This window comes from Emydura macquarii, unplaced genomic scaffold (genome assembly GCF_026122565.2).
Source record: "Emydura macquarii macquarii isolate MOO-44397 ecotype Brisbane River unplaced genomic scaffold, CSIRO-AGI_Emac_v2 contig_3062, whole genome shotgun sequence".
Classification (NCBI taxonomy): Eukaryota; Metazoa; Chordata; order Testudines; family Chelidae; genus Emydura; species Emydura macquarii.
In genome coordinates, this window is record NW_027133199.1 from 3856124 (window position 1) to 3960825 (window position 104702).

General features: G+C 41.4%; 2 protein-coding genes across 3 annotated transcripts; one reads left to right on the plus strand and one right to left on the minus strand.

The window, feature by feature from the left end:
- Window positions 1-30786: 30786 nt before the first annotated feature.
- BST1 (bone marrow stromal cell antigen 1) lies at window positions 30787-51644 on the minus strand. 2 transcript variants are annotated; one of them, XM_067530291.1, is made up of 9 exons: window positions 51448-51644; window positions 44623-44752; window positions 43134-43269; window positions 42455-42537; window positions 40597-40673; window positions 35934-36026; window positions 34609-34695; window positions 33979-34038; window positions 30787-30921 (listed from the first exon to the last, which is right to left on the minus strand). In XM_067530291.1, exons 1-9 carry the CDS (start codon window positions 51624-51626, stop codon window positions 30801-30803), a joined length of 966 nt encoding a protein of 321 aa, XP_067386392.1. In that variant the 5' UTR covers window positions 51627-51644; the 3' UTR covers window positions 30787-30800. The 2 variants fall into 2 exon arrangements, with proteins under 2 accessions (XP_067386392.1, XP_067386393.1); XM_067530292.1 differs by having other exon boundaries at window positions 30812-30921; window positions 33966-34038.
- An 8178-nt stretch (window positions 51645-59822) lies between these two features.
- FBXL5 (F-box and leucine rich repeat protein 5) lies at window positions 59823-98977 on the plus strand. The gene is made up of 11 exons (XM_067530345.1): window positions 59823-59979; window positions 71966-72181; window positions 75733-75828; window positions 77369-77534; window positions 81163-81345; window positions 82430-82555; window positions 84089-84237; window positions 84454-84536; window positions 87575-88297; window positions 90927-91075; window positions 98016-98977. Exons 1-11 carry the CDS (start codon window positions 59896-59898, stop codon window positions 98090-98092), a joined length of 2052 nt encoding a protein of 683 aa, XP_067386446.1. The 5' UTR covers window positions 59823-59895; the 3' UTR covers window positions 98093-98977.
- Window positions 98978-104702: the final 5725 nt, after the last annotated feature.

Consider the following 104702-nt stretch of genomic DNA (forward strand, 5'->3'; position numbering starts at 1 on the left):
GATAGAGAGCAAGTAAAGATTGTGTAAAATTGGTCCACACTATTTGAATTTAATTTTGGAAAATAATTTCCTCAGTTTTAATTTCATTGAGTTCCCTTACTCTCGTTAATGTAAGCAGAGCACTTGATTCACCTTTACTTTGCCATTGATTATTTTATATTCATTAATATCTTTGCAGTCAGCGGACAAAGGAGGGGGGTTAGTGAATGAACTCTCACAGGAAAATAAGACACAAACACCCTATCATCTGTGGGTGAACACTTTTCACAAAACCATCATTTTCTTTGACCTTTCAGCCTTCATCCTCAAAGGAAACCTGCACACACTTTCAAAAGACAAGCCTGGGAGACAGCCTTTACTCTGCAAAACACCAAAAATCATGTACTGAACAGAGACACTGGATTTATGGCTTATTACAACAATCTCTTAACCCACTAGCCCCCCTCCTTTTGTCCTCTGACTGCAGATGTGTTAATGAGCCACTGTACCTTGAATGGCCCCTTATAATATGTGCTAACTATGTATGCTAAACAATCTGTTCCACCTGGCATTTTGCTGTGACTCTGGGAATTCCTTTCCCAGAGGTGAAGAAGAGCTCCGGGTAGCTCAAAAGCTTGTCTCCAACAAAACATTATCTCACTCACCTTGTCTCTCTAATAACTACTTATTCAAATAAAGAAATGGGCTTTGACTGGCTTTACATGACAAATGCTACCTCAGCCATCCCAAGTGACACAAGTTTTGACCTTTGAATATGGAACAAGGAACAGTAAATAAGGAACCATCTTCAGCCTCATCTCTTTTCTCAGTTATGTCAGACTTCTTACTTCAGGTGTTTTGATCAATTACTTTGATGGAGTCTATGGGGAGGGTGGGGAGCATTACTTATGGTCTTATCTTCAAAGGAGCTGAGCACCCATAGCTACCCTTGAAGTCTGCAGGAGATGCACTGTGCTCAGAAAATCCGACCCTTAGCTCCAGGTTTGGAGGCAGATTGATTTATGTACACACTGCTGCTGAAAGGCAGGGTAATCCTGCCTTTTAGCAACCTGCTTTATAGTCTTGTAACTTACAACTAGAAAATGGAACAAGGTTCTCTGTATAATTATAGGAATGCAGGAATTGCCATCATAGGTAAGGCTGATCATAGAATTGTAGGACTGGAAGGGACCTTGAGAGGTCATCTAGTTCAGTTGCCTGCACTCACAGCAGGACTAAGTATTATTTAGACCATCCCTGACAGGTGTTTGTCTAACCTGCTCTTAAAAATCTTCAATGATGGAGATTCCACAACCTCCCTAGGCAATTTATTCCAGTGATTAACCACCCTGACAGTTAGGAAGTTTTTCCTAATGTCCAGCTTGATAGCCCATTTTATCTTGTATCTTGTCTCCCAACAGTGGCCAGTATCTGATGCTTCAGAGGAAGTTGCAAGAAACCCCATGCTGGATAATTAAGTGATAACTTGCTCATAAGGAAAGTTTTGCCTACCCCCTCTGTTAGCAATTGGCTTACGTCCTAAAGAATGAGGATAAATGTTCCTTATTTTTATTTTATCTAGTCTAATAAATGCTCCCATTTATCCACATTCATGTCTAATCCCGTTACATTTTTTACTAAATTCATGGCCATAAAGATATCTTGTGAGTGAACTTTACTGGTTCCTGATAACTTGTGTGGGTTTTTTGTTTTTGTTTTTTAAAGTGTTTTCCTTTTTATCAGCTTTAAACTTGTTACCTTTCAGTTTCAGTAAGTAAAAGACCAAGACAAGTAAATAACCACACTAACGTCATTTCCAGTGTCTTTGATGGTTTGCAAATTGTAACCCACTGCCTGTCATGTGATCAGCAAAATGGCAAACGTTGCTTTTTCTGGATGTTGAAAACATCTGTCACCAGTATATGTACATTGCCCTAGCTCTTAGAAGAGAGAAAATCTCGAAAGAGATCAAGACTGAAAAAGAATTCAGATATTCTTAAAGACACAGAGCTTGATGCTGAAAAGAGTTTCAGTTCTGCACAGGATACTACCACTACTCCATTTAAAATAAACACCAGTATAGAATCAATTTGCACTGGAATGAACATAGAACATACGACTGGCAAGACTGGCCAGACCAGTGATCCATCTAGCCCAGTATCCTGTCTTTTGATAGTGGTCAGTGCCAGATGCTTCACAGGGAAAGAACAGACCAGGACAATTTTTTTTTTGAGTGATCCATCCCCTGTTGTCCAATCCAGCTTCTGGCAGTTGGAGGTTTAGGGACATCCAGAGCATGGGGTTTAGTCCCTGACCAATAGCCATTGATGGACCTATCCTCCATGACCTTATCTAATTCTTTTTTGAACTCAGTTATACTTTGGGCCTTCACAATATCCCATCAACAAGTTTCACAGGTTGACTGTGCACTGTGTGGAAAAAGTACTTCCTTTTGTTTGTCTTAAACCTGTTGTCTATTTATTTCATTGCATGATCCCTGATTCTTGTGTTATGTGAAAGGGTAAATAGCACCTCTCTTCAATTTCTCCATACCATTCATGGTTTTATTCACCTCTATCATATCCTCCCCTAAATCATCTCTTTTCTAAAATGAACAGTCCTTTTAAACTCTCCTTTTTAATCTCTTTAAGATGTTCCACATCCCCAATCACTTTTGTTGCCCTTTTTCTTCATTTTTTCAAATTCTAAAATACCTTTTTTGAAATGGGGCAACCAGAATGGCACATAATATTCAAGGTGTGGGTGTGTTATGGATTTATATAGTGGAATCATGCTAGTTTCTATTTTAATATCTATCCTTTTCCTAATGGTTCCAACATTTTTTAGCTTTTTTTACTGCCTCTGCACATTGAGCGGATGTTTTCTGAGAACAATCCATGTTGACGCCAAGATCTTTTTCTGGAGTGTTAACCGCTAATTTTCATTCCATCATTTTATATGTATGTATCGGATTATTTGTTTTCAATGTCCATTACTTTGCTCATATCAACATTGAATTTCATCTGCCATTTTGCTTTCTGAAAGTCCAAGTACATTACATTGACTGGATCATCCTTGTACATATGCTTGTTGACCCCCTCCAAGAATTCTAATAGATTAGTGAGACATGATTTCCCTTTACAAAAATCTTCTCCAACATATCATTTTTATCTGTGTCTGATTCTGTTCTTCACTATAGTTTTGACCAATTTGCCTGGTACGAAGTTAAACTTAGCAGCCTGTAATTGTCAGGATCGCCTTTGGAGTCTTTTTTTTAAAAAATCAGTGTTACGTTAGCTACCCTCCAATCATTTGGTACAGAAGCTGATTTAAGCAATAGGTTCCATACCACACTTAGATTTCTGCAATTTCATGTATGAGTTCCTTCAAAACTCTTGGGTGTATACCATCTGGCCCTGATGATTTATTGCTGTTTAATTTATCAATTTATTCCAAAACCACCTCTATTGACACCTTGATCTGGGACACTTCTTCATATTTGTCATCTAAAAAGAATGGCGCAGGTGTATGAATCTCCTTCACATCCTCTGCAGTGAAGACTGATGCAAAGAATTCATTTAGCTTCTTTGCAATGGCCTTGTCTTCACTGAGTGTTCTTTTAGCATCCCAATTGTCCAGTGGCCCCACTGTTTGTTAACAAGCTTCTTGCTTCTGATGTACTTTTAAAAAAATTCTGCTGTTTAGTTTTTGTCTTTTGCTAATTGCACTTCAAATTCTTTCTTGACCTGCCCAATTATATTTTTATACTTGACTTGTCAGTTTGTGCTCCTTTCTATTTTCCTCACTAGGATTTGACTTCCAGATTTTAAAGGATGCCTTTTTGCCTCTAACTTGCCTCTCTTACTTCCCTATTTAGCCATGGTGGCATTTTTCGGTCGTCTGATTGTTTTTTTTTTTGTTTTTTTTTTAATTTCGAGTATGTGACACTGGCAAACCAGGGGCCGGCTTATGCCAAGCTCCCTGTGCCTCTCTTAAATATATATAAACACAGAGCTAGAATCAGTCTGGCTCACCTGTGTGTTAGTATTAAAATAGATATTAGAATTATAAAAATGGGCTTAGTGTTTAGACTTTAATGTATGTAGCAATTTACAAGCATTTAATAATCTCACCTATAACATCTGTATCCCATATCGTAAGGCAATAGTTCCCTAACTTTATTCATTTGTGGACCCCTAAAAATTTCGAATGGAGATGTGGACCCCTATGGAAAACTGGGTGTGTGGTTGAATTCTGTTCAGTCAGTTTTCAGTCTTTTGCAGACCTCTTAGGCATAGTCCACGGACCCCCAGGGGTCTGTGGACCACAGGTTGAGAACCACTGTTGTAAGGTAATGTTTAAGAGTTTTTTATTATAAGGCTATGGCTATACTGGAGAGTTTATAGCCCCGCAGCTGCAATCTGTGTAGCTACTCTAGTCCAACATGAGAGAGCTCTCCCATTGGCTTTAATTACTCCAGCCCCCGCAAGTGGTGGTAGCTATGTCAGCAAAAGAAGCTCTCCCGCTATCATAGCGCTGTCCATACTGGGCTTAAGTCATAGAAACTTATCATAGACGCTTCTGTTACTTCTTGAAAGTTAAGATTAGAACTCATTTGTGTGTACATATGTCCACCTGTTTTAACCTTGTCAATAACGCTTGTGTTTCATTTTCCTATATAATAAATCTTCAGATAGGTTATTATAGGATTGGCTAAACAGGTTATCCTTGGTGTGTGAGATAAAGTGCAACTGATCTGGGGTAAGTAACTGGTTCTTTGGGAGGAGTAACCTGAATATTGCTGTGATCTTTGGTGGAAGGGACCATCTATCACGAAGGTAAGTTTACCTGGGTGGCAAGACGGACCAGAGTACCCAAGGGGACTGTCTGTGACTCCATGTTAAAGATGTTATAGTGCCTGAGGAGTTTACATTTAATAATTGGCTATTGAAAGAATCTAATTACAGGACTCGCAGCCAATTTGGATTTTGTGCCCTATTTCCTAACAGTCTGCCCTGAGATTGGTACTCTCACTCTTGAGCCACTGGAGGACAGCTTGGCAGGGTACACATTTAGTTTGGGCCTCCATTATGGTGTTTTAAAAATAGTCTCCATGCAGCTTGCCATGTACCTCTGACTCCCTTAGCTCCTCCAGTTCAGCCACTTTGGCCTCAAGAGCTGTATTGTGTCTGAGAGCCATGAGCTGCTTGCACCATATGCACACATACTCCATCTGTCCACAAATCAGGTAATCGTATGTGCTGCATTCAGTGCAATAAACTGGATAGCCCCACTCGCTGCTGGACTCCTGCCTGCAGTATTTTTACTCTTGCAGGGTTTTTTGTTGTTTTGGGATATTTTTGTGAGGGCGGGAGGTTAGGGTTTTTTCCCCCCTCTCTCTGTCTCTCTCACTCCTTTGTTTCTTTTAAAGGGACTTTTCTGGTACCCTTCCAGTAGTTAGGTTCGAGTCCCGCAGTCGCCTCGGCACCTCCTCCCCCTGCCACTGAACTCTCAGTGTAGCCAAGCTGTACTTACCTTATAGCTCACTCAGTTTGTGCTCTCTCACTGTGTCATGGAGCTTCCTGTGCTCAGGACTGGACCTGGAAGGAATGCCTCTCACACTTCCTCACTAAACTCTCCTGTTTGTTGCTGGTCAATCACATAGAAGCTGGATTTTTAAACCCCCGTTCTCCTGGAGTTAGCCCAGCCCCCTTCTCAAAGGGACCCTAAAGGGGTTATGGATCAAGGGATAGTGGAAAGCCCTGCCTGAGACCTTTTTTTAATCCCACTCCCACCCACACCTGCTATTATGTGGGACCCAGGGGATCCCAGTCCCGCTGGAGAGCTCTACACAAGTCTCTCACAGTGCTAGCCTGGCTGGCTAGTAAAACTCTCAGCCAGCAGCCTTGCAGGTCACTTGGCTCAGCACACAGCCCCCCAAAACAGACAACACTATAACCTTCAAACAAGCAGGCACACGGCAAGCAAGCCAGCACATGACAAACAAAGTAACAAACGCAGTAGGGAAACAAGGTGAGTGAGATAAAACCCTACACAATACGATACTGTTTAGCTCGAAAGCGTCTCTTTCACCAGCAGAAGTTGGTCCAATAAAAGATATTAACTCACCCACCTCGTCTCTCTAGTATCCTGAGACCCACATGGCTACACCAACAGTGGAAACAGAGCCTCACCCCAAGGATCATGTAGTCTCTCCTCCTTCAAGAAAGAATCATGTAATCTCTCCACCTTCAAGATTGAAGTCCCTCACACAAAACTCCCCTGTTTATTGCTCCTGTTCACAAATGACTATTGGTTACTTTTATAGTGCCTAGCGTTGTGCTAGGTGCTTTTCAAAACAATTGATAAGACTCCTGCCCCCAAGAATTTACAGTCTAATCTTAGATCTGACACAATGAGTAGGGGTAACAAAAGGGTGGGGTATTCTCTGTCTAAGAATGTGATGATTCTGCTTTGATTTAATTCACACAGTCACCACTTCTTGTAAGTGCTCTGACAGAAGGGAACTGAATAAGGAGATGATAGTGATTTGGCAAGCAGGGAGAAGGGGAAGGGAAAGCATGGGAGTGGAAGGAAAAAAATGAAAAGGGGTTAATTGCGGTTTTTCTTATAAGGCTCGCAGATACTAGAATAATGTTGTGGATACAGAGGTAATTCAGAAGTGCCCTGTCCCTTTTTTTAAACAAAAAAAGGTTAATTATTGGGCAAGGTCAAACAACTCAAACACCAGAGTAGAGTGATGCATTGTCAGATTAACTATTTCCTGATAACAAAATTGCTGGGAGGGACCATCCAGAAAATCTGCTGGTAAGAACAGAAACAAGCCTGTAGCAGCTACCGTCATGGGGAAGCAGGGAGCAGAGACCCAGCCAGCTCACCTCCAGCATCCCAAACCCAGAACTGTGCAGGGGAGAGTGAGCCCCAGTTTGGGGACCCTAAGGCCATGGGGTAGCTGCCCCCCACAATGTGAGCTCAAGGAAAAGAAACTGCTGGGAAGCCTCTCCCAGAAACTCAGCCAGCAGGAGCAGAGAGGAGCAGCTGCTACAGCAGGGACTGGGTGTGTCACATCAGTGCCCAACTGCTTTCTTTCCCCTGTTCCCTTCAAGTGCTCCTGCCCCTTCCTTCACCTGTCTTCCATGCACCATTTCTTCCCTCCTCTTTTCCTTCCCCTTGTCTCCACTTTCTCTCTGTTTAGCTAATCCCCTCCCAATAAAACCCCACCCCAAACTGGAAAAGCAAAATACATTTTTATTGGTTTCTTTTTATGGCACTAAAATTGTTTGCCAGTCACTACATAGTTCACTCACTTGGTTGCTATATACCTTCCCCCATCCCCTTGTTTCTCTTGTCTACTTAAGTTTGTAGAGTAAACATGGCCTATGTTGACACAAATTACATTAGCATACAGCCTGGGCAGTTAATACATTGCTTGTGCACATGTATACTTGGATCCTTGGCAGTGCATGTTCTTGTAGCAATTCAGAGTGCAGGCACCATGGTCAGGTATCCCACTGTGCAATTCGCCACTGCCCAGTGTACATCCAGGGCCAAAATGAGTTGTGTGGGGTGACTGGGAGCACAGGGTCAACTTCCAGTTTGCAACTGTCTTGTCCCATAATGTAATCTCTATCAAATAATTTTCGCACCTTTTGTCAAAATCCCACAAACCCGTGCAGCCCTCTTTGCTGTTCACCATCTCTGACAGAAGCATGGAGCCTGCAGATCTCTGCACTATTGTCAGGAGAATCGCAAGCACGGTTCACACAATCCTGGAGTATTTGCAGAGCCACAAGAAAAACTGAATGAGTGGGGAACATGACAATTCCTTGGAGGAGAGATTGCTGTGGGACATAGAGAGAACCAAATGAAGGTTGGTGGTGGTGTTCAGGGAGCTGCTGCAGATAGGAGCACCGCTTCTGCACCCAAGCAACAAGCACTGACTGGTGGGATCACATTGTAATGCAGGTTTGGGATGATGAGCAGTAGCTGCAGAATTTTTGGATGAGCAAGGCCACATTCCTGGATCTGTGTGCTAAGCTTGCCCCAGCGCCCCAGTGCAGGGACATCAAAATGAGAGCTGCACTGATGGTAGAGAGGTGAGTGGATATCACACTGTGGAAACTTGCAACACTAGATTTGATTCCCAACTGACTGGTAGCAATTCCAAGTCAGGAAATCCACTCTGGGGGCCATTGTGATGCACACATGCAGGGCCATGAACTGCCTCCTGCTATGCAGGATTGTGACTCTCGGTCACTGTGACTATGTGACTCTTGCCACTGACTACATCAACTGAAAGAGCTACTTTTCTGTGGTTATGCAAGCATTGGTGAATCACCAGGGACGCTTCACTGACACCAGTATGGGCTGGTCAGGGAAGGGGCATGATGCTTGCATCTTTAAGAACACAGGCCTGTTCAGAAAGCTACAAGCAGAGACTTTATTTTGTGACTGGGAGATAACATTGGGAATGTTGAAATGCCAGTTGTGATCTGGGGGGACCCAGCCTATCCCTTGCTCCCCTGGCTCATGAAGCCATACACCAGCCACCTCAACAGCCCCAAGTAATGAGTCAACTGCTTGTGTGGCAGGTGCAGAAAGACAGTTGAATGTACTTTTGATCATGTGGAGGGTCATTGGCATTGTTTAATTACCAGATTGGACCTCAGTGAGAAAAATATCCCAGTGGTTTATAGCTTTTTGCTGGGTCCTGCATAATATATGTGAAGCAAAGGGGTGGAGGGGGGAGTTTCTGCGGAGTGGAGCTGCTGCCTGCTGAGTTTGAATAGCCAGACACAAGGGCTATCAGCAGAGTGCTCATCACGTAGCTATATAGCACAGGGAAGCTTTGAAAAAACACTTTAACAGTGAGCCATAGTAATGTGTTGTGGTGTACTGTGCTCTATCTGGCCATGCAATTTGAGGGCCTATTAGGAATTGCGTAGTGCTTGTTGTACATCTAGGAATATAACACTGACAATGTACCTGTTCATTTTGTAGTGCTTGCTGTGATTGTTGTTGATGTCCCCCAGAGTGGACAGTGGGGCAGCAAAGTGGGGCAGCAGAGTGGGGCAGCAAAGCCTGATGCCACGTGGAATGTTAGGTGGGGATATAAGGAGATCCCGATATTGAATTCTCAATGAGCTATAGCAGGAGGTGAGCCTGGGATTGTTGAACCTGCAAGTCCACCAGAGTCTGCAGCATCTGTGTTTGCTGCCTGAGAAGCCCCATTATGTCCTGGTGCATCTCCTGCCCCTTTTCCTTTTGGAACTCCTGGGCTTTTCTCCTCTCTACTTTTTCCTTTTCCAGGTTGTCCACAATGCCCTATGCTCAGTGTTTGATGCAGCATTGGCTTGCAGGATCTCCTTGGACATGTCAGCCCAAGTCCTCCTCTTTCTTTCTCCTCCTTATCTGGCTCAGGCACTTTGTGCCTGAAGGATGCAATGGCAGCAGATGAAGATAAAACACACAGAGGAACCACTGTCAGTGTATTCACTATGGAAAGTGAAACTTAAGATGCTGAATTCACTCCCCTTGTTTCCCAAAAGTTTTAAGCACTACATTCTTACTTCTGCTTGAGATTGCTTGTGCATGGTGTACGACCCAGCACCATGTCCCACTGGGTGAGCATGTCCCACTGGGAGTTGAGGAGGGAATTGCTCGGTTGCATGAGGATAGGGCAATAGCATTGAATACTGGCACCATTTTCCATATGTGGTGGTGGTTTTAGCTGAAATCTCACTCCTGAGAGTCAAAAAGGCAGGGAGAGCACAGCTGCTGCTGCTGGCATCCAGAAGTTACTGGGCCCATATGCTGCTGGTCTGTGTACTTCAAAGGTGCCTGCTGAAGTTATTGCTGACTGGCATGGGATATTATCTTACTGAAATAAGGCAGCCTTCTCTAGAAACCTTCGGCAGAGGATTGCAAAGTGCCCCCATGAAAGTTTCATCAAGATCTCTTGAGGATTCAAAGGACATGCCTGTGTACATAAACCGCTCTGCATTCCCCCCACTCCACCTACCTCTAGAAGGGAATGAAAAGCAGATAGCAACTCCCCCTCTCTTGGTTGTGCCACTGCCACTTCTAGCATGAGTAAATCAGTGAAAAGTCGAAAGACGTGTTCTGTTACTTATGGGTTGCCGTCCTTGTCACTGAAAATTTATTTACACATTTACCCGAGGTCCCTGCCTCTGCAGCAGGACAGCCCAAGCTCAACAGGATGGACTGCGGTGGAGTCAAAAACAGATCCTGGCTTGCTGCACAGATGAATCCTTTGGTCTCCTCTCCCCCATTCTCCTCTTCCTCATCATCATCCACCACCTCCTCCACATTGTTCATGGCAGGGGCTTGTAACTCAGGCTCCAGAGAGGTATTCATAGTGCTGTGGGTCTCCGCCAAATATAGCATGCAGCTCTTTGTAAAAGCGGCAGGTCTATGTCTTGGCCAAGGATCGATTGTTGGCCTCCCTGCTTGCTGCAGCTCCTTGGCTTTCATGCGGTGGTGCTGCTGGTCCCTGTCATATCCCTTCTTCTGCATCTCCTGAGCAATCTGCTCATAGATGTTGATGTTTCTACGGCTGGTTCGGAGCTGTGCCTGCACAGCCTCTTCTCCCCACAGGCCCAGAAGATCCAATTTCTCCTGTCTACTCCAGACAGGAGCTAGGGTCCTCCAAGGTCGTCCTAGAGTCTCCAGGAATTAAAGATTTTGTCATGTGATGAAACCTCCAGGACTATATCCACCCAAAACTGGCAACCCAGGAAGTGCATCTGGAATGTGTAGCCAGCCAGTTGCACTCAATAGCAGAGGACTGCTAGGTGTGCTTGCCAAGCCGGGCAATCAGGTATAGTCCCTGGACCACCATGGGATGCAGGGGCCTTGAGACCTTTTACTCGACACCCGTCTCTCTGCTTCAGGAGCCAGTCTCCCACCTACAACTTCCCTTCAACTGAGCTCTGTTAACCCTTTATAGTCATCACCTGACCCCTTCTTCGCAGGGTCTTATAATGGAACAGGGCTGGCTGGCCCAGGCTTTGTCCCTTAAAGGGGCATACCACTCTGTAGAGGGCCCTACAACTTCTATTCTTCCAAATATATTTATCTGTCCATTGGAGACACAGGCTAAGTTTCAAGACAGGACTGCTTTAAAATGAGGGGTCCTTTGCTATTGGAACTCGCCAAGTCTAAGGGAGCAAGCACAGATTCTTTCAGGCTGCCTGGAAACACCATGAAATTTGACCTGCTACTGACACAGTCCAGAGAGACAGGACGTCAGCAGCTGTTTTGATGTCAAGGCAACTCCACTACGTGAGCCTGTGTTTGCGATGAAACAAAACCCACTTGGGAACACAGTTAAAGTGGGGAACCAGACGGCTATGGGGAGTGCACACTTTAGCATGGCAGAGGGTGGTTATTTTCAAAATGGCCAACAAGATCCTAATGCCAGTCGCACTGGTGTCTTTTTTCTGGGGGTCCTTTTAGTGAGGCAGAGTGGTCTCCTATCAGACACCAGCGGGAGGAACCATTACACTCCTTCCCCTTCCCCTCCCCCCCCGGTGGGTGCAGCTAACCCCGCGTCCATTGCAGGAAGTGCAGGGCAGGGCAGGAAGTATAAGAGTAGGGCCCTGCAGATTAGTAGTAGGCAGACCAGGGAAGGGTGAAGAGCCAAGCCCTCTGTGAGGTCCATGACTGGCCGTGGAGCAGACAGACACCCTACTGGTCAAGGCAACAGAAGGTTCCCAGGAGATACCGGAGGAAGAAGTGCCCAACTGCAAACCATAGCCCAGCAGTGATGGAGTGACACAAGCAGAGTTAGATAGGAAGTAGCCTGGGGAAACCAGACGTTGATCCGATTGTGCTGCCACGACACAAGTCAGCGATCTTGCATTTCCCTGCTGACCCCATGACAGGACTGCCTGTCATTGCTAGGGTCCTGGGCTGGGACCCAGTGGAGTAGGGTCAGCCTAGGTCCTCTACCTCCTGCTGCTGCCCCACACCTGGGGCAGGCTGCTTACTCACCCTAGGCCAGAAGGCCTGCACCAGAACTTTGTTGCTTGCCCCAGCCAGGAGGCTGTGGTTCAAAGACTGTGCAATTACTCCACAGATTGGCAGTGTGAAATGAGCAGTTCCACAACAGCAAGTCAGGCTGCCCCAGCAACATCCGGCCAGCAACATCTGGACCTGCGGGGAAGGAACCGTTAGAACATGGTGGAGAATGTGAGCAGTGTTTCAGCTCTGAGTCAAGGGCTAAACAGAGACCACCCCACTGAAGAGGACAGATGGGAGTGTACCCGGCCGTAAAATGATGGATATGGAGAAGCTGATCAAGTGGCTCATGGAAAGCCAGCAGCAGCAGCTCATGATGCAGCTCCAGCAGCAGTAACTCGACAGCTGAGCACTCAGCATCAGAAATCAATTTCAAAAGCTAGGGACCCAGCACCAGGAGCAGCAACGGCAATGCCTGCAGCAGCTTGCTGCCCTGCTACCAACACGCATGGCTCCAAACACTGGTGGAGAAGTGACTCAAACTGGCCCTTCGGTGCCCATGCATCTAACCAACATGAGACCCAACTATGATCCAGAGGCCTTTCTCAGTGGGCCCACCCAGCAGTGGGCCACCCTTTTGGCCCCATACCTAATGGGCCCAGCCCAAGCCACATACTGTGGGCTCCCAGCAGAAAACGCCCAAGACTATGGGCATCTGAAAACTGCAATCCTCTATGCCCACGACCTCACGCCTGAGACATTCTGGCAACAACTGTGGAGAAAGACGTACTTGCCAGGGGCTAGGCTGAGGCTGGTGACACAGCAGCTAAAGGATGCATGGTGGCTGTGACTACAGCCCAAGTAGCATACCGAGGCTATAGTCCCCAAGCAGGTGGTGCTGGAACAATTCATACATATCCTTCCGCCACAAGGAAGAGCATGGGTCCTTCGCCACCAGCCAGGGACCCTGAGCGATTCAGTTTCCCACTGATGTATTCTGAAGCTAGCAATTTTATGACAGGCAAACAAAGGGAAGGAGATGAAAAGGGAAGTGCATTATTCTAACAAGCAGCTATTAAAGGCCTTTAAAACTGTAATTTTTCAAACCCGATGTAATGCTTTGCAATGATACAAAGAGGTTATGTTATCGTTTATATAACAATATATATATTTTATATATTTGCATAGTGTCCAGAGTGTGCTTTTCACTCACTACCCATTTGCAGTATTTTTTGAAAATTTGTAACTTCTTTAATGAGAATTCCTTGCCTCAGAAACAAACATAAAAGTCAGACATCAAGAGTTTGTTTAAAATGCAGCTTTTAGTAAACAATGCATTCCTTCAAAACTATTAAGTTGTGTAGATTCTTGATGCTTAAAGGACAGAGAATTTCATGGGATTGTTGTCTTGTTCTGCTTAACCAATTAGTGTTAAGTGAGTTGAATATAGTATAACACTTTTTTGATTTACAGAAACAACCATCCATTCCTTTTACAAGTAATTTTTTTTTAAATCCCAACCATCCTTTGCCTTATGCAATAGGTAGGTACATAGGTACTGCCTAGCAGATAAAAAACCTGCAGACGTATCTCCACTGCTATGATGATCAATACCCTGCACAACACACCTTTCAAAATCCATGGGTGCTTATCACAACATGTGGTGTACCTCATTGCAATGCTCCCATGCTTTTTATTGTGTATATTCAGGTATTGCTATGGCAAATATAAAAATGCACTTGCTGATAATTTTCCTGACTTCTTATTTGTGGCTGTAGCAAAAGCTGGGGGCATACGGCTAACCAACCCTGATTTATAGAGGTACTCATGGGTTGGATCAGATGCTTCCTGGTAAAGGGCAAAAGGAAGCTGCAGAGAGTGAGAAGGCCTTTGGTAGGGAAGACTTTAATACTTGGAGTGCTTAGGAGCCGGAGCCAGAAAGGTGAGCTCCAGCCAAGTAAAACCCAAATGGTTGTTGAAACAAAGGAGGGATGACAGGTAGGAAAGAAGGGCGAGGCCTGGCTGGACCCAATTTAAAAATAAAGTAAAGACTTTGTGTTTGTTTTGGGCTACCAGGGAGAGACGCCACTGAGTTTTGTACATGACAGACTTTTGTGACCAGCCTGAGTGGAAGTGGTGAAGGGTGAATCAAAGGGACCATGGAGGAGAACAGCCGAAGCCTCAGAAGGAGGGCAGTGGGGTTCCCTTAGTCAAGACTAAATAAACTAGACCCCAAACAGAAGGGGTAATTTTGTTTGAAATACTGTGGATTGTACAGTTCTTCAGGGGCCCTGAATAGAGGGGACCAGAGGCAAGGTGCTGCAGAGTGACCTCTGCCCATGAAGGGGTGCTTAGGACGTGGATGTCCCTGTTTATAGGGCTTTAGATATTTCTGTGTTTACATATCCATTAATCTTTGAAAACCCAGGCCAGAATCCTCCGTTCCAGTCAGAGAGAAGTGCCACCATAGGGGCTGATTGAGGTTACAGTGGAACTGTATCATTTTGGTTTCAATTATTGGATTTGTCTTTGATAATTCTCATCTTTTTGGTCTCATTGTTATAACCTGCTTAAAATGGGCACTGTCACCTGGGTCTGAATGGCTTTCTGTATCTAACCTCAGCTGAAAGCTCCTTGGGACAGGGCCCATGACTTTGGTTGTCAGCAGAGTTTGTATCTAGGACCTTCAGTGCTAAGGGTGTGAGCTGCTTGAGCCAAAAGAGTATAGTAACTCCATTAGCTGACAGCTATAATAAGTTTTTATCCCTATATGTGAATTAGCCACTAGAAGTGGACAAAGACACACTGTGTTCTGCTTGGGTTACACAAGCACAATGCTGGACTGGCTGAACAAATAATAAACCCACTACTCTTCACCCACTGTTATTTTGATAGTCCTATATATTAACCTCTTCATGGTTTTTTTCCTTTAAAATCCTCATTTAAATAAAAAATCAAAATTAAATCCTAAAGGAGGAATTTTCTACTTCCCACCAACAGGGTGCCAAGCATTGCAACGCTGAGGCAAAATGCTATGCTGTGTTAATAAAAGCACATACATTAAGGTTATGCCATTATCTCTCTTTACTTGAAACAAAAGTCTCCTTGTGAAGTACAACATGTAAATACATGTAGATTAACAAGACAATTGGGTTTGAGGGCCTTGTCCACTAATCTGGCATTGCAATGTTTCATCATTTTATGCCTTTGTCATGTCATTTGTTTTGTTTTTAATTCTTGGGAAACATCTGTAAGCATTTTACCTATTCACTTGATTGTACATGGAAGCAGGCTGGGTAATTGTAAATCTGGTCTAGTTTTTCTAGCATGATTTGCATACTAAGTAAGTGACACTGTTAATGGCAACAAACAAGACAAAAATACTATTTGTTAAATTGCATGCCAGGAATAGAAATCAAGTAACTTTGCTTCATTTCCAGCTGATGTTCTTGAAACTGTGCCTTTATCTGAGAACCTTGATTTCAGCTTTTACTGTGTTCTTTGGAGAATAACTTGTTTTGTATCTGATTTTATATCTAGTTTAATTATTTATAAAACAACAGTGGCTGCTATAGTAGTTAAGGTTTTGTGAGTGTTTCCATTATAACTTTCTATTTTGAGTCACTCTCAGCTTTCCATAATTGTCACATTTCAGGTTTGGCCTATGCTTTAAGGTGACTTATTCTGGAAAGTTTGTGCAAAATTTGTGCAAAATCAGTTGAGCAGCAGTTTTGGAGTAGAAGGATGGCAGGGGAAGGGGGGAAGAAATAGTTATCCATTCAAAAAACCCTCCCAAACTCAGACACCATTAAAGCTGAAAGAGTGAGGAGTATTAAGCCATAACTTCATATAGAAATACTACCCACTGAAGAGATGCCTTGGAATGTTGTAAAAATGGTATGTCTTTGATTTGATAGAGTTATGAACCTATTAAAATAACTATGGTGCAAACACTTGTGATTTTGTCATGAGTTCGACAATATTTGGTGTTTTTTCTTATATCTCCAGCTCCTGGAATCATATTACACACAAATCTTCGCTTTCTTTGAAAAGAAAATAGTATGTTTCTAGCCATTATGGTTGCAGCGAATATCTTGAAAATGTGAAACCTAAAGGTTCAAAAACCAGAAGGCAAATAAAAAGAACCCAAAATTATTTTTTAAAAATTCTCATAATTTTTAAGACCACCTCATGATTTTTAAGCAGGTCTGATCCCTGATTTTTGAACAATGAAATAGGCAATGTGGTAATCCCATGCTAGCATATGCAGTACATTTGTCAGACTTTTCTCTCTAAATTTATGGAATTCACAGCTACTGAAGATCATATTCCAGATCTCTTGACTCCCAGTCCGGTATGCAATCCCCTACACCATGCTTCCTTTTTTGTATGTAGCTAAATTATCTGTACAAAAAAGCCCAGTATGGTGTAGTCGATAGAGTACTGGCCTTGGTGTCAGGAGACCTAGGATCTGATCTTAGCTCCTCCAGTGACTTACTATGTGATATTGGACAAGTTGTTCTTCTGTTAGCCTTCCCACCCTTTGTTTTTTCTTGCCTAATTAGAGAGCAAACTCTTTTCAGGGCAGAAAAGCCCTGATCCATAAAGAGACTTAGGCATTGCAGTGCTTTTAGGCACTTAGAAAATCACTGGAACAGCAATGGGATCCACAAGACCTAGGTTAGGAGTCTAGGCTCCCTATACAGTGAAAGAGGAGAGATAGGTACTTAAGAATTGGATCCACAAAAGCCAGCACATGAGTCAGGGAGTTGCCTAATATAGTCAAAGGAGAATGCCAATGCAAGGGGTGTATCCGAAGCTCTGTACCTCACATAGAGTAAGGTTCCTAAAACCAAACTGCTGGGAGGCATCTATCTCTTCTTGCAAGCCACAGTCAGGAACCCTCTCTTGGGGCAAGTCGACACAGCAAAGAAACACCCACGGCTGGCCCATGCCCGCTGACTCAGGGTGCGGGGCTGTTTCACTGAGGTATAGACTTCTGGGCTTGTGCTGGAGCCTGGGCTTTAGGAGCTTCCTACCTTGCAGGGTCCTAGAACCCAGTCTCGGAAGTCTACACAGCAATGAAACAGCCCCTTCACTCAAGCCCAAGTCAGTTGGCATGGAACAGCCATGGGTTTTTCTTTGCTGTGTAGACATACCTTTGGAGTTAGACACTCAAGCTATTTCTTGGTAAACTGAGTTAGCTGCCTGCGTGGAGGAGTGGGGACGACTAACACTTCCTTTATAACCTTTAGCCAGCCTACAAGCATAAAGGTCTCACCCTGGCTACCACCAGCCTAGTTACTCCTTGGAGGATGACTTCCACAACCCTTCTGGTCCTGAGCCTCCCCCATTCTACCCCACCTTCTTAACTACCAGACACTTGGACTTTTTTTCCTCTGGTTCATCACCTCTGAAGGAGTGAAACCTGCTCCCCAGTTACCAGTTCACTTTGGGACAAATACTCCACACAGTTTGCATAACAGGGACCTGCTTGGGGTAGAAATAAACAAAAGCTTTGTTTAATAGACAAGTCATAGATTCAAAGATGAAATAGTGAGGAAAGCAAACATATACAAGTACATAGAAAATAAACATAAAGGCTCAGCTTCCAGTTTTACTCTTATACATTAGATCAAAATCCCTTTTCTAATACAAGTTGCCTATTGCATTTGCTCAGTTTCCCAGCGTACCCCTAGCCCTAAGAGGGGATCCAGTGGTCACTGACAGCCCCCTGCCTTTAAGACTCATAGACACTAAGGTCAGAAGGGACCAATATGATCATGTAGTCTGACCTCCTGCACAATGCAGAACCTCACTCATCCACTCCTGTAATAGACCCCTATGATTGAGTTATTAAAGTCCTCAAATCATGGTTTAAAGACTTTAAGGTATAGAGAATCCACCAGCAAGTGAGCCATGCCCCATGCTACAGAGACATGTCCCTCAGTTCTGGATAGCCTTCACTTCAAACCCCTTTCCTTTTAGCAGGATTTTCTCGCTTTCTCTGTCTCAGGGCTTGTCTACACTGGGCAGTTCTGTGGGAGCCACAGCCATGCAGCAGCATCGATTGAGTGGGTCTGGTGAAAAGGTTTCTCCCATAGACTCCGGTACTCCACTGAAACGAGAAGTGTAAACTATGTCAACGGGAGAGCCTCCCATCGATATAATGTACTGAAGACCGCGTGGCTACTCAGTGCAAGGTACCGTTGGTCAATTATGTTACTTAAGTAACTTGTGTACCTGCATTGATAGACCAGCCCTTAGACTATGCTGCTTCATGGTATGGGAAATTCCCTCCTTTCTTAGTTTTCCATGACTTGGGTTTTCTTTTTGGTTTCAAGTTGTTTGTGTTTTCACATTAACTTTAATGACCCATCACTTGTCTTTTCATGGATTGTACAATGCTAGGTGTTTACAGCTAATCTCTTCTGGTAGGGGAGGCAGCTCCTCCCTGCCCATCTGACCACCTCCCTGTTGTGTGACGGAGCTGAATGTTGCAGCACAAATGATGAGCACGGTTTTATATCTACACAAATACATAAATGTATAACCACGGTCTGTATACTTGTCTCTTAATGACCATCAGGTTCAGAACATTACCAGCTTCCATAAAAGACCTTACTTGACATATCTTTAAATACAATAACATTGTATACCACTAGTTGATTCAGTTGCTTGCTTTGTGGGGTGCAGACCCCTGTTTTCCCCCTGGGGTGTCTGATTGTCAAAGCCATTGTCCTTTTATTGAGTTATATTGGGGTGAATTTGGCCTGTAGCAGGGTTTCCCAAACTTTCAGAGTTAGTGACCCTCTTATAGACTAAGAAATGTTTTGTTGGCTCCTCTCCATGAACTCTGTCCCTAATCATGAGCAGATGGAATCTTGTAGCTATAAACACACCAGATATTACCAGTTATGAATTTGTGAAAAGTGAACTTTAATAAGAAAGGAAATGTAAAATTTTAAAATACACCCAATTGAATGTGATAGATGAACCTGTCTTGCTGATGAACGATGTGCTACATAAGGCTGCCATGGGGAAACAGAATCCTCAGTTATTTTCAATCAACAATTTATTGCCACCTGTAACAAGGTGCTGTGGGCCCAAGGAAGGGTCGTGATGCCCCTGCTGGGCAGAATGAGGCCCTGCAGGCCAAATACCCCGGGAGCAGAGGGGCGGAGCCAGGACAGGAAGGGGAAGTTTAAAAGGCCGGCCTAGCAGCTCAGTCAAGGGGAAGCTGCTGTTGGAGAAGGACATGCCTTCCCCAAGGCTGCAGGCTGGGCTTGACCCAGGCCCCACAGCTGTGTGGAACAAACACCCCACTGACCGGAGCCTCCAAGGCCTGCCAGGCCCTAGTGACTGGATAGGGTCACCAGGTCCTACTAACTGGGAAGGGCTGCCAAGCCCTAGTAACTGGGAGAGGATACCCGAGACCACTGACTGGGAGAAACCCCCCGAGGCTGGCCCTGATCTAGAAGAGCTGCCCGATGCCAGGGACCCATTGGAGCTGCCTGAGCCCAGGGTACCAGAGGACCCACTGGGATCTGGAGGAACTGCCATCCCCTGATGGCCCCGAGGAGTTTGCAGACCTGCCACCGATGAGGGACTTGTGGGACCCCTGCTCGCTGTCTACCCCAGCGCCTTGGAGGAAGACCCCTGGCTGCAGGTACCTGGGTGCATGGTGGGAGGAAGTAGCCCAGGGACAGCTGACTATAGAGTGGCTGAGTCTGTGGTCATGTCAGTCAGTGTGTTGTGGCTGGGTCTCTGCTGACTCAGTGGCAAACCACTTTGCCACTGATAGGGCCCTGGGCTGGGACGCAGTGGAGTTGGGTGGGCCTGCGTCCCCCTCCCCTCTTCCCTAGCCACTCTGGGAGTGCTTGGCTCCTCTGAACCTATCTGCCAGAGGATACTGAGCTTACCAGCCCCGCTTGCCTGAAGGCCAGAGGCACCAGACTGCTTACCAGTCCCGCCCTGCTTAAGGGCTGGGGGCTATAGACAACTTTGTCATGCCTGCCCCGCTTGAGTGCCAGGGGCTACAGATTGTGTGGCTAGCCCGCCCTGTCTGGGGGCCAGGGCTAAAGACTCATAACCCGCTAGCTTTTTCCCTGTGTAGCAAGGTGCTGTGGCCTTCCTCGGAGCCTGAGCCCAAGGAAGGGTTGTGACACTCTGGCTGGGCCGTGTTGCCAACCTACGCCACCATATGAAGAGAAAACTGACTCATAGAAATACAAGGATGAAAAAGAGATGAAAAGTTACAGGACTTTCCTAACTAAGGGTTGAGTATTCCTTCTTCAGAGATAGCCACACTGCTGAGTTCCTACCCAAAAAAAGTCTGTTATAGGATTCTGTCACTGGAGGGGTCTTTTGCTTTATCTCGAAATGGCTCAGTCAGTGTTGTTGAAACAACACATCCTGAATGAAGGAGTTGGTCATCCTCCTCTTCCACACAGCGGGTCATCAGGACTCCTGCCCCTGGATCCAGAGTTCTCTCGGATGTTGACCACTGAATTTCAGTAGGTTGCTGACAAATACATCATTTCTTTCCATGAAGTCTGAAGCAAGAGAAAATTACTCCAAGTTTCCTCCTTGGGATTGGGAAGACCAATTTCCAAATTTGTTAATGACTCTAACTACCCTGACATGGAAGTTCATATTCAGTCTCTGGAAATGAAGAGCTGAACCTCTGTAGGTGTCCAAAGATGTCAGCAAGGTAAGCTAAACTTGGGGAGCAGAAGAAGGACCAGAATCTCATCATTATCCCTTAAAGGCAATGGGCCAAACCAGTCCTACTGTACATAAGCACATCTCCAGGGAGCCTGGGGTTGACCATGACCAGCCAACATGTTGGAGAATACAATTTGCCTTGTCTACGCTAGGGCTTTAAAACATCTGAGTTAAAATGTGTTAGCTAACATGTTAAAATATACATACCCAATATTAATGTTTGCTAGCACACCTTGTGCTGCTAGATATAGATATCTAGTAGTGTGTATATAATAAAAATCCTGAAGAACGAAGATATTTTGCCATTTCTTCCATAGTAAGCATTTCACCTATGAAACCAAAAAGTGTATTCTGGCATATATGACACTTGCTTACCAACCTCTTGCATGGAGGCAACAGCATGCAGTATTTCCATTCTTTTGGATCTTTGAAGCATAATGACCTCTCTAGTTTGATTGACTGCTCCACAGCAAAGCCATGAGAGTCTTTGAATAAACCAGAGTTTTGGGGGAGATATGTCACTATTGCACGAAAAGGCCTGTCTCAGAGGATCATGTAGAATGCTCTGGTGTGGCTTTTATATCAGGGTTTCTGAAGCTCTCCCACCAGCCATCTCCAAAAAAATTAAAAAATGACTCAAGCTTCTGCTGACATAAATATTTCTGAAGAAAGTAGGAGAATTTTCTCCTAAGGAGAAGAATAATATAATGCAGTACAGCATGCTTTCTACACAAGGGGAAGTTCCTGGTCACTGATCAGATTGCTTTGTGTCTCTACCTGTGCAAAGCAGCCTTAAAGCTGGCAGAACTGGCTACCTGGCAGTTCTCCTGGCATAGGGGTTGTGGTCCAAGACGAGGGGAGTAGTGTGTGCTGATGCAGTGATATACGCTGGCAATCTTTGGCTGAGCAATGGCCCCTTGGCGGAAGGCCACTGCAGTCGGGTGTAGTTTGGAATAGGTCTCACACTGCTCTAAATCCTGCTGGGAACAGCACTGGCTTTCTCCAGCCCTAAGGCTCAAGAAAGTGCAAATGTGGCTTAGAACCACCTTCCCTGCCATCTTAGCTGTGCCGAACATAATTATGACATACTTGGAAATCTGCTGCGAGCACTGGGCAGCCTGTTAACTTGTCTGTCATGTTAGGCCTTTTCCATTTAGGACTCAGCAGAAGCAGAATAATCTGGAATATTCAGTGCCCTTTGAGTCCTAAATGAACAGGACTGAATTCTTTTCCCCTCACCCCACTATGTCTTTGCTTCAACCTGAAATGGGAGATCAGAAGAAGAAAAACTAAAGTTAGATGAAAAGTGTCTTTCCTTCTCATCAAGCTTTGCGCTTGACTCCCGGGAACACAATTTTATCGTCAGTTGCTGAACTTTCCTGATTGATCTTCCTATTCCTTATATTCTGGTAAGTTGTTCAGAGTTGGTTTTTTTAAATTGAAGAATATTGTTGTCCACATACTTTGCTGTGCAGTGCTATCCTGGTTCTTAAAGTAATGTCTGCAGTGATATTTTGAAATACTTCTCCTTGGTAGTATTTATCATTTTTTCTCTGCTTGATCAGGGAAATCTTATCAAATCCTGTGCACAATACTACTGGGCGTCCTTTACATTTCTTTGTTCCACAATGGTTTACAGATGGTATGATGGGGTTGATAACCCAGCACTTTTAAAAATCAATGCACTCACTTTATAGGCTTAAATGAATGGCCTGTCTTTTTCTCTTTCTTGCGCTGTGCTTCCTGAAATGGCATTGGGATAGCTTTAGATCTTAAATTATACATTATGGGGAAATGATTTCATAAACTGGTCGGGTTAACTTGACACTAATAAGTATCAGATGAGATTTGTTAACTAGATACATGCCAAATACTCCAATTTCTGTCAGAAGTAGTGACCTATTCTGCAACTCAGATGTCCCAACCACCCACAAGCATCCTTTTTTGCTAGTTTCTGCCCACCTCTCTACTTATATAGGGCCCGATTCTGCCACCCCTGCTGACAGTAATAGCACCTTACTGAAAGAGCAGTCCCATTTTAAGTAAATGGCACTACTGGCAACATAATGTACTGCTGTGCCCCAGAATCCTTTGTGCTGCTTACTGAATTGACTGCTGTCACTGCCAGCCCTCTGTACCTTTCAGCTGTTCCTTCCTGTCCGGTGTAAGGGACAAGTGCTGTCTCTTCTCCTGCACAAGATACAGGCTGCAGCACAACTGGTACGTGTGTGTGTGAAAAATGAGTCCTGGCAGGGGTCTGCACACTTTGTATACTACTGAGCACGGCTTGGGGCGAGGAGGGAGGATGAGCCATCCCTGCATACAAACATGAGGGAGGCTTGGGGGTTGGAGCTAGTCAAGACATAGAGGCTGTAGAGACTGAGCAGGAGCTTTGGAACAGGTGGGGGGAGGATTCCATTTCTACCTGTCATCATTCCATCCCCTGGTACCTCCCTGTGTCAAGAGCATTTTCTCAGGTTCAGTGCAGGGTGGAAGATTTAATCCCAGAAGCAGATGGAATAGTCATGAATGATGAGTGTAAAACTAGACAACAGCCCTTGCAAAGTGTTTTTCAGATCAGTCCCATCCCTGAACTCCTATTTTAAAGACTAGATTAGGCAAAGAACTGAAGAGTGTAAGCTCTTCAGTGCAGGGCCTGTGTCTACCTTTAAATCTGCACAGTGCCTACCACTGTAGTGTTTCTGGGTACTGCTGAAACAGAATACATGAACTATAGGGAACAATCCTGCACTAGAAAAAGAATAGACTAGAAGACCTAACAGATCTTTTCCCAGCTCTAATTTTTATCATAAATTCTACATAGATTGTAAACTTGATTTATTCTTGAAAATATAAGACATATGTTATGGGCCTTGACGTCAGTGGAGCTATGCCAATTTATGGAAGCTGAGAACTTGGTCCATATAGTGACAGAGGCAATACAGAAAAGGTTTTCTTCAGTCATTGATTTTGCTGTGTTTTGAAGGATCCAAGTTTTGGACTTCAGACGGCTGGCCACTTAAGAGTTACAGATCACATGAGTAATTGTTCTCATGACAGTAGCCCATTGAGATGTAAAACGGTTTGCTATTTGTATGAAAAAAGCTTCCTTCTCAAACCCAGGCACAGGGACGGGGTTAGGGCCTGGGGCATCTGTGCATGTGATAGGATTTTTAAGTAGACTCATGGAGAAGCTTCAGCAGGTATAACTTGAAGCGCACAACTTGAAGATCACTTGGGAAGCTGATTTCTCTGCCCTGAGGCATTTGGTGGCATCATGGCTATAAAGTTAAAGCTTGTTGTCTTGCTGCAAAACACTGTCTTGTGTTTGGCAGAACTGTCTTGGTGATGGAGGAAACAGACAGAGTAAGAGATTTTTTTTTAAGGTAAATTCTTCAGAATAACTTCATCCCCCAACAGTTGTGGAAACATTGTTTACAAAAACCTGGTGTAAAGAACATGGGAGAGCTGTATTTTTTAAATGAATACTATGGATACCTCTCTTTTTTTGACTCTGATCACGTTGTCTGCCAGATTGTGCAAAGAATTGACTCAGTCTTGGATGTGTTTTACAGGAAGCAAAGTTAGTAGTTGTAGATAGCCCAATTACTGGTGCTTAACTGACAATACAGGTGTCAGTTCCTGTGAATGCCTCCCCACCAAGCTCTGATCAGCAGGCTGACTGATGACCTGGGAAAGAGAAAAGGGGGGAAATCCAAACAGGGAAAAAAATAAAATGAAGGACTTGGAAGGGGTTAAAATCCTCATCTGTAAAAGCTAAGAGAGAAACAGAAGAGGATAGTGACATCTGTGGAGACAATGATTCTCCATTCCCAAATGTCCGAGACCTGCGAAACAGTGCCACATCCAAGGGTTTGTATTTTATGAGATTGGAATCCCCCAAAATAGTGATTCTCTGCACGTTTTCTAGCCAGTCTTCAGTTGACATGTTGGAAGTAAGGCAGCCAGCCCCAGTTCATGTCCCTGTCTCTCTTACAGCATGTAGCACTCCGTTGGTTATTAACATTATTAACTACTGCTACTGGTTTGTTGTACCTCAGCAAAACACACAGTCCCATAGAATTGGTGGCAGGGACCATGTTGGTCTGTATGTTCTGTGAGATGCCGAGACACTCTTGGGCATAGTAATTTCAGTCTCCAGAGATCAAAATTAATTACTATACTTCAAAGGAGGGGCAGTCAATTATTTTTTTGTCAAGATTGAAGGTATAGTCAAGATCCAGACTCCAGAAAAAAAAATTAAAAATGAAAAGCGCCTGGCAGTCTAGCTTTGGCCTGCGCTCTGCCTATTGACTACCCCTGCTTCAAAGTCTGTTATTTAAATGCAGTGTATATAAAATATACCCTCCTGTATGTTTTCCCTTCTGTAAAATTCCAATTTTCACGTTTGCTGGTGTAAATACTGAGGAACTAGATTGAAGTGAATGTGTAGAATCAGAGTAGAACTGATGTGAGAAGAGAAGCTTAGTAAAGGAAAAGCCGTATAGACTTTCCTTTACAACTGATTTCAGTGGGGATTGTATGAGTGTAATTGAGGGCAGAATTTGACAGATCAAATTAGTCCTGCTCTTAGAAGAAAGGCCAGGTTTAGGAATAGGAGTTTCTCTCTTAAAATGGGGCTGCACAAAAGCTGGAATTAGGAAACGCCTGTAAACCAGAAAAACTTGTAAATTGCTTGTAAATTCTACCTTGGAATTTGCCTAAACTAAGATGCAGCACCCTTATCTCATCTTACACCATCTATGACTAAAGCAGAACAAATTTGACTTAATTTTGGCAAGCCACTCAACAAAAAAAGCCTTTTATTCTAACTGTGCCTCTCCTATCCCTTCTTGCTCAGTTCAGCTGCAAGTTTCAGTGCATTGGAGGTTGAGGCACCCCCATATGTCACTTCACTGACTGTACATCACTCCAAAAGCCAGCGAGATGAAAATAAACTTTAGCTGAGTATAAAGTGCAGGGAGGTTGACAAACTATCCTTGCTTTTTGGCCTCCTTCTTATATGGTTTCCTTATCCTACTGGTTACACTTAAACTGGAAACAGAAATGTGTGGTGGAAGAATCAGTTATGATGAAACAGTTCCTTTGTTGTTAAATATGAAGGTAGTAATTTAGTAACTTACATGGTCATCCATCTGGAATGCTCTGACTTCTTGGTTACCAGACTTATTGTGGCTTAAAAAATTGTTTGTAACTATAATAGTGTTTATGATAATATTAATGTTAATGTTTTGTTGTAAGCAGTGTTGTTCATTTTTCCAGCAAAAAAGGTTTAAGCCCCCTAAGAAACAGATGGTGCAAAGGTCAATGCGGTATTGGTAGATTGGCAAGGAAAATGAATGAATATATCATGATTGTGATTCTAGTAGTAGATCTATTAGAATCAAAGGAGGGAACTGTGAAGGGAAAACAAGATGGGGTCTCTGTTTTTGCTGAGAACTGATTTTAGAATTCACTGTAAAAAGTCTGAGATAGAAAATGTTTTGTTAGCAGTTATTTAATCTTAGAATGTTTTGTAGTAATGAAATAGTTAAGAGGTCTAGACACTAGTAGAGATGGAATGCAGAGAAAGACCTTGTAACTTAGATAAGGAAAGTTGCAAGTATTCAGTTAGAAAATTCCTAGATAATACTTTTTAGTATGTATGACCATGGAAACTGTGACATGTAAAAACTTGTTTATACCATTCTATAAATACGGTCTGTTTTTTGGAAGCAGGTGTCATTCCTTATGTTTGAAGGAATCACCTTCTTTACATAAAGAATATACATTGACTTTGCTAAATCTGTTTGGCTGTTTCAGGACATTCCGCTGAGCAAGAGAACTTGTTATAATAAGGACCCCTGAGTTTGGGTTCTTCCACACTGGGAATTCCTGGAGTGGACCACAGAGGAGAGAATACAAGTGCAGTTACCTGAAACTGTGACAGTATTTGTATAGCAGTCTAGACACTTAAATCACAGTATAGACATTAACTAATGGGAGACCGGTATATAAGCATTATTATCCTCACTTTGTAGACAGGGCAACTTGAGGCAGAGAGAGATGGCTTGCACAAGGCCATATAGCAACACCTCACTGGACAAGTCAGGATTAGAACGCAGGTCTGCCTTACTCCAGCCCACTTCTTATTTCTTCCACACAACCTGGCTGCTCTAAGACAGCTGCTTTTACACTAGACCTTGCTGCTTGGTGCAACTTAAAATTCTCATTTTTCTCAGACGTGTCTTTATTGTACAACTGAATACATGGTCTTTTTCTAGTAGGGTAGCAGACCCTGGGTCATTGTGTTGCCTATATATAAATGTGGACCTGGTAAAGAGTTTCTTATGAAGCTTGAGTACCATAATTGCTGGTGACTGGAGTGATGGTTAAATTTCTAATTGCAGAGAACACTAATCAGTGATTTCCTGGAGAAACTGCTGTAGCCAAATGTCTTTTACTTGGTGTTGCTGCTCTACTGGCATTGTCGACCTCTTGATTTTGGGTTTCCACTGTTTGTTAATTTGGTATATGGGTGGTGACTTTGGTGATTTATGTTACTGGATTCTAATCCTAAAAAATGCTGTATCCACACCACTCCCAGAGATTTTGGTATTGGGGCAGTGGTACTCCGCATCTATCAGAATCAGACTTTTGGGGAACTTTTTTCAACACATTTATCAGATGCTTTACCCTTGTTCAAAAAGTCTTGTAATAAATCATATCTCTACTACTTATTTGAGGAAAAGTGGGGAACTTGTTGGAAATAGTAACCTGATGCAACATGATTCTGAGTATACTGGACTCTTTTAGGTGCTATGCAGTAAGTTTTAAATATTAACATTTCCTTAGATTAATTGCACTAAATCTATATTTTTACATGCGAACACACATTATTCAATATAGAACTTCTCAGCACTTCCTACAATGCATCTGGTGTCATGTGGGACTGGCAGTAATGGGTGCACTTCCAGGTTAAAATGTACAACTGTATTCACAAGACCCATATTGGATCAGATTAATTGTCCATCTAGACAAGGATCCTGTTTTCTAACAGTAGCCAGGGCTTCGGATGGAATGAACAGAACAGGCACCCATTGAATGAACCATCATCCACTTTCAGCTTCTGGCAATCAGAGACTAAGGCCACCCAGATCATGGGGTTGCTTCTCTGACCATCTTGGCTAATAGCCATTGATGGACCTATACTCCAAGAACTTATCTAATTCTTTTTTGGAGCCTTTTATAGTTTTGGCCTTCATAACATTTCCTGGCAATGAGTTCCACAGATTGACTGTGTGTTGTCTGAAGAAATGCTTCCTGCTGCCTATTCAGAACCTTAAAGCCAAAATCTGGCTAGTTAGAATCTTTGGCTTAGGTAGCGTAAGTTGCCTAACAGTCCTGGGCCTGATACTAGTGGTGCTTAGCTATTATCTGGATCAGTTCCGTGGTAGAACACAGAAAACAGTGAAGCATGACAATTTCTGACTAAAGGATAGTTGGGATACGTGATTGTTATTAGAGGAGGAAGAGATGATAATGTCTGTTCCTCACAGCTCCCAGTGTAATGTGGTGCAACATGCAAGTGTGCTAGTAAGAGACTGATTTTCATGTTCTTGCTCTGGTCACCTGAGATGTGTCAAGTTAACAAAAGGTTAATACCCCTGTGACTCTAGTAGCTATTGTTAGGGAGAGAGTTTAGAGAAAAGCAACAAAAATGAGCAGGGGGATGAAGGAACATTTCAAAGGGCTACCTAAGGTGCAGGTGACAGCTCAAATTTTCAAACATGTACATGCCTTTTGCTGTGAATGCTTTTGCAAGTGCCTGAGTTATGTGCACAAAACCTTAATGCATGAGCCCAAGCAGGGTATTTGAAAAATGTAGGCTGGTAAGTCTATAAATATTTGAAGTGTGTAAATACCAAGGCCTCTGAGATGGAAGTGACTTGATTACTACAAGAATCAAGACCAGAGAAATAAATTACAAGGTAACTTTGCTTGCCGTTCCACATTTCATGCACACCATATGACAGAGTAGGAGAGTTAAATAATATAGTAGACCCTCGGTATAACGCCCTTCACAACAGCAAACCTTGGGCTATAGCAAACATTGTCCCTGGATCCCACCTCCAGCTCCACGTGCTGGAATGGGGGGCTGAGAGCTCCTCCGACCCCAGGACTGTAAGGATGGCTGACATGTCTTCTGGGGCAGAGTGCTCCTCTGGCTGTGGGGCTGGGGCTGGAGTGCTGTCAGCTGCTGCTGTGGCCTGGGGGCTGAAGGAGCTCTCTGCCCCCAGCCACAGCCCCGGGGCCGGAGGAGTGCTGTCAGCTCCTGCTGGGGCACTGGGATTGGATGAGCTCTCTGTCCCTGCCGGGGCCTTGAGGTTGGATGAGCTCTGTCACTGCCTGGGGCCCGGGGTCAGAGGAGCCCCCACCCTACCCTGCTTTGCTATAACAAACTCCTGGTGATACTGAACAGATGGCGTGGATTCCCAGGGGTTCATTACAGAGAGGGTTTACAGAGTGGAAGGAAGAAAACTTCTGGATAAGCTAAATGAGAACATGAACATTCCAATAGCTCACAATCAACCTCATAGCTAACAAATACATAGAAATTAGTAGTGAATTTGCAAGAAATCATAAATGTGTAAAATTCTCTTAGGGAAATGTAAGTATTATAATTTTCTTCAATATATCCCACATTGTACAGCCTCATTGTGGCAGTTTCAATGGTGGGGAATGGACAGATACCCAGGATCTTCAGATAGTAGATGGATATGGCTCAGCAGACAGTCAAGACCCTGCATGGTGTCTTCTCACTGCAATTAGATTGGAAACAGTTTTCCTGTCCTGCAAAATATTCTGAGATTTCAAAAAAATTTCCCACCTCGAATTGGGACAAAAATTCAAAATCTTGAAAATGTTAATGAACAGAAAATTAAAAAAAAAAAAAAAAAATTGGGGCAATCGAAACATTGCATTTCATTTTTACCATTTTAAATTTACATTTTTTGCCTTATAAACTTGCATTTCAAAACAAAGTTGCTTTGAGCTGGAAAAATGGAATTTTTAATTTAAAAAATGTCAAAACAAAACATTTCAACAACTTCAGATTTTTCCAAAATGTTTTCATGTACAGAAATTTGTCAAAACTGACCCTTTCCCTCAAAAAGTTTTGGTTTTGATGAGTCAATATTTTCTGATGAAAAAATGTTTTCTCAAGAAATTCCCAAAGAGTTCTACTCCTGACGCTGAACAGATTTCAAAGGATCCTGAGTGAATTTCCCTGATCATAGATACCTGATGCCTGCCTCCATGGGGGTTCAAGATAAGCTCTGCTGATATGACAGGCATTGAGGAAGTCAGCTGGTTGTTGGTATTCCAAACAGGAAGCAGCCAGCTGAGGAACTCTTGTGGAGTTGACTAGCAAGCCACTATTACCTGAAAAACGTTGTTATCCAAAACAGGTCTTGTCCTACGAAGTTTCAGACAAGTTATGCTCAGATAGTGACGGATATACTGCATGTAAAAACAATGGGCTGAATTCTCCATTGCCTTACAACTTATGTGAGTTACACCTGTACAAAGAGTGTGAGATGCTACCAAATACACCCACTCATACAAGGGATAGAATTTTACATCCAGTTTGCACTCTGCGGAGGTGCAGATGAGGACACAAGGTCCACAGCAGGGGAAAATTAGGCCCAAGTTCACAAGGCAGAAGAAAGCCTTTTCAAAACAAGAAAGCAATTTTTAAATGGATCCAAAATGGGTGGGGAGACAATTAAACTATTTGTGAATAGGGGTGGGGTGGCCCTACTTCCTGAGATGTGAATAAAGGGGCAGTACCATTCTGGGATTGTGGAGAAATGGAAAAGGGTGAGGCCACAGACAAGGGTGTAACCTTAGTTAAGATAAGGAGAGTAGAAGGCATGGATGAGGCTCCCAGGCAGAGGAGTCAAAGGCAATGTTACATAGGTTATAACAGGCAGACTTGCAATTACAGGAATTAAGGGAGGAATTGCATTCAGAGACGGATGATGCCAAATTTATGGACAATGAAAGCAAAAAGGATTGAATTATGTAGATTAATTTAATTGGTTAAAGCAGAGCTCAAAAACAAATACTACCGATACAGTGTAAATAAGCCTGTTCCAGCTGCTGCCTCTGTTTGGAGTTACAAGTCCTCTTTGTGTTGAAGGTGCAGACCTAAAGAAAAGAAAAGAAACAAAACAGGATGTTCACAGCACAGGAATGAAGTCTGAAGTCCAAAAGTTAAGCTGAAAATTCAGTTCCAGAAATCTCTTTTCATGGATTTTATGGCTCTTGAAATGACTCCCAGCTCTGCTCAGCTGTCATGATTTTATAAACAGGAAATCTGTGCAAAGAATCCTGTGTTAACTCCATGTCCTTAGTATCAGACTGCCTTTGTCATGTTTGTACGCCACCTAGTTGGTATTCTCTTTATCTTCATGGTCAATTTAAATGCCAACGTGACACAGATAATGATTACAGGCCAGAGTCCATGCTTATGCCTCACAGGAGGCACAGCCAAAGTGTGGAGAGAGCTGAAAGGGCATTTATCCACCTTTGGACTTCTATGATTCTGAGATTGAGCGTGACCCCCAGCGTAAATTAGGGCAGTGCCACACAGCAGTCTCTGGTCATTGTCATGCCTCTCCTGACATGACTACTTCCCTCAGAATGCCTATGTGACGGGGGGTTGTAAGTGCAGAATAAAGTCTCCTAAATCACTGTACCTGACCCATGTGCTGAGGTTGTTGTCTAGGCACCACTTAAGCCAGCTGTTCAGCTGCTTTATGGCACTGAGCCACTGTAAAAGAGGCTGCAGCAGAGCCTGTAATAAGGACCTGAATATCTAGTTTCAATATTTATTCTTTATGTGTAAAAACATTAGTTGTGCTCTCGACTGGAATGTGTCTTTAGTAGTGAAACCACAATGTCTGTAAAAGCTGATTGTCAATAAATTAAATTATTAGCATATTTAATCATTGGGATCCATTCATGGAGTAAACAAAATCTGCAAAGGTACTCATTGAAAAAATTCAAATAGCTTAGGCATCTGAACAAATCACAATCTGCTTGGTGAATTTTCTGCAGGGGAGAGAAAAAGCTAAGATCACTGACGGCATTATCTGTTGCAGATTTTTAAGTTACCACTACATGGGAATGTCTTTTTGCTTTGATTTCTCATTTTAGCCTACTCAGATCTCAGGTGGAGCAGTGACTGGGGCAGCATGTGATATCGGATACTCTTGTTCCTAGTGTGAATTCCTAGTTGTTAACGCCTGTGGTGAGAGCTGCGGGGGCTATGCAATGATGAGTAGGAAGGCCATTGAGGTTGGCCTTGAAGCCTAGGGTGCAGGCCATGGTGGAGCTGCCTCAGGTAGTAGCAAATATTCAAACGAGAACTTTGAAGGCCAAAGTGAGAAGGGTTCCATGTGAACAGCAGTTGAACATGGGTCAGGATTTCAGGAAGATCACACAAAGCTGAATATGAAGGAAGGTGTGGAAAGCTTAGGAGGAGTGAACCAAGGAGGGGAAGTAAGGCCCATTCTTGCAGGGCAGGTTAGTGCGAGTTGAGGCATGCAGAATCAGAGCCAGTGCAATGAAGGGTCTCTCTTATTACAGATATGCTCAGATACTATGGTGAGACAGATAGAAGAGAACAGGTGGCTGGTCCCATGCTTGCAGTGAATGGCTTAGGTGAAGCTGTTCTCTTCTATCTGTCTCAGTACTTATGACTACAATCACCATAGTATCTGAGCATATCTGTAATAACAGAGCACCTTCATTGTGCTGGCTCTGATTCTGCATGCCTCATCTTGCACTAACCTGCCTTGAAGACATGGTATGCTCAGCCCTTAGGTGAAAAGAACAAGACACTGTTCCCAAAAAGCTTCCTATCCAGATTTCCTCAGCCAAGGAATGTGCCCACAACACTAGACTTTGAGGAATATGATCTAAACTCTGGGAGAAGAGAGAAATAATCCATTAAGAGCTCACAGCATCCAAAAGAAAAGCCCTGTTAAGCTCAGATTTCTCCAACTAGCTACTACTGTCAGTTTGTTCACAAAACTACTGGTCTTTTGGGGCTGTGGGTTTCACAAGCTGGGTAGAGACTGGCAATTTCTAAGAATTGACTGAGAATTTCCTTTCACACTTAGGAGCAAAAACCTTGGCAATCACTCAGAGAATAAGGAATCCCTTTTTTTTAAACCACATCAGCTAATATAATATTACAGCCTGTACATGGTATACAGCAATAAATAAATGTCTCAGTAAGCTTAGAACAGGTTGGTTTCACGATCTGCTACCTCAACACAATCTGCTCATATTGATGTGAGCATTTGCTGTCTCTCAAATGCTGTTTTCGCATGTTCGGTAGTTGGCGCCAGGGTATAAATTTTGGATGATGGAACAAAAGGAACACTCTTGCGACTGTCACATATGCCAAGAGAGGGAAAAGCTATCCAACAGAGAAAGCTACTGAGGCACAATACTATTACCAGTTTCTCTGAGATACAGGAGCCTTAAAGGTTAATCTTATATCAAAGGCCTGTGGAAGGATGTGAAAACACTATCCCTGCAATCTCATGCGTATCTTTCTCTTCCCCCTGCTGAGTGAAGTGCTCTGTGAAGACGTACCCAGTGCAGGAGGGGGTAGAGTGGGCCCAACCCAGCAGCAACAGCATTTCTCTGCTGCCTGAAGGTGGTGAGTCATTTAATGTTGAACACTAGACAGTCCTATGTACTCTGTGCTTGATGCACAAACCCAATTTCTGTATTTTTATATACTTGTCCTAAACCAATGGATTGTTCTTTAGATTTTTGGTCTTATATTTGATTTATGATATCAATATTTATTGGAGAATGTTCATGGAAAGCAAATTTTGCATTTGTAATTGTGAACAGTTGCAAGAGATTCTTGATTCTAAGAGCTATGCTCATGCAATCAATGGACAATAATATATCATGTGGTCTGTGTGTTCAATCAAAACTAATCAACACTTCTTTAATTATGAACATCAGATACCTGCAACTAACTGCTTGTGCATAATTTATAGAGCAGCAATTGTTTCCTGAATAATTTTATAATAATAATAGATTTCAAGAGAGCTGTCACAGACAATTTGCAATCAATAGAACCAGTGAAATCTGTTGAATAAATTACTAGCTGTGAATTATTCGTTTGGCTCTAATGGTATAGAAATTGGATTGATTTTATGTACCATGTTTACTTACGAGACAATAGAACAATCAGAGTGATTAGGATAATCCAGGCAGTTTAACAGCAGGACAGATCTGTAATGAGATTATTTTATTTAGCATCATCACTCAGTAAGAAAATTAAGCAAAACAAAAGAGGAACTGAAGCAAACTGAATGTTATAAAATGAAGAGATGCACTATTTGGATGTTTAAACCTTCCCTTCTTAATGGTATTTAATGTAGAATGAAGCTCTGGGTATTTAGAATGAATTTAGAATGAAGCTGTGGGTACAGCTGCCACAGGTAATTCTGCAGAAATGAGAAGGGAATATTAATGTATAACTGTTGTTTGGATTTTAGTTTCCTATTTGAATTTATAGTGTGAGTGGAAGGGACCAAGTCATCTTTTGTGTTTGATACCGAGTGAGGACACTGTTGTATTTAATAATAAAATTACAAACTGTGTGATAGCCATTTGAATACACCTCCATGGATATGGCAGAGGAAGGTGACATTATCTTTTTCCAGAAGTCAATTTCTTACTAAAGTTACAGCATAGTAGATCAGTGAGTCCCCTGGTATGGGTACTCACGGGTAGAAGTAGGTTAAAATTCCTGAAAAACCCTAGCAAATTCCCCATATTTATTAAAGAAATTCCATTTACTTGTAATTGTCAATGCAGATGACATCATAACCCATGGTCTTTAGTCTCTTTTCTAATATCTGTACACTGCCTTTCCCACAGGAATCCCTGTAAAAAGAGATTTGTGTTAACAAAGCCTTTTATTAGTCAGCTGTTTATTTTGCTAATTTCTATAGTGTCAACTGCTATGGCAGCTAGGGCTTTAATTGCAGAGCCTTAATGTTCCATAATTGGAGCAGGTTTTTGCATAGAATTTAATAGCAGGTTATAGGAAAGTTTCAGCAAGCTGGCCAGACTGTGATATCTTGCAACTAAACTGCAGTTCCCTAGAACAAGAAGTCTACCACCAGAGGGCAACTGCCTATTGAACTAATACAAATTTAAGAGATCTGATTCTCCACTATTTTGTACCATGTACACTCATTTACAGCTGTTCAAAGTTGATGTAAAATGCCAACAAATCAGAATTCCCCATACACATGCCCCATCAGTGGTAGTGTTTTATATTCACTTTGCAACAACTGGAACCTTGGCCTCAGCCCCTTTGACCTCCACAGACTGTGCTTGAGTCCTTCCTCAATCCCTTAGAACCCTTGCTGTTGGACATGAGCATTCAGACGTAACCTCAAGTAATGGAGTGCTTCCCAGCCCATCTTAACTTCTGTGGCTGGGTAAAAATTTACTTTCAATTAACTGAATAAAATAGTAATGGGTGATCAAGAATTTTGGTCCAAATTAGCACCTTAAAAGTGCTGATGAATATTTAAATCTCCCAGGATTGCAGCAATCGGGCTGGAAAACTACTACTAGTTCTTGTTGTTGGATGGGATTGATCACAACCACAACCTCTCACACCATGAGAAAAGACCTTATTATGGTATTTCACCACTTCTAATAATTTCCAAAACTATGAACTGCAGAGAATTGTAAACCTGAAAAATAATACACTGGGGACAGTGAAAAGACATTTTTCAAACCTCAGAGTTTGATTTGGGGTTTAGATGGTTCTTATTTAGTCTAGCCTATACTTGCCTTGCCCTCAGTTAGAGCCTGCTTCCAGAACTGCTTTATAAACAGATCTATTGACTCAGCAGATTCAGAGCCTTATATTATTTTTTTTATTGTGCCTAATTCTGGTCACACCAACTTTATATTTTAAAAAGACTACACCTTCCAAGGAAGGCACTGTGGTTTCTTTTGTGTTTTAGAACGCATCAAACACATTTTCAGTGTTATTGCAATCTAACAATAATAATAGAGAAAAAGTCAAAACCGTAAAGACAGATTGAAAAGAGGAAAAACAAGCCTTCTTCTTTTTTTTTTTTTTTTAAAGACATATAACTTACAAGTCAGGTCCCCCAATGTCATCCATGACCCAGATTTCAATTCGTGAAATTCTGTCTTTTTGGAAGTTTGGTACTTCATAGACTGCAAAAAAACTGGTTAAAGAAAACAAATCGTTAAAACTACAGAGAATAGAAAAGATCTTTTTCCTCAGTAACCAGGGCTCTGATTCTGTTTCCATTGATTTCAATGAGATATCAGGACCCAGGTCCTTTGCACCTATGGTTGCTTTTGGGCTCATTATCAGAGAAAGGACCAAGATGCAAAACTCTGGTTCAGATTTTGATATTCCCAAAGTTTATGGGTGTTTGGATCATAAGTTTGTTGTTTTATTGGTTGTTGGTCTTAGCAGGAAAGAGCAGGAATAAGACTCTGTTAAGGGTTTAAAATGCAGCACTTATGACAAACCACTAGGTATTTAGTCAAAAAAAGAAAACAAAACTATAAGATCATCTTTCAGGCACAGTATGGGTTTTGGTTTTTTAAAACAGAAGCATGATTAACAACCCCAAGTCAAACATATTTGTAGATACGAAATCAAATCAGTAAGTCAAAAGAGTATAAAATACCTAGGATGGGAACAAGACCATTAGAGCGTTTTTTAAATCTGTCCATTCTGATCTGGGAAGAATCCCCCATAGGAAGATTTGCTGTTTGTTAAATAATATTCCAGAATCCAGGTATAGGAGGGCCAAATTCTCTGCTGAATAATTCCACTGAAGTCAATGGAGTTACACCAGCTGATCTTTCATCTGACCAGGAGTATGTAAATAGTAAAATATTAAACCAGATTTTCCTTTTACATATAATCAGCCTTACTGCTGCAAAGTTAAGACCTATTGTCTTAGGGAGTGATTTATCAGAGCAGATTGAGTCATTAGATGGGATCATTTTTACTGGCAAAGAGTACTGGATGTTATCTGTATTTATGTTGTATGACTTTCCCGTCATAAGTTCTGAACTTTTGTATCAGAGAAAAGGTCTTCTATTTTCCAGTGTCTAAGTCTCTGTGATTGCTAGTTGTATTATACAAGGCATATCCAAAAATAATTTCAATTAAGCTGATGATGGCCTAATGGAAATGTCTTTAAAAAGGATAATAAAATTTTTTTTTAAACAGGATAGAAAAAACACAAAGTGTGGGGTTAGAGTTCTCTAAATCAAATGGAACAGTTTAACATATTGCATTAAAATGTGTTCTAAGGCATCTGACTTAAAAAACAAAAATAAAACAAAACAAAAACTAATACATTCAGGATTCTGGGGCCTGATTTCGAATGAGGTCTCAACCCAGCTTTCTTGTTCATGCGTGTAATTATCCTAGGGCAAATAATGATGGGTGCAGTTATATGCAGGGGAACTTGATGTAACTAAGATATATAATTGCTTGATATAAAGGCAGCTGAATGATAGCAGTTGTGCCCGTGTAACTCTGCAAAAAAAAAAAAAAAGATCTGTGATCATTTGCATCTACAATCGGTTTTTTGAAAATATGGCCCGCTATCTTTTGAAATATAGCCTGGCTTGACAGACAAAATCAAGGATTCCACAGGAATTATCTGAAGTATTTTGATTTCTATACTGTACCAGCTATGGCCTATAACAGAGGAATTTTAGGCCAGAATGGACCACTATGATTATCTCATCTGAAGTCCTGCATAACACAGATCATAGAGTTTCACACAGTAATTCCTGCACAGAGAATAATCCTGGAGAGAATTATTTTTACAGACTACATCAGTGAACACTATCACTTGCAATAACCTGTTGTTGAACTCATGCATATCTTCTAGAAAGACATTCAATCTTGATTAAAGACTCCAAGTGATGATGAATTTGCTACTTTCCTTGGTAATCTGTTCCAAAGGTTAAACTGAGAGTGTTATGCTGGACAAGTATGGCTGGTTTAACCACTATTAAATTAACCATAACCTATTGTTTAAAAAAAGAAATAGTTTTACTTTGTGCCAACATGGGAAGTCACTTGCTTTTATCATCAGTCAAATGAGAGCTGTATTCCCTGTGCCCTGACTTACATAATCAGAATGTCACTTGAACCTTAGAATTTGTTAAAACATCTCTCTATTCTTCATCAAAAGTCTCTATTCCTTTTCCTTGTGATTTGTGAATTGCCTAATATTGGAAAGCAAATAAATCAGGCCTTGTGTAAGCAACACAAGCAACCATTTGGGACCTATTGTTTTTTGAGTCTTCCTGTGTTTTTAATTCTCACTTAGGCCTTAATTAAGCAAAGAACTTAAGCTTTGTCAAGTCCCACTTCGGTGAAAAATAAACATGTGCTTAAAGTTAAGCACGTGCTTTGCTGAACGGACATCTTGAGAAGTGTGGTATTCTGTCTCCATGGAATAAATGGGCCCAGAGAGTCAAAGCTGTTAACGTGACTCTGTCACTGTACAACATCAAAAGTTCTAAACAGGATTTGGGGTTCCAAGTACAGAGATCTCAGCCTGCTTAGTCTTATGGCAGCGATCAACATGAAAAATCTTTTAACACAAAAGGGGAGAAAAAAGAATAGTAAAAATAGAAAATGCAACTCCTGTCTTTGGTGTTGACTCTTACTACTCATCTCACTGCTGGAGAAACACAAACATAGTATACAGTCTCATCAGCCACTTGGAGACCTGACAACCTTGTATCCGAGTGGGGGCTGTTCAAGACATTGCTTTCAGCTGCCTTGCTGGTCACTGTTGCAAAAGATGCAGTTGTCTTGGCCTGCTAAGCCAGACACTTTTTAAACAGAAGGCAAAAAGAGAGAAATAGGAAAGAGAGGATGAGGGATTGATGCGAGCAGGAAAACAAGTTTCACATTCTATATGGTGTTCAGGATTTCACTGAGGTTGACTTTAGCAAAGCTTTTAACACGATCTCCCACAGTATTATTGCCAGCAAGTTAAAGAAGTAAGAGTTGGATGAATGGACTATAAAGTGGATAGAAAGCTGGCTAGATCATCGGGCTCAATGGGTAGTGATCAATGGCTAGATGTCTAATTGGCAGCTGGTAACAAGCAGAGTGCCCCAGAGGTCGGTCCTGGGGCATGTTTTGTTCAACATCTTCATTAATAATCTGGAGGATGGGGTGGATTGCACCCTCAGCAAGTTTGCAGAAGACACTAAGCAGGGAGGAGTGGTAGATATGCTGGAGGGTAGGGACAGGATACAGAGCAACCGAGACAAACTAGAGGATTGGGCCAAAAGAAATCTGATGAAGTTCGATAAGTACAAGTGCAGAGTCCTGCACTTGGGATGGAAGAATCTCATGCACTGCTACAGACTGGGGACTGACGAGCTAGGCAGCAGTTCTGCAGAAAAGGACATGGGGGTGACAGTGGACAAGAAGCTGGATATGAGTCAACAGTGTGCCCTTATCGCCAAGAAGGCTAATGGCATATTAGGCTTCATTAGTGGGAGCATTGCCAGCAGATCGAGGGAAGTGATTATTCCCCTCTATTCAGCACTGGTGAGGCCACATTCGGAGTATTGTGTCCAGTTTTGGGCCCCCCCACTACAGGAACCATGTGGAGAAATTGGAGAGAGTCCAGCGGAGGGAAACAAAAATGATTAGGGGGCTGGAGCACAAGACTTATGAAGAGAGGCTGACAGAACTGGGCTTGTTTAGTCTGCAGAAGGGAAGAGTGAGGAGGGATTTGATAACAGCCTTGAACTATCTGAAAGGGGATTCTAGGGAGGATGGAGCTAGGCTGATCTCAAGGGTGGCAGATGACAAAACAAGAAGCAATGGTCTCAAGTTGCAGTGGGGAGGTCTAGGGTTGTATATTAGGAAAAATGTTTTCATTAGGAGGGTGGTGAAGTACTGGAATGGGTTACTTAGGGGGAATATCCATCCTTAGAAGATTTTAAGGCCCCGTCTTGACAAAGCCCTGGCTGGGATGATTTAGTTGGCGTCGGTCCTGCTTTGAGCAGGGGGTTGGACTAGATGACCTCCTGAGTTCCCTTCCAATCCCAATCTTCTATGATTCTATGAAGTTGCTGAAGTATGTAATCTGGGTCCTTCTCTGGCCTAGTTGGGTCAGGACATCTCTCTGCATCAGGATGACGAAGGCCCAATGGTGAAATAGTGGATTCCTGGGGTCTTGTGAGACAGTGTGGGTGGCAGCCATGGTTGAACTATCTCTTTTCAGTCCACCTGTCCTCCTTCATTTTGATCTCTCTCAAAGTCTCTTTTAAGGAACCCTTTTAAAAGAGGGTGATGGGTAGAAAAGCCCTTCACCTTAATTATTTTGTCCTCCAACTAGGCCTAAATTCTGACACCTCAATTTTGATCCATTAATTCATTAATTCCATTCTTCTCTTGTTTACTAATCTCAACATAGTCCTTGGGTGATATCAATAGATCTTTTTGTCTGGACAAATTCACTGTTTTTGTCTTTCATAAACAATGTTATGTAGCAGGCTGAGTTTTACTTCTGTTGCCTTTGACAAATTAGAATACAGGATTCTGCACAACAGGCATGCAAGTGCTTTTTAAAATTTTACTCTAGGTCTAATTAAAAAAAATATAAGATTGGCTTTGATGCCACAGACTTCTGCAAATTATTCACTTCCACAGCTTTGTGTGGTACAATAGTTTGATTTTTCTCAATCTAACTCTAAAATATTAACACAATATTATTTTATTTCTCCGACCTTTTGACTGGATAGGCGCCCCCTATTGCAGAACCATTCAGCATAATGTATATTACTCCAGAGCTCTGCTTTGCATACTGCAATAGATAACAGAAGATTATTCTTCATAACATCTCCTATAGATTTTATATACAGTTTGGTGCTTTAACTAAGTAGTCCATGGCCATGGGAGGGAGCCATTAGTGAAAATGCTCAAGTTGCAAAATGCCCATCAAAACTGTTTCCCTAGGTCAGGGGTGTCAAACTCGCTGATGGTGATGGGCCAGATTCTCATAAACTGCACTTCACAGGGGCCATGCAATACCCTCCGCTGAAAAATTTGGGCCATCTTCCCCTTTTCGGCGGCGGAGCATCAGCCCTTTTCGGCGGCGAGATTTTGCGGGGGACCATGTTGCCAGACTGAGTGCATTGTCGCTTTAAGGGATTTCTCTGCGTCCAGCATCGACGCTTTAAGACATTTCACGGACTCTTAAACTAGCAATGCCGTATGCAGAGAAATCTCTTTAAGTGCCAATGCCCTCACTTTGGGTGGCAGTACGTCTCAAAAAAACTGGCCGGACGCAGGCTGGATCAAAAAGGTTCACGGGCCGTATGTTTGACACCCCTGCCCTAGCTGGCAGTTGCAGTAGAGAGGACAAGAACTTTATAGCTATAAAAGGTGATCTGTCTTCTCAACCCTAGAAGTGGTCCCTCCAGGGCAGGGTTGAGGCACTTTGACAGATCAGTATGAGAAGCTTTGCACTGCAACTCAGATTTGTACTTGCTCTCTGAATAGAAGAGTTTCATTGCCAGGATTATCAATCTTGCACCTTTCATGAGCATACAGATCTCTTAGGCCTTGTTTTCTCTAGAAAAAAGGTCTATTTTAACACGTTCACTAACATATTAAAATCCTAGGCAACCTGTAGTTGAGCCGGATACAGTGGTGAAATGAAGACATGGATGAATTTTAAGCTAGAGGCCACAACTTGTGGTAACTTAAACATATGGAAGGGGTGCTACCCGCATCACCCATACTCCCATAAACCAGGCATTTAAGTGTTTCCAGTGCAGCGGTTACAGGGCTCCTACCATGTAACCCATAACTTGGGATGGGCTCTCCTCAGCCTTCCTCCATGAGTCCTACCCACTCCCATAACCCCATGAGGAGAACAGAGAGTGCAGAAGGGCGGGAACCCCAGCCTACGAGGACCACCAGGTCTGACCCTATCCCACAAGCCCAACGTCCATCATCAAAATCCCAGGTCTTTTACCTCCAGGAACTGTTCATTTTATCCTTTTAATTGCACTGAAAACTGTCTGCAAATTGTGACGAGTTAACTCAAGCAAATACCTCAATTAGGTACTAAGTACATTCCTAATTAATCTCCTGTGGACTGAAGGTGCTGCGAAGGAGAAAAAACTCCTTGGGGCTCACCCAGAACACAAGTGCAAGAGACTCCATATGGTCTGTGCACCAAGTTACATCCTGGGGCTGGGGGATGCAGTCCAATCAGCACCCCTCCCTCCAGCTGCCCAGTGTGTGCCAGAGACTGGGGGCGGGTGGGGAGGAGGAGCAACCTAGTGTCCTTTATAAAGTGTGTCTCTCTCTTACTGCTGGGACTATCCTCTTTTGCTGACTGCCAAATCACCTTCCTTCAGCCATTGAGGTGGGTGGGTAGCATTTTTAACGTTAGCTAGTCAAAGTGAAAACCTGTGCTTTTTCTGCTTACATCATACCTTTAATTTCTAGTCTATACAAGGCCTAAGGGTATGACTAAACTAGAAGTGAGAACTCCAGAAAAAATTATTTTGACCCTACTAAAGCTTTCTGAACTCTCCATGGACATGCTTAATGAATGTGAATTGTATGATTTACAGTGATTGATGCAATCCTCCAGAAAGATTCTACTGCATTATTTTCACACTCTTCTGTGGTAGGGCAGGAGTCATAATTAAATCCTGTGGGAAGAAACACAGTGCTCATTATTAAAGATATGATGACAGGTAGGAAAAGAAAATCCAAAGTGACTTTAAAATATATATTGTATGTGTGGTTTTTTTGTTCTAGTTTCTGTTTTAATAACTTAACTTACAGTAAGTTCCACATGGTTGGAGATCTGATAGGATATACATCCATGACAGTACTGCACCATTTATCTCCTTTTCACCAGCCTTTACATTTTGTACAAAGAGTCTTCTATGATTCTATGCTATGGTCTCAACGCACAGACCTCTGTGTCTGTCAAAACTACTCTAAACCTATGTCATGAAATTGGTCTAGAGCACAGAGAGCCCCAGGATCTGGTAAATGAAAAGGTGACTTGCAACACCTCCCTCCAAATTTCACAGTGTGTACTTCAGCTGCAGCTGAAGTGTAGATTTCTATACAAGGCAGTGGAGAATCAGGACATTTACTTCAGGGGAGTTACTCCTAGCTTATGTGGGAATGAGAGCAGAATCAGACCCGTATCTCCAATACAAAGCAATCAGTCTATCTTTTTAGCCCCTGCCATGAATTTATAACCAACTTTTTATTATATTATTTCTTGTCTTACCAGTATCGTTTGCTTGTCCACACCAGTTCAGGAAATCTCCACATGAACCAATTAGAGTATCACACAGAGACATGTAGCGACGAGTTCTGTCAGAATAGCTACTGGCAAGCAGATGGTTATTTTCCCAGAATAGAGACTAAGGAAAGAAAATAAAAGGAAGTAACAAAAAACAAGCCATAATTTGCATGTGTGTGCATGAAGCCCTCATTGCTATGTGGCTGGGAAAATATTTAAAATCATATTTTGAAATTATTTCTAAAGGCTTCAGAATCTCACGGATGGCTTGTTCTAATCATACTAATATCAATTAAATACTTTAAAAACAATTAAATATTTCTTCAGCTAATAAAGTTACAGGGACAAAGTTTGCCCTCACAATGGTTAAATCTGGCATAACTTGACAGTGGAGTTTTTGTGGGATTTACACCACTGTGAGAACAGAGTTTGAGCCATAGAAAGGCTCAAGGCCTCTAGAATTTGTCTGTCTTCAACTGACAGGTTTAGGAAAATCTAGGCATATAGACACTGAGAACTTGTTTATATGGAGATTAAGTGTTCAGCAAGCCAGGATGTGAATCTAAAGCACACTAAGTGACCATGTGGATCCTGCTGTCATGCACTGAAAGTAGCACTACGAAACTTTAGTGTGTGGCAGCAGGGTCCATATGACCTCTTTGTGTGTGGCAGGCTTACATGCTGTAGATTTACACCTCCTGGCTTGCTGTGCACAAGTTGCCATGTAGACAAATCCTAAGCACAAAACAAAATTGAAGTAAGGTCTACACTGCAAAGTTAGGTTGACTTAACTACATCACACGGGGCAGCGAAAAATGTCATGCCTTGTGCAATGTAATTGTCAATCTAAGTCCTGGTATGGACACCGCTAGGTGATGGAAAAAATTCTTCTGTTGACCTAGTTACTGCCACTCAGCGAGGTGGATTTACTATAATGATGGAAGAACTTCTCCCATCACTACAGTGTCTACACCACAGTGGCGCAGCTGTGCCACCATATCTATGTTAGAGTAAACATGTCTTTTGGAATGGTGACGTTGAAGTTACAGAGCTCACTTGACAGAGTTGAATGAAGATATTTACTCGTAATCATGCATAGGATGGGTTTTGAGGTTGTTTTAATTTAAAATGCTTTGGGTGCTCTTATACACTTTCAGCTGCTAAACTGTGCAAATACTTATCTATAATAGCGCTGACTGGCTAACAACTGTGAATATTATTATTTGAAAGATCATAATTATTTGGCTTCAAATTCTGCATCGCAGCAACTAATTCTAAACCCCCTTACATTTTTTTCATAATTCATTACTTTGGGGTAGGGATTAGAACACTGGTTCTCAACTTTTTGGTCTGCAACCCACAAAGTGGGCAAAAAATCATCCCAGGACCCACATATCAAATCTGGTCAATTTTGGACTGCTGAGTCACGGGAGAGATGCTAGATGATCATTAACATACCATTATTAATTAGTACCTTGTTAGGCGGAATTGTGTGCAGTGACAGATTAATAAACAACTCATAGTCCAATGGTAAAATGTTGCAAGGATCCTTATTAATAAAAGCCTTTTTGAAAGCTTCCCATATCTCTGTACAGTTCTTCTCACTGTAATAATTAAAACAAATAGTAATATTATTTTCCCATAGTAGACCAGCAATATGTGCTTTGTTCACAACCTCCCACAATCCCCGAAAGGAAATAAAATTAGGATTCTTAAGGGGGGAAAAGTTTGTGATAAATAAATGAAGTCATTAGCCCATCAAGTAGTATTTAAGACATGAGGATTTGCAGTAGGGTTATTCAGCTAGACTTTACAGTGGTTCAGCAAAAACCATGGAAGGCAAAGTATTCATAATGAGACTTGCTATGCAGTACTGCAGAACTAGTGAAAATGGAATTTATTTCTTGCGATATTCTAACCCCAAAAGAACCAACCACAGTGCTCAAAGCCACTAGCTGATACTAGATTAAAACTGAAACATAAGATTCAGGAGCTGCAAAAGAAGTATTTGTATGGCTCAAGTGTACAATAAACAAAAGCCAGTCCTAGAACAAGCAAAAAACAAGATGCCACTTCCTCCTCCTCCTCCTCCTCCTCTCTCTCGCTCTCTGTCCTTTCAGTTTGGTGTCTCATTTAAATGTATGCTTCTTATCTAGCTATCCTTTTTTTAATGTTCTGGCAACATTAGAAGGGCAAGCCTGTGTGTGATGATTCTGCAAGCTGCTGAGCACAATATGAGGTGCTGAGTGCTCTCAATTCTTAGATTCATTGATTTTAAGGCCAGAGGAAACCATTATGATCATGTAGTTGAACCTCCGGCATAACACAGGCCATAGAATCTCCCTCCGTAATTTCTGCATCAATCCCATAACTTCTGTTTGAGCTAGAGCACATTTTTTGAAAGACATCCAGTCTTGATTTAAAGACATTAAGTGATACAGAATCCACGTAGGTATGTTGTTCCAATGGTTAATTACCCTGTTAAAAATTGTGCCTTATTTCTACTCTGAATTTGTCTAGCTTTAGCTTTCAACCGTGGGCTCTCATTATTCCTTTTTCTGCTAGATTAAAGACTTGTCTACTATAAGAAATCTCTCTATGTAGGTACTTGTAGACTGTGATCAAGTCATCACTTACTATCGTCACTGACTTCAATGGGAATTTAAGTTTAGAAGTAAGTGTCTGAACAATTTATTTACTGCATTTTTTCCTTTCATCATTCTCCATCTCACGATTGAACAGCATGTATTACAAAATCAAAAGGATTATTTTACTTCATTACTGAAGATATCTTTATTAGCAAACACTTATCGAATGTATGGGGTGGGAAGACATATAGATAAGGGTAACTCCTGGCCATCTTAATACAGACCACACAAATTACACAGGATTTATTTTGCAGTAGTCAACTAAAGAACAAGCAGTAATAGAATTTTAGCACACTTAAATTTTTTTTAATGCCAGCCAATGGAATTTATAGAACCATGTGGATATGTATTCTAGAAATGCATATATGTGTGAATATAGTATTTGCTTGTTAAAGACCTCCATTATAGTGAAAGTGAGACTTTCATTATACTCCTTTATTTTCATGTGTTTATAACATTCTTAAAAATTCTCCTTTTTGGCTAAAATTTTTCAAGTTTGGTCTTAATCTGATGATAATTTGTGTAAGAGTTTGAGCAAAATCTGTTCATCCATTTATGAATTATGTGAGACTGGGGAAAAAAGGCTTTATCCATTTAAATTTTTTGTTAGGAGTTTTTGCATATGCACAGGACTTACAAGCAGAAAGTATCCAGAGGACTACTCCTCAGTAAAAACTAGCTTTGGGCCAATTTGCAAATAAACAACAAAAAAATTAACAGTTATAAAAATAAATATCTGTTTTGCACATGCAGTATGACATTTGCATTTTGTTTAGATTTACAGTATTTGCATATAGGACTATGGGAAAACACAAAAATAAATAATATTGACATTAATGCTGTAGCTGTGCTTTTTATAATGCTAGTTTAGGATCCAGTTCAGGAAAGATTTTGAGCATGTGTTAATGTCTATCCTTAGTTCAATCATTCCTCCAATGGGACTCAAATTAGGCAGTCTGCCCACATGGTCACAATGAAAGATGAGAGCCTTAGATATATATGTGGGCAACATAAAGGTATTATGGTACCCTTAGTTTTTACATTTATTGACTTGTTTAAAATGGTGACCTTTGTGTTACATTAACTTAAGTTTCTGCTGTTTATATTATAGGTGGTGCTGGTAGCACCATCTAAAGTTAAGGTTGCCTGACACTTCCCATTATAAGACCCTGTTTTTAGTTGCTTATGAATTTGCCAAACTTTAACCATTCAGGCTGAAATTTTCCATGGCAGGTGTCAGCCTTGGACTGAATATTTTTGGGAAGCTTCAGCCAAAATGCTTCACTCATTTCTGAGAACGTGAGTAAGGGGGGAAAACGTTTTGCCTACGTTAAAATAAAAATGTACACCAGTTTCGTTGGAAAGCTCTAGTCTTCATGTTTTGGAGCAGGAACTAGAAATTCGGCAGGGGGTAGTCTTTTTATCATGAATTTGCCTTTTGCTGTACCTGAAAAAGTCCATCCATATTTGTCTAAGTTTTCAGCCTTTGAGAAAAGTCAGTTCACACATGCTCAGTAGAGACTTATTAGAGCAGAGGTTCTCAAACTTTTTTTTCCAGGACTGCTTTTGAAAATATTTCAGGCTGTGATGACCGCCCCCCTCCCCTCCTCCCCCCCCCAAAAAAGTGAAGACCCGCCCCCCATGCTATGCCACCCTTACTTCTGCGCTGCTGCTGAGGGTGACGCTGCCTTCAGAGCACCCGGCCAGCAACCGCTGCTCTCTGGCCATCCAGTTTTGAAGGGCTCTTGCTGTCAGTAATGCAAAGGGCAGACAGTCGCAGCCATGGCATGTGCAAGAGCTGACAACTCGCAAGCCCCCCCCCCCCCAAATAACCTTGTGATCCCTTGAGGGGTCCCAACCCCCAGTTTGAGAACCCCTATGTTAGAGTTTAGCAGCTCAATTCTCCAAAGATTCTGTCTGTGCTGAACAAGCTCCGTCTCCTCACAGCTCCTGTGTGCCAGCTGGACTGCACATGCATCACCATCCCACAAAGCAACTGAGCATGCTCCAGCCCAGGGATGCAGGGGCTAAGCTTGACTCCCTTGGAATTGCTACAGGCACACTCAGGCACTGGAAATCAGAGCAGGGAGATTAAGAACATAGATGAGACAATGTCGCACTGCTGATGCCCAGAAACCGAGGAGCAAGCATCTACATGGGAATGCGGAAGGGAGAAAAGAGGGTTTCAGGAACCAGAGGGGGAGGGTGGACAAGAGCCAGCGAATGGGGGAAAGCAGAGAGGGAGGGGGACAAACACTGATTGTGGAGGTGGATAGGAGCTGAGTAGACTGGAGGGCAAAAGCAAGGGGTAGAGGTAAGAGGATAGGAGTAAAAGAGGGGGGCAGGAGCTTGGGGGTGAGGCAGGATGGATATGAAGAGAGGGGGAAGAGCAGGATAGATAGGACCAGAAGGGGAAAGGGGGCAGGGGCCTGGGGTGTGTGTGCATATTCGGGTGGACAGGAGCACAGGGTGCCAGAGGCAAGGATAGGGCCTGAAGTAGAACCCTTTATAGATTATATTATAGGTTATAATAATCACTAGAGCATGGTCCACTACAGAACCTGGGACTGAATCATAAATCCTCAATCTGTACATTCCTTGCACGTCAGATAGCTGTGAAACCCACTAATAAACTGTGCCTCATCTCTCTCTACTGGTTGGTCCACAGTTACAATGGCAACCTATTACTGCTACTATTTACTCCCTTAGCTCAAGTGTTAGAGGTCTGCACTGTGTATCTAAAGGTCCAGACCTTGCTGATAATTTAAATTGGAGGTCAGTATGGCTCCACAGGATGAAATATCTGATTTTTCAAATTTTTTTTTAAATGTAGGGAATTATATTTGTAGACTGTCAGGGAGGAAATGCCATTCAACTCCTGGGGGCGGAGCTCGGGAGGCCATGCCCACCATGCCAGAAGCAGAGGGGCGGAGCCAAAACAGTTGGTAGAAGGACGTCTCTCCCCCAGTGCTGGGACTTGAGCCCAACCTCAGCCCCGCTGAAGGAACACCAGAGCTGCCTACTGCCTGGAGTTTAGAGGGCCTTCAGAGCCGCCTGCCGCCTGCAACATGCCGGAGCTACCTGTCGCCAACGACCTGGAGGAGCTGCCTTGATGCTGGCGATGTTGAGGGCCTGCTGGGGCTGCCCCTCGCTATTGACCCCAAGGAGGTGGACGACGGGATATAGGTACGTGGGCACAGGGGTGGAGGAAGTAGCCCAGGGGTAGCCGACCTCAGTCTGGCTGTATTTGAACCTAAGAACTTCTCAGCAAGTTTCGGCTGGAGCCCTGTTGATCCAGTGGCAGGATGCTCCACCACTATTAGGGCCCTGGGATGCAGTGAAGTTGGGAGGGCCCGTGTCCCCCTCCCGCTGTGCCATGCTAACCCTGGGGTGACTGCTCCCTTGGCCTATGAAGCCTCATGGGCTAGAGACGCCTCATTTGCCCCACCCAGCTAGAGATGCCTTGTTTGTCTGCCCCACCCTGCCCAAGGACCAGGGCTAGAGATGCCCTATTTGCCTGCCCTACCTTGCCTGAGGGCCCGGGCAAAAGAATATTGAGAGCTAATCCCCCAGGTGTGGTTGAGAGAGGGTATAGCCTACCTCCGAGACTGACAGGGAGGGACAGCCCACCCTTCTACAATATTAAAAAATCCTCTACTTTAAAAGAACGTTAAGGTTACAAAGTCAAGCACTCAAAAGTTAGGAAATGTCAGAAGAAAGGTTGTCTGGAGAATTGACTATGCCACAGAGTTACTCTGTGATGCTGGGAAGCCTTAATTCTGGCATTTCCTAATTTTTGAGTGCTTGACTTTGCAACCTAAATATTCTTTTAATGTCATTTTGGGATACATATATTATATGTTTGGGGTAGAAGACACTAAGCTGGCAATACAATAGCATTATACTATCTAAAGCTGTAACTCCTAAAATGTACCGTTTCAATGTGCAGTTTCATAAAATATTTTTCAAAAATGTTTACCCAACTAGTTTTAATCATTACGGATAAAATTTTCAATCATGCCTAAGTCGCACTGCAAATCACTCACTTACTCTAAATTTTGGAATATAATTTGGTGAATATGAAAAGGAAGAAGAGGAGAGAAGATTAAAGATTCAATAGGGGCAGTTAGTCATTTGAAAATCAAATTAAACAAAGGCTTAAACTTCTAAAAAGTTTTATCAGAAGGCTGACTATTGATACAGAAAAAAGTTCAAATGTATTAGCATGCAGTATAGCCCAAGACAGAGGATGGAGGACTCCACCCCGGTAGTAAACTAAACTCTACTTTTATTAATAACTATTCAAAGCAAGAAATCAAAAGGTCATATCACAACACCATGTAGTTCTATAGTTGATACACTGCACTACAAAGCCAACCAAAATTCAGATTATGGAGCATTTCTCATTGTATTCAGTTAAAAGCATTCATTATCAATTAAAGAAATAATAAAATCAACCTAGGCAAAAGTTTCTTATTGCATTACTCAAGTGAGAGTTATTCTGTCTTTTCCCCTGCATGTTGCAGCGGCTTTCAAATTACAACCTTGGAATTTGCGTATCTTAAAGAATTCTCATATGGATATTAAGGTGGAAATTCTTAGATGTTACTCCAGCCAGACATTTGATACCAAGAGTAGAAGATGAGGTAGCTGGCTGAAGATACAAGATTATTGGGTCCTCCACTTCTTAAATCTAGCTTGACTTGTTTCTTCTCCCAAGACTGGTCTTGGTGAATAAGTGCATGGGTTTCTTCCTCTGGATTCAGTTTTGGATTCTAGAACTGATGGGCACCATCTACTGTCCTAAATAATTCTCTTAAGGCACAAAGAATTTTCTCTGACCCAGGGATAATGTTACTTCTTGCTAAACTGCATTGTCCCTTCTCAGTTTCTGCTGATTAAGGTCTGAGAAGAATATTTAACTTCCAGCCTAGGTTTTCACCTGGAATACTATCATCCTGATACTTTTGGTCACATTCTGTTTCTCTTTGTTTCTTTCTTCTCAAAATCTTTCTTAGTCTCATTCCAGAAGTCTTCATAAACCTTGTTTTAAACCATGAACATTCCAGTCAATACCCTACTTTTTTGCAGGATGAGCTCAAAATCTAAGTCTTTCTTAAAATGTGTTCTAATGAAACCCAGGGCCACACCAATTTCAGCTAAAATCCTATTTAATACTCATCTCACCAGTTTCAACATGTTATTAATATGGGCCCAGAAGTTTATTGTATCATTTACTGGAACCAGAATTCAGGGATAACGTAATACACTTAAAGTTACTATAAGAAACGTCAATACAGCCAGTTTTAAGTCAATACAGCCAGAAATTTACATATATTACAACATAAAGCACAAGAGGGTTTATTTAGCTATCCTAGTCCCCTCTGCTTTTTTCATAAAGGTCCCTTAAGTATAAAAGAAAAGATAAACTAAAACCTGAAGAACTCCTGACAATATTACTTTTTATCCCAGATCACTTTAATACATTTATTTTTACTAGATTTATTAAAGATGAATTTTGGATTTCTCAACAGCTACAAATATGTTGGTTGTAACAGGACTACTCCCATGATTAAGCCTGCAGCATCAGACTCATGATTTGGAAAACCACTATAGTGTGGAGACTGATTCAGAAAGAGAAAAATACTTACCCAACACTAGGATTCACAATTCTAATATATTCATAACACCTTCCAATTACAATGTTCTCCAGGTTAGGTGTGGTACCTTCACCTTTCCATTTCTTCCTTCCACCTGCTTCTGTGGGTTTAACATAATCTTTACTGAAAAGAAGACCTATTAACAGAGACCAGAAGAAACTGTTCATCATGAATTTGTTAGAACCAAAGTCATTAAAAAAAATCAAAATAAAATATTATAGTCCAAATGGGAAAGAGAAGATGCATCTAGTAAGTTTTATGTTTTTGTATCACTATAGGCTATGGTCGTGTACTTAAGCGATTCTAGGCACAGAGTCAGATAGAAAATGAACTTTATTATGAAATGCAACAACTTCCTGGAACAACTTCAGAGGTAAAAGTCCTTTAAAAAATCCATTTTATAAAACTATTTGTACTATTGCCACCTTGTGACTATTAGCTAATATTACACCCGCTCTAAAGAAAACATATCACCAATGTACTATTAACAAAACTTCAGGCTTGCAGAATACTCACTGCAATATTACAATATACTAAACATGGAAATTGCTCTAATGAATATATTTTAATACCATTTGATTTAAAACAGTATTACACTTCTTACATACATTTTTCTACTTACTGCAAAATTTGCTGAAATAACAATATCAAGAATAAACAAGATCGATGAGGTAATACCTTTTATTAGACCAACTTCTGTTGGTAAAAGAGACAAGCTTTGGAGCTACAAAGATATTTTCTTCAGGTCATCTTCTGATTCTGACTTGAAGAAATGCTCTTCGATGCTTGGAAGCTTGTCTTTCACTAAGACATGGTCTACACTAGAGATTTTTGCAGACAAGTCAACTTTTGCTCCAAAACAGGGGTGGTGTACACACTGCAACCCCCTCCTCTACCCCCTGACCCAACTCCCCTGGTTTTGTGACAAAATAAAACCACCTTGACAAGAGGGGTAGAGCTTTTTGCAAATAAACTTCTAGCGATAAAATGTCAGTGCAAACATCACACTTGGTTACGTCACGGTAAATGGCCTACAGGAAGTGTCCCACAATGCCCATCCTGACCGTTCTGGCCATCAGTTTGAACTCCACTATCCTGCAGCTATCAGCCCCTCCTGCTTTAAAGTCCAGGGAATTTTTGAAATTCTACTTTCTGCTTGGTCGGTGTGGAGAGCTCACATCTCATCTTTCCAGCTGACCGTGGCGGCTCCATGCACCAAACGCTCTCCCACTTGGAGAACACCGGAGCTTCTAGATCTTATTGGCATTTGGGGAGAGGAGGCTGTGCAGTCTCAGCTTTGCTCCAGCTGAAGGAACTTTGATATGTACGGTCAAATTTCTCATTTAATGGCAGGGAACGGCTATGAACAGGACATGCTGCAGTGCCGTACAAAAATCAAGGAGCTTCGGCAGGAGTATCAAAAGGCTAGGGAATCAAACTGTCACTCTGGTGCACAGCCAAAGACCTGTCACTTCTATAAGGAACTGGAAGCCATCCTTGGTAGTGACCCCACCTCCACCACCAGGAGACCTGTGGATATCTCCACAGGCCTGAGGGCAGTGGACACTGGACTCAGCCCCGACGAAGAAGTCGTAGACGGGGAGGTTGAGATGGAGGACGATACAGAGCAGGGGACTGGGTCATTTGCTGACATAGGAAGCCAGGACCTCTTCTTGACCCCAGATGGTTCAAGCCAGTCCCAGCCCTACAGCTCTGGCGTGTAGGATGCAGGAGAGGGGAGCTCAGGCAAGTGATTTTTTTGAGCTGATGCTGCTCGGTTACATGAAAACAGCTGTCCTTTGCTTTGTTGCATTATACAGCTGGGTGAAGGGATAGAAATGCACAAGAGTAGCTGTGTCTGCATGTGTTTCCCACTCCCCTGTTCAGCTAGGCAGTGCAGCGGAAAAGTGTGTTAATGCACACTGAGATTTCACAGGAATCCTGCAAGAAACTTTCCTGGAGGTACTTGCCAATCCTCTGCTGGAGATTCCTTGGTAGAGCTGCTTTGTTTCTTCCCTCATTGTAGGAAATTGGTGGTAGAAAGTGGCACACAGGCAAGCAGCATAGGGACTTGGTTTGAAGCTGCTTGCATGGAGGAGATGCACCCCAGCATCCCTGCTTACTCTCAGGAGTGAGATATTGGCATCTATGCCCCCACCTGTGGAAAATAGTGGCACAGTTTGAAATTTTGTTCCCATCTACCTGCATCAATACCCCAAACAACCACCAGAACCTTTTCCCCCAGCTTGAGTGCCCAAACTCCCAGCCCATCTCGGTATCCCGTTCAAATCACCCTTTCAGACAGCCTCCAGAACAATAACTTGATATTCACCCAGCTGCCATAGCTCACACTGCTATGACACACCTCACTGCTTTCTCCCTTCCAGTCCAGCTTTTTGTGTGTGTTGTGAATAACTGTTATTTAATAACGACATCCTCTGTGAAGAATAAACAATCTTTATTTGTCTCTTGCATACAGTGGTTGTACCTCATATTGATACACAGTGCAAGCTGATAGCAGTTATAGCATGGTACTGTGTTGTTTACAAAGACCCCTTATTGGCGCTCATTTCCAAAATAGTTCCTCATGGCCTCCCTGATTTGAATGGCCCCTTGTTGTTCCCCTCTAATAGCCCTGACACCTGGTTGTTCATATTCAGCCGCAAGGTGATCTGCCTCTGCATTTCACCCGGGGAAACTTTTCACCCTTAGTTTCACAAATTTTATGGAGCACACAGCAGGCGACTATAACCATGGGAATATTTTCCTTATTTAGGTCTAACCTGCCATAATAGCATCGCCAGTGAGCTTTTAATCTGCCAAATGCACATTCAACCGTCATTTGGCATCTGCTCAACCTGTTATTGAAGCACTCCTTGCTGCTATCCAGGTTATTCGTATAGGGCTTCATGAGCTATGGCAGCAAGGGGTAGGCTGGGTCTCCCAGGATCACTATGGGCATTTCAACATCCCTCATTGGAATGTTTTGGTCTGGAAAGAAAGGCCCTGCTTTCAGCTTTCTGTACAGGCCAGTGTTCCTGAAGATGTGTGCGTCATACACCTTCCCTGACCAACCCACATTGATGTCAGTGAAATGTCCACGGTGATCCACAAGTACCTCCAGTACCATGGAGAAGTATCCCTTTCTATTGATGTACTCTGTTGCATGACGGTCCGTGGCCAAAATTAGGATATACGTGATATCTATCGCCTTGCCACAGTTAGGGAATCCCATTGCTGCAAAGCCATCCACTATTTCATGCACATTTCCAAGACTCAGCCTTTCATAGCAGAATGCGATTAATGGATCTGCACATGTGCGATCACAGCTGGAACGGTGGACTTCCTGATTCCAAATTGATTAGCGACTGACTGGTAGCAGTCTGGACTTGCCAGCTTCCACTCAGTGATTGCATATGCTTTCCACCAAGAGGGCAGCTCCCATTCTGGTGTTCTTGCACCGCAGGGCAAGGGTCAGCTCTGCACCATGAAGGTGGCTTTGTGCATTCTAAAGTTCTGCAGCCACTGCTTGTCAACCCAGACCTGCCTAACAATGCAATCCCATCACTCGGTGCTTCTTTCACGTGTCCAAAAGCAGCAGTGCACCATGTGCAGATGCTTCATGAATGCAAAGAGTAATCCGGCATTGTTTGTTTGCATGGCACACAGCAGGTCAGGCACTTCATATTCAAGTGCTAATTGGGAGCTGATAATATACTGCATGACCAACTGTGATGTGTTCAGAACACTGACAACAACAGTGGAAAACAATGTAGGATCCATCCTTATAGAGAGAGACAGTGGGTGCTCAGGAAACTGGGACCTGCCATGAAACGCAGTCAGTAATCCATGAAATGATGGGACGGAAATCACTGCATCATAGGATGTTGAGCCCGCACCAATGATGCACTGTGATCGTCTCCGTCTTCCCACAATCCCTTGTGGCACAAAATGGCAACTTGCACAGTGAGATAGCTGCCCACAGTGAACTGCTCTCACTGTCGATGCTAGTGCACCAACTGTGGATGCGCTTCAGTGACACAATGAGTGTTATGTGGACAGGCACAAGCATTGTAATTAGAGTGCTTTTTGATCACCGCTGTAACTTGCATCGACAAAACTTTCTATGTAGACAAGGCCTAACAGAAATTGTCCAATAAAAGATATTACTTCATTTACCTTGTCTCACAAATATCCTGGGACCTACATGGCTACAACATCATTGCAAAGAATAAACTGCAAAGGAATACACAACAATTAAAGCACTAACTTCATAACAAGAATTCTCACATTCTAACTCTCAGATGGTCTTACAACATAATCAGTATGGGTGACATAAGTGTTGTCCATGTCTTTTCATTTCTCCATGGATTCTGGCAAGAAGATTTTGTTATGATAAAATAGATTATAAAGTCTTCCTGGTGAAGAAAACTGCCTTGTGGTCTGTAATCAATTGTAATCAGAACCAAATGGATTAAACCTTGTAAATTTTCTGCCCTCCATATTGATGGAAATGCTCACAACCAAACATCTATATAACATTTTTTTTGTAGAAATCCCTTTGTCATCCTGTGTAGAGCTTGTCTGTGGATGTGAGCACCTGGGATATATACCTCTGTTTTCCTCTCTTGTAGTACATCCCCAAGTCTTCATTGAACGCATGAAGTATTACCTCTTTAGTTATATCACAGTATGCCAAACTGCTTGCACTAGTTGGTAATTGATTCATTTTGATGAAGATAGAATCTGTTAATCATCTGTCTTTAGGAGAACTCTTGATGCTGTGGTGGAAACTTGGCAGAGTGACTTGCTGTCCTCAATATATTTCCCAGGTAAGCATGATTCTCAGGTAGCTTCACTTCAGAAAATGATACCACTTTTTTGCAGTTTTGGTCCTGATAAACTCATGAGACAAAGTAATCTATACACTTCAGCTGGTTTTATGATACGTTTGTCCAGATTTCACTTAATTCCTTATCCCTAGGTCGCTGGAGCATGGCATGTAGATTGACTTCAAACCTTAACATATCCAGAATGGATGCAGGTGTACCAAGCCTACCTTAGACTCATAGGGTGAAATTCTGGCTCCAATGAAGTCAGTGGGAGTTTTGCTATTTACTTCAGTGGAACCAAGATTTCACCCACAGATTTTAAGGCCAGAACGAACCATTGTGATCATCTGGTGTGACCTCCTGTATAACACAGAGCACAAAACTTCACTAAATGATTCCTGTACCATACTCATAACCTAAATAAATGCAAAATAGAGCATATTTTTTGGACAGACACTCATCTTGATTTACTTTCAGTGATGGTGATTCCACCAAATCCCTGCATGTTGTTTTAATGGTAAATTACCCTCACTCCTAAAGAAATTGTGCCCTATTTCTAGTCTGTCTAGCTTCAGCCCTCCAGTCACTGGATCTTGTTATGCCTTTTTCTGCTAGATTAAAGAGCCATCTACTATCAGAAATCTTCTCTTTGTAGATATTTATGGACTCTTATCAAGTTACCTCTTAATCCTTTCTTTAATAAACAATAGATTGAGCTTCTTTAGATTCTCACTTTTAGGTGTTTGCTCTTGGTTATCCACCATGACTTCTAAACCCCTTTGTAAAATACAGGCTGCACCCTGTAAGGGTGATATACATTCTTTGTTTTTGGTAGTATGACCTTGCATTTGACTGTATGAAAAAATACAGTGTTTAAGACAATTTACCAAGTTATCTAGATCATTCACTAGAACTGATCTGTCCTTATTAATCTCCATGAATTTTTGCGTTATCTGTTCTGTGGGACCCCAGTAAAAGCACCCCTGTTGGATGATGATTAAGGTTAAGATTCTGTCAGGGTATTTTTAGTAAAAGTCAAGGACAGGTCGTGGGCAATATACAAAAATTCATGGAAGCCACGACCTGTCCCTGACTTTTACTAAAAATACCCTGGAGGAGGGAGGAAAACAGAGCTGCCGCGGCTTGCAGCTGCTCCAGTGAGCTAGCCACCAATCAGTTGTTTGGCGGCCCCAGGGCTGGCTGGCTGATCAGCTGTTTGGCGGCGGTGGCCACAGGGCTGGCCAGCCGGTCTACTCAGTGGGAGCAGTTGCGGGGCTGGCCAGCCACTTGGTCTGTTCAGTGGCAGTGGTTCTGGGACTGGACCCTGGGCCGATCAGCTGTTGGGTGGCAGCTCCGGGGCTGAGAGCTGCTTCAGCCCTGCCCCAGAAGTCATGGAGATCTTGGAAAATCATGGAATCTGTGACTTCCGTGACCAAATCTCATCCTTAATGATGACTCCCCATTTACGGTTACTTTTTGAAATTCATAGAATCATAGAAGATTAGGGTTGGAAGGGACCTCAGGAGGTCATCTAGTCCAACCCCCTGCTCAGAGCAGGACTAACCCCCAACTAAATCATCTCAGCCAAGGCTTTGTCAAGCGGGGCCTTAAAAACCTCTAAGGATGGAGATTCCACCACCTCCCAAGGTAACCCATTCCAGGGTTTCACCACCCTCCTAAGGAAAAAGCTTTTTCTTAATATTCAACTAGACCTCCCCCCCACTGCAACTTGAGACCATTGCTTCTTGTTTTGTCATCTGCCACCCTTGAGATCAGCTTTGCTCCATCCTCCCTGGAATCCCCTTTCAGATAGTTCAAGGCTGTTATCAAATCCCCCCTCATTCTTCTCTTCTGCAGGCTAAACAAGCATAGGTCCCTCAGCCTCTCTTCATAAGTCTTGTGCTCCAGCCCCCTAATAATTTTTGTTGCCCTCTGCTGGACTTTCCCAATTTGTCCACATCCTTTCTGTAGTGCGGGGCATAAAACTGGACACAATACCCTAGATGTGGCCTCACCAGTGCCAAATAGAGGGGAATAATCACTTCCCTCCATCTGCTGGCAATGCTCCTACTGATGCAGCCCAATATGCCATTAGCCTTCTTATTAATTGTTAATACATTTAATGTATTATTAAATTGTTTAATTTAAATCTATTAAATTGTAGATTAATACATTTAATGTATACTACATTGATTTTGTGTAGTACTAAATTTTTTAGTCAGAGTGTTGCAGAATGCTAAGTCAAATGTCTTTGCAGAAGTCTATTATGTCAACACAGTTCCCAAAGAGTAAGCTAAGGCATCTGTACTTCCTCTCTTGGGTATTAAATGTGATTAATATTCACCTTGCTTTGTCCAGTCTTATGTGGCATAGAAACACTGAAAAGCTGTGGGACCGGAGTCTGCATTGGACCCCTCACTCCAGCTTGGGAAAAAGGATTGTCCAATCGCCCCCACCTCTCCTCTACATAAATGTCTCTCTTGTATTCCTTAGGTATTGGTAACCAGGGTACCTACTTAGGATTTATGCAGGTAGAGTAAATTTCTAAGTATTCCACCCAATTTAATAATGAAACCTCTAAGCTTTCATCCAGTTGAATGAGACTTTGCAAACTAATAGCTTGTCCAGCTGAAGAGAGAAAACATTGTAAAAAAATAAAAGGGACAGGCTCAGGTACTAAGACATGAAGGGCTGGACTCTGTGATGGGTGCCTTCAACTTCTATTATCTCCCAAAACCTCACAGAAACATGCAATTGATCCTGCATAACTTCAGGGTGGCCTGCCCTCCCTGCTCTCTGCAGGGATGTGCGGAGAGGTCTGTCTGCACTTTGTCGATGGCAGCAGGGGGCTGCTGTTCCCAACCCAAGGTCAGCAGAACTTCCTAGCTCAGACACTCAACTGAGGGCTGGAGTTTGGCCTTCTGATGCGTGTCGGTGTCCATGAGTGTGAGTGAGGCTCTGCTGCACTGGTCCCGGGCAGGATACCGTGCAGGAGGTGCCAGGTCACCCAGGGGACCCCTCGGGTGGGACCAGGTGCGAACCTCCCCGTCCACTGCTCTCTCTGCGGCAGCAGCCCGTGGACGGGGCACAGACTGGAAGGAACTGGAAGGAAGAAGGGGGGCAACAACAGCCCCGCGAGGGGGCGCCCTAGCTCGCAGTCCGCGGGTGGGGGGCAGGGGCGGGCAGCCCTGCGGCCCCGCCCACACAAAGTGGGTTATTTTCCCCCCAGGGCGATACCTCTCTGCGCAGCAGAGGGCCCCTGTTGGCCTCAGGGCTTAGGCCGCGCCCCGTCTCCTTCTCCTCCCTCAAGCAGGCCGGGCCGCTAGCGGTAGCGGCAGCCCGCCAGCAGGGGGCAAACATCCTGCGCACCGCGCCCTGAAGTGCTACCAGGGGCCAAGGCTTCTGCGCAGCGCAGCGCGGCGCTGCGGCCAGCCTCATTTCGGGCGGCCCCTGTCACGTGACCGGGGGAGGGGGCACGGGGCCGCTCCCGGAGCGGCTCGGCGGCGCCGGCGTGGCGCATGCGCAGAGCGTTCCTCTGCGTTGCGAGGGCTCCTGCCTGGCGCTGCCGTTCGCGCTGCCGGGCACGGCGTGTCTCTATGGGGAGAACATGGCTCCTTTCCCCGAGGAGGTGGATGTCTTCACGGCTCCGCACTGGCGGATGAAGCAGCTAGTCGGGCTCTACTGCGACAAGGTGCCGGGCGGGGAGGAGCGGGGAGCCCGCGGCCGGAGCGGGAGCGGAGTGGGACGGGACCTGCCCGCCCCCCGGCCAGGGGAGAGGGAGGCAGGATTTACTGAGTGCGCAGCTGTCACTGCCCCTCCCCCGGGCCGGGGCATGCGGCCCCCGCGGGCTGCCGAGCGCCTCACCCCGGCCCGATCCGTACGCGACAGCCGCTGCTCCTCCTCCCAGCCCCGCGAGCGCGGCAACTTCTGCCTGCCCCAGCAGAAGTCACTGCGTCTGCGGCCCACCCCACCCCCGCCTGCGTTTTCCGCCCCGCCACGCCCCCAGCCAGGCGCTGCCGATTCTTCTCACCCGGAAGAACAGAACTTTTTCGGGGGCTCCCTCCCCCCATTTCACAAGGGGAAGCGACGTATACAGACTATGGAGTTGGGCGCTACGAGGGCCTTGGGCTGGGCAGGTATTAATGCCCCGTGCAAGGACCCACTGCGGGAGTAGGGCCTGTGTGTGACATGTCTTGAAGTAAATTCCTCAGACGTAGCAAGCTCGTTGTTTACATTGAAAAGCTTGTGCTTTTGTAAATGCCAGATTCCCAAACTGGGGTCTGCCAACCTGCGGAGCCGCTCCTGGCACTGCACTGCTCGCCGACATTGTTGACTCTTCTCATTTGAAGCTGCGCTGATGGTCATTTTAAGAATACATTAAATACTTTCTTAATGTTACTTCCTCATGTAAGTCATCTCTAGTTTCCACAACCTGATCACGAATGAGCTGCCTGTTGTGAGAGGCCAGGCTTGTGGTCTGTACAATTGCAGGTACAGGCACTGTGAAGGGATCTGTGAGATAATATCTACAGTGTTCTCCACACTGTGAAGAAGTTTGAGAACCCCTACTGTAAAACACAGCCTTTGAGTCCCAAGGGTACTGCTAGCTTAGGCCTTAACACTCTTTTGCATTGGTCTTTGAATGCTCACACATTTACTTTTTAAACATTTCTACAAAATTTTGACCAAATCAATCACAATGTCCTAAAAGCACAGGGTAGCGATGCTGAACTGGTTGTACAGGACTGTAGGTTGTCTTAAATATTGACACAATCTTGAATTCAATGGTCCTGTTTCTTTTGAACTTACTTTCTAATTTTCCAACATTTTCATGCAATAAACTGTGGGCCAACTTTCACAAAATAGATATGGGGGGGTGGTCAAATCTGGATTTACCATTTTCAGTGTTAAAAGAGAAGGAAGATAGCCATATTTCAGCTTCTTCATCTGGACTCAACTTCTGACCTTTGTATTTGAGATCAGTCATGTTGGCTAGATAGTGGAAAAGTTCCTAGCTGCTCTGAATTGGTTTTTGACTTCTGCTCTTATGAGGTTACAGTTCTTTGTTAATCAGATCAAGTCAGGTTTTACTGTATGAATTATTTATAATTATTCTGAGGTTGCCTTTCATGTCTACCAATCATGTCAGTGTTGATTTTTTTTTTTTTTAAGTTCTTTCGCTAATTCTTGTTCTTTAGTCACATTATATGTTAGTGAACCTGTACATTTTAAATCTGTCTGGAGGAACATAAAGGATAGGTGCTTCGATATTTATTTACATTGAAAGCAATTTTTCAAGTTAGTGTCTCTATTTTTGGTTCTTTCAGCATAATCACAGATTAAACTTTTCAAATTTTCTGGTGAAAAATGCCCTGGCTGAAGCTGAAATTGAAATGCTGCTGGATGGTTTGGATCAGGGATTTTCATGATTAAATTGTGGCTTCATTTTTGTGGCAACACAGGCATTGTAAATATTTCACTATTAAGATTATTAAAATAATCCTCATTCAAAAGACAAAATTTTGTTCAGTGACACACTTGATTGTGAAGAAACTGATTTTTCTGCTCTTTTTAAGATGTCTAAATCGTTTCTATTTTGCTGCGTAACATCTCTTAACAATATTTTCATTTCACTTTAGAAAAATTATTTCCATTATTTCAGTGCTCACTCATTTCCTTTCTTTCATTCAGTTGTAAGCATGTTGAGTCAGAAACTCATGTACTGATGTTTGGTAATAATTAAACTCTAAGCAACAGACTACAGTGTTGATCAGCAGCTTTCACACTTAACTAGTTTTAAAAGGAGAAACAACCACCAAGCAAATTCAACACTACTAAGACAGAAAAATAAGATAAGCTAACTTTATATAGAATGATGTTTATATAGAACCACATTATTGGGTGTCCTACAGTCCTTACACAAGTTTCTAGATTTAAGTAATTCAGGCCAGCTTACAATTCACAGCTTCATTTGCTATGTCATTTTCAACATCCCAAGACAGTTGAATCCACTTACAAGCCATGCCCCTAGCCATTCTCAGTGACTCCATCCATTCCTTTTTCCATCTTGGCTTGACAGTTCTGTAACTTCTCATTATGTCTGTTAGAAAATAACGTAGATTTCATCATTTCTCTTTGATCTCTTTAGAATATTTTCATTCACACATGAAAATAGTACCTAGTTTCTAATATAAAACCTTTCAACTGTGTTTGTGTTCATGTAAATCAGAGATCTAAAATATGGGGGAAATCTACCTCAGCTCTCTTCTCACCCTCCTTCCAACGCTGTCCAGCAGCAAATTTTCCCCCCACCTCTTTAGATCCCTTTTTCCTCCCTGTTCTGTCATTCTCTATCCTTTCAGCCCAATTGCAGCTCCAGATTTTCCTCATCTCAGCCACAGCAACCTCTTTTCTCCTGTAATCACCCAGCGGCAGTTCATCTCCTTCATTTTGCCTTCTCTGGCTCCAGCCTCAGAATCTTCTCCTTTGCCTCGTCCCACTCCCCGCAGTTATAGCCTTAGCAAGGCTCCCTTCTTGCTTGCCCACCTCACTTCTAGTAGTAATGGCCTCATCGCCATCTCTGCTTCTTCCCCTGTCTCCAGGAGTGGCAGGAGGAGGGAAGAGAAGCTGCAGCCCTCTAAAAATCAGAGGCTATAATTAGTATTGTGCAGTGTTTACACAGGTATTGTGCAATTATCCCATAACATGGTGCATAATCTCTGAAATAACCCATTAAAGTCGGGGTTTACTTTGCAATTTATTAGAGTATCTTTGTTTTCAGTATGTTTTTGTAATTATCTCCCAAAATGGGGGATTAAGCAAAAGTGGGGTATTTTCTCAATGTCCCATTTCAACATGAGTATCTTGGAGACCCCATGTTAGGGAATTGTCTGACTGGCAAAGGGAGACAGAAGCATTCTTGCAGTTTCTGTAATGGTGAGTCACCATAGCAGTGGAAACATGCCCTAGTACTACTTTCTTTTCGCCCCTCATCCTTCATACACATTTGATATAGAGACTAAAAGCTTTATTTATAAATTATTAGATTTGTTATTTCCTAGTGCAGTTCCCCTAGTGAAAATTATAGTGTAGACAAAGCTCAGGCATCACAGTGGTAAAAATGGCTGAGCCGTATGTTCACTACAGTGTCCACTGGTAGAGCTGCACCTATTGAGAAATACACCTTTTGAAAAATCCTAATGCAGACACATCTTAATAGTCTGTCATGCTACTGAGAGAGGTACAAAAGTGAAACCAGAATGAGCTGCTGTGTTGGATTTTTACTGCAAGAGTGCACCCAGTTGATAGTTACTTTGTTCAGGTTGTTCTGCACAACGGCTGCATTGGCAAATGATGCAAAATATCCTCCTCGAAAATCAGCCAAATTACTGAAATGTTTGTTTCCATCTCCGCTATACTCTCTCCAACTTTTGCAATTATCTGCATGACCACCAGCCCTTCTAAAACAAAATTTTGTCTGCCTTAGTCTTTATTTGTTCAATGTAGTTGCTTTTTATTAAACTTTAGTAAAGCTTTTTAATGGAATCTCAGAACAATTGATAATTTTATGTGTAAGGGAGGATAGCCTTGTAGTTGAGTTACAGGCTGGAGGATTGTGAGTTCGGTTTAGAGTTCTGCCATGGACAAGTCCTGTCCTGCATATCACAGTGGACATACTCTAAGATTAGCTGCTTTGACTTATGGTGGCTCTATGCATTTGAATAGTTGAGTGTAAGGTGCATTTTGCCAGCTCTTTTACCATTCATCTGGCACACCCCTATGCTGAGGGAATAGAGAGGTCTCTGTGCTACAGTGATTTCTGTGGTCTGGTTTAAAGTGGCTTTGCAGCCCTTAGAAGCTGAGGTACTGTAAAGTTACCACCACAGAGTCCAGAATCAGGCTTTTGATGTGTGACCTAGGGCCTTGTCCTTATTCTGTGCCTCAGTTTCTTCATCTGTAAAATAGAAATGATAGTATTTAGCCATTGTACAATGGAGTTGTGAGGATAAATTCACTAATTCCTGTAAAGCGCTTTGAGTTCCTTGGGTAGAAGGTATTACACAAGCATTAACTAGTATTACATAAAAATATACCATTGAAAGTTATTGAATATGTTAAAGGTCATAGGCTAGTTGATGGTCTCATGACTTCTTCAAAGGCACTGTTCTATCCTGATAAGTGGTATGTTAAAATTAGGCTTGGCAGAATTTGATTTTAATGTTTACCAACAGCTATACATCAGTTTCAGCTGACACACTGAAATTGACCACAAAAAAAAAATCAGTTGGTAACAGCATTTATACTGGCAGGGATTGGGTGACACTGGCCATGGAAGGAACCCTCTGCAGACTTGCTGTCATTGGACGGAACTGGGCCACAACAGTGGAGTAGCAGAGGGCTCCCTGCATGGCTGTGGGGCCGGTGAACCCGGATCCCTGCAGGCACAAGGTGCTGCAGTTCTCCTGGCCCAGCAGAACAGAGACCTCTTTTAGTCCTGGCCAGGAAGAGTCCTTGTGGTCCCTGGCCACAGAAGAGATCATTCTGCTGCTGAAATGGCTCTGTTCCCCTGTAGGAGTCATTTTGCAGCTGGGTGGCCTCTCTGCAGTTGGGGACTCATCCTCCTTTTCTCGGCCCTGGGGGGGGGGGGGGGGGAAGGTGTCTCCGCTGTGCCCTGCCAAGACCCCAGCCTTCCTCACACCTTGTGCCTGGAGGGAACCAGTATCACCAGCTCTGTGGCCTTGCAGGGAGCCCTCTAGAGCTCTGCTGTCAGGGTCCCGCTCACTCATTCACCAGTCATAAATGTGGGAGCTGTCCCTGGGCAGAAACGGTTTAGCAGCGGTATGGCCTCCCCAATGTACAGGACTCCTCGTTATCCTTACAATACTAGCTGGAGGTTTCTGCTCAAGGCCAAAACAACTGGTGCCTTTCCTGCACCTGGTGTCTTGGGCCCCTCCTCTGCACAGGGAGCCCCCTGCTGCCCCACTGTCAGCACTGCCTTAATCCCAACAACAGTGAAAATAAAATATAGTAAGAAACAGAAAAAAAAAAACTTAAATAAAAATGGAAAAAACATTACAAATAAAAATTGATAAAAATAATCAAAATTAGAAAAAAATAAAAATCAACGTCTGCCAAGACAAGTTAAAATATTAGCTTATTCGGATCTGCTTCCTGGGTATATTGAAGCTGTATCTGTCTACAGTGACTACAATAAGCTTTTACTGGTTTTTTTTTTGTTTTTTTTTTTTAAATTCATGTTAAGCCTTCTGAGCTAACAAGTGTAGCTGGAATCCATTTTTTTCCAAACATTGACAATATAGTTATTTACTAAATTTCACTTACAGGGCCAATCAGTTATATCTGTACAAATCTACTGAATGCAATTGTATTGAGCTCCATGGATGTCAATGGGGGCATAATTTGGTCTACTGAAAACTTTATTTGTGGTGATAATGTGAGAAGGAAAGAACCCAGCCTTGAGTTTCAGATTCCAGGCTGAGTTTGCATGGCTACTGGTTAGTTCAGAAGTAACGTTTTTTTCCCTCCCTCAAGACTGCTTCATTTGAAAATTCAGACAAGAAAACTGTTTCTGGATGCAGTCTTTAGTCACTTTTCACTTTCCAAACTTCACCTGCACTTCACATAATTCTATTCTTGAGTATAACAAAATGTATAGGAGAAAAAAGTAAACCTCCCGCTCTTTTTTCCTTTTGGTATTTTTACTATTTTATTTAAACTGATCAACCACCAATTAAAAGAAGATCTTTTCCTTTTAAGATCAGAGTAGCATGTCTGCGTATAGCTAATATGGCCTACGCAATGTAGACTTTGGGACTGTTGTAGTAAGTTGCATGACAATATAATTTGGTGGCAGAAAAGCAAGCTTTTTCTTCCTCTCCTCCCCTTTCTGCTGTTGTGCTTGGAAAGAATCGTTCTAAGGGTATGTCTACATTATGGAGACTGTATGGCAAAGCAATGCTGGCATAGCCCTGTAGCGTAGATGCAGCCTACACCAGCAGAAGGGGTTTTTCTGTTAGTGTGGGAACATCAACTCCCCAAAAGTTATCTATGTTGACAGAAGCATCCATCGACATAGCTGTCTCTAAACTTGGGAGTATATCGGCATAACTGTCGGTTAAAGGTGTGGTTTTTTTCAAACCCCTGAACGATGTAGATGTAATTTTCAAGGGTACAGTAAGGCTTTGTTTATGCTTAAAATTTAGATTGACTTAGCCACATTGCTTAGATGTATTAAAAATTCACACCCTTGAGTGCCATGGTTAAGCCGATGTAACTTCCAATGTAGACATGGTTAGGTTGATGGAAGGGCTGGTCTACACTGAAGATTTACATCAGCATAACTACATCTCTCAGGGGCATGAAAAATCCACGTCCCTGAGAGATGTAGCTATGCTGGTCTAACCACTGGTGTAGACAATGCTAAATCAATGGAATAATTTTTCAGTTGACCTAGTTACCACCATTTGGGGAAGTGGATTAACTACAGCAATGGGAGAAGCTCTCCTGTTGCTCTAGTTAGTGTCTAAACTGAGGTGTTACAGTGGCACAACTGCAGCGCTGTGGGTATGCTGCTGTTGTGGTTTAATTGTGGTCATGCCCCTGGTTACCGCTGCCCAGGGAGGGAGATTACATACATCGATGGAAAAAAACCTTTCTGTCAGTGCAGGAACCATCTATACTATGGGCACTACAGTGACATAGCTGCAGCTATGCTGCTATAGCACCCATAACGTAGACATACTAAACATACTAGTGGCATGGGTATTATGAAATGACCTCCACTTTACCCTGGCAGTTCACACTTTTAAATGACTCCAAGGACTGCAAGCCATTGTTTCCTATGTAAAGGTGAAATAAGTATTTCTGTTGGAAACACTGAGTTAAGGTGAAAAAATAATGTGGTATCTGACAGTAGGTGCATGTTTTTTGTGAATAATCAATATGTTAAATCTGAAAGAGTAAAAAGAAGAAGTAAGAAGATTGCTTATGTTCTCTGATTTGAGCTCTACCAGTTCATGTGAAGAAACAGGAATTATATGTAGTTAAACTCTTTTAAAAAAATGGATGCAATATAAAGCCTAACCTACTTTACAGTGTTACTAAATTAAATTTTAAATGACTACAGATAATTTTAAGTATCAGCTAACTTGTGTATTGTTAATTGAGACTATCTTAAAAGCAATATATTGTCAGTTGGAAGACAGTTTAGATTAATAGAGCACATAGACTTCCAACTGTCAGATCAGTTTATTTTTTCTTGCATTAGACTGCATGTTTTAAAACATAGACTTGAAATTGACTACTGGTATGTATTGCAATGCACTATTTAAGATTATAGGTGTTATATTTTTATTTAGCTTTAACTTGTCTGGCATGCTTAAAGAGACATTGTCAGTTAGTTTACATTACATTTAATTTGTTTTAAAAATGTGTAAAAATCAATATAAAGAAAAATGTTTTTTGTAAAATTTAAAAAGAAATAGTGAAAACTTTGGAATGCATTGAATTTAATACTCTTACAGTATCTAGGTACTTATCTGGTCTCCATTACTATATCTGAATGTCTCTCAAATCTTAGATATTACATAGTTCCCATTATTGTAGTATCTGAATGCTTCACAAGCTTTAATGTATTTATCCTTTCAACATCCCTGTAAGGTAGGGAAGTGCTATTATTCCTATTTTATAGATGGGGGAACTAAGGCACAGAGAGACTAAGTGACTTGCCTACAGGAAGTGGCAGAGTCAGAAACTGAACCTAGATTTCCTCAGCCACCCCCCTAGTCCAGTGTCTCAACCACAAGACCATCCTTTGCCTCTGGTGAGGGTATGCTATCACTACCACCTTTTACTACCACACCAGAACCAGAGTGTGAAATTGACCAGTCTGTTTTCATTGTTCAAGATGAATGAAATGTTGAAAGCATAAGGAAAATCATTATTTAAAAATCAAATTAAAATACATTAAGATGGTATTAGAGGAATAAATAAGGGGAAAATTTAAAATGAGTTCTGTGCTCTTTCAACTTGAAGTGCTGTACTCCTTTATCTAGGAGAAGTGATGTTATTAGAAAGAGCTCAAGAAGTGGAGGTAGGAACTGCTGAATTCTAATTCTGGCTCTGCCACTGACTTGCTGTGTATGTAGCTTTGTGCAAATCACTTATCTACTTTATCTCACCTCTCCCCCTCTGTACAACAGGGATAATGAGATTGTTGACTTTGATATCTAAACCGAGTAGATCTCTTTCTGATGACTGGTTTGGAGAAATCCAAAGATTTCTTAGGGGTTTTGGTCTGCTGTCTGGTCTACTGTTAGTTTTTGACCTGAACAACTTGGGGTATGTCTGTAGCGCAGCTTGGAGTGATTGTTCCAGCTCAGGTAGATGGACTCACATTAGTGGGTGGGGAGAGCACTAAAAATAGCAGTGCGGGGATTGCGGCTGCAGCCCAAAGACTCTGAAGCGTAGGGGCTCTCATGCCTTTGCAAAAGGTGGTATTGTGGGTCTACCCCATGGCCAGAGAAAAGTCCTGAGAGTACTCTGGGCTGAAAAAAATACTGCAGTAGAAGGGGAGAAAGATCCCTCCATCCCCTAATCTCAGAACTGTTCTGAAGAGAAGGATTTCTATGGGCCAAGATCTCATTTTTATTTGTATTTGGGCAGCCACCATGTAATAATGTAGAATGAAATTTATATTTTTCTGTGGTGTACATATGTCCTTTATCTGTTCAGCTAAAATATATTAAAAGGAGAAGTTTAATGTTATCCTGTTTACTATTTCTACTGAGGTTAGGTAAACGTCTAATAAGTGACAGAATCATTGCGCTCATGCACAGTACAGCTTGTAATATACTATAGGCTATGCTGACCTGGAGTTGCATAATTACTTGGCAGCCATTCAAAATGTTTCACTTGCATCACTATGGGTTGCCAAGAAAGTGACAATACGGCATTGGAAACTAGAATTACATTCTACTTTTACAGTATTTGAGTTGCCTTGTAAAATTATGGGAAGGATTGCATACATACTATTAGTTTAGGTGTGGAAGTATTATCACTATTGTTATACATATAGAGGCTCCTCTGTTCCCATATCTCATGATTAAGTAAATTAAAATATTTCTGTTGTTACTCATTTCCCCTGAGAAGTCTTGATCTTTTTGTTATCCGTGTCGTGCAGGGACGTGCTCAATTCACAAGCTGGATAATGCATTATTAAATCTAAATAAAACTTAGTTCAGCATTATGATTGCATTTCCTTTTATTAATGTAAAATCTTCAGTGTTATGGCTCCCATAGCAATTATAACAAAGCATATATGCATATTTTTCATGTGTTGTACTGCTATGTTATGCAGAGCTCCAGACTAACTTTTTTTTGTTTGGTTGGTAGCCATCAACTGACCAGAAATCTTAACTGTGATCTCCGAATATTTGGTGTTACATGTTTCAAGTCCTTCCAAATGATCACCCACTGTCTATTCAGAGGAATAAAAGTTCTTTCTGAAATAAAGTCAAAAGATGAGGATGATGAAGCCGCCTCAGTGAGATCTGGGGCAAATATTAGATCAGTTTCTTGGCTGCTTGGCAAGGAAAAAAGTGTAAGGATTTCTTCCAGGAATGCTGGCTTGAAGCCCTGGCTGAAGGCTCATGTCAATCTCTGACTAATAGATGTCTGTGTTAGTTGATTGGAAGGAGAAGAAACTTTGCCCTCTTTCTCGTTGTTCCAAGGTGGAGACTGGCTCAGATACTCTTCCTTTTCCTTTATGTTCTTCTGGTTGCTAGGCAGATCTACCCGTCTCCCAGCTTTTTTTCATGAAAAGTAGCTTCCATGAATAACTCCATTGCCTGTGTCTGCAACTACTCATAGCTTTCGTAGGGAATAGCAGATAGTTGTTTTGTTTGTTTGTTTTTGTTTTAAATTGATTTATAAGTCTTATTGCTTCCGATAGATTTTGAGTAGGAGCAGTGGTACTGGTCAGTCGATTAATTTCACTGTGCAGTTTGGCAAAACTAAGATAAATTTTGTCTATTTTTTACGTAAACCGTCTTTTAAAAACTAGAACATGTACTTTTATTAAATGAAAAGTTAAACTGAATAAATAAAAACATCAATTTATTAACATGGTTACTAGGGAAAGCTTTCAACTTGCTACTTACAAGTTAATTCCTCCTCCGCTACTGTCCTTTTGTTTATTTAGGATTACAGTTGTCTAAAAGAAATCAGTGTATTTCTTGCATCCACTGTATGATAACATAAGATATTACAATAAAAATGCAAATGTCTTAAATTCTTAATATCTCCTTTTATTAAAAGTTCTCTATCAAAATGTTATCGTTGTTTGGATGACCATTGCTGTTAATTTTCAAACTTCACAGGATTTGTATTCTTTTTTTATTTTCTTCCCTATTTAAATATAATTTTGAATGTGCTGGCTTTCTGGCTCACTTTGCTAAAACTGAAAATCGTTATTTCAAGGGATTTTTCCAGTATATACATTTTACATAAACATTTTAAGAGGGTGAAGTGGAAACCATTGCTTAAATATTGCATAGTAAATATATACACTTTTTGCAAAGACACTTCTACTCAGGATAAGTACTGCTTCATGTTCTTTCTGCAGCATTAGCAATTCAGTTCAGTTTGTTACCAGTAGCTTGTAACATTTCTAAAACATGGGTTTAGATTTTCAAAGCCTAGTAAGGGATTCAGGCATGCAGCTACCATTGAAATTGAAGGTAATTGTGTGATTAAATTCTTACTTGATTTTGAAAATCTCAACCATAATAAATAAGGATTTTAACAATAGTTACTTGATATGTAAATATAATTTTTCATGGTTAGTAGTGTTCAGTATGGATGCTTTAGTTTTATGCTGTCAGATGTCCAGATGTATTAAATAGCACGAAGCAGAACCATGCTTCAGGTATTTACAAAAATCTTTCTAGTTTGGAGATTGTGTAGCTTTTTTTAGTTGTCATTGTCATTGTATTCCTGCTGACAAGTAATACTAAAATGGCAAAAACAATCACTTATGAAGATACTAAAACAATGACGGGTTCTGCTGAAGTTTTCAAAAGTGAGTTTAATATGGATATTCTTACAATAAATACTAACTTAGTTACAGTAGGTAAGGTGGTACAAGTGTTAGAAATAATGGTAACTGATTTCCTGGAAATCTGCTGGGTCGTCTTAAATTGTAGGCTAATTTAGCATTTAGCTAAACTGTAAAATAAATCTAAAATAGGGTACCAGATCATGAATTCTGTATAATTGTTCTATAACCATTTACCTTGAATTTGTGACTTATATACTGAGCCCGAAGAATGGAATTTTCAGAAATGCTCAGCTTTGGCCTAACTTTGCTCTCATTGAAGTCAATGGTTGATTTCAATGAAAGCAGAGTTAATCAGCATTGGCCTGTTTTTGAAAACTGTCCCAAACTTTTCTGTAGAAAATGGAATATGGTTCAACTGATTTAGTTTAGGTGTGTCAGTATCCTATTATGGAATGGGTTATTTACCTACTGAATTTAAAACTGGGATTAGGGACAAACAGTGCATATGAAAAATAGGAGTTGTATGTACTTTAGAAGCTAGATTGACTTGCTGGGATAAAAATATTCCAGAGGGAAAATTAGCCTTTCTTTCTTCTAGTTTTCCAAAACCAACTTCTCCAACAACAATGATTTTCGGGCTCTTCTGCAATCACTGTATGCCACATTCAAGGAATTTAAAATGCATGAGCAGATTGAAAATGAATACATCATTGGCTTACTTCAACAGCGCAGTCGGACTGTGTATAACGTGCACTCGGACAACAAACTCTCAGAGATGCTTAGTCTCTTTGAGAAAGGGTTGAAGAATGTGAAGGTAAGATGCCAAAAATAGGCTAAAAGAAGTATTTGTGTAGCCTTTAGTTGTATCATAAGGGAAACTTGCTAATATTACTCATTAGGCTGCTTTTGCTTGTTTTATTTAATGAGAAACTTTAGAAGACAACTGAATTGTACTCAGGCTTTCTTAGCAAGTTACTACAACTTTATGGTTTCAGTAAGCAGAAACTTAAGTACAAGTTTCGTCATTTAGCATAGCTGTTAAATGAATCTTTCTCTGTCTTTGATTATATATTAGATCTATAACTTGAATATAAATAAATAACAGAGATTGTTAGACTTATATATAAAGAAATACATATATTAGACAGATAAGAGATTAAAATGCTACAGAGCAAAACAATGCTGCTGACACAGTATTTTTGTTTGTAAAGAGAATAGTTGTGAACAGGGAGGAATACCTAAAAGATTACTAGTAAGTAATCAGGGAGATTTTGGAGACTTTTTTAAATCACAAAATTTAAAACTAAAAATTTAAAATACGATTAATTTAACTGTTGATTGATGAAATATGCACTTCAGTTTCTGCTTACTGAGACCATAACTTTTTTAGTAATATGCCCCAAAAGCCTGAGTAATATAATTCTTTGTTTTCTAAAGATATACGCATTTCTTATATGGAGATAATTACATTTATTGTGCTCTTTTACATCTCCTACACTTGGCCCACTAATCCATTTTGCCCAGGACTGCTACTAACATTCCAAGCTGAGTTGCTGTAAAGATTGCCAACTTTTTGGTTTGTTTTCAAATCATCCTTTGGCAAATATTTTTTTTCTCACTGCCAAATGTGGAATTTCCTCTCCTGCGCCCTTCCCATTCTTCTTTTTTCTCTGACTCTATCTACTTCACTTTTTGGAATGAAAACTTGGATCTCCATTGATCGTTTGACATCCTATATTCAACTTGCCAGAGCAGATGCTTGGTAGTTACGTTAAAAATGTTAACTTACCACATTTGATCATAGTCACTAAATGTCGTTCTGGATGCTAGTTCTCAGTAAATGGAGACAAATAGACTGTATTCCTCTCCTTTCTGTTTTTGTTGCTACCAAGTGTCAAAAAGGTCAGACTTTTTGAACTCTAAACAATATTTCTATGGTTGTCACTTAGGGAACTCCTTGTCCAATTCACCTCACATTTTGTAGAAATAGTTTACCTTAGCCCCTGGTGTAAATTGCCAGTTTGGAGGCCAGTATGACACACACACACAAGCAGAGATGGGGGAGGGTAGAATTGGGTTTGTAGTGGAAATTCAGTTGCAGCCTTTCCTAAGAAGTGACTCTGGTTGCTTGATGATGCTGTTGAAACCTGTTTATTCTGAGCTTGATTCATCACTTACTTGAGTTTTGCCCAAATAGGAAGTTGTAGCCAGACATGTATAACCTACATGTTTTGTACTAATCATTATAGCTGGCAAATATATATATTTTATCACTGGCAGTTCTGAAGAATTGAAGGAAAGAAATTGTTTCAGGTGAACCCAAAACTGATTTTTTTTTTTGAGTTTTTCAATTAACCAAAAAGTTGGAAAACTTCATTTCATGTAAAAACAAAACAAAATAAAACAACTTTGATCACAAATTAAACATTTTGTCTAAATTTTGGGCACTTTTAACCATTTTTCAATAAAAACAAATTAAATGAATGGCTAGAGTCACAAAACAGAAAGATGGATGCTCCCATTATACCCAATAGCCTGGTGGTTAGGGCATTCTCACAGGATGTGGGAGACCTACATTTGAAACCCTACTCTGAAACAAGGACTTAAACCTAGTTCTCTCACATCCCAGGGGAGTTCTCTAATCACCAGACTATTAACTATTCTGGTGTCAGTCTCTTGTGAAAGCAGTTCCAATTCATATTAATAATTAAGCATGAATTGGTCCAGAGAGAGAGCGTGAAAATGGCTGTGTAACCTGGTGGTTAGGGCACTCGTTGGGGAGGAGGGATACCCAAGTTCAGTCACTGCTCCAGTGAATGTTTGTTTGTACAGAGGGGAATAGCTTCAACAGGAGAGATTGAGAAACCTCTGCAGAATAACAATAGTCTGGTGGCTAGGGAACTCACCTGAGAAGTTGGAAACTTGGCTTCAAATCCCTGCACCAGGATGGGGATTCAGACCTTGTTTTCCCACATCCCAGGTGAGTGCCTGAACCACTTGGAGGGAGGGTACCACCACAGTTTTGTGAATCTAGCCTGACTTTTCCAAAGCAATTGGCTGAAATTGACATGACAAAGTTGTATCTGAGCCCATGACCAAGTTACTGATATTGGCTATAATACACAGTCCTGAAAATTTCTCTGGTAGAGTCCTTTTAAGTCTACCTATTGGGTATTGTAGCTCAACAGAACAAGGATATTAGCCTTGCATTATTTATTTTTCATTTTCAACAGAGAAAAAAAAACCTGGCCAAAATAACCCAGAAAAAATTCTTGATGATGCAAGGTTGGGTTCTCCCCCTGCAATACAATTGCAAAATTCACTGTAAAGAACTTCCTTCTGTCACAATCCAGACAGACTACAGGGCCAGATTCTTATTACTGGAATTTAGAAAAGGAAACATTCATAGATGAGAAAAGGGTAGCAAATAAGCCACAACATTTAAAGAAATGTATTTATTTAAAAAACTGACTGTTTGAAAGTAAGTTTCTCTACAGCACATTTAGTTGTAAAACTACGGGTTGTGATTTAACTGGGATGTTAGGTTAATTCATGTAGAGTTTTTATAATGAAAATACAGAGCTACGCTAGATAACTAGTTGCAGAATTCCATGTAGAACACATGGAAATTATTTAGATTACATTTATCTTTGATTATTTTGAACTTTTTTGGTGTGGTGGCTGTAGATTAAAGCCTACCAATCAAAATAGTCTTAATACTCTAAGCAATTGCAAAATTTAATTATCATTATTTAATTATTATTTAAATATAATTAGAAGTCAGATAATTCAAAAGTAGACTAGAATTACAGTAATATAGTATTTGTTAATTTGATTAGTGATGGAGAGACCTGTTTTGGATTATTAATTGTTGTGAAATAGCAAAGAAGTGAACAAACAAGATTAAAAAAATCAAGGATGCTGCATCACAGTGTACTTACGTTGATTAATGTAATTAGCTGTGTTTGTGGTACTTCAAGTATAATATACTATAATATATATTTAAAATAATGAAGTTGTTAATATGAACATATGACATCTCTGAAAAAATGTTATGTCATCCATTCTTCAGGATTTGTAGACTTGGAGTTAGTTATCAAGATCTGCTGTTTCTGATAAATGACATAATGCATTTTAGATTGTGACAGAAGAAATAAATTACAACTTTTTCTAATGCAAAAGACATCTGCTAGAGTAAGAAATATCTGAATGATCTCTATACCAAAAGTTTAACCATTTTTTGTATGTTCTAAAAATTAACTCAGCCTTTCCAGAAGTGGCTGTATCTTGGGAGGTAGGGTATACATTTCAGTTCTTAAACAGTATGAGGAGCTTTTTCGGTTAACTTATACTTTTTCTTTTCAGAATGAATACGAACAGCTAAACTATGCTAAACAGCTAAAAGAGAGGTTGGAAGCCTTCACCAGGGATTTCCTTCCTCACATGAAAGAGGAGGAGGAGGTGCGTAGAACTCATCTCTTAAAGACTATACCAGTTTTCTTATCTGAGTGTTTGGAGCTGCTGCTCTTCAGGTCTTGACACATGAAGAGCTCTGTGTAAGCTTGAAAGCTTGTCTCTTTCACCAATAGAAGTTGGTCCAATAAAAGATCCTACTTTACCCACTTTGTCTCTCTCATATTTATTAAATAATTTAAAATGTCAGGTATAGCCACAGTCAGCTGGTTTTGACATGACTAGCCTTTTTGATAAGTATTTACATCCAGTGAATTGTATAGGATTTCACTGTACAATTAGATTATGAAATGAAGAATACATGACATTACTATAGAAGCTCAAGGCACACTTACTTTTTATTTTATGGCTGATTTGATATACAGGTTGCCTCTTAGCCCCACTAGGAAATGGAACATGGAATTTTGAAGATGTTTGAACAGTTTGTTTCTGTAATTTAAACTTTCTGTGTAAAATTATGGGACTAGTGAGTAATGTATATGGACCATTTTAATTTGACAGTTTCGCTAGTTATTCATACTGTGACTGTAGTATCTGAGGAATGTTCTTTCTCTTTTAAAAAATATAACTTTTTTCTTAAGGAATACCTTAACTGTAGAGAGAATATTATTTCATACAGTGTTGTTTTTCTTAAATTTAAAATGTGACATCCAATTTTTAAAAAATAGCTTCTCTAAAAGAAGATCCAGTAAAACTGGCCAAAGATCTACAAACGTTTAAAAGCAAAACCAAAAAATGTTTGATGCTAGAAACCAGTGCCCCATGAATTAAACAGCTTCTCTCAAGATGCTGCTTGCGTATATTTGACATATACAGACTGGTATTACCAGTCTGATTCGGTTTTGTTTATCCAAACATTGAGAAACATCCTCTGGAGAGAGTGAAGCCTCCCAAGTCTGCTCAAGGGAGAAGATTCTCATGTATTATTAATAATAATACTTTAGTGTCTTCTATGTGAGGATCTTAATAACATCTTCTGAGTTAAACACATATTCTTAGCTCTGTTTAATGTATGAGGAAACTGAGGTAACCGGGCTGGTTTACATTAGACATTTAGGCCAACCCAGCTACGTTACTCAGGAGTGTGAAAAATTCACACCTTTTGAGCAGCGTAGTTAAGATGGCCTAAATCCCCATGTAGACAGCACAAGGTCCATGGAAGAATTCTTCCATCGACCTAGCTACCATCTATTGGGAAGGTGGATTACCTGCACCGATGGGTGACCCACTCCTGGGGAAGTAGGTGGTGTCTAAACTGAAGCACTACAGCGGCACCACTGTAGTGTTTTAAGTGTAGACAAGCCCACAGTAATTTTGCTTGCCCAAGTCCATGCAAACATCTGTTGGCAGATTTGGGATTAGAATTTGGGAATTTTTGATTCCTCACCTGGTAATTCATTCCTATGCATCATATTGCTTCTTTTTAACGCCTGTTGTAAACATTAAGTTAGAAAAATTATACATATAATTTTAAATACATTGTGGCAGCACTGTATTGGTTGTGGATAACTGGCATTTATTGGTTTAGGTTTTTCAGCCGATGTTGATGGAATATTTTACTTATGAAGAACTGAAGGATATTAAAAAGAAAGTTATTGATCAACACTGCTCACAGAAGGAAACTGCCGAACTTGTTAGAGGTCTTAGCTTTTGGAATCAGCTGAAGAGCTCTGTGGATGAGAAAACAGATCAAGGTGAACCATTTTTAATTAAACTGAAAGCAATTTAAAATTTGCAAGTATAATCCACTAAAATCAGTCTAGTGAAGAGTTGTCACTATACATTTGTTGAATGTTTAGGCATGGTTTTTATTTGTAAGAAAATGGTGTCTGTCTTCAAAATTGCAATGATATGTTGGGAAGAATATTGCTATTGTAGATTTTTTTAGAAGTTTCAATGTTAGTGTGTACTCGAGCGTATCTTATTCTTCTCCCTGCAATACTTTCCTTCTCTGTAATGTCCAAATTATAGCAAACATGCACAGTCTGATATTTAACTTTTAATTTCATGCTTCAATTTCAGATTGTATTTTCTGTTTCCAGACCCTGCCTTCACTGCCTGGTTGAAGGTAGGGTCTGGAGGTTTCTCAGTTGATAGCCTCAACAGAGAGCAGAACAAGAGTCAGTTAGCTGACAGTATCCCAGGTAACACAATTCCCCCTTGGCCTGTCTCGTCCAAGGAACCAGCAGGGAAGGATAAGTAGAGAAGGAGAGGGTCAGAAAAATGCATCTGTAAGATGAATGTGAATAAAGTGAAACTTCATCTTGACTTTTAGAATGAAATTTGGACAATTCTTGAACACTACCTTGCTTTTCTTTATGAATCTTAGTATAGGATGGGTCGCTTGATAAGGGCCTGTTGCTGATTTAATCTGAATGTTGGAGCAGCAATAAAATCTTCCATGTAAAAAATAGTCATTCAGAAGTACCTCATAGCTGAGAAGGTGGGCTAGTCAGCCTGGGAGGAGGCTCGTGTGTTGTTCCACGACACCAGGAATATTGTAATGAGATAGTAAATATAGCACATCTTCATGAAACTGACTACAAAAGGTAAGGAAGTTCCACCTTCAAGTTTTAGATTTTCATGAACAGATTGAAGAATTGAAGACTCTAATCCAAACAGTGACAAGATTTGAGACTTCCTTTGAACCGCTAAACTGATCAATTTCTGCTTTACAGGCCAACCTGACAGAGACTAAGACATGGGTCAGGATACAAAATATATCTTGTTCTCTTACCAATCTGATATGGCAGACGTATAGCATGATGGAATTAGCTCTTGCTATCTCTAACAGGAGTGGGAATTTGGGGATAGTAAGACTTCTGCAACTTTTCTGTCCTGAGTTTAGTCAGCTTTGGTTCCAAAATGGATTTGTGGGGGGAAGTATATGTAAAGATATGTGATGTTTTTGGAGGAAGCATATAACTTCCATTTAAAAACACCCATTTAAAAAAAAAAGGGAGGAAGTATCCATCACAGATACCTCAGTTTCTTGTGCACTGCTACTTTCTTTTGAGATAGAAAATATATATTATATATATTTTCTATATTGCTTTATCAGAGGAAGATTTGCCGAATAATAAGACACCTTAAATTAAGCAATCAGGTGAACCTATGCATGATTGCCATTTCCTTTCCTGCCAGAGAAATGGCAAGCAGGACATTTTGTCAGACACGTTCCCCGTCCTGTCCTGCACGCACTTCAGAGGTTTCCTGATGCAGGAGAAGAGACTTTGCCCCTCTGTGAACATTTATGTAAAACACCATGGCTTGATTGTCATTTTTAACAGTTTTCTGGGATATCATGTGTCTGAAGTCCTGTATGCAAGTCAGGCTTGAAGCTCAGCTCCAGACGTATGAATACATTTGTATTTCCAAAGGGACCAAGACACTAAATGTGGAACCCTGCAGGGTGATCTCCTTATTGTGCAGTCATTATGGGAGGCTCTGATCTTAGCCACATCTAGTATATCTTCTAGATACACAAATGGTTTTATGGGAACAAGTTGGAAATTTGGGTAGTTTGCAGAATATGGATAGCAAGTTAGTAAAGCCAGCCTCAGTGACACCAGCAACTCCTGTGGTGAATCAATAAGTTCCTTGGATCATTTCCGTAGTAATGTCTTTGGTTGACCCTGTTGTCCAGATAAGAAAACACATGCCTTCCTATTCAGTATTAAATGAAATATATTCATACAATTGCTAAATGTCTGCAAGCCAACATCATGAATTGAGGGTACTATTTCTTTGCTTACATAATTAGAAATCTGGGATACAACCTGAGGCTGGGCTTGATTCTGATGTGTAAGACTCCATAAGGTTCAGAAGTTGTAACAAGCTTCCTATCTCTGGAAGAAAGTCACCAACTACTGTAAAAATCACTTTGACTTTCTCTTTTGTAATAAACTAGTTGGTATCTCTGATACCCAGAATGGTAAGGTAGTTGAACTGTTTTTGAAATCTGATCTATGAGAATTCACTCTTCTCAGATTCTGTAAGCACACATGCAAAAAATAGGAATCCATTATAACACAGGAAATAATAGCTTTGTGTCTCTCTGCTCTGGTGTCTGAAAGACCTATTTAAAGTGAGTATCACCTTCCCTTCCTGGATAGAGTTAATGAACTTAGGCTTGAGTAGAAGAAAAAAAGACTATAATATTTAGCCTTCAAATCATTTGTACCACTTCTCATGGTCTTTCTTTGTTAAGAATGTTCATTTTTAAAAATCTGATTCCTTATTGATGGAATTTTTCACATCACTACTTACAGAAATTCCATACACCTTACCCAGGCAGTAGAATCCGTTTCTCTACATATTTATTTTATAGCAGCTAAGTGATTATGTACAAATGATTTTAAAAACAATACATAAATTCACCTATAATGGGGCATATTAAAGCTACTGCTTGTTTGTAGGAATAATGAACAGAAACTAAAAATGAAACATCATACCTAAGCTTCAGAGCACTTTGTAAGACACTTGGTTTAATTTGTTAGCCTGGGCCTGTGACAGACTGTCAAGGGAAGTCTGTTGGAGTTGGGAAAGCCCTAATGTTGGCTGCTATTCACTGACACTCTGGGGTTTCAAGCTGCCTCATATAACTAGGTCATAACCCTTCAGAAGTTTAAAAAGGTATTACCTACACTAGTAAATTGCATCCAGTAGAGAATGGGGATCAAGTGCAAAGACTTGAGGTTTGAAGCATAGATGATGTGCTCATGTTGGCTTTCCCCATTCAAAAAGGCTGAGTGTTTGGAGGTAATAAAAACATGATCCTCATTAGATAGGACTGGTTGCAGCTTCCGTGCTAGCTGCAGATGAGAAAAGGCCCTGTGTCTTAGTACTGCACCCTGAGAAACCAGGAGCAGCCATGGTTTGTGTTTTGGCAAAAGGCAGGCAGCATATGTGCTGGCAAAAGGTACAAATGCTGCTTCTGCCCATTTCTATAAATTTTCACTACCACAAAGTATTGCTTCCATCTCACCTAGGTTGAGTAGCATCCAGATCCCTTGGCCACGCTTTAGAAAAGAAATTAGGCTGTATAATCTGTAAAGGAAATGGCAGGTGTAGAACTGAGTTATTTGATCTTTGGTGGCATTTATAACATAGAAATTTTACAAAACAAAACACCCATAGTCCCTTCTGAATGTGAAATGTTCTTTTAGCTCTTATTACCAAACAAATTGAATGTTTTCTTATATTCGCTTTAATGCATTTTATCATTGCATCTCCTTGGGGAAAATGAGTCCAGCCATTATTACTTAACTGCAGAAGGATATACAGTCATACCCCTTTATAACACACGTTTTATATTTTCAGAAACTGAAGTGACTGGGCATACCACAAATATTACCCATCTTCCTCCTGAAGTAATGCTGACCATTTTCAGTTACCTTAATCCTCAGGAGTTGTGTCGATGTAGTCAAGTAAGCACTAAGTGGTCTCAACTGGTTAAAACTGGATCTCTTTGGAAACATCTTTACCCTGTTCACTGGGCCAGAGGTAGGTGATTGAATCTTTTATCTGATTTACAAACATTTCAAAGATCTGATTTTGAAGACTGCAAAATATAATAAATTAGTATTTTGTGTAGTTAATCTAAATTAACTGAGTGTAGGTGCTCCATTTGGTCATGGTGGCATTTCACAGCTTAATTTGTTATGACAGAAGCTGATTTTGATAGAGGGAACAATTACAAGCTTAGTTTAATGTTTTATTTTTTGGTAGCTATGAGAAGTTAGTATATATAAATATGGACCCAACTTTAGTGACAGTAATATGCTACTGTATACAAGTTAACGAGAATGTTAATTGGTAATACTTCTTTGTAATCACAAGTAAGGTTAGTACATGGTGTTCTCTGTTCTTGTGCTCTAAATGATGATATTGCAGCTGGTTTAGTAGTCTTATTGCAGGAGATTCAGAGACATTATAAATGTTCTAGTAAAAGTGAAATATTTCATCTGTTCTCTGACTTGAATCGAACTGCAAAGTTGGGCACATATGATTAGCTATGAACTTTAAAAGGACAGATTTTTAAAAAGTGATTTTTTTTTAGCCTGCTTTTAATGGTTTTGCCCAAACTTTGAGTCTAAAGTCATTGTATGAGACTGCAGGTCACATAAGAGCACCAGATAAGAACTTTAAAAGTTTGCTCTCATGCCGCTGTAGTGAAGACTAAGATGTGGTTTCTATTGTACCTTTTGCTGTACAAATTCCTATCCCTTTAAGGAGAAGCATAATTATTTCAGTCCTACTTTGCATCTTCATACTGGATGGACCCTAATGGGGAAATATGAAAAAATAGAGCGTCCTCTCTGAGAAGTATAACAGTAGTTAACTTAATGGAGACACTGAAATTGTTTCAGGGAATTCTAAAAGCTTTTGAACGTTCTCTTTAATATATTATGAACATCAGGAAATGTAATGATCCAATCCAACTTCAGTTGCAGGATATATCAAATCTTTCACTTATATCATTGTATTGGACCCCAGTGTCTACCAAGTAATCAGTGGAGTTTTCAGTTATGAAGATCAAATATTTTCTATAGTATTTTTCGTTTATTTCCCTTTTTTGGCTGAGTAGGAGACTGGTACAGTGGTCCTGCAGCTGACCTTGACACTGAACCCGATGAGGAGTGGGTGAAAAATAGAAAAGATGAAAGTCGTGCTTTTCAGGAATGGGATGAAGATGCTGACATAGATGAATCTGGTAGGCAAAATATAATATAAAATAAATTGCTGTGCAAAATTTCTTTTCAGCTTTTCATGATGAAGATGCAAAAACCCCTAGTAGATGTAATTATATAGCTATAACTTTATACAGAGGCAAATGTAGATACCTTCTTTTTAAAAACAGCTTTATCGTAATTGATTTTAGTACATGCATTACAGTTATGAGTAAATGAAGAAACATTTAATCTAGAATGTGTACTTTTACCTGGGCTAACAGACCTCTACAGAAAATATTTTGAATGTGGACAGTTTCAACTAGCAACTGTAGAATTAAGATTAAACTAATATACTTATAACTAAAAGAACACTGGTTCTTGGGCTGTTAGTTGATATCATCTACATATTACATAGATATAAAATGTTTCCAAATATGATTTTTTTTCTTTGTTGAGCACCCACACTCTTCCTTTTACTAAAGCAAAACGGTGGCAAACAGTCACCCTAACCAATGTTTCATAACGTTCAATTTCTGTAAAGTATACACAACACAGCATACACAAATTTACTTTGTCCACAATTCAATAATAGTTGCAACACCTTACTTAATTTGTGTAACTAAAGCCTGGATGAATTATGCTCCTATCTTTGTTTTGGTTATTGTCTTTCCAGCTCTGTACTCTGTTCAGCATGAGCTGAACATTGGGGAAGGGCAAGACCATGTTTTATTTTTAATCTGGTCTGTTTGTCAGAAGTTTCCCGTCTCAAAAGTGTATTCAGTGGAGTTTATCCAATTGGTATGTGAGTTCCAAGATAAAACTTACTTTAAAAATATGTTGCTATTTTCAGGTTTTTAGTCTCAGAATCCTGTCAGATATAAAGGTGCTCTTAGGTGCCCAGTTGACTTCAGTGAGACGCATTAGTTTTCTTTTCTCTACTATTAGCCCAGAGGCTGCAAACTTGTCTTTGTAAAATACATCCGTGATTCTCGCCTTTGTAACTTGTAGCTGATTAATGCAACATCTTCTACACAGAGTTACCAATGGAAAAAAGTATTGGCAGCTTCAACTAGTACAGAAGGCTGTATTATTCTTTGGAATGAGGTGACCAGTTATGACCACATAATGCTCTGTATTCTGCATTTCACCAGTTTGCTTCTGTGTACATTTTGAAGTTTTGGTAGCATCCTGTAAAACCCTAAATGGTGTAGGATCTGAAAGAAATATTCCTCTTCCTGAGCAATACTGTGGTAGTTTTCTTGTGGGTTGATTGCTCTTGTTTGTTCCTGGAATTGATTTCTGTAGGACATCTAGCAAGATAGACAGATAGAAAACCACCACGCCTCAGGAACTTACTTCCTTGAACCAGAGTTGAGCAAATTTTAAAGTGCGTCATTAAATGTGTTTTGTTAAGCTTTTTATTTACGCCCTTATCCTTTTAGGCACAAGATATGTAGATGTTTTAAACCTTTGTTTTGTAAATCTTGTATTTAATATGGTCTGGGGAGATGTATTTTGAGAGATTTATAGAATACATTATAAATGTTCATGTTTCTCTTTGGTTTATTTTACAGAAGAGGCTGCAGAAGAATCACTTGCCATTAACATAGCTCAGATGGAAAAGCATTTACTCCATGGCTTAATTCATAATGTTCTCCCACATGTAGGCACTTCTGTGAAAACTCTAGTACTGGCCTACAGTTCTGCAGTTTCTAACAAAATGGTATGTATTGTCAGCACTAGTACATTTAATAAGTATGGGTGTGCATGCTATAATTAGTAATAATATATAATTGGTGTGCTTGAGTTTAAAGCATTCCGTATTGTCAGTGAAGTTGAATTGCAACTCAAATGAGCATTCATTTGCGTCTTGGCTGTGAGACTCTTTAATTGTGTTAAGTTTTTTGCATTTTCTTTATTTTCACATTTTCTTTCCTAGGTTAGACAGATCTTGGAACTTTGTCCTAACTTGGAACATCTGGATCTCACTCAAACTGATATTTCAGACTCTGCATTTGAAAGGTTAGTTATTTGCTAATAAAAGCTTTGCCATCTATAGCTTTTCCAGTAAAAAACAAAACCCACATCAATACAGTGACTAGTACAGTAATTATACTTAGAACTTACATTTAACCATAATCAACAATCAAACCAAAGCAACATTAATATTATACATAATATGGCAGGCAAAGCTTATAACTGTGGAATGGAACACTTTGAAAAGGCTTCAGATGTTTCAGTATTGCATATTACCTCAGTGAGTGGTAACTCTTGCATAATACTACTTCTGGGGGAATACTGCATATGTGCAGAAATCATGTCCCTTGCAGATTTCTTTGATTCCCTGCAGAAAAATGACTTCTGACAGGGAAGCAAAGGGAACTGCAAGAGCGGTCACGTACTCCTCTCCAGCAGCACAGGAACATTGTTTTGTGCATCTGGAGCAGCCGGCAGAGAGGTAAATCGCTGTGGTGGGGGTGTTGTGTGGCAGGGGAAGGGCTGGGCACAGTCATACCCTTTGATGATCTCAGTTGATAGTCCTGGCTGGGCTGTGGGCGGAGGAGGACAGGAATTCCTCTTCCATTCAAGGAGTGGCTGGGGCCAGGTCAGACCAACCTCCAGAAACCTCCCATGGCTGCAGTAAGCTCTGCATCCTTCCCCCTGTTTCCTGCCCCCATTGCTCCTAGGAGGGGTCACTCCTACAAGGAGGTGCTCCTACGTGCATCTGGACCCCCCCCAAGAACCCCCACTCTGCCGAGCCTCACCCCGTGCACCTGGAGTCCCCTGTCCCGAGACCTCCCCCACGAAGCTGAGCATCACCCCCTGCATCCGGAGTACCCCCACACCTAGACCTCCCCTTGCCCAGCTGAGCCTGCCCCCAGCCTTCCACTACTGCCAAGCCCTACAACCCCCTGGCATCTGAACCCCCACCTCTGCACCCAGATCACCCCCTGCTCAGCCCCCCACACGTGATTCTTCACCCCAACGAGTCCCAGCCAGCTACACTCAGACCCACCCTACCAAGCCTCACTCCCCCTGCACCCAGACAGCCCCCACCCTCTAAGTCCCAACCACCTTCATCTGGACACCCCTCTGCTTGCCCCCCCACAGAGTCCCATTCCCCCTGCATCTGGAAACCTCCTGTGAGCCCATGTGCATCCAGATCCCCCTGCACCCAGACCCCCCCCCCACACTAAGCTGCCTGCACCCAGATTGCCCCATACAGAGCCCTCTCATTCCACACCTGGATGCACTCCCATACTAAGCCCCTTCACACATGAATTCTGCCGGGCTGAGCCTGCTTGCTTCACACCTGGATCAGGGGCTAGGGCTGGGCATGAGTGTGAGACTCTGTCCCTCTTGCTTGCTATCTTGGTGCACCTGGTGTGAAGGGGCAGGTCCCCAGGGTGTTTCTGGAGCAGGCCCAGCCCTTGTGCTGTCAGGTGTAATCTCACCACCATGTCCTGGATCCTGCCACAGAATTAGGGCTAAAATTGAATGTTCTAATAGCATGTATGTCATCAGTGTGGGGCTAATGAAGTTTACAAGCTCAGAGCTATGCTGGTGGAGCATTTGACCTCTGAGTGAAAGATTCCTTAGCACAACATTGAAAGTCTCTTTCAAATGTTGAACTAATGGCAATATTCTATCAGTCATGCTAAAAGATGTCATTGCTTCTTCAAGGCCAAAAATATAGAGCTTCCATGTGGGATGCTAGCTCTCTGGAAGTTATTCACTGGCAGAGCTTATAATTCCTATGAAATTTTGTCAAGCATTTGGTGAAGGTTACAGTCCCTGCCAAGGTACTTGGAAGGTTTAACCACCAAATGTATACCTTTTCCTAATTTTAATTAAGAAAAGTAAAAAATGTTTGTTGAAACCTTCCAAGTACCTTGGCAGGGACTGTAACTTTCATCAGATGCCTAATTTTTAATTAGGAAATTATATTTGGACTAGTTCTAAATGTGGCTTTCATCAATGGCTAGTACATCTCAGTCCATTTGAGCTTTCATGGCAATTTATTTTTAGTTATGGGTGGGCAAAAAGGACTTCTAAAAATGTGTTTATTTTTTCATTTTTGGAATAAAAGAAGTCCATAATTCAAAAATGAATTATTCCACTAATGTAAAATATTTTGCTTAAAACTAAAGATGAAAAATTTCAGGCTAAAAGGTGTGGGATTTTTTGTTTTTGTCAAAAGACCCATGTTTCCAATGCAAGCTATAATCTTTCAACCTCACTTACAGAGTAATTATTGAGACTCTAATGCTCCCAGAGCTTCAGGAATCCAAATATCCTCTGTTTTAAATACTTGAATAAAGTGAAACGAGAGGGAATCGAGAGGAGGATATACATTAAATACACTAATACAAACAACAGCTAAGCTTGAAAAATTGTAAATGGTAGGAATTATAAGATATAAAGAACTATTAGTCTTAAAGATTTAAAAAAATAAGGACCAAATCTCACATTTTTCAGTATCCGAGTATATTATTTTTTCCAATTTTGCCCATTTGCCATTGTATGATCTTGCAGTGTTCAAGTTGCTTGCTTATTTCCAGTAAATTAGGATAGCTCTTTTGTCAACTGTATATACATACAGACAACAAGAATTGCTTTTGAGAATTGTCCAATCACAGTGACTGCTAGTAGCTTCACAAAGTCTTACAAATCATTTTGGAAATTATTAAACAGTAGTTGTGGGTTTCTGGTGGCTAAAATGTTATAATTTCACCGCTCATACTTAGTATTTTAAATAATATTACTGAGTGTGTTTCATTCCATGTTTCTTTAAGTACACTTAGTGTCTTATAGGCATTTATGCAGTAGTTCTCATTGTAGTGTCTGAATGTCAAATTGTATTTTTAATATCAGTTAACTTTTTTCTTCTGTCCCTTCAGAACTGAGGCACATGCAATATAAACACTTAATGAATTAATATTAATATTTAACTTCTTTGCAAAGACCAGGAAACTACTTACCTACCTATATTAGTTCATTAAGAGCCTTTACAAATGTACATAAAACTGTATATTCAGTTTATCCTTTTCTGATTTCAGTTGGTCGTGGGTTGGTTGTTGTCCGAGTCTTCGTCACCTTGATCTGTCTGGTTGTGAAAAAATCACAGATGTGGCTATGGAGAAGATTTCCAGAGCTTTGGGAATCCTATCAGCTCACAACAGTAAAGGAGTTCTGAAAGGTTGCAGAAACAAAAGTACAAAGACTGTGTGGAGAAACAAAGACATTACCATGCAGTCCAACAGGAAATACAGTTTGCATGATATAACTAATGAAACTCTTATCAAGGATGAAGGTAATGAGCACTATTGGACTAAACCTGTCAGCTCAGAAAGTTTCAACTCTGCCTATGTCTGGATGCTAGATGCAGCTGATCTGGCTGATATTGAAGATGCTGCAGAATGGCGACGCAGAAATATTGAGGGACTTTGTGTGGTGGAACCAGCATCCAGTCTTAGTTGTTCAGCATCTTGTTACAATAAAGACATTGTTGGACTAAGGACTAGTGTCTGTTGGCAGCCGCATTGTGCTTCTACTGCCTTTACTTACTGCAGTCACTCATTTTGTTGTGCTGGGACAGCACTAAGAACTATACAAGCACTTCCAGAGTCCTCTGCACTGTGTAAAAAAGCAACAAGGACTAGACAGTCAGAGGGAAAAGACTTTGCATACTCTGGGAATGAAAAATCAGACCAAGAGACTGCACGAGTTCTTCAGTTCCTCAGCCTGTCTGGATGTTATCAGATCACAGACCATGGTCTCAGGTAAGTAGCCATTTTTGAGCTACTGCAGTCATCAGAGAGAACTTCCTAGCTTTTCCTTACTTGAAAGCTATCAAATGTGATTGAAGAAGGCACCAGAGGCCAGCTACACAATGGGCTCAAATTAGGCTTGCAAGATGAGATCTTAAGTCATTCTTATAAAAATATGAAACATGAAATGTGTTAATGCGCAAGTGTTCCCTGTTCAGAGATCTATAAGGATAGCTAGATGACTGAATTTTAATAGCCTGATCTACATAATTTTTCCTGGTGGTAATTGTGGGAGCAGTTTAAAGCTTAGCTTTTAGGTAGTTACTTTTCAGGTCTTTATGATTTACTATAATTTTGGCTTTGTGGCATTTGATCTAAGAATTTGCAGTAGTTTTTCCTTGGAAGAAGAGAGAATTTTTGAATCCCCAGAAGTTATGTAGTTTTATCTGTCTTAAGTTGCATCAACATTTTACAGGCAGCAGTCTTAGGTGGCTTTTGGAATCAATCATTAGAAGTATACATATCTTCAGAAAGAAATTCATGTCTGGTTCATTTGCTTACTGTGTGAGTCATGTCTTCTTTAAAAATGTCCAGGTACAGTATTGAACATAATGATGTATGCACACAAGAACAGGTTGTATGTGAGATTTATATAGTGCATAGCAAACAAAGCTTGGCATGGACATTGAGGACTTAGTACCCATTGGTTTAGGGAAGACTGAAAAATCAGTTCTGAACATGCAGCATAGCAGTCTCCTAAGACTTTCAGTCAAACAAGGCTTGCCCTCTGTGGCATCACAGTTTGTATTTCCAGATGCATTAGTTACTCCTTTCCCTAACTCATCTTCAGCTCAGAGAAAGCAACTGCTTCTCTGTTTTCATGAGGGATATCAAAACACACAATAAAATTATTTCAACAACACAAACACTTCTTGCTTTGGAGAAGACAGAAGACCATTGATGTAGTAGAAAATGTAGATCAGTCACTTTTTTTTATAAGGTGTTTGCAGTTTTTTTGCTCTGTCTACAACATACTATAAATATAAAGATTTTTATAAAGTTGTGCAAAAACAGGTGCCATGATGTAAACTGTTACCCGAGTTTGAAAATTTTCCCATTGGCCTGATTTTCAGAGGTGTGAGCAACACATTGCTCTCATTGGTTTCAGTTAGTATGTAAGTTCTTAAATACAAATTTAGGCATCCAGGTTTAAAAACTGAGTGTATAAAGGCTCACATTAAGCAGATAAGTTAAACACTGCAACCTGAATGAATGTAGCATTAAGATAGCACTTTTAAAAATCATTAAAAGTTGGGGTTGTAATGGCCATTTTAATTTAGTCTCATTTTGTGTGTAATATTTTCTATTCTTGTTTAACAATATACATGTAAAATTTCACTTTTTACAGAATTAAATTAAAAGGAGCACCTATCATTTTCTCTAGCCATTTTTGACCATATCACCATAAATGTGTGTATATTGAATTAAACATTTATACACCGTACCTACAGGTGATGCTGAATCAAAACTTGATTTTATTGTACCTGGATTTAGGAGAAGTTCAAATCTGGCTTTGAACTTTGCAGTGTGGTACTATTTCTGTACCAAACAAATGCCAAGGGCACTTTAATACACAACAGCTAGTTTTGTGGTCCTTATTCTGGCAAAACATCTATTGAGCTCACTTCTTAAATGCCTGTCATCCAATAACAAAGTATAAAATAGCATAAAGATCAACTTTGTTATAAAATGTGAAATCACCTGTTTCTAAAATCAAAAGGAAGGTGTGTTTATCAGGGAGTAAAGCCACATTGTATTACTAAAAACAGGACTGCAGTGTTAAGCTCAGACTTGCAGCTTTGAAGTTGTGCTCCTCTGTGAAAATGAGAGACTACACCAATTTTGAATGAAGGTTCTGTGTGCAGATGAATGGATTATGTTGAAGAACTGCACCTTTCTCTTGTGTAGCTAGAGGACATGGTCACAATCCAAGTTAAACTTGTAGAATTTACTGTCTGAAAATGTGGAACTGTTCCAATTCTTTAAGTTAGGGAATTAAGCTAAAATAATGTGTTTGGGGGTTTGTTTGGCTCTGGCTTTTCCGAAAAAGTAAAGCTGACTTCTAGCCCACTTACCTTCTGGGTTGAGCTCAGATGTTAGTACAAAATTGAGTGAGCAATCTAATCTTATAACAGGCAGAACTCCAACTCACTCTGCTTCATTGCTTGAGCAATCTGGAGCTTCCCTTTCCAAGGAAGAGAGTGGCCCAGTTCCTTGCTTTTCTAATTGCCTTAAATAATAACTTTACTTTAGTATATGCAATAGGCACTCCTTGTAATAAGCCTGGGGAAGCTCAGTATTAATGTAAATACTGAAGTAATCTCATCTAATTATCGAATACAAAATTGGCATGTTCAAGGCTGACCGCTGCATTAGCGTCTCCTTTTTATTTTGTAAAAAGAATACTTGAGCATTGACCCATGGATGTTGACATAGGGCATCACCTTCCCTTGTGGTCAGTGCTAACATTGCTTGATGTCAGAAAATCCATGAATTTGGCAACTCAGTGAAGCATCTGCATTGACTGCAATCCAGTTCTTTGTTCTGTTTTAACATGTTTTGACTTTCTCTTTGATCATAGGGCATTGACTCTGGGAGGAGGACTGCCACATTTGGAACACCTTAATCTCTCGGGTTGTCTTACTATAACTGGTGTGGGCCTGCAGGATTTGGTTGCTGCATGCCCTTCTTTAAACGATGAACACTTTTACTACTGTGACAACATTAACGGTAATGTCTTTTTGTAAAGTACATGATAACCTCCTGGGGCTCAAGGTTGTTTGGTTTGGGAAATTTTTTAACTTTTTTGTAGTATAGCAATGAGTTCCATGGTTTATCAGGTTAGCCTTCATCTCAGTTTCTTCTGTTTGTTACACTGGATCTTTTAAAATTTCAAATAGTTTGTGAGCATATATACGTTCTTGTATAGGTGAGTATTACTTAAGAAAACATATTTGTGATTCTTTGTATTTTGCATCTAAATTTAATATCACTGACATAGGTTAGAAAGATCTCAGGTTTATTAGTTATCCTCCTCCCCCCCCAACCCCGCTCCCTCAACAAACAACCCCAAATAAATCCCAAACTCTTAGTGTTATTGCTTTCTTATGGTAGTGACTAGTCATGTGGGCCCATGGGACTAGAGCTAAGTGCTAATACCAGTGAGGACAGAGATCACGTTGCTCAATGTGCAGAACAACCAATTATATTTGAGCATTGACATATGAGTGTTGACATAGGACATTGCCTTCTCTTGTCATCAACGTTAACTTTGCTGAGATGCTTTGTACATCCCACTTCCACCTTTGTGGAAGATGTGGTGATAGCTTTGTGCTGTTCTTTCCCCTTACTAGCTTACAGTGGTACCAAGATGGTGAATTAGGCTTTGTACAGAGAATTAAGTACCAGTCTCACTTCAGAGAAACTGGGTGGTTGGTTTGTTACTGTTTGAGTGTAGTTGAAGGGTTTGTGTTTCTCTGAAAGGAATGTTTGGCTTTCCCATCTTTGCTTAATTGCCTGTTCCAACACACTTCTTTGCATTTACTTCTGTCCTCTTTATGGTCAAGAGGAGGCAGAAGGCACAGTGAATAGATGTAGGCTACCTTCGGTGAACTTATTTGCCTGCTTTGATAGCCTCAAGAGGTGCAGAGCCTAAGAGAACAGTTGCAGCTATTTTTAGGCATTTGAGTGTAATGAAATAAGTGTCTTATGACCGAGGCGATGTGTGAGTCTTTTGTTTGGGGAGGGTTACATGAGAGCTGGAAGCTCCCTAGAAGTGTGGGGAGGGGGGAGGGCGACTGGCACCTGGACTGTGGCCCCGCCCCCTCTGCCTCTTCCCACCCCGAGTCCCTGATTGCTCGCTCCTCTCCGCCCCTTTTCCCTCGAGGCCGTCCTGCCCGCCGCTCAGAGGAGTGAGCTGTGGGTGGGTGGTCCTTGGGGGAAGAAGCTGGGTGTGGCCACAGTCTGGGTGCCGGTGGGGAGCCCCCCCACTCCTAGGGAGCTTCAATTCCAGCGCTCCAAAGGCGGTGGGCCAGCGTGCTTCCAGAAGGAGGTGACCTGTGCCTCATCCACAGCATTTGCCCTTCTGCATGGCCAGTCTTTTTTGGGGAGACTTAGCTTCCCCAAGCCTCTTATGTGTGCCTCCTATGATTATGACCATTTTTTTAAAAAAAGCTTTTTTTCCATCTTCCCTGAACTGTTTGCAAAGGTACATTGTAAAGATTTCTTCACCATTGTCTTTGTTAAATGTGGATCTTGAGGACTTGCTATAAAGGGCAGGTTCTTAGATAATATATAGAGAAGTATTTCACTTCTCTGAAATATGAGCAGTTACGTTCTCAGAATGGTAGATATACACTTGTCCAATCTTCTCATCCTCCTCTTGGGAGGGGCGGGAGAAATCTTGAGGGCTAGGTGAGTGAGTATACTATATTATTTATATTGTGGTAGCACCCAAAAACTATAGTGGGAATTTAGTCCTACTGTTCCCAACAAATTCATAGGCAGTCATGGTTCCTGCCCCTAACAATTTGTAATCTGATTGTAGTCAAGTTGCAACAAGTAAGTGTAACAAAAGAGAGAAGGGCAGGCGAGGAGGATGAGAGTAATAGTAATGAAATCACACAGTTGTATAAGCTAAATGGGCATAATTTGATAGTTCTACATTATTTAAATACAGGCCCGCTATGTCTCTTGTCTGTATAACTTCATCTGTGTAGTGTTTTTCATCCTGAAGGCATGTTATTTTGCCTCTGAGATGAAACCTAGCAGAGCTTTAACAGTAGAAGCAAAGCTAAACTGACAAGTGAGGGTCTAATCCAACTTCCAGTGAAGTTGATGGAAAGACTCACATTGACCTTAGCTGCAGTTCGATGGGGCCCCAGTACTTGAGGTGAAGGTAAATATTTTAACAAAACCCACCCTTGCTCGGTATCCCAGTATTTAACTTTTTTTATGCTTATGCCCTGCATCTCAGCTACTGTACCCTCTCTCCTCACAGGCTTCCTCAGTGCACTCACTGCTTCTCTCCATTCGATCCAGGTTGCAGCTGCTAAAATGATCTTCCTTGTCAGTTAATTTGATCATGTCAGCCTCCCCCTTTTAAATTCCTAAGTGATTTCCTATTCGGCACAATATCTTCTTTCAAAGACCTGTGCAAACCTACCTCTCCTGCATCACTGAGCTAGTTGCTGAAGTCATTGCTCTCACTTCCTCCATTCTGCCAATGATGCCAGCCTTGATGACCTGTTCATGTGCTTTACCTGCAGTTGTTTCCATGTCTTCTTCCACATCCACACCCTAATGCACCTTCCCGAATCTAGTCTGCCAAGCAACAACAGTCTCTTCATCTCCTCTCAGCCCGTTAAGACTTGTTTCTTTCATGATGCCCACAAGAAATGAGTCGTCTTATTTAAAAAAGAAACAAAAAAACAAAAAGCACTTCTAATTGTGCCACAGAGATGTACATGCCCACTCATGAGTAACTTTGTAATCCTACTGCTCAAAAGCTGGTCCTTACCTGCCACTTATTACATCATGTCTAAAATTAGATTATGAAATCTTGGGGGCAGGGACTATGTCCTCCTGTTTGTTCTGCAAAGCATCCAGCATGGTTTTGGATGCTCTATAAACCATTGGGTTTACCATGTCGGGTAATTTAGGGAGACAAAATGCTGTTACTGTTAGGAGAGATGTCAGGATCTTTAATGATCTTCCTAAACCGAGAATAATCAAGACTAAAACCTTTTTATCCGCTGCAAGGGCTTAAAGAGGTAGCCATGGTGTCCCAGCAGTATTCTTATTTCGATAATAACATTCTCCTTCTCTGCAGTTTTAGTTTTAGTTGGATATTGTATTCTTCCTTGCTTATTCAAAACTGGTTAGTGGTGTTGCTGTGTGCTAAATTCCACTACAGAGGCAGCTGCATTCTGTGATGACCAAAGTTATTCTTTACCCCACTTTGATGTTTCTCAAAGTAATTGCAGGAAAATTAATAATTGGCAATAAACTAAACTGTTCCTTTAAAATAACTTCTCATCTGCATCATCTTAAATTTCTGTTGCTTTAATTTAGTAATACTTTGCACATATTTAGCATTGTATATTTCTAAACACTGTACAAAGATTAAATACCTATTCTTTACATATTTATAGATTGTTTAAACTATTTTATACTTTCTCTGCTCATCACTTTATCAGGGATGGTTTTGGGGGAAGATGTGTTCTGGAATCAGACTGAGAATGAGGATTTTACCAATGTATTTCAGCACAAAAGGTGGACCCTGAAGTATGTTGTTTAGCAAATCATTCAAAGAACTTTACTTTCAACCACAACATTTTTTCAGATCTTTTTTGTAAATGACGCTGCCTGCCCAGTGCATAGACTTCCACTGACTTCATTGGGGCTCTTTGTAGAGGGCTCAGAGGATCAGTTCTGAAGACATGTTTGCAGTTTTCAGGATCTCACTTTAAGGCCTGGTCCACATGCGGGTTTTGTATCTGGTGTAATTGCATCCAGGCTAGCACTAGGGGTTTATACCACTTCAGTTATATCAGGAAAAAATTGTATGATTAAATGGCAAGAATCAAGAGGCTATTTGAGCCAAACAGAAATCCTTCAGAAACTGGAAAACCAGCCTAAATGAAGCAAATAGAAAGGAACATATAAACTATGACCCATAAAATGTAAGATTGAAATTAGGAAGGTAAAGAGGGGATTTGAAAAGCAAATAGCCCCCACACAAATGGTACTTAGATACAGTGAATCTAGTTAAAGAAAGAAATAAGACATTCTTTAAGTATATCAGAACCAGGAAGAATGGGAGAGAATCAAGGGACAAAAGAAATTAAAAAGGTTTAAGGTAACTGCACAGAAGCTAAATGACTTGTTTGCATAAACTTTCACCACAAAGGGCATTGGGGAGATGCATGTTCTTTTTGAGTAATAAAGATTGAGGTGTTAAACTTAAGAATTACTTACAAAAATAGGCTTTTATTAAAACCAGCTGTTGGGTACAACCGCTTACTACTTTCTGACCTATCTTTAAAAAAACAAACAGCTACTTGGCAATAACAGAGCAGCGTAACTAATGCAGTATTGAATTGTAAAACCTCTTTTCATTTTACTGGAATTGAGCATGTCAACAAAGAGTCAGTACAGGAGTACTGATTAAATATAAGTTAATTGATATTTCAGCTGTTTCACTTTGACAAAGTCCTTCAGTAGGCTATGGAGTAGTTATAGTGTGAGAGGGAAAATACTATCATCGATTAGGAAATGGTTAAGAAACAGTGTGTGGGGCGGAAAGTTTAATTTTTAGCATGGGTGCTTCAAGGTTACTGGGACTAGTGGTGTTTTTAATATAGTTGCTAATGATTTGGCAAATAATGAGGTGGCAGAATTTTCAGATGACGCTATTTAAGTTAGTCAAGAATAAAGAAGATTGAGGAACTTCAGAGGGATCTAACGAAGCTAGGAGAGGGGGGAGCGCAATGCCAGATGAAATTGTATTGACAAGTGAAAAGTAATGTATTTTAGAAGCAACACTTGGAACTAACTACTCATATATTTGCTGGGTTTTAAATTAACTGTAACCACTTAGGGACAAAAACAAGCAATGTTAACGTGCATGAAGAATGGTCTGGAAAACAACATTGAAAGTATACTAATGTCATTTTATAAACTAATAGCGTGGCCTCACTTGGAATCCTGTGGTTCTGGTCACATTATCTCAGACAAGATCTAGCAGTAGTAGAAGGGGTTCAGAGATCATCTCAAATGATGTGTGGCTTTGGGGTGGCCATGGACTTACCCCCGGGGGCAGTAGCAGGAAAGCAGTGGCTACAAATTTGGAAGTGCTGCCCAGAACATGCTCTTTTCCTCCCCTAACTAGCTATCCAGAAGGCACTGTATTTCCCTCCTCCACTGTTAGTAAGCTAGAGGGTCCCTCACAATCAGTGCATAAGACTCAAAGGTCAAAATTTGGCACAGTGTTTAGAAAGTTGATTAGAAACATCACTGCACCTTTTCAGGTCATTATCTTCCAGTGGTACCTATTGTTTGTTGATGAACGCAAGTTTTTGTTTTCAGCACCGTGGATCCAGTATCCTGCAGACAAGCCAGGTGTAGTTTATTCTGCCTCATGCATGAATAAAATTGTTAGCTAAACACTTTACTCCAGAATATTGCTTGTAGGTGTATAGTGTGAAGCAGAAAACAGATTTCCAGACACCAGCTTTTGCTTTCAGTGCTGGAAGCTAGAGAAATAATTTTACTTGGAAACCAATCACTTCTGACTTAAATTACTGCTTGAGAATAAACGGTGCCAGAGACACTCAAATGCTGTTGTCAGTGCATTACTTTTCTGGCTGTAATCACGTTCTAAAATGTATTAAAAATACATTGTCTCATGTTTTTGTTTGTATTTTCAGTGTATTGAGGGGAAGAGGTGGGTGGTTCTGGAGAGCTTTTCACAATCTCACACTATTTAAACTGAATGTGTGTGGTTGAATTATATCGGAAGCCAGACTTAAATGACTCTGATGGGGAAAAAAATTGTATAAGTCTCTGAAAGGGTTAAAAATATTACAGCCATATCAGATGAAATCCTATAGTGTGAAAGTTAATGCAGTCAGATTGCTTTCTATGTTATATGCTGTTTTTGATACTTTAAAGATGTAACGGTAAGTGGAGTTGGATAGAATTCCATTAGTAATGTTTCCTGTCTGAATTCATGTAACTTCTGCATCAGAGAAATACAAGTGTATAACTTGTGAACAAATGACAGATTCTTTAGTTTGGGGGGTAGATCTGAAAATCTATTAAGATCCACAGTACTCCTGAGTTGCATTTTTTTCTACAGTTTTCATATGACCACATATGTTTATAAGTTAGATGGAAGATTACTTTTTGTTTCCTTCAAAGTTTGGCAAAGTTCTGTTTCAGGTTTTTTAAGTAATTGAAGTGGATCGGGGATACATTTTCAAATTGTTTGCATTCTGACAGTCCCTGACTTCTTTTCCCTTTAAAATATTCATTGTAACTTGCAAATAATCTTCTGTATATTTTTGATATGTTTGGAAAAGAAATAATGACCTAAAAAGTTATAAAGGGTGAAGATGCTTTCTGTATGGTCATGAATTTCTAGTGAGAATTCAGTGGTCTAGCGAAATATGGAAGCATTTCCCAGAAAAAGTTCCAGCCTAAAAACTGCATCCACATCAGCAGAACAAGTTTTGGAGTATGTGTGTTTGTATCGTGCCACGAGGTTAACAAAGCTGCTTGGGTGATTGAAAATGGAGGTTAAATGTGCATTATGCAGATATCTGACTCCTGATGCTAGTTTTAGCAGAATGGATATTATTACATTTACTGGTCTGAAAATGTTGCACATCTCAGCCTGCAGTTTGTGATCTCTGAATGTATGTTATTTGGATGGGACTAAGGCACTAGCCAAATTACAGTGAAAAACCTTCATGAAATAAAGGCCTAAATGTTCAGGGGGCTGCATTTATACTGGGATACTGATGGAGATTTTTCATAGTTTTTCAGCTCTAAATCTAGTTCTGTGGTGCATAATTAGCTAGTTTATAAATAACCAGGTTGCCAGGACAGTCCTAGAGATGAACAAACTCCATTTTCCTCCTTTCACATTTGTTCTGTTTTTATGCAGGTCCTCATGCTGAAACTGCCAGTGGATGTCAGAACTTGCAGTGTGGTTTTCGGGCCTGCTGCCGCTCTGGCGAATGACCTTTGACTTCTGATATTTCAGTCTACTTCATTTAGCTGAGCAGGCTTCCTTTCATGCACTTTACTTACAGTCCACATATTGTGTTAACAATCCCTTTTGGAGTGTGATTTGTTATACTAGCCCCACCCTAACCCCACAATTTAAAATCTTAATACTGAGTAAACTGTACAGTGTTGTAACAGTCTCTCAAAAGTTTCATTTTGGTTTGAATGGTGGTGGGTTTTATTTTACTTAATCTTTTGGGAATGGGGAAATGCTCATCAGATATTTTTTTTTTTAAATAAATAATGCCACTTAAAGTTTGGCACTTAAATATAGTTCATTGTTTTTTTGTTTTTGTTTTTGTTTTTGTTTTTGTTTTTGTATTAAGTGAGTGGGACTTACTGTCTTATTTTTTAAATCCACAAGTACAAAGCTTTGCAAATAATTTGAAATGTATTTTTTTGCATTTTGATGATGTACACCTTTAGAAGTGTTGTTTCTTCCCATTTCCCCTGACCCCAAAATCCTTCCTTTATACTGCAAAATTAGGGAAAGATGCTCTTTCCTATAGTATTGATTTTTGTATTTGGGCTTGAAAAGTAATATTCAAATAAAACATTCCCATTGACACCAAAGTTTTACTTAGCATTTGAAATATATATCATTTTAAAATGTAATGACAAAATGTACGGTGTTGTCAGGCCAATGAATACTGCCCACTTTATACAGTGGGCTGCACAAATAATTGGTGTATGTACTGTATTTATAGAGCAACCCCATCGGATTCCGCATCATCTTCCATTATAAAATCTGTTAAGATGCTGAAGTTTGAAAGGGATTTTCAAAGAATTAAATTTTTAAGCATTTGAACACGTAAAAATAAACAGCTTTGAGGACTTTGATGGTGATGAATAATCCACTTTGATTGGAATGCAGGCAGTCCAGTTGCTGACAAGTGTATATTGGAGTGAGGGTAGGAACAAAATCTGCTAGAAACAAGATCTATACATTTTTCATTAGTGTGTTACAGGAGAAGATAAAGCATTAATAAATACACTGTCTGTATGTTCTGTATTTACTTACTGATATTACTATTACTCAAGATTTGAAGATAGTAGAGTTTTATTTTCCCAGAGCAGCTTAAATAAAATGAACAGAGGTTACTTTGACTTCATTAAAGTCACATTTTAAATGTAGGTAGGTGGAATGATGATTTAATCATTCCTTGGTGCCGGCAGGCAGTAATTCCCAAGGAGTCAGTGTGGTCTAGTGGTTTTGAGTGGTCATGTTATAATCTGGATTCTGCTGCTGCTTTGCAATGTGAATTTGAGTAACGCGTGGACCCTCCATGTATCCCAGTTTCCCCATCTGTTACTATAGAAGGAAGGTACCTATCTTTATAAAACGTGAGACAGCCTTTGATCCTGTATAAGTGCCCAAGGCCCACCATAATTTATAAATGATCTTTGATACATGATGAGGGAGGGAGATGATGGCTAGAACCATTGAAGTTTTCTCTTGCACGTCTGTAACAACCAAAGAGGTTTATTTGACTCCACCATAGCATACCCTTGGCTGGTGAAGGCTCGAAGTGAGGTAATGGGTCCATTGTTGGTTGAGATTGTCAATACTTTTCCATCAGGGAGGGAGGGAGGGAAGAGCAGGTTGTTGGCAGTTTTTAAGGAAGCTATTGGGAAGCCTTTGTTCAAGAAACCTACTCTGGGTGACAGCTTTTCTAACTGTAGTTTATAGCCCTGTTGGCTGGGCAGGCTGCTACACCGTTGGGTCCGCTGAAACTGCACCCCGATGGTTCCCTTCAGCAGTCCGTGGAAGTGGCCTTGTTGCATCCTGGGCTGCCAATGGCAGTGCTCACCAGCCTCCATTTCAGCACCGTCAGCTACATTGGTACTGCTGTTGACTTTGGGGTTGACACTGCTCCCCCCACCACTGGGAACAACAGAGGCATACTCTGTGCTGGTGGTACTATTTCCACTGTTGGCGCCAGTTCCTCCCTTGTTTTGGGTGATGGATGAGTCAGACCAGTTACTCGCACCTTAGGGTTGGCTCCACCTTTATCCCTAGAAACCTGAGACTCATTGGCATCGAGGTTGAGATCTTCCTCCTCCTGCTCTCCCTTACCTGGCCTACATCAGGGCCATTCATGGAACTCCATGGGTACCAGGATTAGTACTTGTTTCGCAGTCAGGACGGGGTGTCCCTTGCCTGGCACGTATAGGCCACTAGTGCTCTATTCGTATGCCCAGTAGGCTACATGGGATGCTCCTCCGTCACAGAGATTGCACTCTTCATCGTGCTCTAGTGAGATCACCAGGAAGGTTGGAGGCCATTGATCCACTGCAGGTTCATGCACCAGTGAGCCTTGCAGAGCCTCCGGAGTTGAGGTCCACCAGTCCAGGAATGGTATCTGGCCCTGGCATAGTTAACTGCTGCTGTTTCATCCCCAGATGATTCAGCAGTGTCTGGCTCTTTGTCTCCTTCAGTGCCTGAGGACTTACAAGCCTACCAGGACCTCTTGCAGCATGTGACTGCTTCCTTGGGCATTCAGTCAGAGTTCCTGTGGGAATATACCCGTGAGCTGTTGGATATCCTGCAATCGTCTGCCTATGGGAGAGTTGCCCTCCCTATTAATGATGTGTTCCTAGAGCCAATAAAGGTTCTTTGGAGCATGCTGGCTTCGGTACCACCTACTGTGAAGCACTTGGAAAAAAGCTTTGTCCTGGTGCAGGGATTTGAAGATATTTACTCCCATGCAGCGCCAAATTCCCTGGACATAACCATGGTGAACGATAATGCCTGGCAGGGCAGTTTTAAGTCCACTCCTAAGGGTAAAAGCTCTAAAAGGATGGACTTAATGGTTAGAAAGATTTGTACCTCCTCTTTGCAAATGCGGATTGTGAACCAGCAGCTATTGTCCAAATATGAGTTTGTGAATTGGACTTCTATGTTTTAAGTTGGCAGACCTGATGCCTGAAGTCTCCAGGATGCAATTTCGGGGATCACCAAAGACTGTTTGGGGGCCAAGACATGGTTGAAGTCTGCACTAGACATCGTGGACACTTCATCCAGAGCAGTGGCCTTGTGGTGGCCATGAGAAAGGGCATTGAGCATGCAGAATTCAGGCATTGCTGCCAACATGCTGCAGACTGTAGAGGATTTGCCCTTCAACAGCTGAGTGTTCTTTTCAGACAAGACAGACAAGACTCTGCATTCCTAGAAGGATTCTAGAATGCTGCTTTATGTTCCTTGGGGGTGTATATACCACCAGTGTAAAGGTGCCACTGTGGTGATCAACAGCAAAAGCAATATAGTTAGCTGTCTTTCCCTCACCCCAGACAGAAGGACTACTCCAGAAAGGGGCGTTGGTCCCAGAGAAGGAGGCATTTGGGTCTGTGGTTCAGCCACTCGATGTGCCGTACCACTGTACCCTCCAAGTGCCCATTTGACTCCTTTGTCTAGAGCAGTGTCCACTCATCTCTCCCTTTACCCCATCCCCTTCATTCAGGGACAAACCGGTTCACTTTCACAATGCTTGGGGCTTGATTAACACTGACAGCTGGGTCCTAAGCACCATGAGATTGGGCTATATAATCCAGTTTCTCTCCGCCTCATCCTTCTCCATCCCTCTTCAAGGAACCCTTTCACAAGTTACTGCTCTTCAAGCAGCTCTGCTCTCTATTGGCTTTGGGAGCTGTGGAGAAAGTTCCTCCAGAACAGTGGGGTCAGGGCTTCTCTTCTGGTACTTTCTGGTTCCCAAATCAAAGGAGTGGTAAGACTTACTCTCGACCTTCACAGCCTCAACAACTGTATCAGGTACATGAGGTTCCAAATGGTCACCCTATTGACTATCCTCCCTGCATTGTCTCAGAATAACTGATTTGCTGCTCTGGACTTTCAGGAAGCATGTTTTCATGTGGCGATTTTGCTGAGCCATAGAAAATTCCTCCAGTTAATCATGGCGGAGCACCATTTTCAGTGTATGGTGCTTCCTTTCATCCTCTCTTCTACTTTCCCCTCCCCGCCCTGTTTTTGCACTATGCATGGTTGTGGTGATGGCATCCCTCAGAAAGAAGGGAATCCATATCTGGACAACTGGCTATCGAGGGGCAAATCCAGGGAGGAAGTTTTGTCATGTACACACTACACTGTGCTCACTCCACTGTCTATCTTATACTAAACACTGGGAAGTCAACTTTGGTTCCCACTAAGAAAATTGAGCTAACTGAGGCCCTACTCTGAGTTTGAGAGCGTTTTTGCTGATTGACTGTTTTCTGGTAATTTGTCTTGGTTTGTAGTCTGAGCCTTCCATGACAATTCAGATGTGCATGAGGCTCTTGGGCCACATGTTTACTTGCATGCAGGTGGTCCGGTTTTCAAGGCTGCATCTTCGCCCCCTTCATATGTGGCTCAGGCTAGTTTACCATCCAACTCTACAGCATTTAGACAGATTGGTCTGCCTTCCTCTGCTGATCCTGGACTCCTTGCAATGGTGGACACTTCTGGAAGATGTATGTGTCGTAGGAAAGCTCAGGGCCCTCCTAAGTAAAGACTTGAGTGCATAGTTCTTTGAGGCAATTTATTACGATTAGCTCGGAGAAGTGTCGGTCACCCTAAGGCTCCCGAGGGCTTCTGCCTTACAGACTCACATCTCTGTTTTATACAGTATTCAGACAAAGAGAACAAAGAAAAAGATGATGTATTGCAGTACATTTGCATTACCTCAACCTTTTCTACACTTATGCTAAGAAATTCCTCCATGTTGCTAATTGAACAGGGCCCCTGATTACCATAACAACTATCTTTTGAAGCTAGCTAGCAGTGTCCCGTTATCTACTGACAGCTGCAAAAACCTGCAACCATCTGCAAAATGTACCTGTTTCAAGGCTGAGAAAGCTACTAAAAATCCAAGATGGAATCTTTAGCATACAAGATGGAGTCTTAAAAGCTTAATACAAAATAGAATATATAACTAGGTATAAAAGTGGAATACAAAAAATAAAGTATATAAAACTATTCCTTCCACATATGTCAGGGTGTTCCCTTCATCAGGCCCTTATCAACCAGGTCTGTAGTCACCGATGCCTCCCTGATAGGCTGGAGAGCACATCTAGGATCGCTGTGAGTTCAGGTTCTGTGGCTTGGAGCAGGATATCACTGCATATCAATATGCTGGAGCTTTGGGCCACCTACAGTGGCTGTTTTGCCTTTCTGGACTGTATCAGGGACTCAATGGTTCACATGCTTACCAACAATACAACTGCAATGTGTTATGTGAACAGGCAAGAGGGAGCACACTCCAAGTGGCCTTGCCAGGAGGCAGTCAGGTTGTGACAGCTCTGCACTGAATCACTCTGATAGCCAATCACTTGCCCCAGATCCAGAATCATCTTGCGGACCATCTTAGCAGGAATTTTCCTGAATCATGAGTGGTCCCTAAAGACAAGTGCCCTGTGGGTCATCTTTGCAGTTTGAGACATTCCAATGATCAAAGGATAACAGGAAATGTCTGTTCTCCTCTCAAGGGGGCTTCATTCTGGACTCCCTGACCAACGCCCTCCACCTCAGCTGGCAGTTGACTCTCCTGTACACTTTTCCTTCAGCAATCTGAGGTTGACAGACTCAGGAGGTGCTCAGACCAATGGGATATGGAGGGGAAGAAGGTATACGGGGGCAGGGGAAAACACATGCTTGGGGAAAGAACCTTTTATGGGGTAACGAGAGGTGGGGTGGGACATAGGCTTGGAGAGGAATTTTTTGGGTGGAGGGAGTTGATGGGGGGAGAGGGGAATGAAAGGTGTTTGGGAGAAAGGGGGAAAAGCTGGGGTTGAGCCTTATTTGTGTGTGTGTGGGGGGGGGGGGGAGGGGGGTATTTTATACTGTTGGTGGCCTTGAGGGAGTTGCAGTTGTGTGAGGGTCTGTCTCCTTCCTTTCTCCACTGTACTAAGCTTTGCTGGCATATTTATTGTCTGAGATGTTTGAGTTCACTTTGGGGCATCTCCTTTGATTTTAACTTAGTGTAACTGTCAGGCACTGTGTGCTATTGGCATAAAATTAAAAAGTACAGTGTCAGATAGTGGCAATGCTTTCAAGAAGAAATGAACAAAAATGGGAGTGCCTGAGAACAGTCTGAGTATTTGGAGGGTAAAAACAGCAGGAATATTGCACACCAGTAGGGAAGGGGAGTTTTTGGATATTAAATAGGTCCATAAAGAATAGTAAGGATGAGAGGCCACACAGTCCAGTGAATAGGGAATTTGACTGGGAGTTGGGGACCTGGGTTGTATTCCTGGCTGTGCCACTGATCTGTCTGTGACCTTTGGGTGAGTTATTTTGCCTTACCGGGTTTCTTTTTTCCCCTTCCACGTGTTCTCCGTCTTGTCTTTCTAGCATATGCTCCTCAGGACATACTCACTATGTATTTGTAAACCATCTAGCACAATAGGGCATTTCTCAGGTGGAGGCTCTAAAGTTTTGTCTGTATAGTAATTTAGTGGCAGAGGGTAATCTGAAGTGCCGTAGCTTACTCCCACGCACTGGAAGTCCCCTGCTGTACTTTGACCTACTCCTATCCGCTGTAGGTCAGTGCATACTACAGAACTTGTAGTGCGA

Bases quoted from the DNA above. Each gene is read 5' to 3' on its own strand.
- BST1 (XM_067530291.1), bottom strand. From the start codon at position 51,626: ATGATGAACAGTTTCTTCTGGTCTCTGTTAATAGGTCTTCTTTTCAGT. The intron at 43,270-44,622 runs GTACTAATTAAT...TTCTTTCCTTAG, and splicing joins ACACAATTCCGCCTAACAAG to TCTCTATTCTGGGAAAATAA. The intron at 36,027-40,596 runs GTCGGAGAAATA...TTCTTTAACCAG, and splicing joins GGCGCCTATCCAGTCAAAAG to TTTTTTTGCAGTCTATGAAG.
- FBXL5 (XM_067530345.1), top strand. From the start codon at position 59,896: ATGGCTCCTTTCCCCGAGGAGGTGGATGTCTTCACGGCTCCGCACTGG. The intron at 72,182-75,732 runs GTAAGATGCCAA...TTTTCTTTTCAG, and splicing joins AAGGGTTGAAGAATGTGAAG to AATGAATACGAACAGCTAAA. The intron at 91,076-98,015 runs GTAATGTCTTTT...GTTTTTATGCAG, and splicing joins CTACTGTGACAACATTAACG to GTCCTCATGCTGAAACTGCC.